This window comes from Eptesicus fuscus, chromosome 20 (assembly GCF_027574615.1).
Source record: "Eptesicus fuscus isolate TK198812 chromosome 20, DD_ASM_mEF_20220401, whole genome shotgun sequence".
NCBI lineage: Eukaryota > Metazoa > Chordata > Mammalia > Chiroptera > Vespertilionidae > Eptesicus > Eptesicus fuscus.
In genome coordinates this window covers 7,124,447-7,268,625 of record NC_072492.1, presented here as the reverse complement: position 1 = coordinate 7,268,625, position 144,179 = coordinate 7,124,447, and the positions used below count along the sequence as shown (strand labels likewise).

At 44.0% G+C, this 144,179-nt stretch overlaps 2 pseudogenes; both read left to right on the top strand.

Moving 5' to 3' along the window:
• Nucleotides 1-63,747: 63,747 nt before the first annotated feature.
• On the top strand, nucleotides 63,748-130,796 carry LOC103296953 (ribonuclease P protein subunit p14-like; annotated as a pseudogene).
• Nucleotides 130,797-130,893: 97 nt separating this feature from the next.
• Nucleotides 130,894-131,403, top strand: LOC129147392 (hydroxyacyl-thioester dehydratase type 2, mitochondrial-like; annotated as a pseudogene).
• The last annotated feature ends 12,776 nt before the right edge of the window (nucleotides 131,404-144,179 follow it).

Here is a 144,179-nt window from a genome sequence, read left to right as displayed (position 1 = left end):
TGGAATCGAACCTGAGATCCTTTAGTCCAAAGGCCGATGCTCTATCCACTGAGCAAGACTGGCTAGGGCGGACGAAGCATTTTGGATACTGCAAAAAACCCTTCAGACATGAGGTTGTTCTTCTCATTTGCCCTACTTAGTGGATTCAAATTTGGAATCAGTTTTTTGAAGATTCGGCACAACTGTACATGTGGGCAGGGCCATTCAAAGTAGGGCTTTGTACAGTATATTCAATACATCACAGAGTCTCTCCTAAAAGAAATTATTTGCTCTAAAAGTTATTGTATCTTGTTTAAGACACAGTATAGGTGTGCATCCACTAATAATTCGGCCCGACACTTGTGTGGCCAGGGTGGGACGTGGGGATCTGGTGGTGGCTGGGAAGCCGATGGGCTGGCTGGTTGCTGTGGATGTTCACTGGTCACGCACTTGGCTTCCCTTTCTCTCCCTCTCCCTTCCAAATGGAGCCGGGGTTCCTTTGGGAAACCTCCCACCTGCAGTGCGTGGCTGCCCTGGGTTTCTTTGGAGCTCCAGGGCTGCGTGCTGCTTGGAGCAAGCCAGTCCGGGAAACCCCATTGCCTTTGCCTCAGCCTTCAGCTTTCCTCTGCCCATGGCACTGGGTCGGGTGCCTGGTCTGGGGAAAACCAGTGGTTCCGTGGAACATGGCTCTCTGTGAATGTGAATGAGGAAACTCAAAAGGCCCAGCTTCTGCGGCTGTGAGGGAAGCACACCTGTGGGTGAACTCCATCTGGGGAAAAGGAGAAAGTGAGTGAATACAGAGGAATATTGCAGGGTGGGGGAGGGAGGAGGGAGAGTGGGGGCAGGGAGGAACAGACCCTATATAATAAAAGGCTAATATGCAAATTGACCGAACGGTGGAACGACTGGTCGCTATGACACACACTAACCACCAGGGGGCAGATGCTCAATGCAGGAGCTGCCCCCTGGTGGTCAGTGCACTCCCACAGGGGGTGCGCCACTCAGCCAGAAGCCCAGAGCCAGGCTTACAGCTGGCAAGCGCGGTAGTGGTGGCAGGAGCCTCTCCCACCTGTGCGGCAGCGCTAAGGATGTCCGGCTGATGGCTCCTGGACTGTGAGAGGGCACAAGCCGGGCTGAGGGACACCGAATTTCATGCACCGGGCCTCTAGTAGTAAACATAAGCAAATAAACATGGTTTGTATGCAAGGAAGTTAAAAAGGGTCTTGGGAGGGGCAGTAGAGGGGTAAGAACCTACCTGTGATCAGAGAGGCAGGGAAGCCTGTGCCGCAGACCCACCGTGGAAGCTGGGAACGAAGCCAAAGGGATTTCCCACGGATGTGGGAGTTTCCCATGTATCTTTGCTGCAGACTTCCACGTTTTCATCAAATATGCACCCGTCGATATCTTGTGTTGTGACCCCATGGCCTGCTCCCCTCACTGCCTTCCGGGCCTCAGGTACCGCGGACCTCGTGTGTGTCTTGCTCACTTCCGTGGACCCAAGCTGGCTGGACCACAGAGGGGGATGTGAACAAAAGAGAGAAATGCCTCTGACGCACCCAGACAGTGTCTGCTGGGAGAGCGGGAGGGGCACGCTCCCCTCGCCACCTCCCCTCCTGCCAAGGAATGTGTCTGGGACGGAGGACCAGCTGTGTGCAGGGTGCTCTGGGCCGGGCCTCCGCTGGTGCTGCTGGCGTGGAAGACTCGGCCACTGCCGGAGGTCAAGGGAAGCTGGAAAAACGATGGAATGAGGCGGGATGGTGGGGAAGTATGAAAAGAAGTGGGGCGATTCCTCCTTGAGAGGAGGTGGAGGCGGACCACGGCACAGTAGTTTGACTTTGAGGAAGACCCTCTCCTTTCTGGGCCTCCGTGTGCTCATCTGGAAAACGAAGCAGATGAACTCTATGAGCCATACCATCACTCTCAACCCCAAGCTCTGTGATTCTAGGAATAATTCTCACATGTCTGAAAAAGATTTACACACAAAGTGGTGGCTGTTTCCGACTTCATTGCAAGAATAGAAAATATGAGCTCTAGGTGAAGTTTCTAGACCTTGGAGTTGCTTTTTTTTAAAAAAAAATTTTGTTGATTTTTTACAGAGAGGAAGAGAGAGGGATAGAGAATTAGAAACATCGATGACAGAGAAACATCGATCAGATGCCTCCTGCACATCCCTTGCAACCAAGGTATATGCCCTTGACCAGAATCGAACCTGAGACCCTTCAGTCCGCAGGCTGATGCTCTATCCACTGAGCCAAACTGGTTAGGGTGGAGTTGCTTTGACTATAGGAGAAAACAATGGCGTTTATAACAGAATAATCCCAAAAACCCACTCCCTAAAAATGTGAACTTGAATTGCATGGAGATGAGTATGTTAGCAGGTAAATACTCTGTCCCAAGGTCTTAAGCATAGCTTCTTTAACATGCTCACTGTGCATTGTTAACATTGTAGTCTTGAACTCCCTTAAAAGAGGGGGTGACTTTCAAGCTGAGCAAGTGGGGTTTATGATGCCGAGAAGAGCAAAGAGCAGAATTTGGGAGAATTAGGTAACTTGTTTTTTGTTAATCCTCACCTGAAGGTATTTTTCCATTGCTTTTTAGAGAGAGTGGAAGGAAAGGGGGTGGAGAGAGAGAGAGAGAGAGAGAGAGAGAGAGAGAGAGAGAGAGAGAGGTGAGAAAGACACATCGATTGGATGCCTCTGCACAGCCAGACCAAGGTCAGGGATCAAGCCTGCAACCGAGGTACATGCTCTTGACTAGAATGAAATCCAGAACCCTTCAGTCCGCAGTCTGATGCTCTAGCCAAGCCGGCGAGGGCTGGGTAACTTGTGTGTGTGTGTGTGTGTGTGTGTATTAAGACAATGCTCTAAGTTGTAGGAGTGTGGTAGAAAGTGTAATGGCTTCCCAGTGTGTGTGTGTGTGTGTGTGTGTGTGTGTATTAAGACAATGCTCTAAGTTGTAGGAGTGTGGTAGAAAGTGTAATGGCTTCCCAGTGTGTGTGTGTGTGTGTGTGTGTGTGTATTAAGACAATGCTCTAAGTTGTAGGAGTGTGGTAGAGAGTGTAATGGCTTCCCAGTGTGTGTGTGTGTGTGTGTGTGTGTGTGTGTGTGTGTGTGTATTAAGACAATGCTCTAAGTTGTAGGAGTGTGGTAGAAAGTGTAATGGCTTCCCAGTGTGTGTGTGTGTGTGTGTGCGTGTGTGTGTGTGTATTAAGACAATGCTCTAAGTTGTAGGAGTGTGGTAGAAAGTGTAATGGCTTCCCAGTGTGTGTGTGTGTGTGTGTGTGTGTGTGTGTGTGTATTAAGACAATGCTCTAAGTTGTAGGAGTGTGGTAGAAAGTGTAATGGCTTCCCAGTGTGTGTGTGTGTGTGTGTGTGTGTGTGTGTGTATTAAGACAATGCTCTAAGTTGTAGGAGTGTGGTAGAAAGTATAATGGCTTCCCAGTGTGTGTGTGTGTGTGTGTGTGTGTGTGTGTGTGTGTGTGTGTATTAAGACAATGCTCTAAGTTGTAGGAGTGTGGTAGAAAGTGTAATGGCTTCCCAGTGTGTGTGTGTGTGTGTGCGTGTGTGTGTGTGTGTATTAAGACAATGCTCTAAGTTGTAGGAGTGTGGTAGAAAGTGTAATGGCTTCCCAGTGTGTGTGTGTGTGTGTGTGTGTGTGTGTGTGTATTAAGACAATGCTCTAAGTTGTAGGAGTGTGGTAGAGAGTGTAATGGCTTCCCAGTGTGTGTGTGTGTGTGTGTGTGTGTGTATGTGTGTGTGTGTATTAAGACAATGCTCTAAGTTGTAGGAGTGTGGTAGAAAGTGTAATGGCTTCCCAAGATGCTCAGGTCCTAACCGCAGGCACCTGTGACTGTACTTCACACGGCTAGAGAGATTGTGCGATGGACCACATCACGGCTCTGTGAGGAGGAGTTTAACTAAAGACTCAGACGAGCCCAATGCAATGACAAGGGCGCTTAAAGGACGGCCGTCAGAGGCGCTCTGACATAAGGATCTGAGAGCCAGGCTTTGAGGCCTCAGATCACAGGTGGTGGAGCCTCCAGGTCTGCGTCCTGGGGAGAGCATGGAGCAGGGCCTGTCCCTACCTGCCTTGGGGGCGGGGCATGACGGCCACAGGGGTCTCTGTGGGGCGACACCACGGGCTTTTAGATAAATTTGCTACCACAGCACAATGCCACTTGTGCAGACGAATACCGCGTATACCTCACGTGGTGTTTTTTTGTTTTGTGTTTTTAAAAAAATATATATTTTATTGATTTTTACAGAGAGGAAGAGAGAGGGATAGAGAGTTAGAAACATCAATGAGAGAGAAGCATTGATCGGATGCCTCCTGCACACCCCCTAATGGGGATGTGCCCGAAACCCAGGTACATGCCCTTGACTGAAATCGAACCCTTCAGTCTGCAGGCCGACGCTCTATCCACCGAGCCAAACCGGTTAGGGCTCACGTGGTGTTTCTGAGGTTCTAATAATTCTTTTTTTTTAATTGAAATTTTTCACATTTTACTTCTTTCCTTTCAAACACACTTAAGTGCTTATCCTATGAAGAGAACGGTAACAGGAGTGGAGACACACTCCCTGAAAGAAAAATACCCCCTCCCAGAGGGTGGGCTAATGGGTCCCAGGTCCGGTAGCCTGGGGAGGTGGGTGGACACTGACAGGTTTCGGGGGGCAGGGCCTTAGGGAGTGATGCCGGCAGCCTGCTTCCTTCCCGTCCCTTCCAGCTCTCCCGAGTGTCCCTGTCTGTTGCGATGGCTCTAACTCCTTCAGCTCAATCCCAGACCTGCCAGGGCAGCCCCTCCACCCTCCAAGCAGCCCACCCCTCTGGCCCAGTCGCTCTTCGTCATGCTTGATGGTGAAAGGCTGCTCTCTGATCTCCAGAATGACAGCGAGCTAATCAGTGTAGCTCACCTTTGTCATCTCGGTGCTTGCTGATAGGGGCTGGGTTCTCAGTGCCAGTTGAGGGCAGAATCCCCGAGAGACTTAGCAACAACACCAAAACCAAAGCCATAGCTCCATCTCAATACAAATAAATCAGCTCCTCCTTCCTCCCTTCCTTCCTTCCTCCCTTCCTTCCTCCCTCCCTCCCTCCCTCCCTCCCTCCCTCCCTTCCTTCCTTCCTTCCTTCCTTCCTTCCTTCCTTCCTTCCTCCCTCTTTCCTCTCTCCCTCCCTCCCTTCTTCCCTCTCTCCCTCCCTCCTCCCTTCTTCCCTCTCTCCCTCCCTCCCTTCTTCCCTCTCTTCCTTTCATTTTTCCTTCTTTACTTACTCATGTTTGGAGCTGGGTATTTGCAGTCAGTGAATCATGGATAGATCGACATTGAATTAACAATTATTTATTGAGCACCACCATTGTGCACGCACTGTTCTGGAGCTGGGCACACGGCCATGACAAGGACAGAGCAAACCCCTGAAGTGCAGGTGCATGCTGGGTGAGGGTGAGGGCAGACAGCAGGTGAGCCATGAAGAAGCAGAGCCATCTCTGAGAGTGAAACGTGCTGTGCGTGTTGGAGGGAGACGGAGGTGTGTTGCTAACTTAGTACAGATGCTTCTGGAAGGCTCACTGGTCCTCAGAGGGCCTGCAGTACCATCAGGAACTGTCTGGGGCAGAGAGGTCAAGGCCGAGGGAGCTGGGAGTCAGCCGTCCCCAGACAACAATCTGTTCGACATATTTTAGGAGCAGAAAATAAGCCACCGAGGCTGGAGGAACCAGCTGAGTGCCGAAAACCAAGCTGGAGAAGGAACCCGCGGGTGGGATGGTGGTATTTTTAGGGGCAGGCTTGTTGGGAGAATCATTTGCTTTGATGGCAGTGGTCTTCCTCTCCAGCGCTTGAAGCAGACCTCCTGCTCCCCTGCGCTGGCCTGTCTGCAGCCGGAGCAGCGGGGTCTGCACGCGGGCTCCTCCAGGGCCCCAGGCTTCCCGGGGTCTGCGGGGCTCACTGCCCAGGCGGGGCCTGGAGCGCGCTCTCCATCCTGCTTCCTCAGGCTTTCTCCTCCAGAGGAGCATGGGCCGTGGGGCAGGGTGATGCTGCGTGGGGCGGGCGTGGGAAGGATGAAATGGGATCATGCCGGTGCGCTGGGAGCTGCGTCCCTGCAGCTGGCACCAGAACGCGCCAGTGAAGGCTCGTTCCACCCTCCCCCTGAGCGAAGGGCGGAGAAAAGACACCTCCCATCCCCCACCGGGTCCCAGTGAAAGCGATGAAATCGAAGCAACGAGCCACCTGTAACTATGATGACTTTCAAACCTGAGGCCTGGCTTCTTCCCGCCAAAGAGAAGGGGAACACTGTCCTTATCCGACTCCCAGAATAGCTGCTCCCAGCTTCTCTCTCAGGGTGTCTCTTCCCAGACGTGGGCCGGGCAGGCCATCAGCGCGCCCTGCGCCTCCTTAGCAGCGCCCAGCGCCTCCAGCTCTGCCACCAGCGGCCTCTGTCCCAGGGAGGGTGCGTTTCCTGGAAGTTCTGCGGAGGTGACACCGGGCCCGTTTATTTTATTTTTTATTTTATTTTATTTATTTATTTATTTTTACACACATGGGATCTGTGCTGGGTTCTGCATGTTGGCCCCTGGAGTGAATACTTCTCCCCAGTTGAGTATTTTCCTGCCTCCACTTGGACTGCAAGAAGTTAAGATTATTTTTAGAAGCATGTTGCCCGGAGCGAGTGGAATTCCAACAGCGTCTCTCCGCTCAGTTTGTTGCTCTGGGTCTCACTTTGCCAAACCACAGTCCCCTCCGCTCCCCTCCCTCCCCTCAAGCTGTGAAATGTCCGGGCAGCACCCCCTTCCCGGCTGCTGAGCCCAGTGCTGGGCGATGGCCGTTCGTGGCTGCTGCTCTGTTTGGCGCCTTCTTGCTGTGTGTGGTCATTTGCCTGCGCAGACGTCAGCCACTGCTTATCACGCAGGCGAGTGAGCTGAGCCGCCGTGTGGTGGGCGAGCCCTGGGCGTGGGGACTGACACCTGCTGGGAGTGTGGCTTTGCCACTCACCACATCCCCCCCACACCTTGGGAATGGAGAGAGGACTCAGCCAACCTCAGCTGAATCAAGACCGTGTGAGAATCAAAATCTGTCCGAAGAGTAGGTGCTCCCAGCCACAGGGAAGTCAGTGCGAGAAGGTTCTTAGCACTTGGTTCTAGCAGCTCCCAGGAGCCGGAAACAGAAAGGGGGAGGCTTGGAGAGGCACAGGCTGGAGTTGGTGAAAGGGGACGGAGAGGAGGCAGCAGAGACTTTGAAATCCCTCTGACATCTCTGTCCTGCGGTGGGGGTGGGGGTGGGGGCTGCCGTGTGGGCTGGCCGGGAGCACTTCCCCCTCCTCTCTCCAGCCAGCCGGCCTGGGAAACTGCCTCTGCCCTGCCCGGGGCCAGCTGGCCTGGGAGTCCGAAGGGTCTCAGACAGGGGAACTGGCCTCCTCCCTATTGCCTCCATCCTTCCGTGTCCATGTAGGAAACTGACAGTGAAAGGGAGTTTCGACCATCTTAGCTGAGTGCATCCAGATTCCCGTGTTCAGAGAAGACGAGGGCAAAGGACGACAGCATCACTGTGACGAGTGGCCGGACCCTGAGACGGCATGAACCTGTCCGGCTCCTCATCTGACAAAGACGTGGCCGGCGCCGGGCCGTCCTGAAAAGGAAGCGTGGCCTGGGTGAGAGAGTAGCTGGCCTGGACGGTGGGCCAGAGAAACGTGGTAGAGGAATCGCGTCCTTCAGAATTTCAGCCTCCTGTCTGCAAACCAGGCAGCGGAAGCCATTTGTCCAAGTTCATGTAAATGGTTAGCGACAAAGGTCCTGGGCCCCTGACGGCCACGCGCAGTGCTCATGGGAAACGAGAGCGCAGGAAAGGAGAGCCTCGTCCCCTTCACAGCTGGGGCTGGGGCAGCGACAGAAACACAGCCGGGCTACGGGCCTCAGGAGGTCGGGCTGGCAGGTAAAATGCAGGACACTGAGTCCACCCTGGACGGCAGATAAATATGAAGAAATGCTTCGTATAAGTATATTCCACGCCTGTGTGTTGGGACATACTTACGCTAGACATGTACTCACCGTCGACCTGAAATGCTACATTTACATTAGCTAAGCCTGACAACCCTACAAAGGAAGACTGTTTATCAGGCTGAAGGGGGCCGCGTGGGCTTGTCCCGGCCTCGGCGCAGAGGCAGGTCGGAGAGCTTGCCGGGGGCTCTTAGGACGCAGCTACATCAGCCGCAGGGCCAAGTCTCGCCATGAAACCAGCACAGGCCCATCGCTTCTTCACGGCCAGATGCTCGCTCGCCCCGGTAGACACAACACGGAGCGGTTTGGCAGAACTGCTCGCTGTCCTCTGGCATCTGGCATCTGGCGTCCATCGCTCTCAGGTTCATCCTGTACTGGGGCCGGATCTCCAACTCAGTTCTCGGATCTGCGCTGACCCCGTGCCCCCTCCCCTCCTTCTCCCACAGGCCCAGCACTTGCTACCAGAATTTTCAAGGATTCGGCCGCAGTCTGGACGTGCTTGGCATTTTGTTCATTTTTTGGCCCGAGACGCTCGTGCACATACAGTTGTTTTACTTCAGTCTGCTGATAAAGCTCAGGCCTTCAGACTTCTTTTTCCTGCTCTCTGTTAGCGGGAAGCCCAGCAAGAGAATCAGGTTTTTTTGTTCTCTCTCAGAGCACAGTGAACAGACATAAATCCTGTCCGTGGAGTAACACTCTGACCCCGTTAAGGAGATGGATGGAGAACAGTGCTTTCAAACCGCACTGAGGCCCCGAGCAGGTTAGGGCTTCTGAGAAAAGGCACTTCACTGATTCGATTATTCATTCATTCAACCCACTTCCCTGGCCCGGGGTGGCACGGGGAGAGGTGAGCAGCTGAGGGACGCAGCAGTGAGAGCATCGCCGCTCTGGTCAGCCTGCCTGGGTCTTGGCTCTGCTGCCCCTTCGTTGAGCAGGTTTGGAAAAGCTGCTTTGTTTCTCTGCCATCCAGCTCCTCCTCGGCAAAACAGGATTAATACCAGTACTGACTTCATGGGGTTGTTGTGACAATGAAATGAGGATTCCTGTAACTGCTTGAGAACAATGCCTGACATGTAGTATGTCCTTCATAAATGTGAGCTTTCACAGTGGAGGTGACTTGATTCTGGAAAGGGAAGGTCCTGTCTCTGGAAGTAAAAGGCAGAGTTATTGTTTGGCAGAGCGGGTTCTGAGTCACGGCTGGGGAGCCTTGTCCTGTGCCTCAAAGCTGTCATGATCATCTCGCTCCCCTGGCCAGCACTCGGGCTAGCAGTTGGCCACGGTTCAGCATCCTGGCTAATGAGGTAAAAATAAATACCTTCTTGCTGAGACTTCTGGAAAATCTTGTTTTCCTGATTAAAAACAAGAGAGAGGATGACCCTTTGGCCTGGAACATGATTACGATGCTTGGAGGTGCAGCAGCCATTTTGTGACTCTGAGGTCACAGCACAGCGACAAAGGACAACAAGGAAAGGGTAATAACAAAGAAAGAACCCAGGTCTCTAAGGGTATATTCAAGTGACTCCATCACATCACCTACCTCGAGACTTCTCGGTAAGTGAGGAAATGAACAGTTTTTAAGCCACAGTAATCACATTTTCTATCACTGGCAGCTAAATGGATTTTTCATTGATTCAGCCTTATTAACAAAAATGCAGTCTCTGTTTTCAAATAAATCATAGCCAGATGCAGAAAAAAAATACAATGTATCCTGGTACAATAAGATGAACAAACAAAGAAGGGGAGCTACCTGTGCACATAGGACAGGGACAACTAGTGGGGGATGGGGTATCTTACCTATCTATATAAAAGCCTAATATGAAAAGTGTCCCCTTGGGAGTTCGACTGATGGGGAGTTCAATCGCTCACTATGATGTGTGCTGACCACCAGGGGGCAGTGCGGAATGAAGGGAGGCCCCGGCTGGCAGCTGGCAGCCCCTAGGGACCCTATCCATGCACAAATTTCGTGCACTGGGCCTCTAGTTGGATTATAACAACAGTTCTGCCCTCTAAGGCAGACTCTTGACCCCCATGCACGGACGGACCTGTTGCGCATCCCCTGGTTCTCAGCCAGACTACCCTTCTGTAGAAAGGAGGATAGTCCCCCACATAATGACAGACGATAGTCACGCAACCTGTGCACTTCCCAGGCAGAGGCTGAGGCAGCTCGGTCTCCCTCGTGTCCCACTCTCAGGATGCTGACCTTTATGCATGGCGTGGATCTTGCTGCTTCACTCCTTTATCACTTGCACTGAAGCCGGCCTATCTGCTGGCTGTCCCTGACATAACAAGAAATAGATATTTGGTCTCTGCCCCCAGTTCAGGACACAGAGCTCCTAACTCCCTTGGACTTTTCTGGGAGTGTCTTTTCTTCCAATGAGGTGACTCTTCGTGAGCTCCTGAATATCTTCAGGATGGTGACTGGTCCCCAGAGAGACCAAGCCATGAGTTTCAGGCCACCTCCCATCCTCTGGGGAGGGAGGAGGATGGAGAGTCAGCTAATAACTGATTATGCCTTCGTGATGAAACTGCCATAAAAATCCCTAAACAGGGGCCCAGAGAGCTTTTGGGTTGGTGGACACATCCATGTGCGGTAGCCCAACCTTATGGGGGCAGAAACACCCTCCCAGACCTCACCCTGGGCACCTTTTCACCTCACTGTCTCCCTGAGTTCTCTGAGTCATTCTAGCAAATTATCAAGCCTGCGGAGGGGGTCCTGGGAACCCTGACTTCTAGCCAGGTGGTTGGAAGTTGAAGTGGCATCCTGGGCCTCGAAGCGAGGGCAGTCTCCTGGAACTGAGCCCTGAAACTTTGGGGTCCGCTCGGACTCCGGGTAGTGTCAGAATTGAATTGGCTTGCTGGATACCCAGTGGTGTCCGGGGAGAATTGGTCAGTGAGGGGAAATCCCTCACTTGTTCAGTGTTGGGGTGTTATGAGTAGAGAAGAGAAAAGACACAAATTTCTTAGTTTTCCATTTTTTATTTATTTGTAACCTGTAAACTGCAGCCCACTGCCTTGCTGGGAGCTGTCTGTGTTTGGATTGGTTGACCATGGAGGACAAAAGGATCGTAGACAGGAAAAGGATGGGCTGGAGGCTGAGCCTCACACAAAGCCTGCTGGTGTCAGGGCTGGGAGAGGAGGTGATGGAGAGGACTTGCCCAAGAGTGGACACACCCAGGAAAGGGCACGCCAAGGAGAGGAGGAACAGGCTGCATCTGGCAAGGGTGGAGTGGCCTAGGGGGCAGCAGCTTCGAGTGCCAGCGAGGAGCTCAGCATGGGGGTGGGGGGGGGTGCGCCTGGCCCCAGAGAGCCACCTGAGTTCCTGAAACAAGAATATGGGATTGTGGGAGATCTTTTTGGCAGACATGGGAAGGCTAGGTGGAAATAGTACTGAGAAAAGATGTGCAGCCAGGGAAAGAAGAATATTCAGAATCATTTTAGAGGGTTAATTGGCTCCTTGAAGTCTGAAGTGGACACGGGACATCTGAGTCAGTCTGGGCTCCACTTTGTTGCCTTCAACATAAGTCTTGCTGACAGTGAGTTTCTGCTCAAACAGCTGATTGAAAAGTGTCATCATCAGCCAGGTAATGCCATCACGGCACAATTTATTTTCCCCCCTCAACCAGGAAGTGGTTTCTGTATCTTAGAGGACACAGCCTGGGAGAGCGTTTCTCTCGGCTAAGTTGGCCTGTCTATTAAGAGAAAATCAATTCAAATAAAAGAGTTAGAGCCTTGGTAGGGTAGCGCAGTTGGTTGGAATGTCATCTGTACACCAAAAGGTTGAGGGTTGAATCCAGGTCAGGGCACATATCCAGGTTTCGGGTTGTATCCCTGGTCGGGGTAGGTACAGGCAGCAACTGTCTGATCTCTCTCTCTCTCTCTCTCTCTCTCTCTCTCTCTCTCTCTCTCTCTCTCTCTCATCAATAAAAACATGTCCTCAGGTGAGGATAAAAAACAGAGATGTTAGGTAGTATGACAGTTTATATGAGAATTTTTAAACTGATTTAGAGCGTTACATGCATTAATTCTGGGAGGGATAGTACTATTGCGAGCCCCAGTTTACAGATGAGAAAGCCGAGGCTCAACGGGGTTAGTATCACAGGTTAGGGAAGAATCAAGCAGCTGCCGAGTGGGGGGCAGCATCTGGACCCCAGCTGTAGCACCTGGGGTCTTAAAGCACTGCAAGCGTGTCAAACTCAAAGGCTAACATGGGCCAAATAAACGAGGCATGTGGCCCGTGGGCCGGGAGTTTGACATGTTTGCACTACACTGTGCTGCTTCTCATTTTTTAGGTCAGATGACTGGAGTTGTAGGACCAAGTCCCCAGGGCATATGACAGCCACTTCATAGTCTGGATGCTGCGCAGAGATGAAATGGAACATTCAGTGGAAAGTGTCTGTCCTCTTCACCCCGGTTGCTGGCACAGTGCTGGATTCCAGCTCTGAGTTCCTACCGAGGGAGTCTGTTCCGGAGAAGTGACCTGGAGCCCGAGGGCGGCCGCGTCCCAGGCGGGGTGCCTGCTAGGAGCGCCTGGAGCCTAGAGGGAGGAGCTGTGCAGCTCCCCCACCAACAAGCATGGGGGAGAGGCAAAACGCCAGAAGGGACACATAACACTTATGAGAATTTTCTAAAACAGAGAAGGCATGTTATGATCTGACTGACACTTAAGCTTTATGCCTGTGAATGTCAGTCATATCTCAAAAACACTGATTTTTACATTCAAATCAGCTTTGAAATTTTTAGAGTCAACAGAGGATTGTCTGATGAGAGATAAGGGAATACGCTGCAGCTACAAGGGAAGGGACAGGTACTGCTCACTGCAGGGCAGGTCATGGCCTGTGGCCAAGGCCAGTCTGAGGACGCATCACGACCTCCTGTGAAAGGCCCAGAGATCCCACTGGATATGGAGCCAATCTCGCTCAGGTAGGTTAGTGCCAGCTGAGTGAGGATGAGCTGCGGGGGAAGTCAGGGTTACGCGGGGAGCACTCTCACTCCGTTAGGGCTATGAACTCGCACGCCTGGGAGGAAGGGCCTGGTGCTTTAAGCTACACTCAGAGGACCCAGAAGTCCTTGTTCACTGTGCCCGGAGCTTGTGGTCATTGTGAATGTGGGCAAACAGTCAACAGAGGGTCGGGAGGGTTTTGTTAATGAAAAAGTAGCTTCATTCAAAATCTACCCCCACAGGGCTGTGCACAGATTCCTTTCTTTGCTGCTTAAGAAAGAAAAATTGGATGGGAAGAAGACCCAGAGAATATCTACATGGTCAGGAGGACAGAGCAAGGGGGTTCGGGGCTCCCAGCTTAAAGTCAGGCTGAACACACCCCAACTCTTCGAAATCGGTGAATTCACCCAAAGCAGGAATCATTCCCATCTACTTCCCTGGAGCCAATGCAGCAGGCACGGGCTCTATTCCCCGGATGCAAATGAAATCAGCAACGGGCCCTCCTGCCTTTGTGGCAAGACCATCTTAGCCAGAGCGGAGGTCTCACCTCCCTCCTCTCCCCGCCTCACCGCAGGCTTCCGAGGCCCCGCACGGAGCGGTGTTGGCCAGGTCGCCATGGATTTCTGGCCTTCCCTTGCTACTGTTGAGATGCTCGTTATTCGATGGTTCTACATGTTTCCGAGAATCCCTGCTGAGCTGGGACTCAGTGCGCAGACGTCAGCTCCCCAGCCTGCACCAGGCAGCTGTTCCGGGCAAGGTAGGCAGGCGCTCCTCACGTTCCTAGGCTCACGCTCCTCTGAGCATCGGCCTGAGGATATAAGCTGTGCTAAAAGAACACATCTTTAAAAAAGGGAAGAATTCACAGCTTCCAAAGAAGCACAAAGCGAATATGCTTCAAGGGTTTTACTGGTCTCACCAATGAACGGCGGAGCCAGTAAGAGGGTAGCATCAGTTCAAAGGAGAAAAGAAAGAGCACACGAGTGTTAGCCCGGAGAAATACGGCAGTGCGTGTGTAACGGGAGCAAGACTGGCCCTTATCCACAGACGACGATCAAGTGCATCTATGCAGACAACACCTGTTTGTGTTTCTAAGGTCGAGTCACGTGCATCACAGACCGGGCGGGACAAGCTGCACGGGTCCTGATAGAGCAGGTAGCGCAGAAGGGTCACCTAGTGTTTGATTGAAAGGACACGCATGGAACGTTTTCCGCGCATTGCAAAGTCTCTCACAGTTTTTCCTGACTGCTGACTACGTCAACACGTGGGATTCAGGCAGAAATTGAGGTAATTCTCAGGTCTGAAGTCTGTGGCTGTGACAAACGGGATCGGGTGGTTAAGGAGGGCGCCGGGACCAGGTGTGTGCACAGGAGTGTGATTAGAGGGAATCTTGTCAGAGGAGTCCTTGACCTGGGGGCAAGTAAGATGTCAATTTTGATGTGAGAGGGTCAGGAATCCTACACTTTTCATGGAATAATTTCAGATTTGCCTTGATAAAAACTCGCCAAGGAAGAAAAGCAGAAAACAACACTTGGTAGAGTAGTTAGGTGTTAGGTTCCTAAATGGGGGCTGATTTCTGTCCGATTTCCTTAAATTTTCATTCTTTAATGCTGCTTGCTTTCGTTCATTCCTCCTGTTGTCTAGTGCTCTCACCTCCACCCTCATCCCTCCTGGTGTCTAGTGCTCTCTCCTCCACCCTCATCCCTCCTGGTGTCTAGTGCTCTCACCTCCACCCTCATACCTCCTGGTGTCTAGTGCTCTTCCCACCACCCTCATCCCTCCTGGTGTCTAGTGCTCTCACCTCCACCTTCATCTCTCCTGGTGTCCCATCTTCTTCCCACCACCTTCATCCCTCCTGGTGTCTAGTGCTCTCACCTCCACCCTCATCCCTCCTGGTGTCTAGTGCTCTCACCTCCACCCTCATCCCTCCTGGTGTCCCACCCTCTTCCCACCACCCTCATCCCTCCTGGTGTCTAGTGCTCTCACCTCAACCCTCATCCCTCCTGGTGTCCCACCCTCTTCCCACCACCCTCATCCCTCCTGGTGTCTAGTGCTCTCACCTCCACCCTCATCCCTCCTGGTGTCTAGTGCTCTCACCTCAACCCTCATCCCTCCTGGTGTCCCACCCTCTTCCCACCACCCTCATCCCTCCTGGTGTCTAGTGCTCTCACATCCACCTTCATCCCTCCTGGTGTCTAGTGCTCTCACCTCAACCCTCATCCTTTCTGGTGTGTAGTGCTCTCACCTCTATCCTTATCCCTCTTGGTGTCCTGCCCTCTCACCTCCACCCTCATCCCTCCTGGTGTCTAGTGCTCTCACCTCAACCCTCATCCCTCCTGGTGCCAGCCCCTTCCTGCACCCTATTTTCTCCCATGGATCAGTTTCTTAGAGAACAGTCACACCTCACGGGTCTCACGAGCAGCTAAGCCACGACTTGTAAAAAAGTGCTTGAAATCTCCCCGTGTCTATAGAAATAATCATAAGAATTTCCCCTTGAACATTTTATTAAAAATATATTTTATTGATTTTTTACAGAGAGGAAGGAAGAGGGATAGAGAGTTAGAAACGTTGATGAGAGAGAAACATTGGTCAGCTGCCTCCTGCATACCCCCCACTGGGGATATGCCCGCAACCAAGGTACATGCCCTTGGCCGGAATTGAACCCGGGACCCTCCAGTCCTCAGGCCGACGCTCTATCCACTGAGCCAAACCGGCCAGGGCCCCCTTGAACATTTTATTTACGTTTTTAATTTTGAAATAATTTTAGATTTGCCCGATGTTTGTGTAAATAGTACAGATAGTTCCTGTGTACAGCTCACCCAGTTTCTTGCATTTATCTGATATATTTGTCAAAACCAAGAAACATGACTATTAACTGAACTCCAGACTTTATTTAGATTTCAGCTATTTTCCCACTAATGTTCTCTTTCTATTCCAGGATCAGATTCGGGTTCCACACTGCAATCAGTTTCCACGTCTCCACAGGCTCCTGTGGTCCATAATTCCTCAGTCACTCCTTGTTTTAATGATTGTGACAGTTTGAAGAGTACTGACTATCTTGTTGAATTTCCCCCCATTGGGGATTGTCTGATGGCTTCCCATGATTTGATTGTGTTTATGGAATTTGGAAAGAAAACCATGGATAGGAAGCGGCCTCCTCATCACATCATATGGAGGGAAAATGACGTCACTGGTGGGGGCGGGGGTAACTTCATCACCTGGCTCAGGTGTTTTGCCAGGTTCCTCCACTGTAAAGTCACTATCTTCCCTTTTCTTCTTTATTTTTTTGTAATTAAATCACAATGTGATCTGTAATTTCCACCTCCACTTTCTGGAATGGGTTAGAATCTAACTGTTAGACAATTGCTTTTTTCTTTTCTTTTTTTCCCCATAAAACGTTCTAAAGACTCCACTAATAAAAGCATCTGAGCCTAAAGTCTTTCTGGAAATAATTAAATAAAATCTCGCCCCAAATTTCTCTGCTTATTTATTAAAGTCGTCTACATCTTCTAATGTCAGAATTTTTGGTAATTAAAAGAAGCAAAATGATCAATTTCATTGAGGTTTTGAAATTGATCGGACAGTGTTTCTATTCTTGTATAATTGAAACTTTTTTTTTCTGATTTTTAATACAGATATGCATTTTCTTTACATGAACAGAACAGAAATGCTTCATGTTTTGTGTCAGGTTGTTTCATGTGTGGAGGGAGTGGGAGGGCACTCAGGATTCACCAAGCCTCACCTGTAAAGGCCCAGTCCTGGGAATGAATGAGGTGCACACTGAAACAGCGAGGTAGAGACTCCCCGGAGCAAAGCACACTGGCGCCCAGGGGCCGATCCCGGCATTTGCATCAGGTCTAGGAGATGGTGAGCCATTGACTCATAAGACTAGTTTATCCTCACTTCCCTTAGACCAAGCATGTCAAACTCCTGGCCCGTGGGCCACATGCGGCCCACAATTAGTATTTTTGTGGCCCAGCCAATATAACAGTATGTAAGAAACATTTTAATAAAAATTTCATAACTTAATTTTTATAATATGTTATACATAACCCTATCTAATAAAAGAGTAATATGCAAATTGACTGCCACTCCAATACACAAGATGGCTGCCCCTATGTGGTCAAAGATCCTGCCCCCATGTGGACACAAGATGGCTGCCACAAGATAGCCAGCAGGGGAGGGCAGTTGGGAGGGCAGTTGGGAGCGATCAAGCCTGCAGGGGAGGGCAATTAGGGTTGACCAGGCCAGCAGAGGAGGGAAGTTGGGGGTGACTGGGCCTGCAGGGAAGGGCAGTTTGGGGGGGACCCAGGCCTGCAGGGGAGAGCAGTTGGGGGGGACTAGGCCTGCAGGGGAGGGCAGTTAGGGGCAAATAGGCTGGCAGGGGAGCAGTTAGGCATCAATCAGGCTGGCGGGGGAGTGATTAGGGGGTGATCAGGCTGGCAGGCAGAAGCAGTTAGGGGCAATCAGGAAGGCAGGCAGGCGAGCAGTTGGGAGCCAGCAGTCTTGGATTGTGAGAGGGCAGTTGGACATCCCTCGAGGGGTACCAGATTGGAGAGGGTGCAGGCTGGGCTGAGGGATACCCCCCACCCCGGGCACGAATTTCGTGCACCGGGCCTCTAGTTATTAATAACAAACTACAATGTTTGCTAATGACTGATGACTATAATCATGTTGCATTCATTTCCCTTATGTGCCTTACGGGCAGGCGCACCATTTCTCTCCACTAATACTAGCAGAGAATATTTTAGCAGCTGATTTCCACGTCATTAGTCTTGGACTGGCTTGTTTAGTGTGCGCAATGGCAAATATTTCACTTTTGGAGAACAAGAAAAATAGGTTTATTTGTGTTAACGCTTATTAATTTGTGCAGTTATTCAGTGCCTGGTAAGTTAATGTTCAAGAAAAAAAATAGTTTTTATTAAAATGTTCTATTATTTTATGTTAACGATGACTCATTTATTTCAGCCCTTTGCATTCAGCATGTCTCTATCGAAATAAACCTACGTTTCCATGAAAATTGAAGCTTTTGTTTTTTTGGGGCCCACATAAACTTCAACCTTGTTATTTGGCCCTTGTTAGCCTTTGAGTCTGACATGCTGGCCTAGAGGCTCTTTTTGTCAGGGGTTTGGCTTGAGAGTGGACAGGGAACATTGTACCCTGGAGAGAGCGCAGAATCTGCCTCCCCCCACCTTCTCCCACCCAAACTATTTTCTGCTACATCGCACAGGCCTGGTTATGCCAGCCACACAGGACTTCCCACCAGTGTGAGAATTAGTGCCGTTTTGCATTACTATACTAATGGGAGTAAGTAGTTTTGGAAGTTTGGGGCAGGAAAAGTCATGGAATGTCGTCCGTGTGGGAACTCTGGCTCAAAGCTGTCTCCCACTCCCTCACTTTAAGAAAACCGTGGTTGGTTAAGCAAGTCAAAAGAACTCTTCCAAGAGCACAGAAAATCAGTGGGGACTCCTGGACTTGGGATTCTGACTTCTTTCCTCCTGTGGGAGTGCTCGTTCTGATGCCACATGGCCTTCTTTTTGACCAAGCAGACCTGGAGGCCATAAAGACAGTCAGAGACAAGTCTGAAGGCACTAAATCCAGGGGGATTTTCACAGCCCAGTGTCTCTGCTGTCGCTGTGGTGGGCGGGCGGGTGCACAGGGCCTGTCCTGGTCAGGCCGCTCATGCCCGGAGGGACCCGAGAAGCCCCCAGCGGCACTGGACCAGCCCCAGGGAAACAGCGCACCTCAGAGGAGGGCTGTATCTCCTCTATCGGCTTCTGAGTAAGCCTGGATTTTTAGTTGGAGGCCAAGGCTGGGATGCTTGCCAGTCCGTATACACACTGTCTATCCTCAGGGATGTGCTTGAATCCAGGCTAAAAGGAGATTCCCTCTTTCGGCCCCTGTGTGTGTATCTTAAAGCAGGATCCATGTTCTTGGCAGGTCAGCTGTGCGCTGTGTTTGGCATTGGTGGAAAGGGCCGCTCTGGGATCCTGCAGGCTTGCTGCTCGCGTCTGTCCATGCTCCTGAGGGGCAGGCTTGGTGCCAAAGCCAAGTGTGTGCAGCCTGTTGGCTCTCTCTCAGACATTGATGGAGGAGAGGCTGACACTGATGGAGGAGAGACTGTCACTGATGGAGGAGAGGCTGTCACTGAGGAGGAGAGGCTAACACTGAGGGAGGAGAGGCTGACACTGATGGAGGAGAGGCTGACACTGAGGAGGAGAGGAGGCTGACACTGATGGAGGAGAGGCTGACACTGAGGAGAAGAGGCTGTCACTGATGGAGAGGCTGACACTGATGGAGGAGAGGCTGACACTGATGGAGAGGCTGACACTGAGGAGGAGAGGCTGACACTGAGGAGGAGAGGCTATCACTGAGGAGGAGAGGCTGACTGATGGAGAGGTTGACACTGATGGAGAAGAAGCTGACACTGAGGAGGAGAGGCTGACACTGAGGAGGAGAGGCTGACACTGATGGAGAGGCTGACACAGAGGAGGAGAGGCTGTCACTGATGGAGGAGAGGCTGACACGGAGGTGGAGAGGCTGTCACTGATGGAGGAGAGGCTGACACTGATGGAGAGGCTGACACTGAGGAGGAGAGGCTGTCACTGATGGAGGAGAGGCTGACACTGAGGAGGAGAGGCTGACACTGAGGAGGAGAGGCTGACACTGATGGAGAGGCTGACACAGAGGAGGAGAGGCTGTCACTGATGGAGGAGAGGCTGACACGGAGGAGGAGAGGCTGACACTGATGGAGGAGAAGCTGACACTGAGGAGGAGAGGCTGACACTGATGGAGGAGAGGCTGACACTGAGGAGGAGAGGCTGACACTGAGGAGGAGAGGCTGACACTGAGGAGGAGAGGCTGTCACTGATGGAGAGGCTGACACTGATGGAGAGGTTGACACTGAGGAGGAGAGGCTGTCACTGATGGAGGAGAGGCTGTCACTGAGGAGGAGAGGCTGACACTGATGGAGGAGAGGCTGACACTGAGGAGGAGAGGCTGACACTGAGGAGGAGAGGCTGACACTGAGGAGGAGAGGCTGACACTGATGGAGAGGCTGACACTGAGGAGGAGAGGCTGACACTGATGGAGAGGCTGACACTGAGGAGGAGAGGCTGACACTGAGGAGGAGAGGCTGACACTGATGGAGAGGCTGACACTGAGGAGGAGAGGCTGACACTGATGGAGAGGCTGACACTAAGGAGGAGAGGCTGACACTGATGGAGAGGCTGACATTGATGGAGGAGAGGCTGACACTGAGGAGGAGAAGCTGACACTGATAGAGGAGAGGCTGACACTGAGGAGGAGAGGCTGACACTGATGGAGGAGAGGCTGACACTGATGGAGGAGAGGCTGACACTGAGGGAGGAGAGGCTGACACGGAGGAGGAGAGGCTGACACTGAGGAGGAGAGGCTGACACTGAGGAGGAGAGGCTGAAGGCAGCTTGGAATGGCTCCTCCCCTCCGCTTTGTGCAGAGCCACAGAAACCCGCCTGCGGGCCTAGTGGTGTGTTCAGTGCCCACTGGAATTCACTGTTCGCAAGCTTTACTGAGGGAAATGCAGAAGCAAAGCAAGGCCATCTGTGCTGCTGTGGGATGACGACAAGAACTTGGGGGGAAGACCATTTGTTCTCTTCCCGACCCCTAGAACCCGAGGACGTGCTGGGTTGTCTGTTCTGCACCCCGCCTGTTTGTGGGATCACACTGTGGTGTATCGGATTTTAGACCCCCGATTCTGGGCTCCTGGCATGAAGCCCTGACTAGATCTGGCTTTTCCCGCAGTACCAAGTGCTGTAATGACTTCCGATGGCCCATCTGGAGTCACCTTACACTTCTGCTCACCAGGCAAAGAGACGACCCGCCTTTGAGGGGAGGCATTGGTGAATGCAGGGCCACCCCAGAGGACACACACCAAGGAAGCAATGCAGCCCCGAGCATGTCCGCACCTGTGGGAGCCGTGCCCGCGTCCCGGGGCGGCTTTCTGAAGCATGCAGCACGCCCTCTCCAGCCTGGCCATGGCAACTTCACCTGGGGTGCTTCTGCACCCCAGGAATGCAACAGGTGGGCAGAGGCCGCATTGCACAGGGGAAATCCAAGTCCTTTAGCAACATAGGTACAAACTCAACGGGAAAGGGAAAAGGCATGCAATTAAGCAAATGCTCCCTCTGACGGTGTGATTCTGAGCAGCTACATGAACAAGTTGACTCTAAACACCACCCCACCATGCCCAGCAGCTATGTGTATGAGATAAGATAGTATAATTCCTGTGGCTTTAGGAAAAAAAATGAGGTTGAGGATGGGGCAGGGTGGGTAGAGAAGACAGGAAAAATGCGGAGGAATGGGTGTTTTTCCCAGGCCTAGATTGAGCCGAGCTCTGTGAGAGTTTTCCTCTGCTATATAAGTGCAGGAAATGTCCCTGCTCAGAGCCTGCGCTAGCTAGCAGCTTACTCAGTCAACCAATATGTAAACAGAAAAAATCAACAAGGTCTCCATGTTCTCTTCTTCTGACTCTAATAACCTCTTATCTACAGTCACATTTTTTGTGCCTCTCATAAGCCTAAAGTTCAATCTGCACAGACATGTCCATTTTCATGCTGTCATCTTTGGAGCCCTTTATCTCTTCATGAGCCTGCACGTATAAAATGCAAACGTGTACAAAATCCTTTAAATTAGAGTTCAGCGAGATTCTTGTTCTGTGTTCATATTTCTGTCACATCCAAATCCCAATAGCCAAATGCAACTATGAGAGAGACTTCAGGGAGAAGTATTGAAATAGTTTAAAAAACCCCAAAGTTACTTAATATTAATTTTAGGATTTGTAGAGAACACAAAAGAGAGAAGTTAAAAAATTGAAAGCCACCCGTGATTCCATCAAGGTTTTATCTATAACTATAAATCTCTCCTGGTGACACACTTCCAAGAGAGATTGATAGTTATAGATAAAGATCTATGGAGTTATGGAGATATCTCTATATCTTTATCTCTGCATATGTGATGAAATCATCTAAAACAGTCTTTTAAAAGTCATTTTTACATATTTTATTATAAACTTTTCCTTTTATTATTTTTCTCTACCACATCTTAGTGTGTTAATATTATTTCATCTTATAGAAATAACATGCCTTACTTAAGAAATGCTTCCTATTGTATATAATTTAGGTCGTTTCAAATAATTCACTATTATTATTTTTAAAAGATTTATATTTATTGTTGAAAGTATCACAGGTGTCCCCCACACCCCACCATTGGATGATTCACTGTTATTGCCAGTGCCATGATACAGACGAAAAAGAGACATGAACACAGACGAAAAAGAGACATCAGAAGCAAAAGAATCACTACTTATGGCCCCAAGTCATGATGACAGTCATTATAGCTGCATATTTGTTCATGATCATGATCATTTCTTTAAGATAAATTCCTTGAAGTAGTGTTGCTAGATCAAATGTATGCAAAAATTCTAAACACACATAAACATATTGCCTAAGTACCTACATGTTGCAAAAATTCCTTTTCTCACCACCAATCTGTGAGAAGGCCAATTCCCTTCTATAGTTGACAAGAACTGATAAATTATTTATTTTTTTTATTTTTATAAATATTATATTATTGTTTTAATGAGCACTTACTTGGTAAATACTGACAATAACATTTTTATGTTTACTGTTAATTTAACGTTTGTGGATTTTAAATGACCTTTTCATGTTTTTCCATTTCTTAAACCACTTTGTAAATAGCCAACTTATTGAATCATCTTATTAACTGAATCATTTTTTAGTTTTTCTGGGAAGATAATTTTGTAATCTTCAAATTATGGTAATTTTTTCTTCTCCTTTCCAATATTTATACCCTTTCCCCTTAGTACATTAAATAGACCATTCCTTTGTCCTTTGCTTTAAATCCTAGGAGGATTTTGTTGAGCTGGTTTTAATTCCCTGGTTAGTTTTCTTCTGCATGTAATATGTTGCTCATTACCTCCATTGTGCTTTAAAGTTTAATGTTTATATTTTTTATCTTCAACTATTTTTTTCCTGGTTTCAGATTTTTCCCCCCTCTAGTTTTAAACATGCAATGTGCTCTTCAATCTCACTGAGAAGACAAACTAGAGATTTTGTGAAGTTTTCTCTTATTTCCTGGAATAACTCATGCTTTTCACTTATCAGTTCCCTTTTTTTTGAATTATTAGGTATTTTCATTATACTTAGTGATTTTTCTTTGTTCATTCTTCTGGTGGGAATTTTATGCTTGTCCAAAATGAAGAGTGAAGGCGATCTTTATCAAACAGAAAGAGGGTGGCCTTAGCTGGTTTGGCTCAGTGGATAGAGCGTCGGCCTGCCAACTGAAGGGTCCCAGGTTTGATTCCAGTCAAGGGCACGTGCCCAGGTTTTGGGCTTCATCCCCAGTAGGGGGCGTGCAGAGGCAGCCAATCAATGATTCTTCTCATCATTGATGGTTCTATCTCTCTTTCCCTCTCCCTTCCTCTCTGAAATCAATAAAAATATATTAAAACACGCACACATACACAAAACACAGAGAGGGTGTTTGTCCAAATACTTTTGTCCTGATGGTGGGAGCACCCCACTCTTAGGCATGCACCCTTTGTGTTTACTGTAAGCTGTGGGGTCAGAGCAGCTGGTTAACACTGATGTTGGTGGCTTGCCCACCTGCTGGATGCTGTAACTGAGACTTGGGGCCATAAGTAGTGATTCTTTTGTTCTGATGTCTCTTTTTTGTCTGTGTTCATGTCAAGGCTCCATGGACTTCCTTAGTCACATTCTTTCCTCATTCTCCACACTCTCCACCGTCTCTGCTGCCCCCATACTCAGCTTCCCTGTCTCCTGTATGCTTACACTTCCCCAAGTCAACGAGTCCAGCCCAGACATGCTGCCTGCAGGGAAAGCTAGGCATCTCCAGTGGCAGTTCCTCAGGTGATTTCACAGACCAGGAGCAAGAATGATTTTATTATAGGAGGCTCCTGGGATAAACCAATACTCTCTGTTCTCTGGATGTCGGAGAGACAACACCACAGAGCCCTGGTGAGCTCCGCACCCTTCACTCCTCTGCTCCGGTGTGAGCTCCCCAGTGCCCACTGTGCTGACACACTTGACTGGGTCACTTCTTATTATCCTATATAATAAAAGGCTAATATGCAAATCGACTGAACGGTGGAATGACCAGTTGCTATGATGTGCACTGACCGCCAGGGGGCAGATGCTCAATGCAGGAGCTGCCCCCTGGTGGTCAGTGCGCTCCCACAGGGGGAGCGCCACTCAGCCAGAACCCGGGCTCACAGCTGGTGAGCGCAGCAGCAGTGGCGGGAGCCTCTCCCACCTCTGCGGCAGCACTAAGGATGTCCGACTGGCAGGCCTAAGCCATCAGTTGGACATTCTCCGAGGGCTCCCAGACTGCAAGAGGGCACAGGCTTGGCTGAGGGACCCCCCCTCACCCAAGTGCACAAATTTTGTGCACTGGGCCTCTAGTGCAAAATAATGAAATTAGAGCAAGGATTTTTGATGGTACGAAAACTACATTAGAGCTTTGTAAAGGATTTTATAAAGTCAATTCGATTAAAAAATGCCATTGAATTAGATATGGGTTGGTTAACCATCAATCCCAGGACTTTTGCTTTGACTACGATGAAGTAATGAGTACCGGGCTTAACCTTCCACCAGAAACAACTAAAAATCAAAACAAAATATATACAACAATGGTTTCCAGACATTGGAAATCAGGGGACAGGACAAGGGTCATGGCTGGGGAAACAAAGGAGGCGGAGCGAGCCCTGTGATTGGCCAACTTACTGCCTGGAGAGGGTTTTGCCCAGGTGAAGGCCAGGTGTCAGAGGTGGGACTGCAGGACACCAGGCAGGCGGCATCCCAGAGCACATGTGTGAGAGGCAGGGCTGCGCAGAGAGGAAGCGGCAGAGATGTGCACAGGTGCCCCTCGAGTCTCGGGTGAGCAGCTCGTGTACGTGAAGAAACACCCCCAAAGGTGGAGAGAGAACCACCCAAGGAGCAGCGGAAACACTGCCCGTCAGAGGGCGTAGAGCTGGAGGGGAGAAGCCACAGGTGCGGCTGAGACAGCGGGCGTGGACGCTTGCTCCGGCAGAGTGGTGACTCTGGGTGTCCTGTGTTCTCTTCGGAAGCAGATTTTATATTGGAGGTGACACACCTGCAGCGAGTGCACAGATGATCATGTGCTGGGTGAGATTTTACTGCCTCACTTGGGTAAACCAGATCCAGACATAGACAGCTCCCAGAGGCCTGGTTGTGCTCCCCCCGCCTCCCTCCCCTCCCATTGCACTAAACTCCTCCTCTCCCTCCCCTCCTTTCCCTCCTTCCCCTCCTCCCCTGCCACCCCAGCACCCCCCCTCACTTTCCCTCAGGGGCCCACTTGCAGAACTCCCATAGGCTGCTGCTGCGCTTGGGCTGACACTGACCAGCCAGTGACAAGCCCTGGGTGGTGTGGCCGGTGTCCAAGCTCGGCTCTCTTGGGGGTGCTGCTCGGATTCTTTGGAACACCCTGTGGGGCCTTCCCACCGCCCGGTTCCCTGACAGAGGCCTCTGGCTCGGGTGTCTTTCCTTCTTCAGCTCCATTATTAAAGTCCGCAGGCCTGGCAGGCAGCCCTCCTCGTGGGGTACCGGAAAGATGGCTCCCGCCCAGCATTCCAGTGTCCCTCCAGCATGGGAAACGGCTGCACCCCGGCCCTGTGGCTGGGACTGCAGGCTGCCCGGGATCCCCCCACCCCCGTTTCCCTCCGTGCTCTGCTCCTCGACAGACACACCTGCAGCTCAGCAAGTCCATCAAGGATGGGGATGCCGCTGGACGGTGGAGGGCCAGCGTCGTTACGGAGAGATTTCCCTGGTCCTCGGCCCTGGCTTTGGACAAACAAGGGCCACTGTTTATCCTGAGGCTGACACAGCCGATACCCACAGCTCTCCGCTGTCTTCTCATCTCCTTTTAGAAGGGAGAGGTGGGAAGTGTCCCCAGCCAGGGTCTAAAGGGCATTTGGGATTTGTTCTAATCAGGAATGGTAAGGTCTGCAGAGATGGAAATGACCTGCCGTGAAAGAAGGTGTTTATTAAACTCACAGATCCCTAGAATCAGGAGGCAGCGCTTATAGGGCCACATGGGGACTGCAGGGGGCCACAGCAGGGTCAGTCGGGGGCTGAGGGGGAAGGGGCTGTGGGCAAGAGCCTTCACTGTGGGTGTGGGAAGGAAGAGCCGAGGCAGGGGCAGGTCTGGGATTGGCTACTGGAATAATTTCCGCGGGCTCTGGGCACAGGGGCTGTCCCCAGTGGCCCGGTACCCCGCCCACCCGGGGTGAATAGGGAGGTGGCTGGAGTGTCACATCCTGAAACAGAAACAGCCAGGAGGGTGGCCTCTGGGCTGGCTGGTTTGCATTTGAGTGACATTCTCAGGGGCGATTGTTTACTGTCAGTAGGAATTAAGCCCCTTCCTGGCCAGGAAGCCCCGGGATGGTGGAGCACCAGCACACAGAAGATACAGGCTCGGCCCAGGTCCACGTGGCCAGTCTCACCATCTCAGATGCCACGCGTTCTGAGGGAGGCTTCCGGTTGGTTTCAGTTCCTTTTAGCATATATAACTCTTTGACCCCAGTTTTGGGTCCTGGCTGTCCATTCTGAGACAATCGGAAACCTCCCGCCTAACATCCTGCTACAGAACTATCAGCCAGAACATCATCCATATTCTCTCACCTTCCCATCAGAAATGGAGGGGTTAGAAGTTAGAGGGGCCTGTGCAGAAGTGGACTCTACCTTTGACGGGGCTCCACGTTTGGGGGTTTGGTTGCCAGCAGCAGTGCCCAGTGGCTAATGTAAACGGACACACAGAAAGGGCCGGCCGGGTGGCCCTGGAGCAGCTCACGTTGAAGGAGAAGCTGCCGCCAGGCTTCTGAAAGGGCGGCTGCTGTCCTTGGCACAGACGTGCTCCGCATGTTTTACATCCAGGACTCAGATTCCCACGAGGGGAGCCCTTGGCCCGAGGTCGGGGTAGGGGCCCTTCATCATGACTGCGCCCGAAGCAAGGGTGGCCCCCCAGGAAAGCCAGGTGCTGGGACGGAAAGAGGAGGGCGTGGGTTCCGGCGGGGCAGGGACAGTGTGTTTGCTGCCGGCAGACTGGTGAACATGGAGCCGATTTTGAATTCCATCTCTGCCACATTGTATGTCTGCCCGGTTCCCGTGGGCTCCTGTGTTCTCACCTGTAACATAGAGGGAGGCGCTAGCTACCTCCCATGTTGCTGAAACAAGGAACTGAAAGTGCTATCAACAGGACAAACCTCCATATGGCTCAGCCCCATTCCCACGAACTAGGCCATTCCTGTCTCCAGACCCTCCTGACCCCGCAGACGGTGAGTGTCTTCTCACTGCACCGAGGCCTCTGAACAGACTCACAATAAAGCGCGAGGACGCTAACGCTTGGTGGAAAGGCCTTTATGCTCTAAGGAGGGACATGCAGGCCCGGACCCCCACGTGGAGTGAAGCTGGCGTGCCGTTGTCAGCATCCGCACCACCAGCTGTGAGGTGCTGTGAACGACGCATTCACCCAGACCCCACGGTCTCGCCCTGGACGCACTGAACGGAGGGGCTGCTGCTTCCCCGCGTGGGCTGCGTGCCAGGCAGATCTTATCCGCCCCGCCGCCCCTGCACAGCCCCGGGCGGCTCCACAGTCTGTGTTGACAATATCCCAACGTGTTCGGCTGATGTGCCGACACCTATGGAAACCCTCGGGCTGGGCAGTGCCAGCAGCACCCTTTAGCGTCCTTGGCATCCGGGCCCATCCTGGCAGGAGAGGGGCCTCCGCAGTGGCTCGTTGCTCTCCGAGACGCCGCTGGGTCCGGAGAAAGCCTTGGGCATTGTCAGGCTGTCGCCCTTGCTAATGGCAGACAAGTACATGCAGTGAGACCCCAGCTTCACTCTGAGCTGCATCCTCTGCTGAGGTGCAGGCCTCATCCGAGGGAGCCCCTGCAGGAGGCGCTAGGAGCTGTGGGGAGAATTACCCCGAGGGGGTGCAAGGCAGGGCAGGCGCGGTGGCATTGCTGGAGGGATGGGGCCATCCTGAGAACTGCCTGTTACTCTGTCATTTCCTAGCCCAGTCCCCGTGGGTGGGATGTGGGGGGCGTGGCTTTCTAATGAGGGCTGTTGTCCTGCAGTAAACCCTACTTCCCCTAGGGCTGGAGTGGGCTCACACAGGGCACTGCTCCGCTGCTGGTGTGACACAGAACAGGCGGCAGGCAGAGGTTGGCTCGGGATCTGTTGCCACCAGACAGTCTATTCCACAACCTAGTGGCTTAACACAAGCACCATTTTGTTGGCTGTGCTGGTTTTGTGGGTGAGGAAGGGGGCAGGGCCTGGCTGGGTGACTCCCGTGCTCCGAGTGGAGTGCCTCTATGGAACCACTCCGGGATGTTGACCTCACGCTTGTCTGGTCCCAGATGGCATCACCCACGTCCCTGGCACATCGGAAGGGATGGTTGGGTCTGGGGCAAAGCAGTCCTAGGCCAGCCTGGACCCAAGGGGGCAGCAACGTTGGGCAGCTGTGGCCCACCAGGCCCCAGGCTGCCTCCAGGTGCCACCGCTTAGAAGAAGGGAAACCTGGTGAACACCACCCCCCTTTACTGAGGCTCAGGTATCACACACGGCGACTTCTCCCTCCTCCAGCTCCATGAATTGTAGCCTGAACACGCTCCCTTTTACAGAGGAGGAAACTGTGTGCTCAGGGTTTGGCATCTTTCAGAAATCGATTTTGAGGAATTCTGCTGAGGCAGGTGTGAGCTCAAACTTTTGGCTGGATTCATGGAATCAATGGTGACTGGACATTAACCAGGCAACTAACAGCTGAGGACAGGGAGGGCCCGTGTCCTTCCCTCTCATTAAACTTCTCCTTCCCTCCCTTCCCCCTGTCCCTCCCTCCCCCCTGCCCCTCTCCCTCTCTCCCTCCCTCCTTTCCTCCCTTCCTCCTTCTCTTCCTGGTCTTCTCTTCTTCCTTCCCACACCTAGGAAAGTAAAAATGCAAGTCTTGGGTACTCCTATAAAGTCAGAGAGCCCTCCTTTCCCGAGTCCTGTAAGCAGCCAGACCTGACCCCCCTCACCCTGCCCCCAACCTTCAGCTGGTTGTGTTTGCATACCACGAGCCTCCACCCTGTTTCAGTCTCCCCATGGCAGACAGTGGGCAGTCACGTATCTCCAAGGGCGCTCAGGGCCTCCACATGCCACCACAGCCCACCTTCCCAGGGCCACCTCTGCCACAGCAGCGGAAACCTGACTGTTCACCTTCTCCAAGACTCCTGCCGCTGTGCCACTTAGTGCTAGCAACTCATCTAGAAGGCCCTTCTCTGCCACTTTTAGTCTTCAAACCATCACCCATTGCTCAAAACCTTACACACACTCCTGCCTTTCCAGGGATCTGTTTTGAATCTTGCAGCCGGCCTGACTCAGACTCACCCTTCTCTGTGTCTCACAGCGCTTCCCAAGTACTGCTCTTACAGCCCTTCCTCCTCACCCCTGCCTGGCACATGCAGGTGCTGGCGACGTGTGTAGAGAGCCATTTATTAGTGTGCACGTCTCATTAATAACTGAAGTTCAGAGACTAGGGTTTTCTTGCCTCCGGGACCTTTCCTTAAAACAGTGGTGCTCACTAATTGTGTGGCATTAAATGATAGTGGCTACCACACATATTTCTTTCTTTCTGAAATTTCTTTCTATTATCCTGAAAACATTTTTATAATTTTCAACTATTTTGATAAAGAGTCATATTTTTGCTATTCAAAAGTAGACAATTCTTGGTGTAGACATTTATTGAATAGACTTGATCCAGGCACAGATTAGCTTTATTTGAATGCGAGTCTGGCAGTTACTACCACTTGGTGGCAGTGTACCCCAATTACAAGACCCTGCTAAGATCGCCAGACTCTGGTAAGTGTTAAAATTACAAACCAGAACTTGAGAAGTGGCAGTCAGTAACAGCCCGTATCTAGATTCTATTTTAGGGACAGAGATTCTATTACAGTACCATACATTTAAATGCTATCTAAAGTCAAACTCTTCGGGTATGCCACCATTTCCCTGACGAACGTGGCTTAATTTTCTTTCACTAAATGGGTGAAGGCAAGAGAAGGAAAGGTCTCGTGAAGAAAAGCCAAAAAACGCGTCACCACCAGCAGATTAAGCACCACCACCACGCTTTTCACTTTAGGGCTTAGTTTTCATTGCAAAAGTGAAAAAGTTTTGTTAAGAAGGTTTTGTATGTGTAAGATAAGGTGTTCATACATGACTAGACAGGTTTAACCCCTCAATGTGATTTGTAAAGTCAGTACAAATCAAGGAAAAATTCCGTGTAAAGTAATTGAGCTACAATTCTGAAAGGAACAGGGCACTTCCCTCTCTGCCAAAGTCTACACCCACACGTCCAGGGGGCATAAACTGGGAGCGTCAGCTGCAGGGGCAGGTGAGTGGGAGAGGGAGGGGAAAAGGGTGATTTTGGAAACTGGGGTCTGGGTACAAATCACAATGTCTAAGGCTTAGACTCTAAGCGAATGCGTTTGTCTTTGTACGTGCCCCTTAGTCATGTCACTAAGACTGTAACCAGACAAGATGGAGCTGTGTTTGACATTTGAAGGGCGTGTTGGAGATACCAAGACAGGAGCTGCAGCGAGACCCGAGAACCGGAGAAAGGAAGGCATGGGTGAGGAGCTGGCTTGTGGGCGGAGTGCATCCTCTGGTGTCCCCTTTTATGGGAGATACTTGCTGTTGCAGAGGGAGGAAGGGCTGCTTAATGGCACCTTTATTTGCAAACTTAATTTCTGAGCCAGGGTTGGTGGGAAGTCAGGGTTACTGGGGACACTGGGAGTGGTGGTCATTTAAGGTTTGCAAGGTTGCTAAGGACCTTGCTTCTTTGCATAGCAGGAGGAGGACATGGTTCTGTGTTTGTTACTTGGAGGAACTTGATTGCAGGAAACACTCCGGATGACTTTATTTATAATTAAGATTTATTTGTTTATAATTTTAACACATATATTATATGTGATATATTTTATTTTTTGAAAAGAATGTGTGATTATTTAAAAAAAAAAACCAATATTTTTAAACTTGATTTCAGAGAGGAAGGAGAGGGAGGGAGAGACAGAAACATCAAGGATAAGAGAGAATCATTGATCAGCTGCCTCCTGCAACCCGGGCATGTGCCCTGACCAGGAATTGAACCGTGACCTCCTGGCTCATAGGTCGATGTTCAACCACTGAGCCACACCAGCCGGGCATATGTGATCTATTTTATAATTTTATTTTAATCATTTATAACTTATTGATAAGTAAGAGGGCACCTTTATGTAGGGAAAGATGGGCTCTTGCAAGGATAACTTTACTAAGACCATGGTGTCCCAGGTACAAGACCTGCTTTGAGCTCAGAATCATTTAAAGTTAGACTCCTTCTGCTTAATGGATGTTGCATTGAAAATTAGAATAACACATGACAGAATTTCCTTTCTTTTAAGGCTGAATAATAGTCCATTGCACGTATAGACCGCATTGTGCTGATCCATTCTGCTGATGGACATTTGAGTTGCTTCCACCTTTTGGCTCCTGTGAGCAATCCTGCTAGTGAACCCGACTTCTTCCTGCCTTGTTTGGTAGATATGTTCTCTCCTGAAAGGAACATTATTGGACCAGGGAAGCAGGATTGAACTTCAGGCATGAGGAGGGAGGGACATCGGCTGTCCCAGACCAGCGGCAGGTGCTCTCCTGTGTGTTGGCCTCCCCTTCACTCCCTCACACATAAGTGCAGAAGCCATGAGTGTTCTCATTCGTCAGCCATAGTTGTTCTTGCTTCAGGGGAGCTGGACTCAGTGGGTCCCTTTGTGACCTGAGGCTGCTTGTTGTAGCACTTGAGTGATGTAAGCATTTGCAACAAAATTACAGTCCAGGAGATGAACTGGCGAGTCCTCTGGGGTCTGTGGTGGTGAAGTCTAACCTTGGCCATGAAGGGCTCCAAGCAGATGTGCAGCGCGTCTGAGAGAGGCGCAGGCGGTAGAGGAATGGGAGAGGATCCCCTCACAGGAAACCCCAAATTCAGAACATGATTTGGTTTTTCTGAGATGGCCAGGCAATCTGTCTCCTTCAGTTATACCTTTGCTATTCCCGTGTTCACTTATCAAATCTTTATTGGGGGTCTATTGTGTTCTCTAAGAGGATTGTGAATAATATTCAAAAGACCTGTGACTTTACCTTTCAAAGCTTTTATTAAAGTGCAGTATGAATGTGATTGAGTGCAAAGTGTTCAACTCGGCGACCTGGGTATACTGCAGACAAAGAAGTCCATTGCAGATGCAATCTGTGAAAGCTGCTTGGAGGAGGGAACATTTTTTGGTTGGATTCCTAGGAATGCCTCTTTGAGTCTGTACTGGAATATTTCTTTATTAAAGACACTTTGATGATTTCTCAGATAAGAAAAAAAAGATAACTTTTGACACAATGAACTAACTGCTAGTACAACGGGGTATGGCAGTTGGCATTCATTATCTTGTCTTTTAGGTTTAAGATCTGATTTTCCCAGAATGTTCTGAGGGCAGGGACCAAGTTGCAAACTCGCAGTACAGTTGAGAAGAAACAGTTATGGAAAAAGCTTGCAAAGTGTCTCTTTTTTTTCATCAAGTTTATATCAGAGTATTTTCTTTTCACCAGATTCTCATCTTTGAATCTTAATCCAGTAATCTTTAGGGAATTTAAGAAACTAAAGGGCTGGTCCTCCAGCAAAGATGTGACTGGAAGATTTTCAGGCAAAGCTAAATTTTATAAAAAGGAGTGCAGGAGTGAGAAAACCACTTTAAATACATAAGGCATGGGTAGGAAGGGGGCAGTTTGGGGAGGGGGGAATGATCAGTTAAAGATTCAACAGAAGTGAAAAGAAGGTTAATTGAGATTAATTGGCTCACAGGATGCCCTGGGACATAATCTAAAATAAAAGTAAGAGAACTCTTGGGTTGTATTTCCTTTTATACAACAAGGAAATGGTTGGTCTAGTCTGGAAGCCAAAAACAATCAGAGCATGACTGCCTGGGGAGGAATCCTCAGGTTAAGTATCAAGGAGTTTAGAAGAACACCGAGGCTGGTGGATCCTAGAGTGTGAGACAGTGTCTGTCTCTAAGTGCATGTCTCTCATCTTACATCTTACTCAACCAAAGTCAGTGCTGAACTTAGCTCCTCACGTATGCTGACAAAGGAATTCATCCAGTTCCTTATGGATTTGTTCAACAAATATTTATTGAGAATGTCCTAGGCAGTAGGCAATTTTTGAAGCTCTGGAAACATAACTATATATATATTCTACCTAATAAAAGAGTAATATGCAAATTGACCGCACCTTTGCTACGCCCAAGCCACGCCCACCAGCCAACCAGGGTGACTATGCAAATTAACCCAACCAAGATGGCAGTTAATTTGCATATTAGCCTAATAATAAACCTATGGACCCATGGAATAGAATTTGCAATGATGCCTCCATTTCAAAGTGTTCTTATTAGGAGCTGAGAGCACCCAAACAGAGAGGTGAACATTTAAAGCACAGAGCATATATGCACCTGGCCTCTAGTATATATTCGTGCATGGGGGGGGGGCGGGGTGTCCCTCAGCCCAGCCTGCACCCTCTCCAACCTGGGACCCCTCGAGGGATGTCCGACTGCCCGTTTAGGCCCGATCCCACTGGTGGGATCGGGCCTAAACGGGCAGTCGGACATCCCTCTCACAATCCAGGACTGCTGGCTCCCAACTGCTCGCCTGCCTGCCTTCCTGATTGCCCCTAACTGCTTCTGCCTGCCAGCCTGATCACCCCCTAACCACTCCCTTGCCAGCCTGATTGATGTCTAATTGCTCCCCTGCCAGCCTGTTTGCCCCCAACTTCCCTCCTCTGCCAGCCTGGTCACCCCTAACTGCCCTCCCCTGCAGTGTTGATCGCCTCCAACTGCCCTCCCTTGCAGGCCTGGTGCCTCCCAACTGCCCTCCCCTGCTGGCCATCTTATGGTGGCCATCTAGTGTCCACATGGGGGCAGGATTTTTGACCACATGTGGGCAGCTATCTTGATCCTGTGTGTTGGAGTGATGGTCAATTTGCATATTACTCTTTTATTAGGTAGGATATATATATTGCTTCTATAAGGAAATAATTGTTGAAGGCAGTAAGTACACAAATATAATAAAACTAGAGGCCCGGTGCATGAAATTCATGCCTGGGGTCCTGGGGTGTGTGTGTCCCTCAGCCCAGCCTGCACCCTCTCTAATCTGGGACCCCTCGAGGGCTGTCCAACTGCCCATTTAGGCCTGATCCTGGTGGGGTGGGATCGGGCCTAAACGGGCAGTCCGACATCACTCTCACAATCCAGGACTGCTTGCTCCCAACCGCTCGCCTGCCTGCCTGCCTGATTGCCCCTAACTGCTTCTGCCTGCCAGCCTGATCACCCCCTAACCACTCCCCTGCCAGCCTGATCGACGCCTAACTGCTCCCCTGCCAGCCTGGTTGCCCCTGACTGCCCTTCCCTGCAGGCCTGGTCCTCCCCAACTGTCCTCCCCTGCAGGCCTGTTCCCCGCCAACTGCCCTCCCCTGCAGGCCTGGCTCCCCCCAACTTCCCTCCCCTGCAGGCTTGGCCCCCCACAACTGCCCTCCCCTGCAGGCCTGGGGACCCCCAACTGTCCTCCCTTGCAGGTTGGTCCCTCCCAACTGCCCTCCCTTGCCGGCCATCTTGTGGCAGCCATCTTGTGTCCACATGGGGCGTCCATCTTTGACCACATGGGGGGCGGCCATCTTGTGTGTTGGAGTGATGGTCAATTTGCATATCAACTCTTTATTATATAGGATATCAGATGGTTGTGTGGCCTCAAGAAAAGAAATAAATCTGGGAAGGGGGATTGTATCAGTTTCCTTTAGGAATGCTGTAACGAAGTGCTAATTACTGAGTGGTTAAGCAAGAACAATGTGTTGCCTCACAGTTCTGGAGGCTAGAAGGCCAAGATCAAGAGGTTGGCAGTGCCATGCTCCCTAAGGGCATGAGAGAGGGATCTGCTCCAAGTTCTCTCCCAGCTTCTCCGCCTGCTCCTTGGCTGTGGCAACAGAAAGCCAGTCTCACATGCATTCTTCCTGTGTCTCTCCCTGAATCTCAGTTTCTCCTCTTTATGAAGACACCAGTCATATTAGAGCCCATCTCAATGGCCTCATCTTAACTTGATCATCTGCAAAATATTCCCTGGGGTTTAGGACTTTAACATCTTGGGGAGACACAATTCAACCCATAACCAGGATTAGGTAGTTGGGGAGCTGCTGTTTTATATGGGTTGTCAGGTGAGGCCAGCTAAGGTGACATTTGACTATGAACTTGAAGGAACCAAGGGAGGGAGCCATGCAGACATCTACTTTCCAGGCAGTGGCCAGAAATGGTGAGTGCTCTTCATGTTCTAGGATCAACTGGAGACCACCAGGTGAGGGAAGCCAGGAGAGAGAGAGGGGAGAGAAGAGGAAAGACAGACAGACAGACAGACACACACACACACACACACACACACACACACACACACACAGAGATGAGAGAGAGAGAGAGAGAGAGAGAGAGAGAGGCAGAGACAGAGATGGGGCCCAAGTGGGATTTCCCTGTAAGTGAAATGAAGAGTCATTGTGGTTTGAGTAGCAATGAGTCATAACTGGACCCACATTTTGAAAACTCTGCCATGAATAGATCAAAGAGGGCAGGGATGGAAGCAGGGAGGCCATTGCAGGTGGAACTGACAGTGGCTGGGGCCAGAGCTGGAGTGACGGAAGTGGAATGAGGTGGTTGGATCAGGGTATGTCTTCAAGGAGCAGGCAACAGACATGTGAACAGATTGGAAGCAGAGTGTGAGAGCAAGAGGGGACTGAAGGATGATGCTTAGGCTTTTGGCTTCTGCAATGGGAAAAATGGATTTGTCATTTGTTGAAGTGGAGAGAATAGGTTTTGCTGAGATAGAAACAGAGTTTGATTTAACAGGTGTTAGGTTTGAGATGATATATTTTTTTAAAATATATTTTATTGATTTTTTTACAGAGAGGAAGGGAGAGGGATAGAGTGTTAGAAACATCGATGGGAGAGAAACATCGATCAGCTGCCTCCTGCACACCCCCTACCGGGGATGTGCCCGCAACCAAGGTACATGCTCTTGACCGGAATCGAACCTGGGACCCTTCAGTTCGCAGGCCGACGCTCTATTCACTGAGCCAAACCGGTTAGGGCTTGAGATGATATTTTTTGCATCCAAGTGAGTAGGCATTTGGAGATATGAATCTAAAGTTAGAAAGTTGTCAATATAGATGATCTATAAAGCCATGGTTTGGGATTAAATCAGCTAGGGAGTGAATAGAGCTGGAGAAGAGAAAAGGCCTAAGACTGATTCTTGGGTGGTCCAGCAGTTGGGGACTGGGAAGAGCAGCAGAACAAGAAGAGAGAAAATGCGTGGAGGAGATGGGAAGAGTGGATTCCATGACATTAAGTGAAGGAGTGTGCACTGGGTAGGGCAATCTGTGTTGAGTATGATAAGCACTAGGAATGGACCACAGTATTTGGCAATGTGGAAGTCAGTAGTGACTGCCATATGAACATTTTAGGGGAGTAAATTGGCTGTAAACCAGATTATAGTGAGTTCAAGAGAGTCTGGGAGAGTGATTATCCATACTCCATATCTACAGCTCTCTCAAGAATTTACCGTTAAGAGAAGCAGAGAAATTACTGTAAGGTGAATGTAGGATCCAGGGAGGGATTCTTAAAAAAAAATTCAATGTACTATAGCATTTTATATTCTGATAGAGATGATGTAGTAGAGAGGAAAAAAATTAATGATGGGGAGATATGCAGAATACTTGACGTGAAAGCTTTGAAAGGTGAGAAGTTGTGGGATCCAGTATCAACTGGAAGGATTAGCTTTATCCAGGAGTACTGGCAATTAATTTATGTAGACAGGAAGGCAGGCAGGTTTTAATAGATAGAGACATAGTATCTTGGTAGATGGGGTAGTAAGAGCTTATGGAAGAGTTTTTTGTGTTTTTTTTTTTGGCTGTTTCTTCTCTTTTGTCAGAAAAATTAAAAGTGAGGGTACTAACAGAGAATGAAGGGGGATGCTAAAGATTTGAAGACAAAGGTGATGATATGAAAGAGTACCCTGGAAGCATGGGAGAATGACTGAACTAAGGAAATGGGGTGGGATGGCTGAGCAGCACCAAATACCCACTTGCAATGAGTGGCCATCAGTTTGTTTGTTTGTTTGTTGTTTGTTTATTTATTTATTTATTTATTTATTTTTTTATTTCTCACCTGAGGATATTTTTCCATTGATTTTTGGAGAGAGTGGAAGTGAGAGGGATAGACAGAGAGAAATATCGATGTAGGAGAAACACATTGATTGTTTGCCTCCTGCAGGAGCCCCAACCAGGGTTGGGCTGGGGAGGAGCCTGCAACCAAGATATATGCCCTTGACTGTAATCAAACCCGGAATGCTTCTGTCTGCAGGCCAACGTTCTTTCTACTGAGCAAAACTGGCCTGGCTGGTAGCCATCAATTTAAAGTGACCTTGGTTATCATGTCGGGTGTTTTTCCCCAGTCATGTTCATGTTCATGTGCTCAGGGTCAGCTCAGTGGAGGGGAAGAGGGCAGCAAATAAAGAGAGGGGAAGGAAAGGAGTTGGGGTAACATGCAAGCAAGTGATTATAATGGTGGACTATGGGATAAGCTAGATAAGAGGGTGAAGAAGAATAAGGGACAAAGAAAGCTTGTTGGGTGAGTGGACTGAGGTCTTGGTGGGGTTGCAGGCTTATTGGTGTTGGAACAATTCAAAACAATGCACTAGGGCCCTGGCCGGTGTGTCTCAGGCTCAAAACTTTGGAGTCATCTTTGAATGATGGTCTTCTCTGTTTCTCACATCTCACATCCAATTTTTTTCAGCAGACTCAGTTGGCTCTGCCTTTAAAAAGATATTCACAACCTGACTACTTCTCACCACCTCCTGGTCTAAGACACTACCATCTCTTGACTCAATTATTGCAATAGCTCCTATTGTTCTCCCCAACTCTGACCTTGTCCAATTTCAGTCTATTCACAACAGAGCAGCCAGAGTTATCTTTTAACAATACAAATCAGATCATACCACTCCTCAGATCAAACCCCTCTAATGAATTCCAATATCACTTAAGATGGAAGCCAAAGTCTTTACAGGAACTCTGGTGCCCTTTGTTACTTGTTCTTCACCTTCTAACATCCACCTCGCTCCCTTTTCTCCAGCTACAATGTTATCATTATTTTTACTCCAACAGGCAAGGAGTAAGGGAGGTCCTGTCTTAGGACATTTACAATCATGGTCCCCTCTGCCAGGAATGTTCTCTCTGATAATTGCTGGTTTATTTGTTCCCTCTCTATATAGATCTCTTTCATGACAGCCCTAATCCCTCCTTCCCTCCACCTTTCCAGCTTTGTTTTCTCCTTAGCTTAATCATCATCTGACATTATCTCCTTCCCTCCACTACAATGAAAGTCCCATGAAGACAGGGAACTTTGTCTTTTCTGTTATTGCTGCATTCTGAGTCCTAAGAGCAATGCCAAGTGCTTAGTAAGCACTTAAAAATATTTTTGAATAAAGCCAATACTCTAGATAGGAGAAGTAATATTGTAATATTTGGAAATGATAGGAAAATATAAAGGAGACTATAAAATAAATGCTAAAAATTATTAAGAGTGAAAGAAAGGAGTGAGAAGCGTGAATAAAATCAAAGGATGCTTAAAAGAGTCATATTTGAAAAACAACTACCGGTTCAAGAAATGAAAAAAAAAAATAGCAACTAGAAACAAAAACAAAACAAAAAAAAACATAAGGTATAAATTAGATTTAGAAGACAGATCTGAGGAAACCACTCAGAATGGGGATATGAGATTAAAATTACATAAAAGCAACTAAAATTTACAATGAGAAGGCCTTGCATGTATTTAATAGGAGCTCCAAGGGGAAAAAATAGTGACAATGGAGAAGTGGTAGTATTTAAAAAGATAATGGAAGAGAATTTTCTAGATTTGAAAAACAATTTAGGTTAAAATAACATATAGAGTTCCAAGCAGAATTCAAAAAATAATCTATACTTAGACATATTGGACTCAGAATGCAGCAGTAAAACATTGAGGAGAACAAAATCCTAAACATAATCCTATGTAATAAAAGCCTAATATGCTAAGTGTCCGATTGTCTGGTCGGCCATTCAACCAATGAAAGCATAATATGCTAAGGCCGCTCAACCACTCACTATGACATGCACTGACCACTAGGGGGCAGACAGTCGACTGGTCAACCAGTTGCTATGACATGCACTGACCATCAGGGGGCAGATGCTCCGACTGGTAGGTTAGCTTGCTGCTGGGGTCCAGCCGATTGGGACTGAGTGAGACGGGCTGGACATGCCTTGGAGCCCTCCCGTGTCCTTCCCCAGCCCCCTCCCCAGCCCTGATCATACACCGATGGGGTCCCTTGGCCTGTCCTGCACCCTCTTGCAATCTGGGACCCCTCGGGGGATGTCAGAGAGCCAGTTTCAGCCCAATTCCACAAGCCAGGCTGAGGGTTTCCCACTGATGCACAAATTCGTGCACCAGGCCTTTAGTGATAGAATAAATGATAGAATATTCTTAAAAGAACAACTATGAGACTGACAGCAAACTTTAAATATGTAATTCATCAAAATATAATATAATTATGCCTTCAGTCTGCTAATGAAAAGAACCATCATCCTAGAGCACTATACTCAGCTAAAAGTATCATTCAAGAGTGAGGGCCAAATAGCATTTAAAAAAAAAACCTCATGTGACCCTTGCTAAAAAAACACTAAAAATGTGTTCATCAGGAAGAAAACAATTGAACATAGAGATTAGAAGAAGGATTAGAGTTATGGTGGTGTGAAACAAATTGGTAAATATTTTAATAACTCTAAGTTGCATTAATTAATAAACAAGGGACTCATTTGGAAAAGAAGGTCAAAATAAAGATAAATTAAAATACTAAAATGGCAGATAGGAGGAGAGAGATCAGAATTGAGTTGTTCTAAGACCTAAAGAATAGAGATTTTTAAAAAATGTCAAGTATGCATTTTAAGTATATAAAAGAATAAAATACAATATATAAATTTCAAGCTGGTGAAGTGGAATAAAGATAATAATATAACAACAATCAGGAAAGAAGAAAAATGCTGAAAATTAATAGAGAGAATGAAGATGGCAGTGTAGGTAAATTCTGGTACTCAGTGTCTCCCACAACCACATCAAAATTACAAATAAAATACAAAACAATCATCATTCAGAACCACCTGAAATCTGGCTGAATGGAAGTCCTACAACTAGAGAAGTAAAGAAGAAAGGACATTGAGGTTGGTAGGAGAGTTGGAGGCGTGGAATGGGCTGGTCTGGCACCCATGTGTGGATGTTTTTATTAATTTTTATTTTTTTTACTATTATTTTTTTAATCAGGAGGGATATCTCTGCTGCAGAGGCCTCCTGTAAGAAACAAGGGTTCCTAGCCCCACACCAAATTCTCAGCTCAGGGTTCAAGAGCTGGGAAGAGAAGTCCCATAACTTCAGGCTGTAAAAACCAGAGGGAATTGTGGCTGACATGGAGGCTGCTGGAGACTCAGCAGCTCTTCTTAAAGGGCTGGCACACTGACTTACAGGGTCCCGCTTTTTCTGAGTTCCAGTCTGGGCAGTGGCTTTGGGGGATACAGGGACATATGGGGAGGAACTGAACTGTCTGGATCATGGAAGGAACTTGGGGGTGGCTTTCTTCCAGATGGGGGTGCTTGCAAAGGTCATTGTTCCTGTGCTAGGATCTCCCTCATTACAGAACTGACTGGCAACCATATTTGAGTTTTCATCAACCTGACTCATACTGTTCCCTCTGCCCTGGTTATTCCCTGAGACCCCAACCCATCCGATTTGTAGCCCCACCCAAGCTGTTTGCAATGGCTTTTCCATATGAATAGCCTGTCCTGATGTAGGATCCAGATTTTTCTAAAATCTCTCAAATAAGCAGCAGCTGGATTCAGCATGCTCCAGACCTATCAGTAAAAGGCCCAAGACCCGGCACTAGCACCAGCCTGCCTTGCTTCACAGCAGGCCTCACCTGGGAACTTCTAAGCCTAATACAAGTAGCAGCCATCTGCAGACCTCTCTGTAGCTCCTGCCAGATGGCCCCAGGCAATGGCTGACTTTGCACCTCCCAGGAGGCCCCAGAGTCAGTGCACCAGTAGACAGCTTCAGGCAAAACCAGATTACAACTCTACACATCCACAAGCAGCACATTCAGAGGCAGACTCAGTGAGCACAAAAGTCCCACTGAAGTGTAAGTCCTGCTCAATAGGGGTGTCTCCTGCACAGCAGCTCTTCCACTGTAATCACAGCTGGTCTTCACAGCTAATTGGCCTTGAGGTCAATTTCTCCCAGTGATGCCATCAGCAATCAGGGCTCAACTGCAACAAGATTATGCACACAGCCCACACAGGGGCGCATCTAGAGTGCCCAGCTCAGGTGACTGGAGAGGTTGAGCCACTGGGCCCTACAGGACACCTACTACACAAGGCCACTCTACCAATTCCAGGAGATATAGTAGCTCTACCTAATACATAGAAACAAACAAAGGGAAGCAGCCAAAATGTGGAGATAAAAAAAACATGTCATAAATGAAAGAATATGAAAGAGAACTAAATGAAATGGAAGGAAACCAACTACTGGATACAGAGTTAAAAACAATAGTTATAAGCTTGCTCAAGGATCTTAATGAGAGCTTTAAGGGACTCTAAGAGAGTTTCAAGGGACTTAGTGAGACTTTCAAGGATCTTAATGAGAATTTCAAAGACATGAAAAAGGACCAAACAGAGATTAAGTATGTACTAACTGGAATAAAGAATAATTTACATGGATTCAACAGTAAAGTAGAGGATTCAAAGAATGAAATCAATGATTTGAAATATGAGGAAGCAAAAAACATCCAATCAGAAGAACAAAAAGGAAAAAAAAAATCCAAAAATATGAAGACAATATAGAGAGCCTCTGAGACAACTTCAAGCATGCCAACATTTGCATTATGGGGCTGCCTAAAGAAGAAGAAGAAGAGAGAGAACAAGATATTGAAAACCCATTTGAAGAAATAATAACAGAAACTTTCTTTCCCTAGCTGGTGAAAAAAATAGACTTACAAGTCCAGGAAGTCTAGAGAGTCCCAAACAAGAGGAACCCAAAGAGGTCCAACCAAGGCACATCATAATTAAAATGCCAAGGGTTAAAGACAAAGAGAGAATCTTAAAACCAGAAAGAAAAAAGCAGTTAGTTACCTATAAGGGAGCGCCTATAAGATTGTCAGCTGATTTCTCAATAGAAACTTTGCAGGCCAGAAGGGAGTGGCAAGAAACATTCAGTGATGAACAGCAAGGACTTACAACCAAGATTACTCTACCCAGCAAAGCTATAATTTATATTTTATTGATTTTTTACAGAGAGGAAGAGAGAGGGATAGAGAGTTAGAAACATCGATGAGAGAGAAACATCGATCAGCTGCCTCCTGCACACCCCCTACTGGGGATGTGCCCGCAACCAAGGTACATGCCCTTGACCGGAATCGAACCTGGGACCCTGGAGTCCGCAGGCCGACGCTCTATCCACTGAGCCAAACCAGTTTCGGCCCAGCAAAGCTATAATTTAGAATTGAAGGTCAGATAAAGACCTTCAGAGACAAGAAAAAACTATTAATCACCACCAAATCAGTATTACATGAAATGTTGAAGGGTATTCTTTAAGAAGAGGAGGAAGAAGAGGAGGAAGAGGAAGAGGAAGAAAAGGAAGGAGAAGGATAAAAGATAAAAACTATGAACAATAAAATGGCAATAAATACATTTCTATCAACAATTGAATCTAAAAGTCAAAATAAATGAACAAGAAATCTAATGAACAAAATAAACTGATGGATAAAATAGAATCAGAGGCATGGAAACATGGAACAAACTGATGAATCCCAGATGGAAGGGGGCTTGGGGGTGGGAAGAGATTAGCCAAAGAATTTGTATGCATTTATGCATTACCTATGGACACAGAAAATAGGGTGGTGAAGGCCTGGGGTGGGGCAGAACTGAGTGGAGGGGGGCACTGGGGAGAAAAGTGGGGACATCTGTAATACTCTCAATAATAAAGATTTTTTTAAAAAGTTTAAACTTAAGAGAAAAAATATGTATCAGGAAAACACTAAAAAAGGGAATTCAGTTGATGAAATTCTGAACAGACAAAATTAATTTTAAGGCAAAATGCATTGATGCAGATAAAAAAGATTATATTGACTGATAAGTGAAAATATTCACAAGCAACATCTAGTAATTCTAATCTAATAATCTATATTCAAATATATAAGGAAAAAATGACAAAGAAAAATTAACAAATTTCAATTATGGTAAGAGATGTTAACATGTTGCTATCAGAAACTAATGAAAAAGAGACAAAATAGTACCAGATATGAATGATATAATTTAATAAAGATGACTTAATATCAAAGATATATTCCTAAACACAACCTCCCCCATTTTTTAAAGCACACGAAGCCTTTATGTTTATTGACTACAAATGCCACATAATTGATATCATACAGAATATATTCCTCGACCATTACACACAGTTTTTAAAAAGTAAAAATAAAAATCCTCTATTATTTGGAAACTTAATAAATATACTTACAAGAAGTGGTTAAAGAAGAAATTGTATTGGAAATTGTGAAATAATAGAATCACATAATAATTATTGTAATATGTGCCCAAACATGTGACATTCAGATTTATATAATAGAAAAAAACATGAAAGATTGAAAAATGAATGAATTATTCAAGTAATAAATTTAGCAAAAGAGAAAACCAAAGGTAGAAATTATATGCAAAAGAAATTAATTGGCAAAAAAGAGAGAAATAATAAAAGTGGACAAAAGCAATGTGGTTCAGTAAAGCAGAACAATACACAGAAGAAAATAAAACCACCCATATATCTCATTAGGCACAAATGCTCCTTGAGATTATTTTGGTGCCAGTCCTTTCTGTTTTATTTTCTTACTAGAGGCCCGGTGCATGAATTTGTGCGCCCGTGGGGTCCTTTGACCTGGCCTTCGGGATCAGGCTGAAACCAGCTCTCCAACATCCCCTGAGGGGTCCCAGATTGTGAGAGGGCACAGGCCAGGCTGAGGGATCCCACTGGTGCAGGCCAGAAAGAGATGCAGGAGGTTGGCCAGCTGGGGAGGGATCATAGGAGGGCTCTAGGGCGTATCCGGCCCATCTTGCTCAGTCCTGATCTGCCGGACCCCAGCAGCAAGCTAACCTACCAGTTGGGTAGTCTGCCCCCTGGTGGTCAGTGCATGTCACTACCATGTTATGCTTTGATTGGTTGAATGGCCAACCGTTGACTGGACACTTAGCATATTAGGCTTTTATTATATAAGACTAGAGGCCCGGTGAGTCCCTCAACTCAGCTTGCGCCCTCTAGCAGTCCAGGACCCCTCAGGGGATGTCCGACTGCTGGCTTAGGCCCACTCCTAAGCGGGCCTTAAGCCACCAGTCAGACATCCCCCGAGGGGTTCTTAGTGCTGCCACAGAGGCAGGAGAGGACAGGGAGTACTTGCCGGCTGTGAGCATCCTGCATTGAGCATCTGCCCCCTGGTGGTAAGTGTGCTTCATAGCGACCTGTTGTTCTGCTGCTTGGTTGATGCAAATTAGGGTTTTATTATATAGGATTATTATTTTTTTAGTCCTCACCTGAGGACATTTTTCTATTGATTTTTAGAGACAGTGGAAGAGAGAGAGAAAGGCATAACGAAATATTGATGTGAGAGAAACACATCGATTGGTTGCTTCTTGCATGTGCCCTGACCAGGGCCCTGGCCGAAGAGGAGTCTGCAACCGAGGTATGTGCCCTTGACTGGAATTGAAGCCAGGTTCCTTTGGTCCACAGGGGGATGCTCTACCCACTGAGCCAAACTGGCAAGGACTTGTCCTTCCTGTTTTATACAGAGACATGGAACTGGTGCTGGGACTGTGACAAAGCTGGTGGAAGAGAGTTGCTGTACCTCCCATACATAAAGTTTGGATTCTTGAAGCAGGAAAAATGGTTTGAAAGCAGCAACAGGAGAAAGGAAGATTTTTTGTTGTTGTTTTGGTCTTGGTGACTATGGATTTAGGAGGAAAACACTGACTTGAAAGGATGCAGAAATAGCAGTATCACCAGGAGACACCAAGGTTTCAGTTGGGTAAGGAAGAGGCCCGGGCTTCTGAGAAGAGGTTGAGGGTATGGGAGAGCTTTTGGATAACAAATCAGGAGTTCCAGAGATAATGTTGAGAGGGTTAGAGAATGGGAGTGGGAGCAGGGGAATGTTGTCTTGGATCAGACTGGAGAGAATACAACATGAAGGGAAAAGATTCCCATTGATAATGGATCATTTTAGCTTGGACACCTGGAAGAGATTGATCCACAGGGAGGCGGGGTATGGCATGATTATTCCTGGAGGGGGTCTTGCGAGAACTGGTGAGTAATCAGCTTGAGCTATGGTCTTAAAACTTGAACAAGATGGGGAGGCGTAGGTGGGTAGGGATGGGGGCAGTGGGAGGCCACACCTGTCTTCTTCTGCCATCTAATTATCCTTGTCTTCTCTCTTGCAGTATTTTCTACTCATTTCTGGGCCTCTGAGGGCACCTTTGTTTTTTAGTATACTAATGAGCTGTTCGATTTTCTCCTGTTGATTTCAGGGTTGGGGGTGGGAGGAAAAGTTGTAGCGTGAGCTTAGTGTGCCATCCCAATCTGCAGACAGAGCTTCTGTTTTCACCTCATTGTCCACTGACTATGGGTTGCAAGGTCTCCTCTCTGCTTAGCTACTTCAAAGAAACTAGTCTTTCCAGGGTACACAGGTACTGACTGACGCTTTCTCAAATGAACAACAAAGCAGGCCAGAATATAAGGGAAAAAATATCTAAATGAAGGGAGTTCAAGTACATTACATTAGTCATTCCATCGATTTCATTTCTCCTAGCTTTCCATTCTAAATGTCCTCTGGGCTTGACCCCCATGGAGACCAGCAGGAACAGGTTATTTCCTCTCAAGACCCGAATGTGTGCACTGTGGCCACATTAGGTAGGAGTCTTATTCCTACCACAGCCAGCGTCTTCGATCCAAAGTTCCTTCTTATAAGTCAGACTCAGGCAGGACATGCCGGAGCAGCTTTACAGGTGCCATTTTCCCCAGGGCTCACAGCTCAATGTTTTACAAGTGCATCTGCTCCTTGCAGACTTTTGGCTGCACTATCAGCCTTGGGCCGAGAAAGAATAGTTGACTCTGGCTATCAAAGCTTTGTCTAAATAAACTGGGACCTCACTATATCTCTCTTGGCTATAGAGCTGGGTATATGGACAATCCATCTTGGATGCTCTCCAAAGTGGGGATAGTTCTTGAAGTATAAAAAAAGACCTCCTTATATGGAAGTTTCACCTACGAGGAAGGCCCCCAGCGTTGGCTTCGCAAACAGCATTACGGTGGAGCTCCAGGGTATCGGAGCCAAATGTGATTCTCCCTGCCCTCAGCTGAAGTCCCAGCCTGGTTTTTATGGGCCAGACATAAATCTGAGAAAGTGTTTATAAAATAGACTGGGTCTATCTGGAAAGCTTAAAAAACAACTTTTATAGGTTAGCTCTTAGGAAATCAATTTGAGGCTATTTAGAGAAATTGCTTTTGTGCAGAATGGGACTCTTCTCACCTTATCTCGCCCTGTCCAACTGGGGTGTGTGGTTCATTCAACAAAACAGCACTATTGATTTTAGGCTCTGCACATTCTTACCAGCAGGGAGGCCTGCTTGATGATGCCACTACACAAGGATAGAGGGAACCTTTATGAAATATTTATTAGTGGGCTTCAAATCTCAATGCTTTTCTTTCTACCTGGTTACACCATTTCTAGTTTGCAATCTCACTTGGTATTTTAGCTCCCAGTGGAAGCAGAGATGGCAGCAATGGCTCTGACCCACACAACTCTCGTGCTGGTAGGGCCTTTAAAGCAGTCTGCTAAACCTGCCAGTTTTGTAGGTGAGAAGGCTGATGCTCTAAAAAAAAAAAAAATTTGCCCTGGCTGGTTTTGCCCAGTGGATAGAGCATTGGCCTGCGGCCTGAAGGGTCCCAGGTTCAGTTCTAGTCAAGGGCACATGCCTGGCTTGCGGGCTTGATCCCTATTGGGGGGTGTACAGGAGGCAGCCAATCAATGATTCTCTCTCATCATTGATGTTTCTATCTCTCTCTCCCTCACCCTTCCTCTCTGAAATATAAATAAAAAAAGGACTCTTCCTTTTTAACAAATATCACTATGTGCACAACAGGATGCTTGGCTGTTGGTGGGATACAAAAATTCAGGGACAATGTTCTTGTCTGAGGGAGCATTATTTATGACAAAGGAGTCAGACCAAATAACTGCAACATGTGGTACGATAAGAGCTGTAAATGAGGGGACAAAACAAAATGCATTGTGCTGGGGTTTGGGTATTTAGAAGGAAATGAACACTGTTGGGAGAGTACAAACTGGTAATTATCAGGAAGTACTTGGCATTTAAGGGCAATCTGGGCGAATTGGTAGGATTTTTGTCCAGTGTGGATGAGAGATAATAGTCAACCTACTTAATGGAAAACCCTGTGGCATAAGGAGGAAACAGCAGGAAGTCCAGTTTAGACAGAGAATAAACAACAGTAGGGGAAGAATAATAAGTAAGGTTGAAGAGTTGGGTGGGGGCAAGATGACAGAGGTCCCTGAAGGTTAGAGTGAACCATGTGACCTATTGGCAGGCAGTGCTGGCCACTCAGGAAGTGAAGTGGATGGGATAGGACAGCAGCAAGAACAGAAACATAACAAAACAAGAGGAGGACCAGGAATGCGTTCTGTCCCAGAAACAAGGACGAAAAGAGGTTCAAAGAGGAGGTAGTGGTTCAATGCCTCCAATGCTTCCAAGAGTAAAGACAAGGACGGAGAAATATTGGGTAAGGGGAGCCTGATTTCAGGGGTTTGGCAGGGAGTGGTTGGTGAGAATCTAGAGACAGACTATGGAAAATTCTTTTTTTAAAAAATATATTTTTATTGATTTCAGAGAGGAAGGAAGAGGGAGAGATAGAAACAATGATGAGAGAGAATCATTGATCGGCTGCCTCCTGCACGCCCCCCACTGGGGATCGAGCCCACAACCTGGCCATGTGCCCTTGATCAAAATCGAACCTGGGACCCTTCAGTCCGCAGGCCGACGCTCTACCTACTGAGCCAAACTGGCTGGGGCCTATGGAAAATTCTTATGAATACTTTGCTAGTAAAGAAAAGTCAAAGGTGGCGGGAACCCTGATGAGGATGGCGCTAAGCTTCTGAATGCATTCCTTTTGTCCACTGGCTCACTAAGGCAAGCATTTCCTAAACTGTGAAAACCTAAACGTGCTCTTTCATTTCCTTATGTCATCGTGAACAACCTTGGACTTAGAAATCTAGACCCGATCTGACCATTATGGAGCTGAGAATTGTCCCAAGCTGAGCGGGGTTCTTGGGTTGATGAGCAGATTGGTGAACTATGCAGCAGGGTGTGCTCACAGTTCTGTGCTCTGACGTCATCTCAGGACCCCGAGGTTGTGTCTCATGACAGCAGGCATTCACAGGGATCTGCAGAATATAACAAATAGCCATTTGGATTATCCCGACTCTGCAGATCAGATCAAAGGAGATTAAATTGACGTGTCGCCCCTTTACTCAAGCATTTGGCAACTGTCTCATTCTTTTAGAGATGATTTTGAGTTTTGTAGAATTAATACTTTTTTTTCCCCCAAGCATATTTCTCTGTTTTCAAAAGGTTGGGTACTTGTGGGAAATTTAATCCACATGTTTATGATTCATTTTGACTCCACTCCTTTCAAATTTATCTTTGGAGCATGAGTTGGTACTTGAGAAGCCTTTTAAAGTTCAGGACTTTTAGAACCAGATAGTTATTTTGCGAGTTGTGTCTTGAAAACACATATCAAAAATTTTAATAAGATCAAAACTAAGAGTTTGGAGGGTCCTCTGAATGTAGCAAACTCCCAGCTCTCAGCAGTGTATTTTCAACAGCAAAGCTGTAGGCAAAGAACGGTAAAAGCACACGGGGAGCAACTTCGCTGAGTGGCACGGAGGGGTATCTGTGTTTATAGGAGTGTCATCTGGTTGCTTCAAGTATTCCCCAAGACAGCAGGCCTGGGAAGCATCGTGGAAGCCGTGCCCTCCCTGTAGGCCCTACTTATTTTTATAGCTACTTATGCACAGATCCTTGAGCTGCTGGAACATTCCGGGTCGCCTTACAAGTTCAACCCCTTCATTTCATTAATGAAGTTGAAGCACAAAAAGGTTAAATGTCTTACTCAAGATCTCACATAACTTAGTTTTAGAACCTCTTCAAGCTTCAACCACATCTATTTCATCCCAAAGAGTAGACTATTTGATGGGAGTCCAGGTTACCCCACAGGGACTTGGGGTTGGATCTGGGGAGAGCAGTGGTTGCAGTTTTGGAAAGTGGAGAAAGAGGTTGAACACGTATTTTCACACGGAGAGCCCTCTTGGAGTTTTTCTCTCTTTTAGACTATCTGTTTGGGGTTGCTTCACCTCTTTGGAAGAGTGGGGTGAAAAAGGACTCTGAGAAAATGGGTTTTAAAGCTGGACACCAGGAGGGGGCCACATGGGAAGAGTGGAATAGTCTGATGGGTAGCAGCCGTTTCTACAACCTTGTCTAACAAAGACTCTTACAGCAAGCTAGCTGCTTTGTAAACAGATGCCCCAAGTACTCCAATGGATACATAGTTCCTGTTTCAGAACACGAATGCTTCGTGAATGAGTCAGTGGGTGACCATTCTAAGTATGTTGGATTCACTCAGTCACTGCAGGGGAAATCTATTGACCTTGGATACAAACTTTGGCCCAGAACAACTACACTTGGTTATTTAGTTTAGTTGTAAAAAATGTGGGAAATAGATGCATATCAGCAAAGGTCTTGGTCTTTGTTTAGCAAGGAAACTAGTGATGAAATTTATGAAGGCTTTTATCAGAATGAGGTCAATAGAACACATTCACACACATGCCATTTAAAATAGCATCTATTTGTTTTATAAACGATTATCAAAGTACTATATGTTCAGGGAGGAAAACTTTAAAAAATGCCAAAAGTATAAAAAAGAAAAAAAATATAATTCCACTACTTAGAGATAATAAATGTTAGTTAACATTAACATTTGAGAGTTTCCTTTCTTTTAGTGGGTTTATATATTCTTTTTTTTTTTACTTTTTGTACAAAACATACTATTTTTATATGTTGTAAATGGTTTTGTTTTTTAATTGTAAAGGCCAAAAGGAGAAAAAGAGGTTTCATAAGCATCTAAAACCAATGGCCGTGGTGTTACTGGGTCTCTGGCACTGCTATGAGAGCCAAAGCATATGTAAGACTCGAAGCGCTGAAGGTCACGGATCTTGATTCTTCACATGTTGTTTCCCTTTCTGTCTGTCTGCTTTTCTTCCCACAACTAATTACCAAGCTCAGTTTTTCTCTGCTCGCTCGCTAGCTTCTTTTCACATGTACTTTCTCATTTCTTATATTTTGGCTCGATATGACTCACACACAGCCCTTTTCTACCTCATGGCTCCTCATTCCACATACCATTTGTGTGACATTTTCCAGTTCAAACTATTCAGCGAGAGAATCTGACTTATTCAGTTCATAACTCTTATCTCTATTTGAGCACGACTTTGCACACGGGCTCTACTATAAAGTTCTGGTCAGTTGGGTCAGATACTTCTCTAATCTACTCAGGTGTGGCAGGATGATGAGGAAATTCAGACAGCATTTAGAAAATAATATAAAGACAGTAAAATTCACCTTAAGCCCTGATACTCAGTAATAAACACTGTTAATGTTTTCATGATTTTCAGTCATTCTTAAATATGTGCCTATACATGTTTGTGTATGCATGTGCGAGTATGTATTATAAAGAATTGATCACATCTCACTTTTTTAGCCAAATATTATATATTGAACATTTTTAATGGGCTTAGCTGTTTTCCCCAAACCTGATTTGTAGTGTGTGTGCAACTTTATGGGCACACCAGCACTTCATTTCACAAGTCAGTATTATTGGGCACATTTTGGTGCTTTCAGTGGGAAGAGGAACTCTGCTTCTATAAGTGACACGTAGTGACAAAGAGCTGTTCACTCACTAGGCAGCTGAAAAAATGCCCGATTCTCCTACAGGCTCTTCAGGTAAATACTTTAGTGTCATGAAAATAAGGACACTTGCATTTTGTCTGTCTTTTTTGGGACCATATAGGATTTATTTTGATGTATGACATGCGGAAGAAATAAAACCTTTTTCCTAAAAGTTTAACTTATTGCCCCAGAACCATTTGTTCAATATTTATCATTTTTTTCCAACTGATTTGGAATGCCATGTAATTTATTTCCTTGATTCTCAGATACAATTGGCTGTGGGATTCACATCTGATTTAAAACCTTCATAATTTGATGGCGGTGTATGTAAATGCAGCACTTGCATCCTCCCACAACCACATCAAAATTACAACTAAACCACGGAATAACCATCATTCAGAACCGCCTGAAATCTTGCTGATCAGAAGTCCTACAACTAAATATTTAAAGAAGAAGCTACATCAAGCCTGGAAGGAGGGGCTGAGATGCAGAATGAGCTGGTGCATACCCATGTGTGGCAGATAAAATAGGGAGGGATATCTCAGCTGCCAAAGTCCCCCCGGTGGAGCCAGGGATCCCAGACCCACACCAGGCCTGCCAGGCCAGGGTCCCAATGCCAGGAAGAAAAGTCCCCATAATTTCTGGCTGTAAAACCAGCAGGAATTGTGACTGAGTGAGATGGAGGCTGGAGTCCCAGGGAGCTCCTCTTAAATGGTCTGCATACAGACTTGGACTCACTGGGACATTAAATATTATGAGAACAAATGAATGGAGAGAGATTAAAAATCATAACAGTTTAAAATTCTTGAGTCACATCCTGATAACAGAATTATTAAAATAAAGAATAGAGTCATAGCTCTGGGCGGTGTGACTCAGTGGTTAGAATGTCGGCCTGTGCACCCGAGGAATGAAAGTTTGATCCAAGAGCACGTACCTGGGTTGCAGGTTCAATCCCTGGCCCTGGTTGGGATGCATGTGGGAGACAACCAATTGATGCATCTCTCATATAGATGTTTCTTTTTCTCTCTCTCTCCCTCCCTCCCACTCACTCTAAAAATCAATGGAAAAAAATATCCTCGGGTGAAGATTGATAATAACAACAAAAACAACAGACCCATAGATAGAGAGCAGGCAGACAGCTCTGGTTGTGGGGGGGGGGTGGGGGGGTGTTGCTGGGGTTTTGGGAGGATTGGGCAAAAAAAAAAAAAGAAAGAAAGAAAGAGAGAGAACTCATGGACATGGACAACAGTGTGGTGATTGTGGGTGGGGAGAGGGTGGGAGGAGGTGGAAGAGGGCATAGAGGGAATGAATGGTGATGAAAAAAAATCCTATATAATAAAAGGCTAATATGCAAATCAACCAAATGGCAGAATGACTGGTTGCTATGATGCGCATTGACCACCAGGGGGCAGACGCTCAATGCAGGAGCTTCTCCCTGGTGGTCAGTGCGCTCCCACAGGGGGAGCGCCATTTAGCCAGATGCTGGGCTCATGGCTGGCGAGTGCAGCAATGATGGCGGGAGCCTCTCCTGCCTCCATAGCAGCGCTAAGGACCCCTTGGGGGATGCGCAACTGCTGGCTTACATCCCCTGAGGGGTCCCAGACTGCGAGAGGGCATAGGACAGGCTGAGGGACCCCCCCTCCCAGTGCACGAATGTCGTGCACCAGGCCTCTAGTAATAAAATAAAAGAAAAAATAACTATGGTACTAAATTGTCATACATACTTGCCTGTTTCTGGGTTTTCTATCTTTTTGCACTGACCTATTTTGGAGCATATTATTTTAATGGTTATGAGTTAAATTTTGTTTTGGTATGGTACTTTATTTTATATATATTATCTATACTAATAAAAGGGTATTATGCTAATTAGAGCAGATGTCTTCTGGACGTCCTTCCAGACAAAGTTGCAGTGGCTGCGAGGGCCAATGGCTGGCAGCCATGGCGGTGGTTGTGAGGCCCAGGGCTCAGGCAGCCATGGACTCAGGCATCCATGAGCCTCAGTAGCTGCAAGGACTGAGGGCAGGCAGCCGTGGTGGTGGCTACTAGGGCCAAGGGCAGGCAGCCAATGTGGCTGTGAGGCCTGGGGCTCAGGCAGCCATGGGCTCAGGCAGCCATGAGCCCTGGCGGCCACGAGGGCCAGGGCTCAGGCCTCGCAGCTGCGGCAGCTGGCAGTGGTATCAGCAGTGAGGGGGTATTGGGGGTGGTGCCTTCCCCTGATCTGCTGGTCACTTCTCACAGAGGGGGCCTAAGCCATCAGTAGGACATCCCCTGAGGGCTCCCGGACTGTGAGAGGGGGTAGGCTGGGCTGTGGGACCGCCCCAGTGCATGAATTTTCGTGCACCAGGCCTCTAGTATATACATAATATATATAATATATATATATATATAATATATCTTTGATCTTGTCCATTTGTACTTCTTTGTAATCATCAAAATGAGTCCCCTATTCATTTTATTCTTCAAAGAATTGCACTAAATTTGCAGTTAAAATTACAATAAATTTGAAAGAACTTACATGTTTACAATATCAAATACTTTAATGATTTGATTTTTGATATTACTTATTATTAATTCTGATAGATTTTCATCTGGTTCACTTTAATTTTCCACATATGCACTAATTTGATATTGATTTTAATGGTAAAATTATTTAGTGTTCATTTGCATCTATCAAGGACATAGTATGCTTTTTCTTTTTAACTGGATAAATCATTGTTAAAATACTTAGCCATACTTTAATTTCTACATAAACTCTACTTGACTTTTGCGTATTATATTTATTGATGTTTAACATTTTTCATCTATATTCATAACAGGTAGTCTATAGTTTTCTCAGATTTTTCTTTAAAAAATTTTTTTTAGATAATCTCTGGTGTAGAGAATTATTTCCATTCCCTATTCTCTTTTCCTTCTCTCCCCCATCTCCAAATAACTATTTTAACATTTTAAATGTGCATTTGATTATTTGTCCTTTGAAAATGTGACTTATTGTCATGTGGTATGTGTTGTTCATTTATCATGTTATAGGCCTCATTCTGTTTTTACCTTTGAAACTAAGCCCCCTGAGTTTAGGACCCCTTCACACGGCTGTATCTCTGATGCAGCACAGCACTCCGTAGGTGTGCTCACAGGTTCAGCTTTAAGTCTTCAGCTTTTGTATCGCAGTTACGTCAGCTCTGTTAAGTAACACTGAGATACATGCCTTGTTAGGCTTTTCCAAAATATTTTGCGTGTGTTGTTATTGTGAATACAACCTTTTTCATTATGTTATCTAAGCACATGCGGCTGGTATATGGGAACGCTGCAGATTTTTCTATCCATATATATTATCTGGGCACTTTACTAAGTTTTCGCATTCCAGTAGTTATTGTATTTTCTAGGTGTATAATCATTTCTAATAATAATTTTGATTTTCTACAATGATTATAATTTACATCTTACAGCTTATTTAATCAGCCAGATTTCCATAATTTAAATAATAACGGTGATGGCCAACATTCTTTTTCCTGATTCTAATAGGAAAGTGTTCAGTGTTTGATTCTTAAGATAAGACTTGTCAAATCATTTTCTGCTTCTACTTTTCTTTGAGTTTTTATTCTATGTGTTGCATTTTGTTTTATTTTTTAAATATATTTTTATTGATTTCAGAGAGGAAGGGAGAGGGAGAAAAAGATAGAAGCATCAATGATGAGAAAGAACCATTGATTGGCTGCCTCCTGCACACCCCATAGGTCGAGCCAGCAATCTGGGCATGTGCCCTGATAGGGAATTGAGCCATGACTTCCTGGTTCAGAGGGTGATGCTCAACCACTGAGCTACGCTGGCCGGCCTATGGACTGCATTTTAATAAGTGCCTTTTTAGTGTCTACTAAGATTTTTGCACATCTATCCCGGAGGTACTTTGTTAATTGGTTTCCTAGTATTAAAATATTTTAGCATTCCTCGATGACCCTAGTTAATTATGGTGGATGACCTTTTAATATATGATTTCATTCAATTGGCTGATGTTTGATTTAGTGTTTAGGAATTTGTGCTCATGGTGGTTTGGTTTATAGTTTTTTTTTTTGGGGGGGGGGTGCTATCTTTGTGAGGTTTTGGTATTTAGATTACCCTTAGCTGTAGTGGACATTTAACATGTTATTTTATTTTTTTACTATTCAGGAACAGTTTATATTGCATGTGGATTATCTGTTCTTTGAAAGTTTGACTTGACTTGACAATAAAACTGTCCGTATGAACTTCTTTTTAGGACATAATGCTTTAGTAACTTCCTCAGTTTCTTTGATGGGCTTATTTTTCAGATCAGGTCTACTTCTCGAGCCAGCTCTGCAGTGTCTCCTTCAGACTAGGACTTGATTCAGATCTGGGTACATCACTTGATGGAGGGTTTAATAATCTGATCAGACTAGATCTTTAGCTAAATTCTGCCTCTAGAATCACAGTATTTGCTTGGAGTGAAAATTTCATGCTAAGTGCTAGTCACGTGCCTAAAGGACAGGGGGCTGGGACTTCACCCAATTGTATATCTGTTTTTGTTTCTGGTCATTAGTAGTTTTTTAATGTGTGCTAGGATTTGACTTGAGACTTTTGATTTCACTGTAACATACATCAGGAAATAAGGTGGGGACAGATCTAGAGCCCTCATGGACCTCTAATTATTGGAACTTGCTGGTAGTTACCAAAAAGAACCTAGAAATTGTGAGCGGCCATATAAGCTTAGGTTGATGTGTTCTCAACAACCTCTTGCTGTATGTGAATGGAGCTGGGAAAAGAGCCCTCTAATGCCTGTAAAAGGTATTTCTTACTCAGTGGAGAGAGAACTGCCATGGTTACAAGTGTTTTTTAAAAATAAAAATTTTAACTTTCAGTTGACGTACAATATTCTATTAGATTCAGGTGTACAACCCAGTGATTAGACATTTATGTAACGTACAAAGGGACCACCCCAATAAATCTAGTACCCACCTGACAGCATACATAGTTATCACAATATTATTGACTATATTTCCCTATGCTGTACTTTACATCCCCATGACTATTTTATAACTACCAATTTGTGCTTCTTAATCCCTTCACCTTTTTCACCCAAACTTCTTACCACCAACCTTGACAACTGTCAAAAATGTTCTCTGTTTCTATTAGTCTATTTCTGTTTTGCTTGTTTATTTTGTTCCTTAGATTCTGCATGTAAGCGAAATCATATGGTATGTGTCTTCTCTGTCTGACCTGTTTCACTCAGGACAACACCTGCTAGGTCCATCCATGTCACAGTTATATTCCATTGTACATATGTTCTTTGTTTATCTTTCCTATCCATGCATCTATTGTTGGACACTTAGGTTGTTTCCATATCTTGGCTATTAAAACTAATGCTGCAATGAGCATATTGATGCATATGTCTCTCCAGATTAGTGTTTTGGGTTTCTTAAGATACCCCAAAGTGAATTTGTGGGTCCTTTTTTGTCTTTTTGTATAGCTTTTGTTTTAAAGTATATGTTGTATGGTATAACTATTGTTACCCCAGCTTTTAAAATTTTTTTTTTATAAAGTATCTTTTTTCATTCCTTTTCTTTTAGTCTCTGTGAGCCTTTCAATCTAAAGTGAGTCTCTTGTAGATAACATATGTAAAGGTCTTGTTTTCTTTCTTTTTTTAAAAAAATATTTTATTAATTTTTTACAGAGAGAAAGGGAGAGGGATAAAGAGTTAGAAACATCAATGAGAGAGAAATATTGATCAGCTGCCTCCTGCACACTCCCTACTGGGTATGTGCCCACAACCAAGGTACATGCCCTTAACCAGAATTGAACCTGAGACCCTTGAGTCCGCAGGCCAACGTTCTATCCACTGAGCCAAACTGGTTAGGGCAATGTCTTGTTTTCTTATCCATTCAGCCACCCTGTATCTTTTGGTTGGAGTATTTAATACATTTGTATTTAGAATAATTTTTGATAGATATATATTCATTGCCATTTCATTATTTCTCCTTCTCCTCCTCCTCCTTATTCTTCTTATTCTTTTATTCTTTCTTATTCTTGAAGACCCTTTAACATTTCTTATAATACTGGTTTGGTGTGATTAACTCCTTTAGCTTTTTCTTGTCTTGTCTCCTGAAGCTCTTCCTATGCCCTTTGATTCTAAATGACAGTTTTGCTGGGTAGAGTAATCTTGGTTGCAGATCCTTACTTTTCACCACTTTGAATATTTCATATCAATCCATTCTGGCCTGCAAAATATCTGTTGAGAAATCAGTTGACAGTCTGATGGCAGCTCTTTTGTAAGTAACTGTTTTTTTTTTTTCTTGCTGCTTTTAAGATTCCCTCTTTGTCTTTAACCTTTGGTATTTTAATTATGGTGTGTCTTGGTGTGGGCCTCTTTGGATTCATCTTGTTTGGGATTCTCTGTGCTTCCTGAACTTGTATGTCTATTTCCTTCACCAAGTTAGGGAAGTTTTCTGCCATTTTATCAAATATGTTTTCAATTCCTTGCTCTCTCTCTTCTCCTTCCATCACCCCCATGATGTGAAATTTGGTACATTTAATGTACCAGAAGCCCCTTAAACTCTCCTCATTTTTTTGGATTCTTTTTTCTTTTTTCTGTTCTGATTGGGTGTTTTCTGATACCTTATCTTCTAAATTGCTGATTTGCTTTTCTATTTAATCTAATCTACTGTTGATTCTTCTAGTGTATTCTTTATTCAGTTAATGTATTCTTCATTTCTGACTGGTCCTTGTTTATTTTTTTAAATATTTATTTTTATGTTTCCTATATGATTGTTAAAGTTATCATTGACTTGATCCCCTAAATTGAGCATTCTTATGACCAGTATTTTGAACTCTGTATCTGGTAGATTGCTCCTCTCCATTATGTCCCTGGTGCCTTTCCAGCTGTACCCAGTGCTGGAGCACAGAGCCAGTAAGTCTGTGGGCAGTCTTTTAAGAGAAATGGCTGGGACTCAGGAGTCTCTCCATCTTAGCCACAATTTCTACTGGTTTTTACAACCAAAACTTATGGGAACTTTTCTTCCCAGCACTGGAACCCTTGGATGGGATCCTGGTGTGGGGCTGGGACTCCTTGACCCTCATGGACCTCTACAGCTGAGATATCCTTTCTGATCTTTAGCTGTCACATGTGGGTGTGGGACCAGTCTATTCCAAGTCTCCACTCTTCCTTCTTCTGGGTACCCTTAGATATAGGATATACCTGTTCAGCTAGAATTCAGTTGGTTATCAATGATGGTTGTTTTGTAATTTAGTTGTCATTTTCTTGTGGTCATGGGAGGATGTGGGTACTGCATTTACTTATTCTGTCATCTTGACTGGCTCATCATTTCAAGTCTTAAGTATCTGACATTAGTCTTTTGAGGTTAACATACAAAGTACCACAGACTGAGTGGCTGGAAGAACAGAAATGCATTGTCTCACAGCTCTGGAGGCTAGGTGTCTAAAATTAAGGTGTCGGTTGGTTCTCTCTGAGGGCTGCAAGGGAGAATCTGTTCCCTGTCTCTCTCCTAGCTTTTGGTTGATTTACTGGCAATCTTTGGCTTGTAGTTGCTTCAGTTCATCATGTAATCTTCACATGACATTGACCTTATGTCTCTTCACTTTGTCTTCCTTCTGCTCTTGTCTGCCTCAGTGTCCACATTTACTCTTTCTCTATGGACACCAGTCAGACTGGATTAGGGCCTATCCAATGACCCATTTTAACGTGATTACCTCTATAAAAGCCCCATTTCCAAGGTAAGATTCTAAGGCACCAGGAGTTAGGAATTCAACATATCCTTTTGAGGGGACACAATTCAACCCATAACACTGAGTAAGACTGCCAACAGAAGGAAAGTAAGGAGGTCTTCCTTACTGTCATTTGAACTGATGGCACTCTGTGTTACACAATGCAAGTGGGCATGCCACCAGCTGTCTTCCTTTATTTATGCCATCAGCCTTCTTAGTTAGTAGATAGTTTTTAAAAATTCCATGGACAGACTGTTTCAATCTTCCCAATATTAAGGCTTTGGGGGAATTTGGGGCTTTCTGTTTTTGTCTTTAACAGTATTTTTCTGGGAAGAGAAGAGGGGCTATATCAAGCTCTGCTAATTAAAAGCCAAAAGTTGTAAACCAAAAGCTGTTCTGTCTCCAGGATCTTTTTTGGGGACTTTACATTTTCCTTGTCTGAAGGTGAGCAGGTTTCCTCTGCTTGGGGTGCTGGATGAGAGGAGACTACCTCTAGGGCTTCCTGCACCCAGACTGTGAAGGCAGCCTTTTGGGGGAGACCCTGTGAGGGTTGAGAGCTTCTCCACACACTCGTGGTGTCATACCAATGGGCTCTGTGTATCCTCTTCAGGGATCCCCAGCTGTCTTTCCTGCTCACAACTCTATTATCTTCTGAAGGCTTGCAGCTTATAAAATAGATATTTTGGCTAAGGCCATACAATAAAGAATCATATTTGACTCTCACATTTCGTCTCCTCTCTTGCTGGCTAAATAATGTGACATTTTGAATTTGGAATCTTCAAGTTTAGCTTACATTTTTGGCTTTTACTAATTTTATCAAGGTCTTACTGGGATGCTTGTCAGTTTCCAAAGTGCTCTGATATGATCTCATCTTATTCTCACAATAAGTTGCTTTTCTGCTCGTTTTTCATGGCGATAACTCACAGAAGTTACTGGAGGCACGGGGGCGACTTGGCCAAAGCCACACAGACAGCCCTGGAGCCAGGACTCCGATTCAGGTCTGTTGACTCTCAGCCCAGCTCCTTTCCATTAGGTCATTCTGCTCCCTTGCTACCTTGCGGTCAAGCCAAGGCTCGGCTCTCACTCAAGGTCTCAAAATACCACCGCCTCCTCCCCAGAGCCTTCCCAGATTAAACAGATGGGAATAATTGACAGCTCTCTGTTGTACTGTTCTGTCTGTGTAGAACAGAGACTCAGCAAATTGCTGGCTCCATGGCTTGCCTTTGCTGGTCTAAGAATGGTTTTTACATTTTTAAGGGTTATAAAATAAGAAAAAGAAAGAGAAGAAAAAAGGAGGAGGAGGAGGAGCAGGAGGAGAAGGGTGATAGAGACTTATGTGTGGCCGATACAGTCTCAACTCTTTTTTATTTGACCCTCTATAGAAAGTTTGCCAGCCCTGGTCTAGATAACTGTATCTTCCTTTATCTACTTAAAATTTTTATTCACCCTCAATCTGTATTTATGAAGCCAATTTTTGTTGTCTACTGATTTATTTAACATGGATTTAGGATTTTTGCTTTTGAATATTCAAAGCTCCTGCTTGCTATTTCCTGATATTTTCCTTTCTCTTTTATCAGGCCCTGAGGAATGGGTACGTGGAATAAACTATCCCTTATGGTTTAGTTGGAGAGAGGGCCTTGGCATCAAATACATGTTAGTTTATTCTGTATGCACAACAACCGGTATATATAGTAAGTACTAATGCAGGTCAAGGGAGACTTCTTGAGGAACAGATAATAAGCCATATGAGGACAGGGAATGTATCTTTCTTGTTTACTCTAACCCCAGCATTATCACAGGTGCTGAACAATATTTGTTGACCAACAAATGAGGCTTGAATTAACCAAGGAAGATTTTGGATAGGGAATGGGACTTTTGCTGAGATTTTAAGAAGGGGTAGAAATTGAACAAATAGGAGTGAGATTGTACTTTGGGCAGGTAGACTGAAATAAGAAGAAATAGCCCAGTGTATGTCTTCTTCACAGCATTCATTATTATTGAAATAAATTAATAATTGGAATACTTAATTTTCAAAAAAATGTATTTTATTGATTTTTTACAGATAGGAAGAGAGAGGGATAGAGAGTTAGAAACATTGATGAGAGAGAAACATTGATCAGCTGCCTCCTGCACGACCCCTAATGGGGATGTGCCCGCAACCAAGGTACATGCGCTTGACCGGAATTGAACCTGGGACCCTTCAGTCCGCAGGCTGACGCTCTATCCACTGAGCCAAACCGGTGAGGGCTGGAATACTTAATTTTTTAATAGAATTTTAAAATTGCCATTTTAGCATCACAGAAAAATGGAGTGGAAAGTACAGAGGTTTCCCATATGCCCCCTGCCCCTACACATTCACCACCTCCCCCATTATCAGCATCCCCAACAAGAGTGGTACATTTGTTACAACTGATGAACCTACATTGACACATTATCATCCAGAGTCCATAGTTACGTTAGGGCTCACTCTTGGTGTTGCACATTCTATGAGTTTGGACAAATGTGTAATGACAAGTATCCAACATTATGTGCCATGCAAATGTATTTAATTTTTGATCCAGCAAGACATGGCAAGTTCTGAATGCAGGGAGTTTGTCACATTCCTGTGAGTCCCCACTGCTCAGCATAGCACCTGTAACACTTCAGGGACCTGTTGAAAGACATGGTGGTCAATAGATTATGAAAGCAGGTAAGGGCCTGAGAGGGGAGAGTCTTTATCGTCAAGCTAAATACTTTGAAATTTATCCTGTCTATAGACCAGGGTCCACAAGGTATAGGCCACAGGCCAAATCCACATATTGTCTGACTGTTTACACACTCCAATGGCAGAGTTGAGTGGCTGCAACATAAATGGTGTGTGATCTCTTGGCCCACAGAGTCTAAACCATTTACTATCTGCTTCTTGTAAAGATAAAGTTTGCCAAACTGTAGTGACTGGCATAGGGAAATCCAATGGTTTCCTGGAGGTGTCCAGTGGCTGGGAGGGCTGGTGCCATAAAGCACAACAAATCCACCAATGCCCCAAAGCCCACAACACTCCCCCCACCCCACCTCAAGAGCCTTCTCCTTGGTGGGGAATTTTCATGGGCACATCAGGGAGGCATTCCCTTCTCAGGAAACATTGTGAGCTTTGCTCATGTCTAAATAGCTCCCTTCCAACCTGTGCATCAGCTAATATATAATTTCCTGAGAGATATCAAGTGAGTGATTTCCTCTGGGATTCCCTAGGCTTCTTTATTGCTCATAACTCTCTTATCTTCTGAAGGTTGACAGTTTATAAAATGGATACTTTGGCCAAAGTTGCATAACAAAGAACTCTATTGGCCTCTCTGCTTTCCTCCTCCCTTGGTAGCTGAGGAATACAGCATTTCAAAATTTGAATTGTCACACTCAGTGTACATTTTGGCTTTTCCCAATTTTATCAATAAGTTACTACACAAGCAGTTTCTCATGGAGTTTTCTCGCTGTCCATTAGGCACTCTTTAAACTCTGAGAGTTTTAGCCTATCAGGTGCAGTCCAGAAGATGCTCCAAAGAATAGAGTTTCCAAAAAGAAGCAGGTCAGACCCACAGAAACTGACCTTCACAGTCCTGGTTGTGATGTTTTGTATGACTCCCCTTGCTCAGCTGTGCCGGATACTCTAGAAATATTTTTAATTTATGTTCCTTTTACTATATTTCTATTATATAGGGTTCTTTTTAAACTTATAAATAACGTTGAGACTCCTAGATAGCTCAGTTTTAATCTGATTTTTTCTCTTCCTACATAAGATAATTTCAGGGCCTTTGTGAACAATAGGGTCTTAATATTTGGGGTAAAAGGCACAAGTATGTGATGACTCAGTAGGCCAAGTGTTTGAACGTGGAATTTCAGGGGTTCTAAGAGCTTCCAAGTTGGTGAACACTTGGAGATTCCCGGGGAGTGGTAGGCTCGAGAGGGCATGGAAGCCCTGTTCTCTTTTCTCATTCCTTGTTCTACAAATCTCTTCCATCTGGCTGTTTCTGAGCTATGTCCTTTCATAGTAAACCACTTCACGGGTGTGGTCAGGGAGAGCCAGGACTGACACTCAGAGTGGGCAGGTAAAGCTGGGCAGCCTTGACTATCTTTTGGAAGGGCATTTCACAGAAAAGACTGAGTTTCCAAACAGTGTGGGGCTGGAGCCCTGAGATTTAGGAAAGTAAATGAAATGAGACCTCGGTTCTCCCCACAAGCCGGGAAGGGAGGGATGTTTCAGTGATGTGAGGATTCTGAGGCATCACGAAGGAAACTTAGAGAGAGTGGAGACTGGGAAGAAGAAAAATAGACAGGGACGCCAATTATGGAGCAGAGTAAAGGTTTCTGCACTGCAGCCTTGGGGAGGATGGAGGAGGGTGGGTCAAAATAGAGGTCAGGCTGCAAACTGTACCTGGTAAGTGGGGGAGGGGCTGTGTATGAGCCTGAGCTCTGCCATGGGGTCTGTTTGAAGTGCACTGACATGACAACATCACAGGTGGAACTCGCTGTGCGATTCCACAGTGAACGAAACAAGCATTAAATGAAGTATTTTCTTTTTCACACAATTAGGATATTCCTCATTTTCGGGACACATGTTTGGAGAAACTGACATGTACATAAAATAAAACCCTACTAGCATGGCCCATTGTCCGTGGGACTTTCTTTCTGTGTCTTTAACATAAAACATAATGATGTAGTTTATTACATAAAAATACAAAGTGTAGCTGGGTCAGTGTATACAACTCTGTGTAACTGCAGAACCAGCTCAAAATGGTCCTATCCCATTTACTGAGCGCCTTTCCGAGAGGACAGACCAACACCGCAAGTCATGCCGCTGAAGCATGCACAGAGGCGAGAACCTGACCTCCAGCTGCACCGGAACCAGAGTCTGCCCTCCCCCTGCCCCCTCACGGAACCAAAGGACCAGAGCACAGCGGGAACTTGGACGCGGGAGCACCTTGAGAGGTATAGGGTCCGCTGTCCCGAAGATCCGGTGCGGACGCCCCAGACCATGAGTGGCCAAGCTCCAAGGTCCTCCAGTTAAACCTGCCCCGCCAGCGCTTCTGCATAGCTGTCCCCCTACAGCCCTTAAAGACCCCCAACCCTGGATCAAGGAGCTGGGCTTCTAGGGATTGGCTTCCTCTCTCCTGGGCGGGCCTTCATCCTTCTGCACTGCGGTTCGGGGTTTCCTGTTTGGTGCTGCCCGCGCTGGTGGACCACCTCTTTCTGCTGGATGACATCTGGTCAGATGTGCGACAAGAACGGTCCCCTCCCTTTCGTCTCCCATGACACGGTAATCTGCATTAACAAATGAATGCGTATATCTTATGTTTTCTCTGTATAGATACAATTTTAAACGGATGATACAAATACTAATAAACATACATACGGGGGTTGGATTTTTAAAATTGGGGTTTTCTACTTTTCGGCATCTTGATATTTTCACTCATTTATGCCTGTGGGGCTCCTTCCAAGCCCATTGACTCCCTCTAATCGATCATGTTCAGCAGCTGTGTAATATTCCATGGAGGGGGACTACAGTACATATAGCGGTTCTTCCATTGAGTTGCCTTCACTTTGTTTCCAGTTTTTTACACAAGCATGGCTACAGTCAACATTCGTGTATACATCATTTTACAAACTGATGGATCAAAAGGAGTTCCCTGTTTGGGGAAAGGGGATTGGGGCGAGGGGGAGACACATGGGGACTCTGAGGAGACTTGAAGAGTGACACCACTTAATTTGGCTAAATTAACCTGAGTCTAAAATAAGACAGAACTTAGAGTTCTCCATTCCTATGTCAACCCATTCTCACAATCTGATTGATACTTGTCATTATAGAACTACTAGAGGCCTGGTGCATGGATTTGTGCACTGGTGGGGTCTCTCAGCCTGGCCTGTGCCCTCTCGAAATCTGGGACCCCTCAAGGGATGTTGGACTGCCAGTTTCAACCTGATCCCTGCAGGCCAGGCCACCCACAGGGATCGGGCCAAAACCGGCAGTCCGACATCCCCTGAGGGATGTAGTATTGCGCGAAGCTGCAGGCGGCCAGGGAGGAGCCCGAGCCCTGGCTGGGTGCTGTGCCGCTCCCACTCATCCTGGCCCCGCTGCCACTCCCCCACCACCTGCACCTGCCACTCCTGGAGGCAGGAGAGGCTCATGCTGCTGCAGCTGTGCTCACCAGGAGTGAGCCTGGCACCTGGAGCCTGTCAGTCAGCTGAGCAGTGCTCCCGCTGTGGGAGTGCATTGACCACCAGGGGGCAGCTCCTGCATTGAGCATCTGCTCCCTGGTGGTCAGTGTGTGTCATAGTGACCAGTCAAACAGTCGTTTCGGTCATTTGGTCACTTAGGCTTTTATATATATAGATGTTCATTCATTTGTTCATTTAATCTTCTACCAACCCATCCCTTTGTCCATCCATCCATCCATCCATCCATCCATCCATCCATCCATCCATCTATCCAAGCATTTGTTGAACATCTACTATGTACCTAACACTTTTAGGAACAACAGAAGATACAAAAGAGCTATCTTTTTATACCTATGTCTATATCTGTATCTCTATCTCTATCTCTATCTCTATCTCTATCTCTATCTCTATCTCTATCTCTATCTCTATCTCTATATCTATATCTATATCTGAAGGGGATTATAATAAAATTGAGAAGCAAGCCATATGTGTAGGAATAGCTGCTTAATAGTAGGAGCTGGCAAAAGATTGGACTGAGACACAGGACACTAACCAGGCTGCTTGTTCTGCTTTTCTTGCTTCCTGCTTATTCTAGGTCTGTGAGGAGGTCAGCTCACCTCTCTAGACCTCAGTTTTATCATTTGCAAAACGGCCAGCGGACCTAGATCATAACTGAACCATCAGAGTATCTGCAGGCAAAATCCATCCCATCGCCATATTTTCTGGTATCTCACAGTTAACCACCCCCCACCCCCAACATTTAAAAACCAGTATATTTCTCCTAAACTCAGTTTCCTTTAAAAAAAACACAATTGAAAGATTTGTTAAAACTGTGTGTATAAGCCAGTCCCATGAAACAAAGATTAGTAAAGCTGGGTGGTAGTTGCCCACTTCAGACAGGAAACTCCCTCTCCAGCTCACCAGTCTCCACCATTCCCTAAACTCACCCTCCTAGTTGAGCTGCCAGTGGCCAGTTTCACTGGGCTAGCATGGCTGAGTTTTCTTTCAGCAGAAAAATACACTGCTTGCACCTATGTCCATGTGGGAATGCAGGAGATGGGCTGAGAGGGTTGCATGTTGCAAGAAAAATGGCAGAGATCATACAGAGAGAGACAAAGTGAGGAGACCCCTAGGTGTTCCACTGCAAACAGATGCCCTTTGTTGAAAAGATACATGAAGTCCACATGCTGGGGTCGGGACCTCCAGGCCGCCGCCTGCCCTTCCCTCACTCCTGTGAGCCTGTGTTACTGCAGCTAGACACAGCATGTCAAGTTGCACCAGGGGAGAGCAAGTTAGGAGCCAGCTCTGCCAAGGGGGTGGGGTGGGGTGGGGGGAAGACCAGCGAGAGCAGGCCCTGCTAGTCAGAGGAACTTCTTTGCTCCTGCAAAGATGGTGTCTTAAAAGACTTACGGCCTTTTGATATGTGATTTCTATATGGGTTTTAGCACATCGTTTTAACCAAAAGAAGAAAAGGAAACACGGCAAAGCCTCAAACCCTAAACAGCGCAGTTAAGTCATTCCAATACTATGCCAGGCTCAGAATAACAACATCTGGTCCTGTGGGGCAGTTAGCGGAGGATTAAAAACAAGAAAGAAACCTTAGATTTTAATGCAAATAGATTTACGGACTGGTGACTTGGAACTTCTATCCGTGGTGCCGTTCTCACTAAGAGCATGTCTGCCTAATTGCAGGCCGCACGGGGTTAGGCACAGTAGTGGGCGAGTTGGAGAGAAACGGCCTGCTCTCCATGATTGATAATCCGAGCACAGAAAGGCTTTAGCGCATTCAAAAGCGCCATGGCTCTCCTGGCAGGAGCAGCAAGCCGGGGAATGTCCCCCTGCTTTACCCGGGAGAGGTTCTACACACCCCCGCACAGGGCAAGCTCTGCCCGGGATCAATGCAGCAGACAGCGCCGGAGCTCTTCCCTTCTGATAGGACAGGCGTTCCTCCTCCGGAGTCCCTCCAGGGAGTCCTCAGTGGGTGTTCATTTTTAACACCTAGTTTCTCTCAAACTAGAGGGCCAGCCTCTTTCCTTCCAAGAAACATAGGCTTGCAGAAGTGGTAAACTTGCAGCATGAAATATTTCAGGGACCCGCTCCGCAAACCACCCTTCCCCACTCCCATAGTTTACCTGAGAGTTCAAGCTCCTTAGATTTGAACCCCAAACATGTCAGCATCCCATCCAGCCTATAGTTTGGCCATCATCTCCTCCCCAAACTCGGCAGGATATTTCACTCACAGGTAGAGTCTCCTCCACCTGGACCACCCTCCCTCTTTGCCTGCTTAACTCCTGCATATTTGTCAAGGGTCACTCAAGAGTCATGTTTCCCAGGATGCTTGCCCCATCCTATGTCCTTCCACATGCTGGGTTCTGTCCATGCACTTAATACACTGCAGTGCAGACCGTAAATTCCCCTCCATCTCACCGTGGTAGATGTTTCTTAGCAGTTAATTGAATAAAGGCCGCCATTCCTTCAGCATTTATTGGTTTGTTGGTTCCTAATATTTGTCTTATGGAACATATAACAAAGAGCCAAGCTTCACCTCCATCCTCAATGGATAGAGGAGAAAAGTTTGTCCCCAGAGGATTGCACTGCCATTCTATTGCCAGACACGGCTGGAAGCATGAAACGACAAGCTTGTTTACCTGGCTGGTCACGAAGGTTGGCCAATTTCCTCTGCATCGTTAATGTTTCCCTTCCGTTTCTACAGTTTCCTAATTAGGGAGTTTTCCACTCTCCAAACCTGAATTTTTGAATCACTCTTTTAATTGTCCTCAACTTTCCCAATATATTGGAGCAGATTTCTGCACATTTCTCTAGTTATGCTGTAAAAAATTGTTTCTTCTGTAGACAATTTGATCAAGGGTTTTAATTCAAACTACCCAGTTTAGCATTAAGGATTCCTTTCCTGCCCTAGGTTTGGCTCAGTGGATAGAGTGTCGGCCTGCGAACTGAAAGGTCCCAGGTTCAATTTCAGTCAAGGGCACATGCCTGGGTTGTGGGCTCGATCCCCAGTGGGGGACTTGTAGGAGGCAGCCAATCCATGATTCTCTCTCATCATGGATGTTTCTTTCTCTCCCTCTTCCTTCCTTTCTGAAATAAAAAAAAAAAAAATTTAAAAAAGCAAAAAACACAAGTGTATTATTAAAAAAAATTCCTTTCCTGCCCTAGACGGTTTTGCTCAGTGGATAGAGCATCGGCTTGTGGACCAAAGGGTCCCCAGTTCGATTCTGGTCAAGGGATGTACCTTGGTTTCAGGCTCCTCCTAGGCATGGGCCCTGGTCAGGGCACGTGCAGGAGGCAACCAATTGATGTATTTCTCTCACATCGATGTTTCTTTCTGTCTTGCCCTCTCTCTTCCACTCTCTAAAAAATCAATGGGAAAATATTCTATGGTGAGGATTGAAAAAAAAAAAAAAAAAGAATTCCTTTCCTTTCCTTAAGAGTGTGTTCAGTGTTAAGCAAGCTTAGATTTAATAAATGTTAGCTTTTAATTATTGTTGTGACCCTGACCGCTCTGTTTGATCTAAAACAATGGCTTTATTATTAATATTATCATATTAAAATACTTCAGCATGAGTAGCTTGATGTGTAAGAGCAACTTATGTCTATTCCACCCTCTAGGGTGATTAAATACCCTGTAGTGTTCTAATCAGAATCAATACTAGGTTTGTCTTATTAGTAAAAAGAATGGCTAAGAATAATTTTAAGCTGATGAAATTTTTGGTGTTTAAGCGATACAGTTAATGAGAAATAGCATAACATTCTACCAACCTTACATGAATAAGGTACAAGAAAACAACCAACCCAGAATCTTTGCAGATTGTGGAGCATTTAATGTCTAGGGCCTACCAGCCCCACCTCTACATTTCAGAATGGGTTCCGCTATCCCTTTTGCCTACAGAACCCTGGACACGCATCCTCTGGGAAGGGAGCTTGGGGGATAGTGGAGGGCCCTGAGGCTGCCTCCCCGAAGCTGGAGCTTATGCCTGCTTGCTGGTGGACTTCTGGAATTTGGTCTAATACTTGACTAGAAGGGTAGCCAGGCTCCAGGGAGTGGGAAGATATGACACCTATCTCCCACTACCAGACTTTGTAACACTGATCTGACTTCACCGGGACACCACACTGGCTTAGGTTGGGTTTCTTTACTAATCTCCTCTATTCCTTGCCCATGGTTTGCTAATTCATTTCTCAACCAGTTCTTTTGTCCCTCACCTTCCTTAAGCCTTGGGTTAAAACTTAGCCCATATAAGAAGCTTTCTTTTTGTGCTTCATAAATTCTCATTCTGATGGAAGGAACCTATGTGAACATAATGATTTATGAAAGATATTACAGGTGATTTACTGACTTTAAAATAAATAGTAATAACATTTATACTACATACTTGTTGAGGAAAATACCAAGATTCTGCATTGTGTTTAAAGACATTTCCCTTATAACTGAAATAGGAAGAAAACATTGTTTTTGACCTCAAGAGGATCTGGCCAATTCTTTTATACTCTTGGAATGAATTGTAACTCAATGATTTAATGTAATTTTCTATCTCAAACAAATAAATGAATATTAGGGATTTAAGGATAACATGAACTTAACAAGTAAACGCTGCAGTTAAAGTAGAATTTCACAGGACAGCTTTTCATAAACCAACTACTGAATTTTATGATGACAAGACACAGAATGAAGAACTTTCAAAGGAACTGGCTTAATGTTTAAGTTCTCCATAAATTCAAAGTAAATGTCATGCAAATACTTTCTAGCCACTACCGTTATCTCTGTAACAACCACAACGACTTGGTGATTATATTTTCAGGCTTGTGCCAATAGCTCAACCTTACTGAGTCTTTTGGTATTACAAACCTGGTGGCTTTTGGCATCGATTTTAAGTTAAAAGAATTTGCTAAGTTAAAAGAATTTGCATCTCATGATTTTATACTCTATATTTTACAGTCACAAAGTGCATTTAAAAATATATTTTATTGACTTCAGAGAGGAAGGGAAGAGGGAGAGAGAGAAACATCAATGATGAGAGAGAATCATTGATTGGCTGCCTCCTGCACACCCCCTACTGGGGATCAAACCTGCAACCCAGGCATGTGCCCTGTCCAGGAATCTAACCATGACCTCCTGGTTCATAGGTCGACGCTCAATCATTGAGCCACGCCTGCTGGGCAGAAAGTGCATTTTACAAAGCTGCTCCCTTCCCACTCAGGAAGGCTTGCTGGAGTAGCCTCTTCTGGAAGTGAAAATTGGAAACACTGACTCTTTCTGGTTTGCATTTACATAACAATGCCCCTGCGCCGCCACCCCCCCCCCCCCCCCCCCCCCCCCCCCGCCACCATGGAATAACAGCTTATTCCACTAACACCAAAGTTGAAGCACATCTCTTCCCTCAGTGGTTGACTGCTGAGGGCAATAGGAATGTGGGGGAGAGGGAGGCATGAAGATGAATATTTCAAGATATTCTCTTACTGAGCACATGGGCTCATGGGCTCCTCATAGCCACGCAGCAGGTGTGTGGTGGGGAGGTCATCTGGTATTATCCACATGTCTAAGTTGGGGATGCTCAGGTTCAGAGAAGCTGGATGTCCTCCCAGGTATAACAGAGCCCCAAATTACCTGTGCTCTGATCTCCCCCACACAAATTGCACATTAGCCACACAGCCCGCAGGGACCGCAGGGGACATGAACCTCTGCCTTCTGTCTACCTCAGTGAGGGAGTGAAACAGAGAAGGGTGACTGGTGAATGGAAACCTTCTCCAGGAGCCATGGTCTACTGAGACCCTGTCCTGGGAGAGCCACATAGGTGTTGGAAAACATGCACATTAAAAATACGGACAACTAATGCAGCAGTTGCCTGAAACAAGTCATCTAGGCAAAGACTAGAACTTTCCTTCACGCGGACCCCGAGAGCTACTATCGTGGTGGTGCTGTAAGACCCCAGGAGTCGAGTTTTCCAAGGATGCCCTCTGATGCCTGCCCACTCTTCGAATCCTGCCAGAGCCTCTCCATTTTGAGGCATCCCCTGCGCTTTCTCTCTGTTTCTCAGGCTGCTGTTCCAACTCCATTGCCTTTGATCGCTAGTGAGCTGGGCACGTTGTTTTCCAAGTGTCTAGTATTTTTGATCTTCATCACAAATTCTTCCAGCGCGCTTAATACAATGTTTTAAAATAGCCTCCCGGATTCCTGGGAGTTATTAACTTACAGTGTGACGATTAATTTACCCCCGAACCCTCATGCCTACGTATTTTTTCAAAGTTCTATTTTCAAACATTAAATAACTATGTGATGAGCATCTTCCCTATAGTATCCTGTTCCACAGAGAGGCTGTAGACATGTCTGTCTCCTGCGCAAGTGGGGAAGGGAGTGGGCTGGGGTAAATGGGTTTAAAATGAGAAAAAAAGTTGGCTTTTAAAAATTGTAGTCAAACAATACATAAAATAAAATTTACCATTTAAGTGTATAATTTCGAAGTTCATTGCATTTGTCAGCTCAGGCCACTAACACATTAGCGTAGACTGGGTGGCTTAACCAACAGAAATCTGTTTCTCATCTCTGGAGTCTGGGAAGTCCAAGGTCTGGGTCCCTGAAGGTAAGTCTCATTCTGAAGGCTCTTCTCCTGGCTTGTAGGCAGTTTCCTTCTTGCTGTGTGCTCACAGGGCCTTTTTGTGGGTGTGATGGAGAGAGAGAGAGAGAGAGATTTCTGGGATTTCTTCTAATAAGGCCAATAACCCCAATCATGAGGGCTCCAACCCCCTCAAGACCTCATCTAACTCTAATTACCTCCCAAAGGTCTCATCTTCGTATACCACCATTTTGGGTCAGAGCTGCAACATATGAATTTGGAGGGGGCACACACATTCAGTCCATAATAGCTATTTACCTGATGGTTATAAAGGACACATTAGAAATAGCTGGGACCGACAGCTTGCACGTGGCCACGTCATTGCCATCACAGAGGCCTGGCGGGACTCTCAGTGCACCGGGCTCTTTATTGTCCATGACTCTGAGTCACCAGGGTGAACAGAGGGGCTGCCTGGTTCCTCAGCTATTTCCCACACCAGCTGGCTTATCGTCTTCCCCTCAGACCAGCTCCTACTAAGCATGCATTCTATGGAATGCCAATGGACTGCATCATTTCATACTGGAGCACACTGAATTGCTGGGACAAGGTGGGTGGGTAGTTGGAATTTCGTTGGCTGGTGCCACATTGCCCTCCATGGAGGTCATAACAGCTTATTCCACTAACACCAAAGTTGAAGCATACCTCTTCCCTCACACCTGTAGTACCCGTGGCCACCTATGTGTACAGGGTACAGCCCAAGTTTACTTTTGCCTTTCGTATGCAGGGAAGATGTATCTTGGTTTCATATGTTTGCATTTTTATTATTATGAGTGAGGTCACACATGTTTTACCTATGGTTTATGTGTATTGGTTTTTTTTTTTAAACCCTCACCTAGGAACATGTTCATTGATTTTGAGAGAGAGAGAAAGGGGGAGGGGGAAGGGAGAAAGAGGAAGAGAAACATTGATGGGTTGCCTCCTGTACACACCCGACTGGGGGTTGAACTGTAACCTTTTGGTGTTCAGGATGATGCTCCAACCACTGAGCCACCTGGCCAGGGCTCTGAACTATTTAGAGAGAAAGGGAATGAGTCCTTTGTCTGTGATAAATGTGAACAAGTTTTTCCCTCAATATGTCACATGTCTTTTGCGTTGGTTTGGGGTGTTTTTCAATTCAGAACCTTTTTTTTTTTTTTTTTCAGACTGTTTCATTTTGATGGAGTCAATCATATCAGTCTCTTTTTCAGGGCTTCCTGACTTTTGGGAGGGAGTAGTCATAATTGGAAAGGTCTTTCTCACTGCAGGGTTATTTTAAATTGTTTCTCATATTTTCTCAGTTTCTAGATTTTTAGTTTTTTAACATTTAAATCTGTGATCATGTTAAATTCATTTTGGTATTAGAAGTGAAGTAGGGATTCCTCTTTTATTTCCATAATTGGCCATGAGTATCATTAGATAAATGGCTCATTTTCTTCTTCACGGATTTGTGGTGAAACCTTTAGCATCTATGAAACTCACAAGTGTTTTGGGGGTTAATTTATGTTCTCCCTAATCTTGCCCATTGACCTGCCTGTCTGCTCAATCATGAGTGCCACGGATTGCGATTCCTGCAGCTTTATATGTTTCCTTAGGGCGCTGGTCCTGGTTCCTGTTCTTTATTTTAGGAACGCCCCAACCATCACTGCATGCTTACTTTTCTATTTACATCTTAGAATATATTTTTTCTAGTGTTATTAAAATCCTATTTGTACCATTTGTTGCATTTATTATAGATGAATTTAGGAACATTTGAAATCTTTATGCTGTTGAGTGTTCTTAATCAGGAACTTTCCATTTATTCAGTTTTTAAAAACTTTATCAGTTTCACTTTAGATTTTTCTTGATAGAGATTTTGCATATTTTAAGTTACATCTATTTCTAGGTATTTTATCCTTTTTGTTGCGGCTATAAGTAAAGTAAGTTTTCCATTATGTTTTCTAATTTCTTGTAGTTTATATGTCAAAAATTATTATTTATGTTTTTTTACCTAATTTATTCTTTAAAGTGGTTGTTAATAGTATTAAATTTTATTCTTTTGTGTTCTTTTAGAGTACAATCATGTCATTTGCAAATAGTGACGAAGTTGCTTCCTTTCCCCCCAAATTTTATGCTGTATTTTTCTTTTTGGTATTTAATTGTTTTAATTTAATTGTTTTCAGATCAAAATGAAATAATGACAGCAATAGTGGACCCAATAAAAACATGTGGGCTGGCGGTAGTTTTATTGCGTTGTTTCTTTCGCTGCACTGAGACCTGAGAATGGAGATACTATGTCAGTACACGTAGGAATTGGATGAGAATTTCAGTGTGGGCTATTCTCTGACAAGTTCAGTGAGCACTTCCAAATATTTATTTTGTTTCTGGATTATGAATTGAATATATAGAAATTAGGTCTACTTTATCCTTTTATTGTTATATTTTCCATATTTTCCATAATTTTTGGTACACTTAATACGTCCTGAACTGAGAGAGGTGGATTGAAATGTTTCTTCGCTACTGTATTTTCCCTTCGATTCCTAGTAGTTTCACTTTGTGATTTTCATGCTCTCTTACTTGGAGCTGTTATTAATTATTGGAGGAGCTTACTGTGGAGTCATTCTTCATAAATATAAAGTGGCCTTCTTTGTCTTGTGTGGTGCTTTTTGTCCTAAATTCAAACTTGCCTGGTTGAAAAATTATTTTGTGTATCATATGACTGCATTTGCCCATTTTTAAAATATTCAACTCTGCTTAATCACTTTGTTTTAGATGTGACTTTTATATACAGTGAAGTATATAACTGAGTTTTGCTCTTTGCTCTAATATGAGTTTTTTTCTTGATATGGAATCTTTATTTAAATTTATGTATATGATAGGTATATTTGGTTTTAGTTTCTCAGACTATATCTTTTTTATTTATTCTCTTTCTCTTATTTAATTGAACAATTAGAGTAAAATATTGTTCCCTTAAAACTATTTTTTAAAATATAATTCTGGATAACTCTTCCAAATCTCTATTGTATTTTGACTACAGAATATCTATCATTTCAGGCTATTTTGAACATAAATTGTGAAGGAGCAAACACACATCGCACATTCCAATGCACAGATATGTAGCCAATGTAGTCGCTACAGATTTTAAAGGAGATTTTGTTTACCTGATTAATTTCCCTTAATTTAATCTCAAACTTTCCTCTTCCGTTTCAGAGACAGAGGACCACAATTCGCACAATAAAGCTTTTTGCAGGTGAACAATACTTCGTGATATAAACGAGACCTTCCACAGCTTTCTTTACAGGCCTCACTTAAAGGCAGCCGGCACCATTTCTTGCATTAACTGAAAGTTTTGATTTCGGCATGAAGATCTCAAATTGAAGGCTGATCTGTGTCTCACAGTGGATATTGTGGTTATGAAGCAAAAGGACAGGAGCCACTCTATTATTCTAGCTGATAGATAGCCCAAGGAAGGTGTGAAAGGGGAAAGAAGTGGTGATGAGAGTTTCCACAACACACACACACACACACACACACACAGAGACAGAGAGAGAGAGAGAGAGAGAGAGAGAGAGAGAGAGAGAGAGAGAGAGAGACCTCCTTGGGGGAGTTTGCTTCTCTTTTAAAACCTTTTCTTGCCATTAAAATTATTTTGCACGTGTTTCTTTATATGCGAGTATTTGCTTTCCTTCTGATAATTCAAATTCATTTATTTGTTGTTGCTTTTCTAGAACTTGTTTTAGAAATCTAACTTTACGTTATATATTTAATTTATTATTTCTTTAGACAGTAGCTTTTGAATCTTATTTGTAACAATAATAATTAATATCTTTCCACTTTACCCTGTCTTTCCTTCATTTCCTCTAATACTCTGTTGCAGTCAACTATATTATTTTTCTTAGTTCTTCCAATAGTTTCCTATATAATTCGAATACACTTCCACCTTGATTGCTTTTTAAATCATTTGTAAGTGGTGGAGCTCTATGTTCACTGCTCTATCCCAATATTTGGCATTTGTTAAATAAATGCTTGTGGGGTAATGTGTACTTCTTCTCAGCTGAAATTCACACTCATGGCCTTGCCCAGTTCTTCCTATTGTTTATAATATAATATCATGTTTTTCTCAATCTATTATATTTGTTACAAATTATTTTCCTAGTTTGTTGTTATTACATAATTTTGGGTAATTTTCAATACACAGAAGTTTAAATATTTTTATAATGCAGTCATATTTGCTCATTTCATTTTTTTTTTTTGCTTATTTCTTTATAAGCTTCTTCTTTTAATTTTATGCTTAGTCTTTCTCCACTTGTCATCAGATGACTAGTGTGATATTATTTTTGGTTGTTTTAAGGTTTGCATATGACCCTACATTTTCTGAAACTTATTGAAGAGCATTCTTTGTCAGTAGAACTCTAAATTTCCTAATGTGCTTTATTATTTGAAAAGTTATTAGTTGGTGATAGCACAAATGGGAGTGTGGGTATATCCTCAATTTTCTTCATTTTATGTTTTCCAAATGTCTATGACTAAGCAATTTACTTTCTGCCCTAATAAAATAAAAAACCACCAGGTTAGGACAAATTAAAGAGAAAGTCAAACTAGCTTCATCTAGTTAAATTTTAAAATCTCCCACTGAAAACTGCAAACACAGGTTATGTTTTGGAAATTAACCCAAAACAAGACTTTCAACATTTGCTGTGAGGGAATGAAAATAATCCAGAGTCCAAACTCAGCCGTACAACTCTCACACATGGTTTTGAGCTAATTAAATATTTTTCTTGACAGCTGACCTAAAACTAAGAAGCTAATTTACGATTTGACTCATAGATCTTCTTACTATGGCTTAACCGGCATTTGGTTTTAGTTATAACATACATGACATGAGATGCAAAAAAGAACCTATAACAACCAGATGAATGCTGCTCTGTTTCATGCTGCCACTCATTGTCATGAGATTGCCACAGTGGACAACCTCCCTCAAAGTTGTCGTGTCCAAATGCCTTCAGGGCTGAGCTGACAATCCATTCCTTTTGCTAATCTCGGTATACTTTAAGGAGGATATAAATTATGGCAACAGTCTAAATATTTTTGGATTAAACTTTGGGGACTAGGTTTGCCAGATCCTTCTGATGGCTAAAAAATGAGACGATTATGTTGTGTCCCTTACATTAATGCATTTCGCTTCAAGTAATATAAAAATTGTCTTGTGACAGAGAAAACAAATGAATCCATTTTTCTGACATACTAAGTAGTTTGAGGCTGCTGGCATGCGTTTTAGTTGCTCCGTGATGTCAGGGCTGGCATTGCTGCAGTTGGTTTGGTCTTTCACTCATGACTGCTGCCCAGGGTCACAAGATGACTGTCATGTCTTCAGGCATCACTTCTATGGGCAAGGCTGGAAGGAAGGGCAAGGGCAAGGGGCTATGCCAATGTCTTCCTCATTTATCAGGAAAACCAATGATTGTTCCCAGGTCATCGGTCAGAACTGGGTCACACTGCCATCCCTTCAGCAAGAGCACTGGGGAGGTGGGGGAGAGTTCTGTCATGATTGGCTTGGACCTTCGGGATCCACAGCCTGGGCAGGAGCACATGGCTTTCCCAAACAATATAGGGGTTCTGGGGATGGAATGCAAATGGGGTAGGCCACCCACTGCGTGGGCCAGGAAGAGAAGCCGTGGAAGGCTGGCTAAGCAGACAGTTCCCCAAAAGAGTCACAAAGTACACAGTAGCAGCCCCTAGATTTCAAGACGCATTGATTTGGTCATCTGCATTGATTTGGTGATCTGTGCTCTGGCATTTCATTTTAAAAATCACAGTAGTGCCTTTATTCACACTTTCTAATTGTTTAGTTAATGTTTTATCGCCTCTTTCTTATTAGATTGCATTTTCCTTAAGGTAGGGGTGATATTCTTTATACCACTGTGTGTTTAGAAGTGCTTGTGTTTTATGGGCACTAAGGACATGCCTATTTAAATCCCTGCTGTTCCACAGGGATTAAGTCTGCCCCGGACACAGCATACCGTGCTTGGTATCTTAACATTCATGGATACCTCCTCACGTGGCATGATTGCGAGGATAACCACGCCAACCCTAGAAGGCGTTGGGATGTTCTTAGCAGGAGGGTTTGGCTAAAGAGTCTCTGGCTCAGTCACAAAACCCTGCAATTATAGAATCCTGAGAAACATTCAAGAGCTAACTCTATTGGTGCTTTTGACTAAATAGATTGAACCAAGAAAGTGAGTACAGTAGAATAAGGTGATGTTCAGTGTTCCTGTTTTTGACAAGTATTTGCATGGTGTTGTTTGCATAGTGTTATGTTTCGGAGTATGAGTAACCCAGGGAGAGAAGAACATAAGTGTAGAAACATGCCTATTCATAAAGCCAGAAAAATGGAGTTCCAGGTTGGGCAGTGTGAGCAAGAGCGGTAGAAGTTCCTGAGTTGGGGTAAGTGATAGATTTGAGAGCACGAATTACTACAGATGGATGCTAGGCAATTGCTCCAGGGTCCTCTCTGGCAACAATGAGTGATAGAAGGATTAAAGCAAAGGGACCCTTTGCTATAAACATACAGAAAACAGGTTACTGCTCCAGGATCCTTTTCTTGCAAGTTGCTTATAGCCCAGCCCAGTGGTCAGCAAACTCATTAGTCAACAGAGCCAAATATCAACAGTACAACGATTGAAATTTCTTTTGAGAGCCAAATTTTTAAAACTTAAACTTCTCCTAACGCCACTTCTTCAAAATAGACTCGCCCAGGCCGTGGTATTTTGTGGAAGAGCCACACTCAAGGGGCCAAAGAGCCGCATGTGGCTTGCTAGCCGCGGTTTGCCGACCACTGGCTCAGCCCAAACGGCTTTAACCGGAAAGGGAATTCGGTGGCTCACATATTGGTAAGACTGGGGTTAGCTTGATAGGCAGGTGCCAATGCTGCCCACAGAATCGGACTTTCTTCCTCTCTCACTTGGTTCTGGTTTCCATGATGCATTGGGTTCATTTTCTCCGTGTTTGTTCTTTCACGGCACAAGATAGTTGTCTTCAGTCCTGTTACCACACTCTTGGAGCTTCACATTGGGAGGAAAGAAAGAGCTTTCTCTCCCAGCAGTGAAGCGAAAGCTCAGAGCCTGGCTCATTAATCACATGACCTTTTCACACAAGGCCAAGGGTCAGGAGGTGGGACAACTAGTGAGTTCAGCTCAGTCAGTGCTTACCCAGGCCCAGGACGCTCAGCTAGCCTTCTCACGCTCTTCTCTCTGAACCATCTCAGCACATCCTCGTCTACACATCTGCATTGTGTACAGACCAGCGGGCCTCAGAGTCGGGTCTGGGCATCCTCACCATCAGTATCACCTGGACCTTTAAGAAAGAATGTACTGGGCCTAGCCAGACCTACTAAACCAGAAAGGCTAGGAATGGGACCTGATAGGCACTTTCACGGATCCCCCTGGCATTGCTGGTACACATTAAAGTTTGCGAACCACTGAGAAAAACTGCCTCCTTATGAGAAAGAGGCCTGGTTTGAGGGAGAATATATTTTCATAGCAATAATGGCAGTTTAGCCAAAGGTCAACTTAGATGAACTTCTAGAATCTATCAAATGCCAGAAAAAGAGAGAGAAGAAAAATAACTGTAAGAGAGATTGCTGTGTGCCGTCTGGACATGGCTATTTTGACCCTGAAAAAATGCAAATGCATTTTTGTTGCCTTAGCACACGGCCTGCAGTCCGGCAGCGATGCATTGTAAACAGACCCTGTTAAAACAAACAGTTCTCTCCAGCTCTTTTTTCAATATTTTCTCTAAATAGTTATTTGGTAATACACATTTTTCTGTTTTGTAGAGTCCCTAAATAGCAGAGGTCTCCGCTTGGAGGAGCCAACTCATGCCTCCTGGTGCCAGAGTATTCACGGCGTTTTCGTTTTGCTAAATAAAGAACTGGAGCTAATGTCAACCCCGCGGTGGTGCTGGGCCCTCGATCCAGGAGGGAAAACGAGGAACTAGCAGTTCCCGTCCCCCCTCAAACCCGAGCTGCTCTTACACGCAGTGGCGCCCAGAAGGAGCCCCATCCCCGGGCACCGTGTCTCCCTTTCCAGCCAGCTCTCTTCAGAACGCCCCAATGGATGCCTCTTGTGCCCAGATCGGACCCACGCTTTTCAAATCAGGTGATGCTGTATATGCTTATGTCACCCACTCAACAAAATCTTCTAAGAGAAAAAGTCTATCAGCATACCACTTACCTGGGACGGTTAACATTGAAAAAACTGGTCGGAGATAACAGAAACGGACTCTTTCCTGACACTTGACATCATAGTGGGGTTGGGAGCTTCAGACATTTGTTCTTCAAATCCATCCATCCAGCAGCTTTCCCAGCCACGGCCCAGTGTGCCCCTGGACTCACCCTCTCCGTCCTGGAAAAGGGACCACAGGCTCCCTCCCAGCCTGATGGCTTTGCATTCTCGGATGTGTAGATTCGTGGTCTTGGAGATCGAATGGACTTTGGAAATGGATCGTTTATCTCTGGGTTTCCTCGAAGGCAGACTCCGTGTTTGAATGCCACATGATCATTCAGAATCCCGGTTGTAGAGGGGGAGGCACTCCCTCTTCCACGATTTGGGGGACCCATATTGCCTACTTTAGTCTCAAAGTGCCTCTCGGATGTTCTCGGCCAGTGGGTGCGATCCTGACTCCGCCCGCCAGTGAGAAGCAATACTCTGCTCAGTGTTTATAGCGCGTGGGCTCAAGAGACAGAGTACAGATGTTCAAATCTCTGCTGGCTGTGCCTTTTGGGCAAGTAACTTAACCTCTCTGGTCTCAGTTGTAAAACGAGGATCATAGTAGTATGAGAGGGTTGTGGTGATCATAAAAGTAATTAATAGACACAAACCGCTTAAGCTTTTGCCTGGTACGCGGTGAGCACTCCCGTGCTTGCTGCTGCCTGTGCCTCTGGAGTGTGCTTTTCTCCCTCTGCCTCAGACTGAGGTAGAAACATGACTCACGCTCCCCTACTGCATGCGGAGGTCACACCCAGGGCAGGGGCTGTGTCTGCTCATCCTTTAGTATCTAACCTCATAGTCTCTTGGGCTTCATAGGAGCTCAAGAAATGTGTTTGCAGTTAAAGCCCCCTTACCCCCACCCTGAGCCTATTTGGCAAATTCCAGAAAAACAGGACTTACTGCTTCTACCTAAAAGTGCTGTTCTCCTACTTAATCTGCTGCAAGATCCCTGCCGGGATTTTGATTCTTTAAATTCCTTCAGCAAAGTCATTCTTTTCACTACCAAAGCTGTCACTGCTCCTATGCGCTCTCCCCTCTCCACCAGCTTCCTGGTGTCGCCCTGGCAGCGGCTGCCTATAGGAGTCCCACCCCTCTAACAGAGAGGAAAACACTGACCGATCTCTCCCTTGGGTCATCTGATAAAATGCTTTCCTCCCTGTTGTGCCAGGGCCTGCTTTAAAAAAAAAAATTCGTTAAAATATGTTTTGATTGATTTTAGAATGAGAGGAAGGGAGAGGGATAGAGAGATAGAAACAATGGTGAGAGAGAAACATCGATTGGCTGCCTCCTGCAGGGCTCTTACTAGGGATTAAACCCACAACCTCGGCATGTGCCCTGACTGGGAATTGAACTGGTGACCTCCTGGTTCATGGGACGATGCTCAACCATTGAGCAACACCAGCTGGGCAGGACCTGTTTTGTTAACCTAGAGGAGTGGCTGATGGTGACAAATCGGAAGGGTGGAGGGTTGGATGAAGAGCTTGTGAGTTTTTCATTTCTTGCTATGTAGGCAGTGCAGTCACCCTCTTTCTTTCTTTTATGACCCTCTGGACTCTAGCTATACGATGAAACTCACCTCAATCAGTAGCAAAGAGCCACCGAGAAAATGAAGAAACTACATGACCACTGTTTACCCGACATCCACTGAGGTCTGTCAGTTGCTGGGATTCTGGTGCAGGTCACCAGCAATGCCTGATCTCCCTGGTGGGGTGACCAGGGGCCTGCTTGAGCAGGAAGTCAGGAATAAATCCGAGACAAATGCGTGTACTCCGAAAAGACTCATGGCAAAAGCTTGGACATTTAAGGTCACCACTTTCATTTCCAAATTTCATTCCTCTCCCATGCTCTTGGTCCGAGGAACTGTGGAGTAGGCCTCAGCAGTGGGGAGGTGATTAGTTTCCTAATAACCACCACATAAAAAGTACCACAGAGTGGGCTGCTTAATACAACAATTTATGCTCTCATCGTTCCATAGGTCAGAAGTCTGAACTGAAGATGTTGGGAGGGACGCTGTCTTAGGCCCCGGGGAGAACCTGTTCCGGGCCTTTGTCTTAGCTTCTGTGTTGCCAGCAATGCTTGGCATTCCTTGGCTTGGGTCCATCCCTTCAACCCTGCCTCCTCATCACACGCTGTTCTCTCTGTGTCTTCACATAGTCTTCTTATAAGGTCAGCAGGCACATTGAGTTAAGGGCTACCCTAGCATGACCTCATCTTAACAGATTCCATCTACACAACCTCACTTCCAAGTAACGTCACACTCTGAGATATCGGGGGTTAGAGCTGCAACATATATCTTCTTGGGAAACACAATTCAACCCTTACACAGGGGAGATGCCTTGATGTAGCTGCATGATAGACATGTTGGCATTAGTTTGAATTGGACTTTTCAGTGTCTACAGCTGAAACTGTTCTCTGAATCTGAAAGAGACTAGAAGAAGGTATTGTTTCTGCCTGAGTTTGTTATTCAGGGAGGAGAAGGGAGATACGATGGAGCAGGTTTGGAGGTGTTGATGGAGGAGCATTAGCTCACAGCAACCACACTGAACCCAGTCCCCTTACACCAGACCCGCCCTTTCTATTCTCCTGCTCTCACAGGTAAGGAAAGCAAGGCTGGAGAAGAATAGGCCTTCACTCAGTGGGGCTTAAAAACCCTCGGTGTCAGTGATGTGTATAGTTCACCTTTTCTCTCCTTGACAAATGGAGAGAAAACATCTTTTCAGGTTTCAGTCCCCAATAGGAGGTGGCATCTAGCCAGAGGTCAAGACTCTGGTGCAAATGGCAGAAACGCATTTGAAAAGAAAGTCTCGTGGAACTAAAAAGTTCAGGGAGAGGGAAGCAGATTCAGAGTGGCTTGATCAAAGGGCTCCAACAGCATCAGCAGGAGCCAGCCTTTCTTGGTCAGGTGACCATGCTCCCTCTCTGGCGGCTTCCTTTCCCAAGATAACCAACAATTATCCTGACTCTGTCACCATCTATTGATTTAGCTGGGTTTAAATTTTATATTAATGGAGTTATACAGTATATATTTAATATCTACTTCTTTTACCTACATTATGATGTAGGAGTCATTTATTTTGTTACACATGTTTATAGTTCATTTATTTTCAATGCTATTTGTCAGTTGTATGAATACACCATGATACACAATTTATTTCTTTTACTATACATGAACCTTTTTCTCTTAGTTCCTATTACTAATGGTGTTGCTATGAACCATTTTATAATTTTATTTTTTGTACATAAGTACAGATATACAAAGAATAGAATTGTTGCATAAGAGGATTTGGAAGTATTTAAGTTTAGAAGATAATGCAAAAACAGTTTTCCTTAGTGATTACATAAATTTGTACTCATACCAGCAGTTTATGAAAGTTCTATTTGCTTCACAAGGCCAGCCTTTTTCAGTTTCACTACTCTGATGGTATGCTGTGGTTCCTCATTGTGATATATTTAGATTTTTTTGATGATTAGTGAAATGAGTGTATATATGTATATATATGTATATCCATAAAAAAATATATATACATATATATATTTTTATGGATTTCAAAGAGGAAGAGAGAGGGAGAGAGATAGAAACATCAATGATGAGAGAGAATATCATTGATCAGCTAACTCCTGCATACCCCCCACTGTGGACCAAGATATATTAAAAAAAAAGAATCAACCAATGAATGCATAAATAAGCGGAACAATAAATCAGTGTTCCTCTTTCTCAAATCAATTTAAAAAAACCTCTATCCCTCCCTCTCAAATCAATTAAAAAAAACCTTCAACTCTATTTGATTTTCCATTTCTTCAAGTTTTTCCTCTACTCATAACCCTTTTTCCTACTTCCTTGGATGTAATATGTCTTTTATCCCCCTGCTCTTGAAATGGATACTTAACTTACGGGTTTTCAGCCGTTCTCTTTTTTAGTGTATTTACTTAAGGCTACGATCTCCCTGCAAGTTTTATTTTAGTAGTAGCCTACAGTTTTGATATGCCACATTTTCCTAACCATTCTATTAAACATATGTTCTAATTTCCATTCTTATTTCCTCTTTCACCCATTAGTTATTTATTAGAGTATTTCTTAATTTCCAGGCATTTGGGGATATTCTGTTCTCTTATGAATTGATTTCTCGTGTAATTCAGCTGAACTCAGAGAGTATATTCTGCATGACTTCAGGTTTTCAGAACTTATTGAAACTTTGTGGGCTAGCACACAGTATATGGGTTACTTTTATTTATTTATTTAAAAATATTTTTATTGATTTCAGAGAGGAAGGGAGAGGGAGAGAGAGATAGAAACATCAATGATGAGAGAGAATCATTGATCAGTTGCCTCCTGCATGCCCCCAACTGGGGACTGAGCCCGCAACCCAGGCATGTGCCCTTGACCGGAATTGAACCTGAGGCCCTTCAGGCCAACGCTCTATTCACTGAGCCAAAATAGCAAGGGCTATGGGTTACTTTTATAACGCTCCATGTGAACTTGAAAAAAACACCACATATTCTCATATTGTTGAGTTTGTTGTTTGTTAAATGTTATTAAGGTCAAATCGGTTCATATTGTCTGTATGTTAACTATTTGTCTCCTTGTTTATCAGTTAATGAATGAAGTGTATTTAAATTCCCCTTTTGTTTGTGGATTTGTTAATTTTTTCTTTATATTCTTGCTTTTTGTTGTATGTCAGAACTTTTTATTATTCAATTTTTTCTCCTTCATTAAATGTTAATTATATATCCTTTTACTCTTTCTTTAGCATTTATTCAGTGACAAAGCATACTTCCTTGATTTATAAATGTCTACAAAATTGGCACTTTTATTGCTTTCTTCACAAGGTTTCTTCCCTCTTTTGTGTTAATGTACACAGATTTTAAACTACATGAGACACTGTTATTATTATATTGTACAGCAAATATTCATTTAGATTTACCCACATACATATTCTTTCTGTTGGCCTTTATCCCCTCCTGCATTATGGCCTTTCCTCAGAGACTATTTCCTGAAGAACTTCCTTTAGTATTGCTTTCATAACAGTTTTATTGGTCATGGATTATTTCAGTATTCTTCATTTCACCTTTGTTTGTTTGTTTTTGTTTTTTAAAGGAATATTTTCACAGGATACTCAATTGGTTTGATAATTGTTTTCTTTCAGCGTTTTAAAGGATGATATTTGTTGAGAAAAGCAGTCTTTGGCCCAGTGATCTCATTCTAGGAATATATCCCAAGAAAACAAAAACACCAATCAGAAAGAATATATGCATCCCTCTCTTCACAGCAGTACAAATTACAATAGCTAAGATCTGGAAATAGCCCAAGTTCCCATCAGTCAATGAGTAGACAAAAATACTGTGGTACATTTACACAATGAAATACTATGCAGCAGTATAAAAGAAGGCTCTCTTACCCTTTGAGACAGCATGGAGGGACCTGGAGAGCATTATGTTAAATGAAAGAAGCCAGTCAGAGAAAGGCAAGTATCCCATGATCTCACCCATATGTAGACTCTAATGAGCACAATAAACAGATGAACAAAATAGATCCAGAGGCATAGAAACATGGAACAGACTGATGAATCTCAGAGGGAAGGTGGGGGTGGGTGGGAAGAGATTAGCCAAAGAACTTATATGCATATACGCATAACCCATGGACACAGACAATAGTGAGATGAAGGCCTGGGGTGGGGAAGGGGACAGGCTAGAAGGAGTCAATGGGGAAAAAATGGGTACATCTGTATAACTTTCAACAATAAAGATACGATAAATTTTAAAATGAAAAAGGCAGTCTTGAGCATGCAGTCTTTCAGCCCCCACTCAGCTGTATGAGAACGGGCCTGGGGCATGTAGCTTCCCTAACTAACAGATAAGGAGGCCACCCATCCTAAGCCACACTTACCTCCCTGGGGAATAGGTCCCCCTGTTCCGTGCTCTTTGTCTCTGATTGGAGCATCATATGGCACTTGGCAAACCCACTGCTTTTTCTGTCCTCCCAAGGAAGGTTCCTTCTACTGTGGCATAGAGGGGTGCAGGTAGGCAAATTGCCTGTGTCAGCTGACAGGAGAGACCCACTGGCCATGGGGACCGATGCCCACTACTGAGGTTCATCTTGCTGTCTCTTCTCCATGTGAACAAAGTGCTGTTCTATTCAGTGCTTGACTGCACTGTGCTTCCCCTGGTGATTCCAATTCAAAGATGCATGGGCAGCAGTATGTGGAGTCCTCCTCCGGTGCACAATATCCCATTGTCTTCTGACTTCTATATATATATATTTTCTGTTTAAAAGTCATCTGTAAGTCTTCTCACTGATCCTTTGAAGAAAAGGTACTTACTTTTTCCTCTGCTGTGGTTTTTGGTGGTGCCGTGATATGACAAGGTATGACTTTACTTGTTACAGTTCTACTTGGTTATGATAGTATTTCTTGAATCTGTGGCTTAATGTTTTCCTTCAGTTTTGGAAAATATTTTTTTTTATTAACTTTCTAAATAAAATTTCAGCTCCAGTTTCTTTCTTGGATTGCATTTACACACTTACACTTTTTACCATGACCCAAATGCCTCTCATACTCTTCTCTGTACTTTCTATTTTTTCTTGTTATGTTTCAGTGTGGGAACATAGCTGTGTCCTTTCATCCACTGTGCTTAAACTCTGTTAACCCACTTACTGAGTTCTTAATTTCAGGTATTAACTTTTTAAATTCTAAATTTTACATTTGATTCTTTCTCCTAGAATTTAGTTTTCTGCCGAAACTCTTCACATTTCATATATTTTACTGAATGCATTAATGTTAGTTACTTTAGAAGCCATAACTGATAATTCCAAACCTTGTTACCTCTTGGAATCCTTTAAACAGATTACTCCTCATCCCCCAAAACAAAAACAAAAACAAAAAATTCCAAAAAACAAAACCTAGCTATTTTAGTTGTTATCAGTGAAATATTCAAGCTAACTTGTCATAGCCAGAAATAGAAGTAGAAACCTTTCTAATAGTTTTCATCCTTGAGTTAGCAAACCCTTTTCTGTGTATCTTAGGCTCTTGGAACTATGGGCCTAATGCAATTAACCTCATTTCATTGTAATAGAAGACCTTGGAGGTTATATTTGATCGATAAAAGGACACTCATTTCCCCTTTCTTCAACAGTGCATTGATGATCTTTGGGGGGTGGTAGTCACAGAAATAATTTAAAAAATATTCCTCCTGGAACACTTTGAGTCTTTAAGGGATGTGATTTTTCAAACTTCCATGGCAACAGAAGAGCTATATTTACATTTACTGAATTTCTCTGTGGTTTTAAACATTTATACTATAGATGCGGATCTTGTGGTGTCTGATAATGGAGACAAGTGATGGCTCTCTCAGTGCTCTATGAGGTGGGAAATAATGGGTTGGTGGAAAATGGTTGTCAGATGTACGCAGAACTTTGAGGAAAGCGATTTGTTTCTGAGTCTGGGTCTTGGACTATGTTAAGCCTGTGTGGGTTTGATCTTGAGTTTTGGTTTCTTTGTAGAAATGTATAGGAGCCCACATTTTTTTTTTTTAATGAATCTTTATTGTTCAGATTACAATTGTTTCTCCTTTTTCCCCACATATCTCCCCACCACCCAGTTCCTACCCCCCCCTCTTCCCTTACCTCCCCCCCCGCTGTCCTTATCCATAGGTGTATGATTTTTGTCCAGTCTCTTCCCATACTCCCCACACATACACCCCTTTCCCCCTGAGAATTATCAATCCACTCCCATTCTATGCCTGATTCTATTAAGTTCACCAGTTTATTCTGTTCCTCAGATTTTTAATTCACTTGACTTTTAGATTCACTTGTTGATAGATATGTATTTGTTGTTCATAATTTTTATCTTTCTTCTTCTTTTTCCTCTTTTTAAAGAATACCTTTCAGCATTTCATATAATGCTGGTTTGGTGGTGATGAACTCCTTTAGCTTTTTCTTATCTGTGAAGCTCTTTATCTGCCCTTCAATTCTGAATGATAACTTTGCTGGGTAGAGTAGTCTTGGTTGTAGGTTCCTGCTATTCATCACTTTGAATATTTCTTGCCACTCCCGTCTGGCCTGCATGGTTTCTGTTGAGAAATTAGCTGATAATCGTATGGGAGCTCCCTTGTAGGTAACTAACTGTTTTTCTCTTGCTGCTTGTAAGATTCTCTCTTTGTCTTTTGCTCTTGGCATTTTAATTATGATGTGTCTTGGTGTGGTCCTCTTTGGATTCCTTTTGTTTGGGGTTCTGTGTGCTTCCTGGACTTGTAAGTCTATTTCTTTCATCAGGTGGGGGAAGTTTTCGTTCATTATTTCTTCAAATAGGTTTTCAGCATCTTGCTCTCTCTCTTCTTCTGGTACCCCCATAATTCTGATGTTGGTTCGCTTGAAGTTGTCCCAGAGGCTTCTTACACTATCTTCAACTTTCTGAATTCTCTTCTCTTCATGCTTCTCTGGAAGAGTGTCCTTGGCCTCTTTGTATTCCAAATCTTTGAGTTGATTCTTGCAATCCTCTAGTCTGCTTTTGGGTCTCTGTATAATATTTTTTATCTCAGTCAGTGTATGTTTAATTTCTAGTTGGACCTCATTGAATTTATCGGCCTTTTCCATGAAATTCTTGAAAAACCTTATAACCGTGGTTTTGAACTCTATGTCCAGTCGCTTGTTCTCCTCCATTTCTTTGGTTTGTGATCTGTTTCCTTGCCTTCTCATATTCTCTGCTTCCCTAAGTTGGTAGGGTAGTTTTGTGTACTAGGTGTCCTATTGGTTCAACGGGTCAGTCTCCCAGTTACTTGAAATGGACACTCTTGGTGTACCCTTGTGTACTGTGTGTCCCCCAGCAGGAGCTACAGCAAGGGCTAGTTTTCTCCTCCTTTGCTTGGGCGGTTTTGGAGCAGTCTGACTGGAGCTGCAGTTGGTTAAGCTGCTCCAGAACAGGCCATTTATATGCAAAAGCCGCTGTGTGGAGCCTGGGCGGGTTTGTAGAATGTGCGGGGCGGGGCCTCAGGGCGGGGCCTCAGGGCGGGGTGGGGTCTCAGGGCGTCACTAGGCTGGGGCGTGGCCAACGGTGATGGCTGCCATCAGCCATCTCTGCCTTTCCACGTTTCCAAGTCCCTGCGCCCTGCGCTCCAGCGCAGTAAACAATGATTGCTGGGCGCACCACTGCAAAAGTCACTCTCACTTTCCGACCCGATGGCCGAGAGTCCAGCTTCTCCCCGTAGGTGCCTGGGTCCCCCGAGTGTCCCCAGAAACTGGATTTCAGAGTGATCGGGAGCTTGTCTCCCTGCGGGTTGAAGAAAAGCCGCGCACCCAGCCGCCCGCCGCCGGCCCGATTCGCGTGCCTCCGTACCTCAGCTTTTCAGCGATTGTGCTTCTTTCTCTTCTTAGTTGTAAATCTTCCACTCAGCCAGCTTTCCCGTGGTTCTGGGTGGTAGACGTTTTTGTCTTTTAGTTGTATTTATGAAATTGTTGTGTGAGGCAGCAGATTAGTTGTTTAACTATCAGCCCACATTTTTTTTATAGGTCTCACTATACATACAAAATGGATTCTCTTCATATATAATCACTGGTTGTCCAACTTAGAAGTTAAGGAGAACAACTTTTCTAGAGGCCGGTCAGAGCTAAGCCTAGGCGCTCCTTACCATTCTGCTGGCTGACAGGGCCTGCTGCTTTTATGCAGCATGAGGGTCAGGATTTTAGTTCTCAAATAGTGATTAACTCTAGATAATTAGTTCCAGGTTATTAGAGCATTGTTTCCCGAAGTAGTCTCTGGTCCCTACTTCCTGACATGATTAAGATTAAATGACCAGGGTGTGAAGTGTGGGGTGCTAGGGAAGGGACATTTTCCTGATTAAACAACAAAGCTAAGCAGCCAAGTTTATTTCCTGGGTCACTTCTCAGAGAAGATTGTGTGTTTAGAATACGCATTGTGATTTTCCAAGATAGGGAAAGTAAATACAAAATGCAGCGTTTCTCCAGTCAGACTGAACTCTGTCTACTTTCTTACTAGTTCAAAGAAAATTCACACTTAATAAACTATAAGTTTAGTGATGATGTTGGGAGAGTGAGGAAGTGTGGAAAGAGACAGCCCTTAGGGGAGATAATAAATTTCTCTTCTTTCATTCTTTCTCCTCATTTTCACTGTTAAAAATGTTTCTTGTTTGTGTGTGTTGTTTTGTTTTGTATTGTTTTTTTGTACTGACTGTAAGCCCTTAGCAGGAAAGTTTCTACAGAAACTAAGCAACCAGCTAAACAGAATTCTCAAAGCTCCTCCCTCCCCTGGGAGCTAAGTGTAGGTGATGGAAAGAGGCAGCATTCACAGTGGGTCCCCTGGGGAAACCCCTTTGCTTGACACTAGATACCTCTCCTAGCTGGAGTTCACCTGATAGCTTGGTTTCTGGTGACTGGTGGATGGGGCAGGATGATCCTGAGAAGTTCTGAGTCCAGACAAATCTCTCCTAAGAGGATCAGTTCCAAAGGCAAATCCTGCCATATCCTAACCTCATTCCTATTTCCCTATTCAAGAGCAGCCATAAGGGGCTCTAGATGGTTTGGCTCAGTGGATAGAGCATTGGCCTGTGGACTGAAGGGTCCTGGGTTTGATTCTGGATAGGGCACATGCCCGGGTTGCAGGCTTGATCCCCAATAGGAGGCATGCAGGAGGCAGCCAATCAATGATTCTCTCTCATCATTGATGTTTCTATCTATCTCTCCCTCTTCCTTCCTCTCTGAAATCAATAAAAATATATAATTAAAAGAAAAAAGATTAGTCATAAGGAGAAAAGAGGTTACAGTCAGCCTGGTAAGAGAGATAGTGGTTAGCTTTTATGTAATCAATAAATCTCTTTTAAAGTACTATTTGAATAAGTGTTCTCTTTCTCCTGAGATTACATCATCTATGAGTTATTAAATGTCTATCATTGGTGATGGTGGTGGTGGTGGTGTGCGTGCGTGCATGTGTGTGTGTGTGTGTGTGTGTGTGTGTTTTGGGAGGCTGGGGGAGGTATGACCCCGTATTTAGTTTATTTAGGTCCTACATGTAATAATAGCTCCTTGTGGCTATTTGTGGTAGGGGAGGAGGAGTGGTCAGAGGGAATCTTGTATCCAATTTGGCAATAGTAGCATAGTCACCTATTGAAGGTACATTGGAATAAAGGGACAATTTGGAGTGTTGGGGAGATTAATCACAAATAATAACAGTGCACCAAACCACACCACAGCACCAGAGTCTGCTATTCCTGCCACTCTGAGCAAAGCGACTCCAATTAATTTGGTGGTAATGGTGGGGGTGGGGGGAAGGCTGTTATTTTCCTTGACAGTTTCAGAGACATTTCATAAATAATGTGCTTGGTGTGTCAGCTCGTGCATCTGGGAAGCATAATGCGTTCTTGGCACCACGGTGCATTGTGACGTTCGTCCGTTGTCTCTTGCAGAAGGAGAGGGGTTGAGCCCATCTATTTAGAGTTTTGGATATTTTGGTGTCTGTAGAACTCTCTTCAAGCTGAGGTTATTTTTGTCCCCGAATAATCAAAGCCAGGCTTCTTCAGGAGGTTGTGGAGTGGTGGCTTGTGGACTTGAGTAGAACCAATTGCTGTCGTGCAAATCTCAACACCACGTTAATGAAGGAGAAGGGGCTTTGGATGATGAAAATTGCTCCACAGAGGTTTCGCCTTATGGTTTTGATAATGTACATGGCAACATTAGGAATGCAAATATAATTTCCCTGGGATAAACAACACAAAACTATGTATTCTTTGATGATGCTTTGGCTTGATTTTGGAAAGGGACATGACAAATTAGACATCGGGGTAAGTCATAGTCAGGGGAACCTGGTTTCCAATTTCTTTTTCTACTCTACTACCGAGTAGCTGTGTAATTTTTGTAACACTTTACTCCTCTATGCCATATACAAAGCACAGGTTGGAGAGTACTTACTTCGAAAGTTGGGAAGATAAACTTTTAAAAGTAAAAGTGCATTTCTCCTCTCCTCTTTCTTCTGCTGTTACCAATGGTCATTGTAGCCATCCTAATTATTATTATCTCCTAGTTATTATATTCTAATTATCACATCCTAATTATTATCACTTTCTAAACCACCTTATTGACACTGGTATTTACTCTTAAATGTTCACTAAACTATTCATCTTATACATCATTAACAGGTCAAACTTTTTGAAACAAATCTATTTTTAAATTTAAATTTATTGGGGTAACATTCTATATAATAAAAGCATAGTATGCAAATTGTCCCCTCAACTGGGCGGTCATCCAAGAGTTCAACCAGGGGGCAGGGTTGACCAGGGGGAAGGGAGGGAGGCCTCAGCCAGCAGCTGGCAGCTGCTAGGGACACTACCAGTGCACAAATTTTGTGCACTGGGCCTCTAGTTGGTTAATAACATTATATAAGTTTCAAGTTTATAATTCTATAACATATATTGCATTTGTGCTCACCACCCAAAGTCTAGTCTCCCTCCATCACTATATTTTTGGCCCCCTTTACCCTCTTCATCTTCCCCCACTCCCCTTCCACTCTGGTAACCTTCACACTATTGTCTATGTCTACCAGTTTATTTGTTGCTTTCTGTTTTATATCCCACATAGCACTGATATCATGTGGTTCTTGTCCTTTTCTATCTGGCTTGTTTCGCTTAGCATGATACTCTCAAGATTCATCTATGTTCTTGCAAATGGCAGTATTCATCCTTTCTTATGGCTGAGTAGTATCCCATTGTATATATGTGTCACATCTTCCTTTTTACAATTATCCATTGAAAACCACTTAGGTTAGTTCCATGTGTTGGCCACTGTGAATAGTGCTACAATGAACATAGGGGTACATCTATCTTTATAAATAAATATTTTCAAAAATTTCAGGTAGATATCCAGAAGAGGGATTTCTGGGTCACATGGGAGTCCTATTCTTAATTTTTTGAGGAGCCTTCACACTGTGAACCAAATCTTTGATCATGATGTCAGTCTACTCATTCATCTTCAACTGGATGTTCAGTCTCTTTGCAGCCTTGTGTTCAAAGTCTTTTACTATAAAGATCAAACCTTCCTCTCTAGCAGAGCACCTGGCACCATTTTGAGACTGAACTTCCCTTGATTGTCATACATGCCCAGGGATTCATTACCTCCACACCTGTCTGCACAGTGCTCCCATCCTCAGAATGCTTCCCCCTCCTCTTTATGCGTAAATGCTACTCCACTTCATGCTGTAGCTGACATTACTTTCTTCACCCAGAGACATTGTTTTCCTACAGCATCTCATCTGCTCCTTCATTATGTCACATCACATTTTTCTTACAGCAGAGTCTAAAATATGTATTTTACCTTGTCTACTGAGTTAGAACTTCCTTGAGAGCAAGGGTCACATGGCTAACCTCTTGGAGTTGCTGTGTCTAGCATAGTGCAGTGCCAAATGATGCTTTTATCTTAACTTTATCCCAGACTAATTTCCCAGAGAGAATTATGTAAATTCTCAGTATTTCACTTCACTAATTTGTAAAAGACATCATATGGCTCTGTGTCACTCCTCTACAAATACATCATGTCAGTAATGGTTTTCCTGCAAATGGAGGGAAGGAGTGGGGAACAGGACAGGCCTGCAGCAAGAGGCATCCTTAGCAGCACCTTTGGAATGGAGCCAAAGGAGAACAATTCTCTTGATGCAGCCAGCACCCTCCATCCCATGCCCACTAGTCCCACCTGTGTACTGAGTTTTCCATATTTCCATCTCACTAAATTTTCTCCATCAGGAAGGTAAAATAATCAGTACAATCAGCCCAAGTGTGGTGGATAGAGAGCACAAAAGGTCACAGAAAAGCCCAAATGATTGGTGTGGAGTGCATAGCTTGTTGGTGGTAAAGCTAGGAAAGGATCAAACATTTCTTAATTTTTATTCCATAGATTTCTACTAAACTAGCCAGTCATTCATCATCTCCTTTCACATTTTTGGGTTTTACTATGTCTGTGTAATGCTCATGCTTTCATTTATTTAATGTTTCTGTTTTAATCCATCCTATTTTAAACTTAAGTATATTGATTTTAAAGGAAACTTTAGTTTACTGCCATAAATGAAAGACCAGTATTATCACTGGCCATAAATAGAAGGTCACCTTAAAAGGAAGTATTATGGATATAAAATTATGTTCTTAAATTCTGAGCCAAAAGAGCAAGGGCCAATGAGAAGCCATGAGTAAGTAGGTGCAGAACTGAGCAGAAACTATGGGGAATTAGAAACCACGAATAATTTGCATCTCTCTAATGATTAGTGACTGAGCATTTTTCATATGTCTCGGCCATCTGTATGTTCTCTTTGGAGAAGTTTCTATTTAGGTCCTTTGCCCATTTTTTAATTGGATTGTTTGTCTTCCTTTTGTTAAGCTGTATTAGCTCTTTATATATTTTTGAAATTAACCCCTTATCAGATGTATCATTGGCACATATGTTCTCTCATTCACTGGGCTCCCTTTTCATTTTGTTGATATATCCTTTTGCTGAGCAGATGCTTTTTCTTTTGATGTAGTCTCATTTGTTTATTTTCTTCTTTGTTTCCCTTGTCCTAGGAGATGTATCAGCAAGCATATCACTATGAGAGACATCTGATATTTTGCTGCCTATGGTTTCTTCTAGGATTTTTATTGTTTCATGACTTCTGTTTAAGTTTTAAAATCTATTTTGAGTTTATTCTTGTGTATGGTGTAAGTTGGTGGTCTAGTTTCTTTTTTCTTTCTTTCTTTCTTTTTTTTTTTTTGCATGTACCTGTCCAATTTTCTCAACACCATTTTATTCATTTAGGTACTTTGCCCAATTTTTATTGGATTGCTTGTCTTCCTTTTGTTAAGTTGTATTAGTTCTTTATATATTTTCGATATTAACCCTTTATCAGATGTTTTATTGCCAAATATGTTCTCACATACAGTGGGCTCACTTTTCATTTTGTTTCTTTTGCTGTTCAGAAGCTTTTTATTTAGATGTAACCCTATTTGTTTATTTTCTCCTTAGTTTCCCTTGCCATAGGAAATGTATCTGTGACCATATTGCTACAAGACATATCTGAGATTTTCCTGCTTGTGGTTTCTTTTAGGATTTTTATGGTTTCATAACGGTCTTTACTTCATTGTATGCACTTGCCTCCTTTTCAAATATTAATATGCATAAGGTATCACCTCACACCTGCCAGAATGACTACCATCAACAAATCAACAAATGACAAGTGCTGGCGAGGATGTGGAGAAAAGGGAACCCTAGTGCACTGCTGGTGGGAATGCAGACTGGTGCAGCCACTGTGGAAAACAGTATGGAGTTTCCTCAAAAAATTTAAAAATGGAACTGCCATTTGACCCAGTGATCCCACTTCTAGGAATATATCCTAAGAATCTCGAAACACCAATCAAAAAGAATATATGCACCCCTATGTTCACAGTAGCACCATTTACAATGGCTAAGATTTGGAAACAGCCCAAGTGTCCATCAGTGGATGAGCGGATAAAAAAGCTGTGGTACATTTACACCATGGAATACTATGCAGCTGTAAAAAAGAAGAAAATCTTACCCCTTGAGATATAATGAAGGGACCTGGGGAGTATTATGCTAAGCGAAATAGGTCAGTCAGAGAAAGACAAGCATCACATGATATCACTCATATGTGGCATCTAATGAATAAAATAAATTGATGAACAAAATAGATCCAGAGATGTGGAAATGACGAATCTCAGAGGGAAGGGTGGACAGGAAGAAATTAACCAAAGAAGGTATATACATATATGCATAACCCATGGACACAGACATTAGGTAGTGCAAGACTGGGGGAGTGGTGCATGAGGGGTTAGGGTGGGTGGGTGAAGGATGAGGAGATGCCTGGGGGAAAAAAGGGTCATCTGTAATACTTTCAAAAGTATATATATATATTTACATATATATATATACACACATATATGTGTACATATATGTGTATATGTATGCACATATATATATATATATATATATATACATATATATATATTTTTTAAGTAAGTAGCTTGATAATGACAAATAGTATGATTATTCAGACTGGTAGATAAGTATCAAGTCAAACAACCTTAAAAAGAAAAAAGAAAGAAATCATGAGTAAGCAGTAGTAAAAATGGGGAGAGTACATGGTGAGGCAGTTGCTATATAACACCAGGGATGTTAGAAGCATGGTAGGAAACTGAGGCACCTTGATGGCAGAGCATATATATTGTATAACCAATCACTAAATCTCTCCAGTTTGAAAGCCTCTTCTGATACCCAAATAACATTCCACTCTCCATAAAGTCTGTCATAGTGAGCCACCTTCTTGGAATGGACTTCCTAGCTTCGCCTTCCAAGAAGGAGTTTTTGCATTGTCTCCACTCATTCCAGTGAGGTCGGCTTGGAATCCCTGAACCTTCAAATAAATGGATGCCATCAAATCAGTCAACATGTGAATGGGAGTTGGGGGCTAGGAGAAAGCAGGAGGCGCATGGCGCCTGTGTGGGGGTGCTGGGCTGCTGGGAGTCAGGGGTTGGGGCATCCTCTCCCAGGCCTGACACCTCCCCACCTGCTGTGCATTTCTCCCATCTGCACATCACATACCCTGCAGCAGCTTTCTTGGACTGTCAGTTTCTCAAAGCTGGAAAAATGGAATAAAGTTTGAAACAAAAAAAATATAGGGTATGCCTTAGCCGGTGTGGCTCAGTTGGTTGGGTATCATCCTGTGCACAGAAAGGTTGCTGGTTCAATTCCAGTCAGGACACATACCTGGGTTGCAGACTCAATCCCCTGTAGGGGGCATGCAGGAGGCAACCAATGGATGTTTCAACTCTTACGTTGATGTTGCCCTCTCTCTAAAAATCAATAAAAATATTAAAAACAAACAAAACACATATGTGATATGTGATATGTGACTGATCAAAGACCCCTAAGACCTGGCCGAGTGCTGGTTGGGAAAGGCCTGCAGTTCTGAATCAGCCTGCTTGGCCGGAGGTCAGGAAGGAGTGATGGTCTGGCAGATGCACCCCAAGGGGCAGAATGGGTGGAGTGGGGGGACATGCTTTTAATGTGAACCAATATTCTGCCCCAAAAAGAGAGGATGGGAGAGAAGCTTGGGTCAGGGGAGATCACTATTCTCAGCTGTTATCTTTCCCCACCCATCTTCCCTCCTGAGGTTTCAGCTTTTCTAAAACTCCCTCCTCCATCAAGCTGCTCTTCTGTTGGCATACCTGGGCTTTCTGGTTGCCCTGCCCCATCCCTCACTCTTAGGGCCATGGAAAGAACCAGAACCTCTTTCCTTGGAGTTCAGCCCATAGAAAATATCAGTGAAGATAAAACAACACCTTATATTTGTATGGTGTCTGGCAGTTTATGTAGTTCTTTCATGTACATAATCTTATTGCATAATTAGATAAGGCAGATCTGTTACAAGTGGATCTCTATGAAGGGGCTAAGGAAGGGGGAAGGCAGCAACACCTCAAATCATAAAAATGACGGGCTGATGGAGGACAGATTTCTTCTGTGTGATAACAAAGGCCCAGTACAGAGAGGATTGGCTGTCACAGGCGCTAAGACCTGCTCTCCAGTCCCCTTCTCAGCCCTTTCAGGAGAGCTGTGCCCTTGAGACTTGAGGGTGCTTTGGAACCTGTTGTTCACAGATGTTGGGCAAGTCCTCCATATTTCCTGATATGTACCCTTTTGGGAGGCCAATGACTGAAGAAAAATGAACTTAGCAAACATTTATTGAGTACCTACTAGGCACTGAACCTTTTAGGGACATTGGAGACAGGACTCATGACATGCATCTCCCAGCCCATCATGACCTCCTCACCTCAGGCCTCCCAGGCTGACACTGACCTGTAGGTCTTCACCAACCAGAGCTCATCCAAGCCTTAGGAGGCTTCGGAGATGGAAAGTGGAGCAAGGTGCAGATTTTTTTCTTTAAAAACACACAACACTGACTAGAAATGAAGGGCCAGGGAGGGAAAGAATTTATCTTCCCAAGAGCTACAGAGTCTCACTTGAGCCTCCTGAAATCAACCAAACATCTCTATGAGTGGTGGTGAGGACATGGTTCCAGGAGGGAAATGGCTAGCGTAAGTCCCTAAAAGGTTCAGAACCCTCCATCCAAATGAGAAGGCATGCTGGCATATGGCCGACAAAAGGGAAAATCATCTGAATTTATGTCACACCCAGTAGGTGTGGTGTGTTGCCAACCCGCAGATCCATCCATTCCTTGTCACAGGAGCCAATCCCATTGGGATAACTAAAGGAGGGGGTGGAGGGGAGGGGCTGGGTATGCCTTTCCCTCTCTCTGTTTCTGAAGGCTTCTCCCGCAGCCCTGCATCTCCTCTGTGGCTCCAGTTGCCAGGAGACAGGCCCACCACGCTTCTAGCTTCTGTGGGTGACCCGTCCCTGGGCTTCCATGGCCCTGCCTCCTCCCCTAAGCCTCCAGCTTGGGGAACTTCTTGCTCTTGCTAATCTTGAGTTGCATCACTATCTTCCTTTTAGCTTCTCAGCTCATCTATCACCTGGGAAACCAATTTCCTGCCTGAAAGCCCCTCTGTTTTAAATATTCTAGTGGTTTTGTTTCCTGGTTAGATCTGGATTGATAAACCTCCCTGATAAGAAAGAGCCAAAACTCTCAGGGCACTGTTTGGGAGACGCCTTGGCAATGCCTCTCTCCCCAAAGCCCAGCACCCTTCAGAGAAGCACGGGCCCCGAGCTGCTGTAAGCCTTTTCTTGGACCGAAGGGTTGGAAAATTGGGCTCTGTGATTTGTTGGACACATGTTTACATGGAGGAACTGTACAGTCCTACAGATTTCATGATTCCAAGACATCAACTGACTTCCAAGTTTTATATATTTGAATGTTTAAAAAATAAATTTGGCTCCAAGATGAAAGGGCTGGAAATAATTTCCATGTCCTCATTTGTGTGCTTCAGATATTACTACTGACATTTTATAAATATTTTAAACCTTTCTTCACCTTCTATATGTCAAGATAAAAGAGGACATTTTAGATAGTAGCTTGAGTTGTGGGCGGTGCCTCTTCCTGACGGGTGACCGATGACTCACTGTCCACTGCAGACAGCAGTGTTTTCCAAAGCACACAGCAGACCCATGAATGTTTGTTCGGTGGTCATAGAATTTAGTGGTGTGAGGATTGTTTTTTTCAATCCAGAATCTTCCTGTGCTGCATCCTCCCTTCCCTACTGCCTCAGTGCTGTCATTTACACCCCAATTCAGCACAAACTCGCTCTACTTCCCTCCCTGACTCCTATTCCTCATCCAACTCAGTCTCCCACCACCCCCACCTCTCTAGGGGCCCTTCAGCTCTCTGCTTCTGTTGTGACCCTGGGAGCACATCAGGGATTTTTAACCTTTTGGGGTGAATGGACCCCTTTTAAATTCTCATAAAATTGTGACTCCTCTGTAGAGGAACCTACACTAAACACATGCAACTTTAGCAAGCTAGTACTCCTGAAGCCCACACATGATCATGGTCTAAGAGACCCAGAGCTCCTTCTAGCCTCTGGCCTTAGCTGAATTGCTTTTCTTTCGCCTCTGTTATAGAAACTCTAAATGGAATTCCATTTTACTCCTAATTTAATTCCATTGTGGCTGGAGAACATATTTGTATCATTTCGATCCTTCTAAGTTTATTGAGGCTTGTTTTATAGCTTAGCTTATGGTCTATCCTGGACAATGTTTCATGTGCTCTTGTGAATATGACATATTTTGCTACTGATGGGTGGAGTGTTCTATGCATGTTTGTTAGGTCTAGTTAGTTTATAGTGTTCACTTTTCCTATATCCTTGTTGATCTTTTGTCTACTTGTTCTACCCATTATTGTAAGGGGGATATTGAAGTCTCCAACTATCATAGTTGAATTATAAGTTTCTCCCTGCAATTCTGTTAGTTTTTGCTTCATGTATTTTTGGGGTTCTACTATGAGGTACATATCCTATATAATAAAGAGATAATATGCAAATGGTCATCACACTCTCGCCCCCTTGCACCCTCGTGCTGGGGCTAGGGGACCTGAGGTTGCACCCCCCACCTTGGTGCTGGGGCCGGGGGACCTGAGGCTGGGCCGGGGGACCTGAGGCTGCGCCCCCAGCTTGGCGTCGAGTTGGGGGACCTGAGGCTGTGCCCCCTACCCTGCGGGGCTTGACGGGGGTGGGGCCGGCCAGGTCTGGGTCTCGCGTGATTTTGAGGTGCACACGGGTAGGCAGGGACTTGACTCTGGGTCCCACAGCACACCCCAGACTCTTACAAGAGGGAGATTTTCATATACATTTTATTAATTTTCTTTCATCTCTGACACTTTTATTATAGAGAAAGGGCAAATAGCAATATTAAAATATTTCCTCTAATTAATTCTCTTTTAATGTGCATAAATTTCATGCACTGGGCCACTAGTGTGTTAATAATCATTGTACCTTTCAGATGCTGGAACCCTTAATCATTATAAAATAACACTTTTTGTCTCTGATAGTATTTTTTTTTAAACTCTATTTTGTCTAATGCTATATACCTATTCTGGCTCTCATTTGTTATTATTATTATAGTTATTATTCTGGCTCTCATATATTATTATTATTATAGTTATTATTTTCTAGTTTAATATTTTAATTTTTAAAATGTTTTTAACTACATATTTTCAGTTGTTTTCTTAATGGTTGCTCTAGTGTTCACAATATACACATTAACTTATCTGAATCTAGTTCAGATTTACATTAACTTAATTTCAGTGAGACATAAAAAAAATTACTTCTTGAAGGCCACTGAACTTGCTCTTTCTTTTCATGGTAATTTCTACCATCCTTTCTCAGTTTTACCTGGTTATCTTAATCTAACACACCCTCTCTGGGTTTACATGCTTTCTTTCTTTTCTTTTTTTTTTTTTAACATATATTTTATTTATTTTAGAGAGAGAGTAAGGGAGAGGTATAGAGAGATAGAAACATCAGTGAGAGAGAAGCATTGATCAGCTGCCTACTGCACACCCACTACTGGATTTGAGCCTGCAACCTGGGCAAGTGCTCTCACCTGGAATGGAGCCAGCAATCTCTTGGTACATGGGATGACGCTCAACCAACTGAGCCACAACAGCCAGGACTGAATGCCCATTATTAAAAAATGAAGTCTACCAGGCCTAGTCACAAAATACAATTTCTATCTTTAAGAAACTTTCAATTCAGTGAAAGAAAACAATCACTGATGATATATGTAAAAATGTAAATGTCATAATCCTAAATAATAGGTAGGAAATCACAGGGGAAGAAGATATTAATTCCAATCAGTAGAACCCAAGAAGGCTTTATGGAGGAAACAATATTTGGATTTAGCTTTGTAGGATAACAGGAACCTAAGGAACCAGAAGGCTGGTGGTATATACCCATCTGTTTATATTTCACAGCAACAAATTAAAGAAGAGAGTGGGTGATGAGAAGCTCCTAACCTTGGCTGAGGACAGCCTGTGGGCCTGTCAGTATTCCCACTCCCCTGGGACCCCCTTCTCTCCAAGTCACACAGGACTGAGCAACTTGCCTGAGGCCCTAAGTGTGGTTGGCTCTGTGCTGTCATTCCTGGGAGTTCAGCTTATGATCTGGATGTGCTTTCTTTCTATCAGATTTATCTTCCCAAAAAGGCAGGGACTAGGAAGATAGAATAAAAAACTGGGAAAATTCTCCTTGAGTTCCCTCAAATGAAAGTCTGATGAGTTCTCCAGGGAGGTTATATGTAAAAGTCTTGGCTTTGTCTGTGGGCCTATATGTGTATCACAGCTTTCTGGTGCAGTAGGAACATTTGATCATGGTTACATAAAATTTGTATCAGTGCATTGCTCCTCTCACATTGCCTTACATTTTCAATTAACAACCATGGCTCTGAGCTCTTTGGACCATGTCAAATATAAGCACAATAACAGGCTTGCAATGGCCCAGATAAGAGCTTAGTGACTCAGCAAAATCTGGATGAGGAAAACAAGAAGATATGTGACTCAGCATTCCTATTCAGGAAGTGCTTGAGAGACCCAAAGAAATTTGTAGACATAAGTGCAGCACAGAGCATGTCTGTATTTTTGATCCTAACAATTTTCGTGCAATAATATTACAATAGAAGGTCAAATCTAGGACATGATGAGAAGTTGGCAACCCAGCAGGTGGTCGTATAAAGTTGAATTTAACTAAGTAACAACACCATAGTCTAAAATTTGGCCTCAGAATCCTAATTTTGTTAATACACTTAACGATCTTTTTTAGGAGCTGATTTATATTAACAGAGTTTTTTAGATCAGTAGATAAAACTAGGATGACATCTGTGAATTTCAATGAGAGATAATACACCAAGATGCTTCTCAGGTTGCTATCGGCAGTTACGTCTGCTTGCCACACTTTTCCACTCCCCATCCTGCACAGGAGTCTTTGAATAGTTGGCTCCTTCTTATCAGTTGGCTTCAGGTTAAACGCTCATGATGCTATTTTCATTAGAGTAATTCTGTAGGGAATAAACAAAACAATGTATAATGGCTCACACACAACTGAAGTTCATTTTTGTTTTTGTTTTGTTCATGTAAGATGTGAAAGGCAGGCAAAGAGGTTACTGGGGAGATTGTTCTATGAAGTCATTCAGAGATCCAGAGCCACATCTGTTTATATTTCACAGTAACAAAATTAAAGAGGAGAATGAATAGTGCTAGCTTTAGACATGGTTTCTAAAGGTCATCTCAAAGGTTGTCTTCAGTCAGCCAGGACTAAAGGGAGGAAAGATAGGAATGATATGAAGTATAATTTGTCAGAATCCTGGGTTTCCAGGGGACAGGCTTCTATGAGTGCATAGTAACAATAAAATGAAAAGAGAGTGCTCAAATTTCTTTGAATACAGAATTTCAGGGGAAGCCAAATTGTAGCCAATGGATTCTTTGGGTGTGGGCAGTTATTTGAGAATTTAATAAAATCAAGATAAGAGGTCTATAATGCTTCCATCCCTGTGATAGGTAAATTCTGGTCCTAAAGTTTGGATACGTTGAGCCTCTGAGTCAGGGCACTCTTTCAAGCAGATAAGATTGGGATGAGGACTGCCAAAATTTGTCACCATTATTCTTATTTTCCACTCAATTCATCAACTCAGTCAGGTCATGAGAACTATGGTCCAGGAGACTATGCAAAACTCTGGTTTTACCAAGGGTTCATTTTGATCCATTGCACATTAATTTTTATAGTTGAACTCAGACTAATCTACTAAAGAGGTCTCACCCAGCCTAATGTGTGTGCTCTTAAAATACACCACTCAATCCTCATGCTAATGCTGGGAGGAAGACAAGAAGCTATCAAGGCCCCCATTTCATAGATAAGCGCAAAGAAGTGTGCTTCTCCTGTTTATACAGAAAATGGAGCCCATTGAGACCACCATTTCTGATCTATATCCTCAGCCATTCCTTATCCACTTGCTCCTTAACCTCAGCATAACCATATGCATAAGGCACCTTTATCTTACTTTTGTTTGAAAACCCTTGCCCCTTGATCCTACATCTCCTTCAATTTCTAATCATCACAGGATTTCTTGCCTTCTCTTTATGTCCAAGCTTCTTTAACATGACATCCCAGGTCTCCTAATTGCTCCTCCACTCATGGAAATCTGGCTGCTGCTGCCTTCACTTACGGGGACTTCCTTGTCCCCAGCCAGCGAACAGTTATGTGAGCACTCTCTTTCATTGGACTGTTACTTTGCACTCTTCTACAAGCCTGTCCCCTGAAAACCCAGGAATTCTGACACTTCACACTATTCCCATCAAATAAGTTAAGAATATATATGGTGAATTATTAAGTGTGTTTCTGACTGGAGAGGATTTCAGTTTGAACCAGGTGTTCAAGATAAATGATTCCTCTTATATGTTTGCACGTTTGAAAGTTGGCAGACATTTAAACCTTATTTTTCTTCACAATTCACATATTTCCGATATCGAGTGTTGCAGGTCACATACCTATTGTGATATGGCCTCTAACATTTTCATTTCAAGAGGCCTGGTGGGTCAGCACAGTAGATGTGTTTCTAAAATCTATTCAGAGACCAGACTGACAGGCGGTAATTTACTACTCCTGGAAGTGACTTTGGACCCCACAAGTACATCCCACAAAATGAAACCAAAATGCATCCGCAACTAAATTTTTTTAGTATAATTCTAAAAATGCCTCCCTAGTGTGATCTAACATCAGGGTAATTGTGATGGCAGGGGAGTCAGAGCAGAAGGAAGACTGTATTCACAGCTGACTGAGGTTGCATTTTAACAAAACAAAGGCCATGTCTACCCACTGCTAACTCCATTGCTAGGATGTGGAAGCTGCCTGTGTAGGTGTTGGTCCTTGAACTTGAACTTCCTGGTGAATCTACTCTGGTGTGTACAACGCAATCCAGGACAAAGGGAAAAGAACAAAACTGACTTAGCAGCAAAGTTGACTAAAAGCATAATAGACTACAAATTAGTTTATATCTAGTGAATCCCTTCCTAAAGTTTTGAAAGCCAAAAACAAAATAGTTTTTTGTTGCTAAGGCCCTGTGCCAGCCCTGGGCCTGTGTGCCCTTGGATCCCTTCCTGGTCCTTGGCCTGTTCTCTCTGCATCACAGCCGGGCTGCCCCTCAGGCTATACCTCCTCCGTAGTCCCAGGCTCCAGCTCTCATTGGACAGGCCCTCCACGGTCTGGCTTCCTCAAGTGCCCAGGCTCCTTGTCCCCCAGGTCACCACCCTCCCTCCTGCTGTGGCTGATCCAGGGTTAACTCACCTCAGTGACCTTTCAGCTGAGCTCTGTGTAAAGTCCCCCTGCTCATGTACTGCAATGGGTTTGTTTCCTGATTGACTGAGAAGACCTTGTTTCCTAAGGTATTTGGAACTGTTGACTGTTTGGAACTGAGAGACTGGTTGCTCTGAGCTTAATGGTTAGAACAGAAGCAATTAATTGTTTATTTTCAGAGGCAATTACTGAAGTGCCATAAAGAATGTTAAAAATAAAAGGATTGTATATGCCCAGATACTCCTTTTAGGAGACTAGAAAATTCTATAAAGTCAGAAATTGTTTTGCTATTAAGAGTGATACCCCTGCAAAAAATCAAGTAATGGTGACATACACTGAGTGGCCAGATTATTATGACCACCCCATCAGTACTTTGTTGGTCCACCTTTTGCCTTCAATACATGCTGCGATTCTTCTTGGCATTGACTCCAGGAGATGTTGAAAGGTGATGCGAGGAGTCTGACACCATGCCTGATGAATAGCACTGTCCAGTTCTGTGGGATTTGATGGTTGTGGAACCAGCTGCCTGATGGCTCTTTTAACTTCGTCCCACAAATGCTCAATTGGATTGAGATTTGGTGATTGTGGGGGCCACCTAAGCAAGGTAAAGTCTCCCTCATGTTCTTGAAACCACTCCTGCACAATACGAGCACCGTGGCATGGCGCATTGTCTTGTTGGAAGAAGCCATCTCCGTTGGGATACCCATCAACATGATAGGATGAACTTGATCAGCAATGATACTTAGGTATGTTGTGCTATTCAGACGTTGTTCCACATGAGTTAAAGGGCCCAAATCATGCCAGGAAAACATGCCCCAAACCATAACACTGCCCCACCAGCTTGAAGGGTTGTACTCATGCATGTGGGGTGCATGCTTTCATGTTGTTTCCATGAAATTCTCACTCTGCCATCTGCATGATGCAACTGGAAACGTGATTCATCAGACCACATGACTTTTTTCCAATGCTTGACTGTCCAATCCTTGTGTTCCTGTGTGAATTGGAGAAGTTTTATCTTGGTAACTGCAGACAGCAAAGGTGTTTGAATAGGCCTTTGGCTTCCATATCCCATACGATGCGGTGTACGGTGAACAGTGCGTTCAGAGATCATTTGAGAGGATCCCTGATTAAGATCTGCAGTAATTTGATGCACTGTTGCCCATCTGTTGTCTTATACCAGTCTTGCCACTCTCCATTCTGCCCTAACATTGACTAGTCGCTGACGGCCACAATTCTCACGTTCAGGCCCAGATTTTCGGCTGACAGTCCAGTCTTTAAACACTTTAACAACAGCTTCTCTGGAACATTTAACGAATTCAGCTATTTTGCTGATACTTGCTCCATGGCTCCAAGTACCAACAATCATCCCACATTCAAAGGCTGTTAAATCGCATTGTTTACCCATATCTTCAGAAAAAAAAAATCACTTCTACTGTCACGGTAAACAACCTGCTTCCCTATTTATAATGGCCTGGCCCTCTAGGAACTTGAGCGCGAAATTATAGCTAATTTGCCTACAAACATCAGGTGGTCATAATAATCTGGCCACTCAGTGTAAGTATATAATAAAAATTTATCTTGCTTTGCAAAACTATGATAGTATATATTTAATATGTGATATAGATATACATACACATATATTCATATACAAATTGAGGAGAAAGAATACTCAATGTTCCATTTATTTCCTTTAAAAGCTATGAACAGTGTGATAGTGTGATTTATAATAAAAATATATGTTTTGTCTTCTTCCTGTTTCTGGCACAGAGCTCCTAAAATGTAGAGCTCCTTTGGAATTTTCTAATCGATGAGAGCTCTAAAGGCGTCTTTTGTTATGCTAATGAGGTATTCTTTGGAAAGAATCAAAGGATGGGGGTTTATTGCCAGGAGAACCAGCCTTGTGATTAAAGGGTTGAAATGTTGAACCTCTTGCCCCCCACCTCCAGGGAGGAGAGAGGGGATGGAGGTTGAATGATTGTCAATGGCCAATGATATAATCCATCACACCTGTGTAATGAAGCTTCCCTTTAACTGCGAAAGGATGGGGTTTGGAGAGCTTCCAGGTTGGTGCACACCTGAGGATTCTGGGGGAGTGGTGTGCCTGCAGAGGGCACGGAAGTGATATCATTGTAATTAGCTAGCTGTTAATCGTAGGAAAGAAACAAAAGGAAGGCCAGACATTATAAGCATGGCCATCTGGGCAGCTTCAGCAGCAAGCTGCAACTTTACACTCCCCAGGGAACCACCATTCCATGTCAATCACCGGGGAAGGGGTCCAACACACAGGAGACAGGCACATGTGCAGCCAATGAGTGTCATGTAGGGAAAGTGCCTGTCAGTCTAACTTGGAACTGGGGTGGGGTTACTGCAAAACTGCAAACATTTGGGCACTCTTAATCCCCCAGACAAGGGAGTTAGCACTTTCGGCTCTCTTGTTCCTCTGATTTTGCTCCTGCTCCTTGTATTCACCCAAGTCCCCTCAAATAAATCTGATGAAAATGTAAAAGAAAACACAAGAAAGGAAGAAAGGAAGAAAGGAAAAAAAAAAACTGAGAGAGGTTTAAATATTAGAAAGAAGTCAAAATTGTCATTGCTTTGCAGGTAATTTACAGGAAACCCAAGCAAATCAATGAAAAAAAATTACATTTGTGAAAAGAGTTCATTAAGGTGGTCAGTTACAAAATAAGTGTATAAAAATCAATAGCTTGTCTATATGCCAGCAGTAAACCTTAGGCAATCTCATTCTTAATAGCAAAAACAATATAAAACATTGAGAAATAAATTTAAGGAAGAAGTGTCCAGGGTACACAAAAAATATGACCACACATTATTAAGCTATATAAAATATTTTACTGCATTGAAATATATTATGTGTCTGAATGATAAGGCATAGTATTGACAATTACCTTAAATTAATTGGTATATTAATATAATTCCAAGAAAAATTCTAATTTTTTTTTTAGAATTTGACAAAATAGCCAAATAATATTTTGAAATAAAAAATAAAAATTGATACCATATAATCCAGCAATTCCTCTTTTGGGTATTTACCCCCCAAATAGGAAATCATTTATTCTTTGTAAAGATACCCTTATATTCATTGCAGCATTATTTACAATAGCCAAGACATGAAAATGACCTGTGTCTATTGACAGATGATTATATAAAGAAGATGTGGTATATGTGTGCAATGGAAAACTACTCAACCATAAAAAAGATAAAATATTGCCATTTGTGACATCAGGGATGGATCTTGAAAGTATTATGCTAAATGAAATAAGTCAGACAAAAAAGAATAAAAAGTATATGATTTTACTCATATGTGGAATATAAAACAAAAAGTAACTAAAAAAATAAACTTTTACATACAGAAAACAGAATGGTTGTTACTAGAGGGGAATAGTAATAGGGGAAGGGCAAAGTGGGAAAAGCAAGTGAAATATATAGTAACTAGAGGCTCAGTGCACAAAATTCGTGCACGGGCAGGGTCCCTAGGCCTGGCCAGCAATCAGGGCCGATCTGTGGGGCAACCAGTGGGGCGACCTGGGCCCCCACTTGCACCCGCCTTGGCCTGGCACCACCCGCTCACCAGTCTTGCCTTCCGCTGCCATTGCTGGTGGCCATCTGTGGGGCGACTGGCGGGGTGATTGGGCCCACTCATACGCACTTTGGCCTGATGCTGCCTGCTCATCTGCTCCACCATCCCGCCATGGTCCCACTCTCGTTGGGGCCCATCAGGGCCCATCGGGGCTGGCAGCGCCTCCACTGCTGCCTACTGCCAGCGCCGCATCGCCAACGCCTGCCATGTTCCGCGCTGCACCCTGATGGCCGGTCAAACTCCCACCTTGGAGGCAATTTGCACATTAGCCTTTTATTATATAGGATGGAAGGAAACTAGGCTTTGGGTGGTGAGCATGCAACAAGGTACACAGGTGACGAATTATAATCTTGTATCTCTGAAAGTGATGTTATTAACCAATATTACCCAGTAAATTTAATTAATCCGTGTCATAAAACTTTGTGAATCGTTTAATAATGGTGATGAAGCAACCATTAAAAAATAATTTGAATGCTACTTTATCTAAAAACAAGGTAAATTTCATATGGATTTAAAGTTTCAGTGTAAAAAAATTCTAAGATTTATCTCATAGGAGAAATCAAAGATATGGACTAAAATTTGTGCAAGGATGATCTATGCGCCTTTTTAAAAAAATATTTTTTTATTGACTTCAGAGAGGAAGGGAGAGGTAAAGAGAAATAGAAACATCAATGATGAGAATCTTTGATTGGCTGCCTCTTGCACACCCCCTGCTGAGTATCGAGCCCTCAACCCAGGCATGTGCCCTTGATCAGAATCGAACCCGGGACCCTCAGGCCATAGGCCGACTCTCTATCCACTGAGCAAAACCAGCTAGGGCTCCATGGGGCATTTTTTGGAACAGTGAAAAATTAGTAGCCAATTTTAGTATTAGAGTATAGATTAAGAAATCATAGAAAATCCATAAGATGAATACCATATGGCTACTAAAAATGTTATATTTATTTATATAGGAAATTTTTAGTTTTATATTATTAAATAAAAAAATAATTTAAACACTATGTTCACATTTGCCACCTAAGAATATATATAAAATAGCACTAAAAGACATATGCTACCATGTTTATAATATTTTTTCTCTTTCCCCCTCTCTCTGCAAGATTAGTTCCTGTCTATCTCACAAATCTTATCAACTGTTCCCTCAAATTTATATGGACAAAAGAAAGATAGAAAATCAGCGATTCCTCCAGAGTTTAACTAGTCACTATGCATTTTTAAATTGAATTTATTGGGGTGACTTTGGTTCACAATATCATACAGGTTTTAAGTGTACAACTCAACAAAACATCCTCTGCACATTGCATTGGGCGCCCATCACCATTTATCCCCCATTTGCCTTTTTTCATCCCCATTTATCCCATTTGCCTACCTCCAACTACCCCCCTTTCCCGCTGGCTATCACCGCACTGTAGTCCCTGTCTTTTATCCAGCTCCTAACACCCCTCCCCTCTGACAGCTGTCAGTCTGTTCCATGTATCCATGCCTCTGTTTTATTTTGTTTGTCAGTTTATTTTGTTCATTAGATTCCACATATAAGTGAGATCACATGGTATTTGTCTTTCTCCGACTGGCTTATTTCACTTAGAGAAGGGAAATCTTACCCTTTGTGACAGCGTGAATGGACCTGGAGATCATTATGCTAAGTCACTTTGCATTTTTAAGTGGAAGTGATTTTAAGGTGTAGGTGCAGGATCTACAGGGAGGCTCATTAGGTTGAGTGCATCCAGAAAGGAGTTTAGCTTCAGTAAAATGAGAGCTGGCCCTGACCTTTTTCCTACTCAGACTACAGATGCCTGACAGGACATGTTTGATGGGTAGTTATGCCACCGACCGGATCTTTGTGATGCTTGGACCAGCAGTTCTCACACTTGAATGTACACACCAATCACATGGGAACTTTGTTCAAGGGCAGAGCTGGCTCAGAGGCCTGAGAGCCTGCATTTCTCATTTGCTCCCCGATGCCGCCAGTCCACCTGGAGTAGCCAAGCACTCAGGACATTTCTGATCACTCGGTGTAGCTTGGTTCTAAATGATTTTCATTTTTACAGTCGTCCTCTGCTAAACAATCATCTTGTGTCCTTTTCCTTTCTTCTGGGGTCTGACCATTGACTTCGTATTCCTAAGAATGTGTGTTACCTAGTGTTTGAGTCAAGTGTGGAGTTACTGCCTCATGTGTGCCAAGAGCAAATAGAGAATAAAAAATGCATGGAAAAAAGAATATTTTTTATCCTAGGCAAATACTTCAGTCAGATAAAACAGAAAATATCTTTATGAAACTATTAATAAATCCCCAAGACATCTCAGATTAAACAATGGCAAGAAATGTTATGTTTGTAGAAATACATAAAATTCATTTGAGGTCAGGACAATTTATGGTGTCAGCCAATAAAACAGATGGGAGATTCCACTCGTTTGAATGGGCCTGGGATAAAGCTGCCGGTCCATGGGGCCAGGGGACTGGAGTCCTGCGGTGGCCCAGGTAGCTGAGGGGCAGGGGTGGCAGCCACCCTCGGCGGTTGGTCTGACCAGTAGGCTCCTGTGTCCAGGACATACTGCGGAATGGCTGGGATTCCGTTTTGGGAGAGGCCCCTGCAGTCAGACTCAGAGTGACTGACAGAGAGGGGGCTTCGCAGACCACGGGGATGGGAGTTGTGTTCGCCTGGTAATGCGCGGCTGTCACCCACAGACCCAAATTGTCCAGTGGCTCAAAGACAGTAGACGTTTATCCTTCGCTCACAGAACAGTCTAAGGTGATTGGTCCTAGCAGGTGGGCAGCTTTCCTCCAGGCGGTGACTCAGGGCCCCAGGCACATTTCATCTTGCAGCTCAATCAAACCCACACAAAGACAAAGAGAGCAGGGAGGAGGCTCACCTACTTCTTAATTTTATGTCACAGATGCTGTCACACAGCGAAAACCCAGTCTGAAGGCCACATTAACTGCAAGAACGCTGCTGGAACTGAGGACTGGCTGTGTGAGGGGGAGAGGATGCGGTGCTCGGTGGAAATCTTCATCCGAATTGGTACTTATTGGGCAGGCACAGGGGATGACCTGCGCCCCAGTCCAAAATCTCAGACTTAACAGAGAAAGGATGACTCATTAAGTCAGAAGTAGAAACAGCCTAAGGTTCTTCTCAGTAAAAAACGTTACATACAGTACTTTGGGTGATTGGGGGGAAATGACCAATTTTCTGGGGCAAGTATATTTTTAAATTTAGTTTCAGGATGATTCATTTCCTCTGGGATACTTTACCTGCAATTACAACAAGCCCTCAGCAGGCGGTGATGAGGCTTTGGGCACTGAGATACTGTCACTCATTTCCTTAGAAAGAACCACTACAAACATTAAAAGCAGAGAAACGAAAGCCCACACTATTAAAGGCGACACAGATCTGCCAGTTCTTGGGAGTGATGGGTGGGCCCGTGGGCTGCGGCTCCCGTGCTGGCTGCCCGGGTCCACACGAATTCCATCTCATCTCACCCAGTGCTCATTACCACCTGCGTGTACCTCGGCATGAAGACATCTGGGAAGCACTTCTATGTAAAAATGTGCGTAGTGTTTTCTAAAAGCCTCACGCATGTCTAACCTCACGATTAGATAACTCTTCCCTGTGTCTCTTCCTAGCATCACTATAGTAGAACATCTTATTTTATTTTATTCTCGCACTCCAACCTCACCCTCATTCAGCAAACATATATTCAGCATCTACTGTATATAGACTCTGTTCTAGGCACTGACTCTGGTTTTGACCAGAAGGTCATTTTAGCATCAAAAGATTTGACAACTGTTTTGATTTTAGTCTCATAGCTGTCTCTATTGTTTTCTCTTCTTTAACTTTGAGTATGTTTTCCCATTGGAGCAGATATCAAGTGGCCCTTCATTATGCTCCTGGTCCTGAGATGGCCTGGGCATCTTCTCTGAGGGGCACACACAGGACACGTAACGTTTGGGAAGACGTAGCTCTATACTGGAGAAAAAGTGAACCCCAGTGACAGTGTTTTTCCAACCAAAAGAGAGGAATTTTCCAACCAAAACAAAGGGAAAGCCTCCCCCTGTTGACAGGTAGATACTCAGTAAAAGGTCCACAGAGCTGCCAGGTTTTTACATTAAACACTTAGTTTCTGTGTAATGTTTCCTTTATTAAGATTCTTATGCTTTGTCAGTGGAGGAGTTCCTTAGAACTGAGCAACTCAAGAGCTCGCCTCTCTTCCAGAACCGAAGATGTTTAAACAACATTCAAACAAAACAAAACAAAACAAAAAACTTAACAAGAATTTTTAAACAGAGATTTATAGTGGTTTCATCACAGGCTCATTCCTCCAGCTCTCAGCCCCGGTGGCCGCCCCGCTGCCAGAGCCTGTGTGGCTGGCTCTCCGGGCGGCCCCTCTCCGGCCCGCAGCCAGCCCGCAGGCCGCTCAGCACGCGTCCCAGGGCAGCCCCGGTCCCAGCGCCCGGCCGGCCGGAGCTGCCAGAACCAGGCTCAGAGCGTGAACACCCATGTGGAGATGCAGCTGCTGCTCCTCACAGACACTCCCGGCGGAAAGGGCTTCAGGGAAACCCCAAGAGCGACACTTCTAGTCCGCCCTCCCAGCATCTGCAGAGGCAGGGAAGTGTGCTAGCTATGATCTCAAGGCCAAACAATATTGTCTGGGAGCCGGAGGAAGCCTGTGAGATACACACTAACCCTGTGTTATCACCTGTGCTCCTTTAGGGCAGCTTAAGGCATTAGAGCGCGTCTCACATGTTCCAACATGAAGTGCCTTCAGACTGACCAGCCCATGTGGGCCCTGGGTGGCTTTGTTCTCTCTTTTTGGACCACAAATTTACCCCTCTCTTCCAGGTTCCATCTGTCTCTCCGTGGTAGTCTAAATATTGATATAATGATTCTCTCCCTCTTGACTAGTCCTTCTTTATCAAGTCTCTCTCATTCCAGGCTCTTGCTAATGAGCTGGGCAAACTCTCCTCAGCGTCTGCTCCATTTCCCAAGACTTTCCTAGTTGACCTTTGAGTGGTTGATTGTATCCTGTGTCTTAGAGTCTTGCAATGCTGTGACTCGCTGCATCTCCCATGGCCCCATTTTCTTTGATTTATTGTAAAGTTCTCTTTAATTCTTCTTCCTTGCCCCTTGCCATCCAAAGTGTATATTAGGACAAGGATTTCTTCACAGTCCTCAACAAATCCTGTTTTCAGTGTCTTTTCATTTGCAGTGGCAAGAAAGGATATTAACATGTGGCTACTTCTCCATAAGTCTAAAACAGAGCGCTAAATGAGGTTTCATAGATTTGAAGCAGGTTTAACAAAAGATCTAGTTCAATTACTTGTTTTGCAATAGACTCTGTGCAAGATTTGGAAAACCCAGCACATTTAAGACTGCTTGTTTCATTGGTTTCTGTTTAGAGAGTAGATGATGTCTTGAGGGGATTTGTGCACGGGGCTGGCACTGAAATGAATTGGAAGACTAATGCTGAGCTCCATCATACACTTAGAAAACATTTAGAAAACATGTTAGCTGCTCTTCCTGCCTTGAAAGAATGTATAACCTGAGCAGGAAAGATGGGCATATGTGGTCAGGGAAACAACACAAGATCACAGGATGCTTTTAACCAGTGTCTGCTGGGGGGCGGGGGTAGGCTGGTGTAACTTCCTGAGGAAGTTGGTCTGGGGCTCGACTCCAGGGGTTTTAAATTGGTAGAGTGGGGGGAGTAAGCCGTTTTGGGAGAGGGGGGGGGCAATTAAGTCTTGGAGATAGAAGCAGAGCATGGGTAGAGGCCTAGGAGAACCTGGGCTTGGGTGGAGGGTAAGCCAACTGGAGGTTGGGCAGAGATAAGATAGAGCCAGATGAAGGAAAGTCTTTGCTCTCAGAAAGAACTTCTTGTTTGGGTGTCTGGATTTCTTAATAATTTTAGGATGTACTTTGGCTTCAGGATGAGCAGCTAAGAGGAGAAAAATGTTGCTTCTTGGCACTTTTTCTTAATGAGATAGAAACAAGATGTCATCATCTTGATTAGTGTTTTACCTCACCTAGTCTACCAAGATGTTCATGTATTTTATCTATAGTTCATGTTTGTTTGTTTTTGCTCTTATATTCTTTGGTGGAATATATTTTTAAAATTGTTTTTCCTTTACCCTTCATGTCACAAAGTAATACTTGGATTTAGGTTTGTGTATATTTATTTTAATTTAAAGCAATATTGGTTACATTGAAAATTTTATTCTATTGTATAGACCTGAAATTCTTGTCTTTTGTTGGGAACTCTTGAGATGGTTTTTCAGTGAAGAGAATTCATATAAGACTTCATATCAGGAAAATTTATATAAAGGATCTTCCTTGCAAGTGTATTTCTCTTCTGAACCTGAGATTTATTCACCAATTAACTTGGGAATATTATGATGCAGAGTACTGGATCCCTGAGTTTTAAGACTTTAAATTCTCTGTGAATCATTATTTTCACCTATAAAATGAGATGAGTAATTAGTTGGCCATTTTTATCCTTTAAATGCCTAAGCTCTATGGTCTACAGTGTTTTGTAGCCATATCTAATTGCTTCAATCTCAGCCATAAAAACCACGCCCCATTTCTATCAGTCTTGAATGCTTGGACACAGAGTTTGAGTAGGTGGGCAACAGGAAGATGTTAGAGGTTTTCTTAGTAGAGCTGTGTCTAAAATTGGTTTTCCTAATTCTTTTACCTCCACTATTACATGTAGAGAACTACCACTGAAATCTTTTTAGGACAGAACTTTCAACATGTCATATAATACTCCTCTACCAGAGCTTCTACAGTGGTTTTGACACTTTTTCCAAGGTCAAACTCCTTTTGGGTTCACATCTCTAAATCTTACCCATATTTCAGAGTCCAGTCAAATCCATCTTCCTCTAAACTGCTTCCTCTAACCTCACATCACACTGTCCTACCTTACTGTGTCTTACTACATGCATAATCAATCCAATTCTGTGTGTGTGTGTGCGTGCGTGCGTGCGTGCGTGCGTGTGTGTGTGTGGTATTATTTTCTTTATTTTTTTGCAGGTTAATTTCCCCTTTCCCCCACAACTTTCTCTTTCCCAACTAAATATGGTCTTTTAGTTTAGGGTTTATGCTTTCAGTTTTCTCAAAAGTCCGAGCAAAATACTGGGCTTCTCTTAGCATCTCAGTATATACAGATTAATTAATTGATTGATTAAGCTACACAATAATAGGGGTAGTAAAAGCATAAGAAAAAGACCAATAGATGTTTTAAGTTCCAGATTCATCTATCTACTGGGTTAGGATATCTATACAAGTGGGTGATTCTATTTCAGCAAACAGTCTTTTTACAGCTTCATCAAGACAAGGAAATGTTCTGAAATAGAGGTGGTGCCAAGCCTGGACTCTGAAGACCACCCACCAAGGCTTCAGTGGAAAGGAGAGAAGACACTGGAGAGAGATGAAACAGTTCTGAGGGTGAAGAGTCTGGACAGAGGGATGGAGGACCACGAGGTGACCCCACCAGGGACAAGAAGGAAGAGAATAGGCTGCTGTAGGTCTTGGGCAGCAAGAAGTTTACATGGATCAGTTTATACTGTTGGATTAATACTGTTTGGCTGGAAAAAATTGTGTAAATAAGATGAAAATGAGCCATCTGGTTGGTATATTGGTGCAAAATGAGGAACAATAATTGGGAGACATGTTGAAAACAATAGGAAATGCATTTTTGCTTTTAAAGAATTCAAACAATTTTGATATTTAAAATTTGGGGAAATTTGCCTGATTGGTATCATAGCGATAACCACACAGAAAGCGATTAAGTGTGCATACGCAGGACCCGTCTTGCCACCATGACCGATGTTCTCTGACGTTTCTCAGAGTTGGGAGCAGATGATAATGCTTCAGGGACAGCTGACTAGGATGACTGAGCATGTGCCAAGTATTTTGTGTTGCAATTAATTAAAATTTACAACAGTTAATCTGGCAGCATCCACATATTTAACAATATGGATAATTGTTATAGTGCTGGGAGGCTCTTACAAATGAATGGTGACCAGATCACATAAATGCCTGTACTTTGTGATTCTTTACACAGTTAGGCTGAGTCTTTACAGATTTTCTCCTCTTTGTTAGGGCTCCAATAACCCAGAAACAAAGCCAATGTTAACAATTTTCTGTGACACTGAATTAATCACACACACACACACACACACACACACACACACACACACACACACCTTAAAAGACAAAGGTCCTGGTGCGATTACTTGAAAACAGATTCTCCTTGCCCTGACTACACAGTTGGGGCCCAAGTTCACCCTCTCTGGGCAATTCCCAGGTGCCTCAAGTCTTCCCAGTCCTTCCCCACCCATAACAGAGCCCCTGATCTCGACAATTGCTGGAGGTTTCAATCCCATTTGGGAGCACAAGTTGCCAAGTTCTGCACCCTGCCTGGCTATGGAGTGGAAGCTCCAGAACCATTCCTAGGAGGTCGAGGAAAATGGAGCCTGAGCTTGTGAGACCTGGCCCAGCACTGCAGGCAGAGAGCAGGGGGGTTCCCTGCCTCCGGGGTCTTGAAGAAGAACAAAACATTGACCTTTAACTGGTTCAGAGGCCTTGCCTTGTTTTTACATTTCCCCTCCTCTAGTATAAATACATAACTTGGGGGAAAATTAAAAAATAAGGTTATGTGAAAAGAAGAAAACAAACATGACATGTTTTTGTAGTTCCAAGTGATAACCACTTTAACTGTCACTTACGTATGCTTATATTTGCATACACCCATCGTTCCTAAAATGGGATCAGACTGTTTTTAATCTACTTTTTCTTTGCCGATAGTATGGAAACCTCAACAAGTTATGTCATATGCATTCAATGCATGATTTTAATAATCATTAGTTGTGTAGAGTGCTTGCTTTGCATTGGATAACTTATAGAAATGTGCTTTTTAGGAAAGCTAGAATTGACACCACAAATATATAAGTGAGGTGAAGCACAAATTTTAGAAACTTTCATTTATTGCAGAAGAACAAAGGATTTTTTAAAAAATCTAAGAGAAGATGAGCATTTTAGGGACAGACAGCTATCTCTCCTCAGAGCTTCCATCTCCGATGAAGATTTTCCATGCTTTGTATTTCGGAGGCCTTTGAGGAGGGATATTGAGGGCGGTGCTAAGCTTGTGTCCCTCATCCTCTACCTTTCTTTTGAAATCACAAACTTGTTCCTTTGGCATGTTGGTTTCTGACATCCGGAGTAGTCCTTTAAGGGGAATATAGCACAAACCTTCACAATAAGTGTCTTTGAGGTTTATACTCACTCAAGCATATACTTTCATTTTCTAAGGTGAATAATTGCAACATTGCCATTCTACTTCTATACAATAGACAGGAAGTTGCTGAGAAGTCTGTACCACCAAAGCAAGACTTAACTACCCTTCCCCAAAGAAGTAGAATTTGAGACCCATACTTGAGGATAGAAAAGTAAAAGATTGTCAGTAGTAGAAGAAACATGTTGTATATCAATTACCTATTGCTGCGTAACAATCCATCCCAATAGTCAGGGCTTAAAACACCTGCCATGGATTCTGATTCACTTATCAGTGGGTCAGTTGGGAGTTGACTGATCTAAACCATATTCAGACTGGTCCACCTGGGCGTGGCTTTTTCTGCAGGTCACGCAGGAACCCAGGCTGAAGAGGCAGCAGCTACTCTGGGGAAGGATACTCTTCTTATAGAAATGGCAGAGGTTCAAGAGCTCAAAAACCACCACTCAAGCTTATTTCAAACTTTGCTTGTGACATTTCTTCTAGAATATCATTGGTCAAAGCAAGTTACATGGCCAAGCCCAAAGGCAAGAGTTGGGAAAGTCTTATACTGACTAGCTCATCCCAATACGCTGGGAACTTTCCTGGTTTTAGTATTGAAAGCCACATCTTGGGAAAACAAGATGGTTGGTCACCCTAAGGGAAGTATACTCTGGCTTCAGTAGAAAGACTTACAAAGTTATACAGCGAAGGACAGATGCAAGAAGGGGTAAGGGGTTGGGGTCAATGGTTCAACCTACCGCAGGATAGGATATATAGTTCCAGTGCTAGGAGTTCTGTACCCATGGGTTGGGAATGGCTTCAGACTCTGTCTACCTAACATCTGCACAGCGCTTTATATATTCACAGCATGTTTGCACCCTCATTTTATCTCTACAACAGGCCTCGGAAATGGGAAGGACAGGCATTTTAGGTGATCTCAGCTGACAGTTGAAGAAACTGTCAAGGGCTTGCATGACTTGACCACGTTGGAGTGAGCCTGCTCAGAGCCTTGGTTACTAAAGAGTCGATAGTCCTCAAGCTCAGGTCTTCTGACTCAGCCTTCATCCTTTACATTCTTCCTAAAAATGATTATTTTGATAAAGTTTTTGGGTTCAGCTGATGACAGGATTAAGGTGTGAAACCATATTCTGTCCTTCCAAACCCTTCAATTCTAGCCATGTTTGCGAATAAGTGCAATCATTCTTCATCACTTGCAAGCAGCAGAGAGGGGAGGCTCTCTGTCACCTGAGTAATTGGCAATGCAAACTTGCCCTTTACACGTGGGGACACTTGAAAGCAGCCCGTGACGGATTCTGCATGTGAAGGGCTCTGGCAATGGGACAGGAGAGTCATGTTCACCTATTTACAGCAGAATCAATGGGAAAACCTGCAGAGATGGAACTACCCCAGGAACATGGTCCACTGCTTTTGTCTTTCCTACCCAGGGCCTAGGGATGGTACCTACAGTGGTCTGTTCCTGTGAAATGCTGTGCCACCCATCTCTTTGGCAGACTCTGTGGACTTACTCTAACTTGTCTGGTGTAAAGGGATTGAGAGGTTGCAGAGCTGGTACCCTTGTGTGCATCCAAGTGTCTGAGTCAATATTTTAAGTAAGTGAAACGCAGCCGTTGGTGGTTATTTATAAGGTACTGATGTAAGTCGCTCCTTACAAATCATTTATTACTATTTAACTGGAAGCGATGAGATCATGCCTAAAAAAAAGGCCTTAATGAGACGATGGACCTTTGGGGAGGGCCTCTCCTGGAGCCAGTTTGCTCTGGATGGAGGAGGGAGGGAGTAAAGGAGGAGAGCCTCTTATCCCACTTCCAAAAAAATGTACCACAATCATAAAATAGGGGGTTTCAGTTACATTTCTCTGTAAGCTTGGTGACTTCATTTACATGGCAAAGATTTATGAACAAGTTCACTACCATAGAAGTCTATGGCATTGGGTGCCTTTGACCTCACAAGTATTCTCTCTCTGCTTGAAATGATTTTCTAAGTTTGAACTCTGAATTTTGAAAAAATGGTCCTATTTAAAGAGGAATTTCGACTGAGAAGTCTAAATATGATGTGAAGTGAGTTTCTTGTGGCCAAAGCCCAAATATTCATGATTCGTTACAAGTATTTGAGACCCAGGAGTAATTCTGGCATCTTTTAAATTGAGAAAGTGACCTGTTTTGTCTTATCTGACTGAACTTCCCAATTGACATAACCTGCTCGTGGTTTAAACAAAAGTCAAATTCTGAGATGTTTATAATGGCTTGAATTGAGGTTTCCAGAAACACACACAATCTATTATTGTCCAGAAGAAAAATGACAACATTGTTTTTCATTAAAACAAACTAAAAGAAAAATAGAAAATCATAAAAGACTTTCAAGTTTATCCAGGAAATCAAGAACTTTTAAAAATACATATATGTAGTAGGTCATACATCCACAATTCAATTTAATACTGTGAACAAGTAAGAGAGACAAGAACAATCAGACAACGCTGGCAACTAGGAGGAGAAACATGTGGAAGGGAGTGGTGGACCGTGGAGAGGAGACATTCAGGGGAAAAGTAGATAAAATACAGAGAAGGTGAGTGAGATGAAAAGATACCCATTCCGTCCCTGCACCCTACTCAGATGGTCTTAATGTTTGCTCTATGAAAGGCTGCTCAAAACCTATACCTGTAAGCTTGTGGGTTCTTTGAAACTCTCACAGCCCAGTCTTTGCTTCTAACTACATAAGTTGGAATATATTTATATCTGATATAAGGCTGCTATTTATATCAACTTTATTTAATTACAAATTGCACTCCAAACAATTCACTCATTTAAAGTGAATAATTCAATGGCTTTTAGGATATTCCCAGAATTGGGCAGCCATCACCACAATCAAGTTTAGGACATGTTAAAAAAATTTTTTTTAATATACTTTATTGATTTTTACAGAGAGAAAGGGAGAGGGATAGAGAGTTAGAAACATCGATGAGAGAGAAACATTGATCAGCTGCCTCCTGCACAACCCACACCGGGGATGTGCCCACAACCAAGGTACATGCCCTTGACCGGAATCGAACCTGGGACCCTTCAGTCTGCAGGCTGACGCTCCATCCACTGAGCCAAACCGGCTAGGGCCAAATTTGTTTTATGAGAAGCTGCATATCTGTAAGAATTCACCTCCGGAGCCTTTCCTGCTGTCCACATTTGCATTTCTGTTTGTAGAACATCTTTTTCATGTTGCCTTTCTCTTTATTGTCTGGACTTGTTTGTTCAAGCTCCTGGCATCTTTTATGTTTATTTTATATCCTTATGGTGATTACAGCAGCCTCTGCATTTCCAAATGATGCTAATGAGTTTTAGCACAACCGTTTCTTTTTTTTTTCTCCTTACCCAAACCCCACATTTCACTATGGTTCCTCTCTTAGAACTTGAAAAACCTTCACAGAAGATCTTTTCTGGGATAGACTGTAAAAATAGGATATTGAACTTTATTGCAAAATTATCAACATTTCAGAATGCTAACTCTCTGAGAAAAGGCCCCATTTTTTTTGTACAACAGGTAAGTTTTTAAAGCTCTGAAGACATTCATACAGTAAATGTTGAAATTCATATTTCATTTATACACCTGTAGGCAAAACTTGGTTTTGTGGGGGAGGCCCTCAGGGACTCCCTTTGGGTTAATTTTCTCATCTGTACTGCAGCAAGTTTTGGGAATTAAGCTGGAAGCTGAGGTCAGTCCAGAAGCTTGTGGCTCTTTCTACCTAATTTAAATTTTCCTGAGAATTCTTTATAAAAGCTTCTAGAAGTGGAAAAACCAACAACAACAAAGGGAGAGATGGAAAGAAAGCCGCATTTTATTTTTCTAAGCCAGTTATATATATTTCCAAAGGGTTAGTACTAGAAAAGTCGAAGGAAACTATGTGTAATTCAGTCAGCAAGAGCCAAGTGGACATTTATTTACCTAAAAAAAGGGTCTACTTGAGAATGTAGTTTCCAATATAGTTCCTATTCTCATGGTCCAACATTTTTTAACATTCTAAAATTAGCAAGGCAAACCTGATCACTTGATCCCAAGAAGAATTTTATTATCTTTTCAGGGCCTAGAGCATAAGTGGAGTTAGAGTGATTGGATTCAAGCTGCAGGTTCATAATCTTTCAAGAAGCAGGTAAGCCCCTTGTGAAACGGCAAGTTCTCAGAATGGAAAGGCCGATGTTCTTCTGTAGCCCCTAACCCCCTCCTTTCCATCTGTGCTTACAACATTGTTGAGTATTTCATTAGCACCTGTTCAAGGTCACCTCCTCACGGAAGCCCCCAGATCAGGTGCTCCTAAAAGAATGACCCTCATCCTGCTCCATCCTCTCATCCGGCTCATTGCTCCTGACTGTAGTTGTATGCAGTTCACGTGGTTTATATTCATGAATGTAGCTGCTGCCTGCTCTACTAGATACTAGTATACCCTCTCTGAGGAAAGGAAAATGGAAATCTCTCTTTCCAATGTCTACAATTGTGCTTGGAACATATTAGGAGCTCAACAAATATTTGTTGAGTCTGCGTGTGTGTGTGTGTGTGTGTGTGTGTGTGTGTGTGTGTGTGTGTGTGAGAGAGAGAGAGAGAGAGAGAGAGAGAGAGAGAGAGAGAGAGAGAGAGAGAGAAGCAGAGACAGAAAACAGTGAGATAGAGAGACAAAGAGTGAGACACACAGGGAGAAACTTAGACACAGAGAGAATATTATACTTTCAGTTAAAAATTGTCCACTCGTTGGTTTGAAGAATACTATTAGACTTGAAGGGGACTGGAGTAGATGCTGAAAAAACATTTGAGAAATTATCGTGACAGCTTAGGGCAGAAAGTCTATGTGGGAGAGGGTGCCGGTGATGGTAACGGAGAGAAGTGGATGTGACTTGAGAGAGATTTTGGATGTCCCTGGGGAAGACTTGGTGACGGATTGGCTACGGAGAAGCAGAATGAGGTGATGTCAGTGTCCCTTCCTCTCCTCTTTCTGCTCCTTCAGACCATTGACCTCACTCGACCTAAACTATTAAATATAGGCTGCTAATGGCTCAGCTTGCTGCAGGTTTTGGTTTTAAATATGTACTCCTTTGAAAGGAATATTGTAAAATAGGATGCAGTACAAACATTGTACTGGCTCTCTGTGCCCACAGGAGAAAGAAGAGTCTCATATGGGTCCCTTCATCCTGCTACTCTGAGTTCTGTGCTCCTAGCACTCCTCTCTGGGGAACGACCTCCTCTCTCCTGTGTAAATGTTGTAAATCGGACCACCCCCATCCCTGACCATTGCAGCCTTCAGTGAACCTCTCTCCTCTGAAACCATATACTATTTACTGCCTAGCTCATTCATTTGGCATTCAGAGTTCCGTTCACTTGAGTGGACATTTATTGGGTACCGACCATATATTCAGAAACAGTACTTGTTCCAAGTAATGTAAGGATAGTAATCCTTATACAGCACTTTACAGTTTGTGGTCTTGTGATAATGGATGTTAATTGCAATGATGGTCTTGCCATTGCTGAAAAAATACTATGACTCATTTAATTGTCACATTTCTTCTTTTAAAATAATTTTGCTTTTTTAAAAAAACTTATCTTTATTTTTGAAAGTATTACAGATGTCCCCTCCCTCCCATTGATCCCCTCTACCCCACTCTTGCCCCACCAGGCCTACTGCACTATTCTCTGCATCATGGACTATGCACAAATCAACTTGCATCCTTTAGCTAAATCCTACTCAGCTAAGGAGGCATGTTCTTTTCATATTCTGAAGAATTATTTTTCAGAATATTTTATTCAATTTTTGTTTTGTTTTGTTTGTTTTGCCTTATACTTTAGATTGACCTATCAGATCTCTTTTCTGCTACAATATTTCTTTTTAATTCAAACAATGAATCAGGACTCTGAAGAGTTCACATATTCCCATTAGCTTTTGGACCTTGATTCATAAACTCTCACCTTGACACATTTTTAGCTCTGGGTCTTGTTAGATGGCAAATTCTTTGAAAACTTTTTCAGTTCCTTTTAGTCTAGTCAGGTTTTCAGAGTTTGGGAGGAGGTCTTTCCACAATTTAACTTTTTCCATATTTTTGTAATTTCATCAGCTATAGAAATCTCATGCATTGAGTAGAGTGTGGTAATTATTTATACTCTGTATTTATTGCTATGCTCCATTTATTGATTCTAATTTCACTTTCTTTAGTTTTACTTCCTTTTGCCTGATTAGACTTGTCAGAAGTCTGCCTACTTTATTGTTTATGGTCTCCCCTAATTAAACTTGTTGATTTATTCATTACTCTTCTTCTATTTCTATTTTTTAAACAAATAATTCTAATTTTCATCTGTGGTAATAAAAACACTTGGGCTATTAATTTTCTTGAGTATAGCTTCCACTGCGATACATATTTGGTACGATGAGTTCTTTTCTTTTTTAAAAAATCTAACTAGATTGTAATTTCAATTGTGATTTCCTACTTCTTTGATCCAAGAGTTATTTAGGAGAGTGTTTCCTCATTTCCAAGTAGTGAAAGTCTTTTAGTCATATTTTTTATTTCTAATTTTATTGGATTGTGATCAAGGAATGTAGCCTAAGAAGTCTTTGTGTTTTTGAATTTGTTAAGCTTTCTCTGTGGCCAAGTATGTAATTGATTTCTGTAAAGGGTCCATGAATGTGAAGAAAAAATATATCTTTATATATAATTCAATTATTTTGTATAAAAAAACCTTTATCTTTCTGTATACCCAAACTCTCTGATTTTGAAAGAAAACCTTAACAATTTTCAGGGCAGTTGTTTAAAAAAATAATCAAAGATTCTTTGAATCTCTGATAATTATTACTATATACTTAGGTGCTATGTTTTTATAGAACATGCAGGTTGATGATTATTGTTTCTTCTTCATAAATTGTCTTTTATTATTACACAATGTTCCTCCTTACTTTGTTTAGTGCTTTTAACCTTAGGTTCTACCCTGTCTGATATTAATATTGTCATTCCTGCTTTCTTTTGTTTGCATTTACTTGACATCTCTTTGCTCATCCCTTTATTTTTAACATTTCTTTTCCATTTTTAAGAGTGTTCCTTATAAACAACTTATATCTGGGTTTTGTTTTTTAATTCAATATGGCAATCTCAGTTTTTTATGAGATAATTCATCCTGTTCACATTCAGTTTAACATATGATACTTAATTTTTATTATCCTTATCTTTACTATTTATTTTACTTTGTAATTCCCCTTTAGTTATTTTAATTTTTAAAATAATTTTTAGTTAATTGTATTTATTATCCATTCTATATTTTTCTTATCAATTTAAAAGTTCTGGCCCCTGCCCTAGCTGGGTGCTCAGTGGTTAGAGCATTGGCCCACAGACCGAAGCGTTATGGGTTCAATTCCAGTAAAGTGTATGGACCTCGGTTGCAGGCCTAATCCCTGGCTCTGGTTGGGGTGCGAGCAGGAGGCAACTAATTGATGTGTCTCTCTCACATCGATGTTTCTCTCTCTCTCCTCCTCACCTCCAGTCTCTCTAAAAAATATCAATGGAAAAAATATCCTTGGGTGAGGATTAAAAAAAAAGTTCCATATGTTTTGAGAGATCCAAGATGGTCTTCCAGGATCAAACAGAAAGTAGAAATAAAATGTAGAGCAAGGAACCTGGATAAACAACTGAAGACTAGCTGAAGAGAAGTCTAGTAACCAAGGATGTACAGAAGAAGCCACGTTGAGACTGGTAGATGGGTAAAGACATGGAAAGGGATGGCCCCACTCCCATGGGTGGCAGCTGAGATATCTCAGCTGCAGAGGTTCCCCGTGAGGATCCTGGGGTCTTAACTCCAATGTAAGGTCCCCAGCCCACAACATCAGAGCCAGGAAGAGATGCTCACAAAGTATGAGTGTGAAAATCAGCTATAATTTTATCTGCCAGGGAGAGACAAGAGTTTGCTGGAGACGCAGACACTCTCCTAAAGGACCAACACACAAAATCTTGCTCACAGCCACTTACCTGGGCTTTTGCAGAAGGAGGGACTGGAGTCATATGAGGAGAGACTGGGTTTTGTGGCTCTGGGGAGGAGCTGAGGGGATAGCCATCAGGACTCCAGTACCGAGCCCCTGTCCCACACTGTAGACACCATCTTTCTTGTGTGGAGCACTCCTTTCTTTATGGCATCAGCCTGGGGAATGCAACAGTCCCACCCTCTGGATACCCTCTTGCCCAACCCTATGGAGATCACATACTGGGCTAGGGTATAGAGATCTGGGAAGACTCAGGAAGTGTCAATGACTGAATGGTGTGGCTTTGGAGCAGGGGTCATTCCCCCCACCTTCCTATGAACCTTACTGGCTCATATCCCTCTCAGGAGACCCACTAGCCCCACTCTGCAGGCTTCAGATGACCCCACACTCTCAACTCCTGGTGGTATCACTTGCTTAAGTCTGAGCAGAATCCCAGACAGACTAAGTGGTGTGGCTCTGGAGCAGGGGCCACTACTCCCATGTTCCCCCAAGCCTGACCAGCACCACCCCCTCATGGGAGATCCACTAGCTTCACCCTCCTGACTCCCAGCATCCCCAGCCTATTGAGCTTGAGCTCTTGGAAGAACCTTGGACAGACTGAGTTGTGTGGCTCTAGGGTAGGTGACATCCCCCCCAACCCCCACCTTACATGCCTGACTGGTTCAGAGCTCTCCTTTCACATGGTCAAATCTTGGTTTGTTTGGTCTGCTGGCATATTCTGATGACTTCCTAAGACCCTACATCACCACAAAAGTCTGTGAGCAACTGGTAGGTAGCAGCTAGACTTGGTATACACTGGGACATTTGCTGAGTGGCCTCAGACCCAGCGTTGACCCTGAGTTTGAATCTGGTGAACACCACTTGCCTTAACTGGTGACTCACTGAGAATTTATCTCATGAAAATCAAGTAATGCCAGAGGCTCTTTCAATGACTGAGCCCATCAGGCAGCCAACAGGTAGAGGCAGGTGGAGGTGGATCTCAGGGTGCCTTGGGACTTGTGCTGACCTGCCCCTGGGACCAGTGCTGGCAAAAGCTGGCTATGGTGTACAGCTTGGTTTTCTTGCACACACCCAGGCCCAGCAGAGGCAGACACAAACTGTGGACACTTTGTAGCTCCAAACAGGTTGCCCAGGGCCAGTCACAGGCAGCATCTGACATTGGCCTGCACCAGAGTACCTCCCAAGAGGCCCCAGAACCAACACACCCAGTGGCCAGCTTCAGAAAACATCTCGGCAGGATCCAGTCAGCTTCACAAGTGGCATATCCACAGGGAGATCTCAGCAGGCAGCAGACCCTGCTGTGGTGAATTCTGCTTCCTGTGGTCAGCACCTGGACAGCAGCTCACACACTGTGCTCAAGGTTGATCCTCATCATCAGCCAGCCTGAGGGTCCACCCCACAAAAGAACAAGCCAATAGCAATGAAGACTCAATTACAACAGGAGGGCCCACATAACTCAGCAAAAGGACATTCCTGGAGCACCCAGATCAGGTGGTCAAGAAGACTGTGCCACTTTGTCCCACAGAACACCTACTACATAAGGCCACCCCACCAAGACTGGGATTTATAGCAGATTTACCTATATATAGAAACAAACACAAACAGGCAGCCAAATGGTTAGGCAAAGAAATATGCCTCAAATTAAAAAACAGGAGAAATCTAAATAAATAAATAAATAAATAAATAAATAAAACACTAAATAAAATGGAAGAAAGCAATTTACTAGATATAGAGTTAAAAATTTGTTATAAGAAACCATGAAAAAGAACCAGTCAGAAATGAAGAATACATTAGAAGCAGTAAACAGTAAGTTAAAGGAAGCAGAGGATCAAATCAATGATTTGGAGCACAAAGTAGCAGAAAACACCCAATCAAAGCAGAAAAGTGAAAGAAGAATATAAAAAGTGAGGATAGTTTAAGGTACCTTTGGACAATGTGAAGCACAATAACACCTGCATCATAGGGGTACCAGAGAAGAGAGAGAGCAAGAGATTGGGAACCAGTTTGAAGACTGTTTCCCTGTTTTTCTAATATTTTATCTAGATTACTGTACATGTGTTAATGACAGATATTGGCCTATAATTTCTCTTTCTGAGATTGGCCTCATCAACACCAAGGTCATGCTGGTCTCATAACAGGAGTTATGAAGTTTCACATATTATCAATGATCTGGAAGAATTTGTAAGACTGATCTATTTTATCTTATACTAGAGGCCTAGTGCACAAAATTTGTGCACGGGGGGGGGGTGTCCCTCAGCCCAGCCTGCACCATCTCACAATCCGGGACCCCTTGGGTAAGGTCCCTAGGCCTGGCTGGTGATCGGGGCCTATCAGGGCTTTCCTTCCCCTGGCTGCCAGCAGCTGGCCCAGCCCCCGCAGCTGCCACTGCTTGCCATCTGTGAAGTGCTGCCACCCCCCCTCCCATCCCCTCTACCAGTCACCTCCTTCTATGGGCAACAGGCGTGGGGTGCGATCTCTTGGCTGGCCTTGGCCTCCCTCTGTGGGGTGATCACTGGCCAGCCCCACACACCCACCACAGTGTCACTGGCCAGTGGCATGGACCTTTCTCCTTGGGGTGATTGATCGTGGGGCTCCATGATTGATCGTCCAGCAGAGGGAGGCCCCGCTCAACCGGCTGGGGCTCCGCAATTGATCACCATGCAGAGGGTGTCCTGGGCCTCCCTCTGTGGGGCGATGGCGTAGGGGCCCCCCTGAACAATCGCATCGCTCCCACCTTGGCTGGCCTGGCACCAGTGTGTGTTATATAGCGTGGTCGTCCGGAAGGTCATTCTGCTGTTTGGTCATTTTGTCGATTTGCATATTACACTTTTATTATTATAGATATTTGAAAAGATAAAATGCTAAAACTATCTGAATGAGTTTTCTGTGCTTGAAGATTTTTAGTTACAGACTCAATTTCTTTAGAAGATATATAACTATTCACATTTAAAATACATTTTATGACAGTTTGATAGTTTTGGTTTTATCAGGAATTTCTCATTTTTATCTAAATTGTAATATGTATTGGCATAAAGTGTTCATATCATTTTTGTATTGTACTTTTAACCTCTTTATTTGTTTTTGCACTTTTATCGAGGATACTTCCAGTCTTCTGTTTTGTTTGTGTTAATTTGTTGACTTTTTCTGGCCTTTTGTGATGAATCACTAATTTATTTTTAGTCTTTATTCTTTTCTGATGTATATATTTCAGGCTATAAATTTCCATCTTGAGGTCTGAGGCTGGAGCTGTGGAGAGGGGCTCATTCAGGAGTGCAGGGACTATTCCATGTGGTTGGCACTACCCTTACATGGTTGTATCTGTCCTGGGTTTTGTGTTACTCAGATTGTTTGGCCCAGCCATGATCAAACCAAAACTGAAACAATGGCTACTGGGTCAAGAGTTTTATTGTCACCAAATTGTCTCCTTTGCATCACTGGCTAACCTGTGCAGAGCCCTGGGGGCCTTCCCATTTTGCAACCTGTAATTGCCCTCTACTTAGAGTGTGACTTACTGGGACAGTAGAGGGACAGGAAGGAGTGGTTGGAAGAATTGGTGCAAGAATTGCCAAAGGAGAGCTAAGATGAGGTTAACAAATAATATTTTATTTACTCAGTAAACATTCCCTAATTGACTATTGGGGGCAACTAATAGTGGGTGGGTCGGTGTTATTGGCAGAACCAGTAAGAGACAGTAAGTGTCTGTGTGAAGGTTACAATCTCGTGGGGCGGGGCGAGGGGGGGTTTGACATGCTTCTGTGACTCCTATTATTAAGAAATAAAAAGGATTGTCCTTAGCTACAATATTTCAAAAGGTGACAGCTTAAGGATGCTTTGCAAGAAGGGCTGTCTCTCTTTCTGTTCCTGACATTTCATATTTTAGCTGTGTGACCAAAGGCAAATCATTAAATACTAGAGGCCCAGTACATGAAATTCATGCATGGTGTGTGTGTCCCTCAACCCAGCCTGCACCCTCTCCAATCTGGGACATCCCTCTCACAATCTGGGACTGCTGGCTCCTAAGCACTCACCTGCCTGCCTGCCTGCCTGATTGCCCCTAACCTATTCTGCCTGCCAGCCTGATCATCTCCTATCTGCTCCCCCGCCAGCCTGATTGACACCTAATTGCTCCCCTGCTGGCCTGGTCGCCCCCAACTGCCCCCCTGACCAGCCTGGTCACCCCCAACTGCCCCCCATGCTGGCCTGGTCACCTCACGCAGCCTGCTGTTCAGTCGTTTGGTCATCCCTCACTAACACCCCTGCCGGCCTGGTCGCCCAGGCAGCCTGCTGGTTGTTACTGTTACTGTGATGGCATCCCAGATAATTTGCATATTCCTCTTTTATTAGTATAGATCTTTATTATTTAATGTGCCCCAGTTTCTTCATCTGTAAAATGCTTTCCTTGGGCCTTAAATAACAGAGAATTTGGGGGTGAAGAGATAAGTGAGAAAAATCTCTGTGATGTGTTTACTATTTGGCCTGACACAACCCATGCCAGGTATTATTGTTGATAGCTCTTCAAGTGTTTCTTTGTGTTGTTATATCCTTTACATGTCCCTTCTTCTCTGTCTCTTTCTCTTTCACATAACTGACTATAACAAGGATAATAGAATTATTATCAGTGTTTCTAGAAAATTTTTTGAAAAATTGTTTTCTGGAGGCAGGAGTGATGACCACAGCACGGGGCTGCCTAAAGTACCTCCCAGGACGTGAACCTCCCGGCCTCTGTCAGGTGGTCATGGAAGAAGAGGGTGGCTGTAGGACTGAGCAGGGCACAGAGCACACGCGCCTGGAGAGGCGTCATCAGCACAGGAAAAGGGGCCAGCTTCAGTGGCCACTTAGGAAAAGAGAGTTTACAAAAACCCCTCTGAGCACCACTACACACAAGTCTGCCTAGAATCTCAAGATCATGGGGTTGGACTGAATGCTGCGCAGTTCAAACAGGTGCTTATTTCCGCCCTGAGGGACCTGGCTGGGGCGGTTGATGCTGCCTGACCCCTGGACATCCTAACCTACCAAGGGAAGACCTTGTCAGCCACCGTGAGACTATGTAGCAGTGGTCATGTCACATTGTGAAGCCCTTCCACCCTGTTAGCATCCTGCAAATGCAAGAAACGTGTTTTCTGAGGGCTTCAGCCTTCTCCTTTTCTCCTTGCATTATGTGGCAATAGGAGGGAACAAGTGTTGGATTGAAAAGTCTTCAATTTCAGACACATTCCTCTGCTCTCAAAAGTACTTTTTGGTGCCAGCATAATGTTTGAAGACTGAAGCAGGCTCAGCACTCGGGTTGATGGAGTTTGAGGGTGACGAAGATGTTCCCAGCCGCCGTCATTGGTGGAGTGGGCTTCAGAGGAGCATCTGCCGGAGCTAGCCAGAGCTGGAAGGCAGCACTTGCAGCAAATGCACCTCCGAGCTGGAGACTGGGCTGAGCTCAGCAGGGCCTTCACACGGAGGGATGTGGTTGCCTTTTCAGAATCCTTTGCATTTAAATGGAGATTTTGCAAAACACACCAAGTTTGGAGAGACAATTGTGCATGGAGTTTTGATCAGTGGATTAATTTCTGTTCTCCTAGGTGCTAAAATGCCAGGGTCAGGCTGTATCTCTTTCCCAGGAAATAAACTCTGCAGCCCCTTTATATGTTAGAGAAGTGGTTGTAGCTTTGCAGAAGTGAAAAGGCTGCGGTGGTTCCTTGATGCTGTTGCCTTGTCTTACTTTGTAAGAGAAAGTAAAAAGACTGCTGTGAAAGGCTGGGTTAGGGTTATGGTCCTAGACGTCTCAATTCCTGAACTATGTGTTTAAAGATGCAAGTTCAGCATCAATGTTACTGTTATTGAAGAGCCTCTGAGGAAAAGGGATTGCTGCTCTTCAATGAGGAGCGGCCAGCAGCCCACGTCGGGGAGGGGAGCAGGTAGGGAGGTGTTCACATGTCTACTTCACAAGTTGGCCTTAAGCTTCACACAGACTTGAAGATATTAAATATATGTCTATGTTTGTAAAATTAAAAATATATTAGGAAATTTATCATTTAGCTAAAGGTTCTACTTTTAGGATTTCAAATCTAGTTAGATTTGCATTTGGATAACACAAACCCACCTATATCTGTCTAGAATGAATTTCTCACTAAATTTATAACTAGCTAGAAGTTGGCTCATCTTTAAAATCTATCTTTTAGCAGTAAATATTCTTAGATACTGTTCTCTGTGGTTTCTGGGTCAGAGTTCTTTGTAGTAAGTTACTGCTTACACCAAGATGGCATTTTGCTTACCCTTCTCATGGTACTTGTCTTTCAGATGGGTTTCCTGTTATCAGAGAAGGGTTGATGTGCAGATTTAGACTCAGTTCTGTAAACTTTTGGTCTAATCCACACAGGTGTGTTGGAGATGACACCTACAAACAGCCTGTAACAGTAGCCACTATTATTGTTCATTCTCCTCTGTGAATGAGGTTTTCCTGAGTTTAAAGCTAACGGCCCACAGGTAAACAGGCCAGTCTTTCAGAGTATCAGCCAATCTGTGGGTATTCTACATGAGGAATGTATCTTGAATGCAAGGTTTTTATTTTAGTAATCCAGATTATTTTCTCCCTTGCTTGAAAATATTATGGATTTCCCCTTTAAATAAATAATATATGCTTTGCAAAAAAATATAAGAAACACAAAGTATAAGGGAGAAAGTTAGGTTTTCTGTTTTTGATTTTAAAATTATGTTTGACTTTTTTCCCCTTATGTTTCACATATAAGTAATATGTAGTATTTGTTTTCCTCTGTCTGGTTTATTTCATTTAGCATAATGCCCTCAAGGTCTATCCATGTTGTTGCAAATGGCAGGATTTCCTTATTTCTCATGGCTGAATAATATTCCATTGTGTGTGTATATGTGTTTATGTGTGTGTGTGTGGAGGTGTGCATGCATACACATAAACCCAGATACACTATTATCTTTCCATCTCATAGGTACAAACACATTTATTTAGACTTGGAGGTGATGAAAGGTCTGATTTTCTAGATGTCAGAAATAGAGTGGCTTCAACATGGACTTGTGAGCTGATGTTGAGCTCATGGTGGAATCCATTCCCAGTGTGCCCAGACAGCTCAGTCAGACAGTCATTGGACATAGCTCAGCATACCCACGAAGGGACATGGACAAAGTTGGGGAGCCTTGAAGCCACCGTCATCAGTCATGAGATTGCTTCCGAGCTGTCAAAGACTGTGTAGACATCAAACCAGAAGGATTCAGAACTGTTGCTAATACATATTTTCATGTAAATGCAACTTTCCCCTGTGATTGTCCAGACAAACAAACAAACCTTGAAGTATCCCAGTAGAACTCCAGTGTGGAGGGAATATAAAAATCAGATTTAAAAAAAATGTAATGTGGCCAGTTTGTGGTCTTTTATTACCCAAAGATTTATCACATTTACTATATAATTAAATCTCTACATCTGTGGGGCACAAATGTTTTGTTTCCAACATTTATGGTTTGACATCAGAAACATCTGTGCAGGCCCAGTATGCAACATCTGGAAGACATTTCTGAGCTTTTATGACATACAGAGTGATCTTTGTTTTGGAACAAGTGTGTGGTTTTCTCCAGTAGCTCTTCCTGCTGGTAATGTCCTTCTAATTGGCATTTCACTGGGGGATTGAAAGAAGCCTGGCTTCCTGACCTCCGCTGTGTGTAAGAAGATGCTCCAGAAGAATCTTCAGACTCAAGATTCACAGACAGAGAAGATGCTGAGTCAAGGGTTTAATTCACTTAAACCATGCTTAATTGATCAAGGGGAGCAGGTTGAGAGGAGGGAAGCGAACTGTCATTATCAGCTCAGAACTTTCCTAAATGCTTTTTTTCAGATAAAGGCATTTATAGCAAAGTGAACATTACTGCCCCCATTTACCAAGGAGGAAACTGTGTCTCAGAGGGGCTAATTTACTCAAGGTCATCCAGCCAATTAGTGGTAGATGTGAGATTTGTCTAATACTGTGTTAGAATATGGTATCCTTGCTTGGAGAGTGGGCAAGATAGTTTAATACGCAATAAATACTTATTGAGGACCTACTATGTGCAAGGAAGTATTTTAGGTGCTAAGGATAGATCATTGGACAAAATAGACAAAATTCTCTGTCCTCATGGCACTTATATTGTAGTGCAATAGAATGAGAATAAACAAAGTGCGTATGTTATATTGTAGGTAGGATGTCAATGAGTGCTATGAAACCAACCAACCAACCAACCAACAAACAAACGGAGGCAGATATGAAGTTCAGGAACATTGTAGGAGGATTTGCTTCAGTTTGGCTTCCTCCCAGCAGAGCCTGACACCTGATAGTGGGTAGTTTATTTGGGAGGTGATCCCAGGAAGCAAAATGAGGGAATAGGGAAAGTGACCCAAGGTAGAAAGAATGGCCAATAAGGGCACATTAAAGAGCTGATTATTCCAAAAGGGAACCCTCAGGGGAACTATGTAGAACACACCTAGAGTTGTCCTGTGGCAAAATGGAGAACTTGGGGCTTTAGTCCTTCATCGATTAAAGGTTGCTTCTGGGGAACTCTAATTCCTCTCAACGGCCAGGTTGTGCCTGTGAAGAAAAGGTCTTCTGTGGCTCCAAAGCAACAATGCATTGAGGTGTCAGGGCATGTACTTGGTGGAGCCCTGGAAATGATTCCAATATGCTGAATTCGAGTGGGCAACAAGCAATGGCATTGTATACACCAAGGGTCTCCATTACAGGGTTGAAATTTAACGTGGAAAGGTCATTGTAGGCCTTGCTGTACAAGTGTCATTTAAATAAGGATTTAAAGAGGTCAGGGGTGAGCTGATAAAAGAGGAGTCTATGCTGAGGTAGACCAGTTTCAAGGCCCCAGTGTGAGAGGATGTCTGGCATGGTCAAGGAATATTAAGGAGGCTTTCCTGGGTGGCTGGAATGAAGTAGTCATGGATGAGAACAATAAAAGATAAGGTAAAGGGTAGTGGGACCAGATCATACAGGCCTTGGGGATTACCATAAGGACATTTGGTGAGCCATTGGAGGGTTTTGAGCAGAGGAGTGATATAACTTGACTTACATTTAAATGCATCATTCTGGCTGCTGGGTTGAGAATCAACTATAAGAGAGATAATGAGGATGGCTGGGGCAGGGTAGTCAAGGTAGAAATGGTAGGAAGTACATAGATTCAGGATATGCTTTGAAGGCAAAGCCCACAGGATTTCCTGGTAGAGAAAATTATGAGGCAGAGATAGGTGAAGGAGAGGTGTAAGTATTTTGGCCTCAGCAACTAGAATAATAGAGTTGCTATTAAGTGAGATGGGGAGGCAATAGAAGCAACAGATTTGATGAGGAAGATCAAGCATTCTGTTTTGGACATTTATAGTTTGAAGTGAAGAGTAGACATAAAATGAAGAATGGCAAGTAGGAAGTTGGATCTAAGCCTGGAGTTTAGGGGTGAAGCCCAATTTGGAGATGTAATTGTGGGATCTTCAGCAGATGGATTTATTTCAAAGCCATGAAACCACATGAGATCACCAGTGGATGAAGAGGGAGAAAGCGCTCCGAGTGCTGAACATTTATATGTCGGGGAGAAGAGGAAGCCAACACAGGGGACAGAGAAAATATAGCCAGAGATGAAGGAGGAAAGCCAAGAGAGAGTTTTGTATATGAAGTCAGACTGGCTCAGGTTTAAGAGAAAATTGAAGGAGAGTAATTGGAGACAAGGAGTAGAAACTATTTCTTTGAGTTATTTGGCTACAAAGAAGAGTTGACAAATGGAGTAATAGTTATATGGGAAGTGGAGTCAAGAGAGGATTTTGTTGTTGTTGTTGTTGTTGTGAGAAATAATTGCAGTTTGTCTGCTGGATGGATGATCCACTGCATAGGGAAATAGAAGATGCAGAAAAGAGAGAGGAGAGTTGCTGCCTCAATATCCTTCTTACTGTAGTCAAGAGGTAACGGGTATAAATCTCCAGGGACAGTTCAGCCTTACATAAGAACAAACAAAGTTCATCATCTTAACAAAAGAGCTATAGGTTATGGATGCTGGTAGATGTGGAGATGTTTTGGTGGGAGTTTCTGGAAGTTACTTCTCATTGCTTTGTTGTGGTTTTTTTTTTTTTTTTTTTTTTTTTTTTTTTTCAGTGCAGTGGGACAAGTTATGACATTGGATGCTGAAAAGAGAGAGAGGTGTAAAATATTGCCTAAGTGAGTGAGGGAGAGAATAAATGATTGAAATATTCTATGATTGCCTGGGAACAGCATTAAGTGTCCATCTGAAGTTTACACTCATACATTTATTTTAGCAAGGTAAGACCCATAAATCAATCATTAAAGGATGACAGAGATGAGTGAGGCGGGTGTTGCCAGTAAGTTAGGATTCTTTGCCACATGCTTCCAGGGCATATTTCTATCCTACCAATCATCAGATTTATGAGGGAGCAGAAAAAAGGGCATTTTCATACATGAGTTAATGACAATGAGAATTGATAGAACCTATTGGGTGAGCAGTTTGATAACATCAAAATTTAAAACTATCTGCCTCCCTACATCTCACAATGTGGTGTACAACTCAGAGCTTCCTCCCCGGGACCCTGTGCCTCCGCAGGACTCCTGCGCTCACTTCCCCAGCAGCTGGGAGTCCTGACTCTACTGCTGGTTCTTAACTGACTTGCTCTTTGGGAATTGCCCTCAGACAAAGAGAACCAACACAGTTGGGAGCAGCAGGCACCCACTGACTGTTCAATGTGGGACAATTTGGAAGAGTCATGAGAGGTCTAGAGCTCCCTGTGCGGTCTGCTGAGGCCTTTGTCATGACTGCATCACTGCTCAACAGCGTCCTTGTTCCAGTTCTAGTTCCCGCTCTCCTCAACACCCAACAGGTGTCCTGCACTCAAACAACCTTCCTGCACCAACACACACTCAGCTTATTTATCAGGGTACCCAACCTAACAACTCTTTGATTCAGAAATTCTACAATTAGGAATTTATCAAGAGGAAATAAGCAAGAGTGCAAAGATTTTGTTGATGTCTACACTAATAAAAGAGAAATATGCAAATTGACCATACCTCCACGATGCCCATCAGCCAATACGGAGTGAGTATACAAATTAACCCAACAAAGATGGCGGGTTAACTTGCATATGCAGGCATGGAGCAGCTGGGAGTGGTGGGACACCTGCTATGAGGGTGAGGGCGGGGGCGGAGGGAGCTACAGGAGTGGTGCTCTGGCTGGGAGCAAGGACTTGCAGGCTTCTGGGCGGCCAGGATGAAGCCAAGGGAAGGAAGGCCTATTCTTGCATGAATCTTTGTGCAACGGGCCTCTAGTATTGTTTATAAAAGTGTAAAATTTAAATGACTTCAACAGGAAAGATAGCTTAAATTATGTATGGTTCCTCCACATGATAGAGGCATCTATCTGCTTAGAAGCATGTTTAAGAACTTGAAAAGATTTTCACAATATTTTGCTGAGTGAGAAATGCCAGTTACAAAGCAGTGAGTTCTGAAGAACCTTCTTAAAATGATCCCTATGGAGACTTGTGTATGAAATACAGAAGTAGCAAGACATCTTAAAGAAAAATTACCAAGATCATTAAAGTGGTTAACTGGATATTGGAATTATATAGGTGGTTCAAATATTTTTCTTTTTGTTCACTTTGCATGTCTAATTTTTTATGCTGACCACAAATTGCTTTAGTAATACAATAAAGCAATTATTTTAATTTGAAGAAAATGCATTAAACTCCTGTTATCTTCATCGGGAGAGGAATGGAAAACTCCCATGGGTAGACTGGTAGAACTACACAACTAGAATAAACTTGAACTCGAGCCCTTATAAGCAAACTCTTGAATACTACATGGATGTGTCTGTATTGAAATATCTAAATTTTCGGGACAATTCAGTGATTTATGGGGACAATACACACAATGTTTAAAATCAAGATTGAAAAAGGTGATCTATAGACTCACCATAATGTAAGTATTTCCACACTTATCACAGCTATGGAGACCACTTAAGAGATGCCGACATTATGCTGCAACTTTTGGCAGAATCATCACATTAATGGTTCCAACACTTCATCATGAATGGGCCACGTTCATGATTTTTTACATTCGTGCCACCTGTAAGATGACAATCTTTTTCCTTAAGCAGACTATTTGTGGGACAATGAGAACTTTATTAACCTGATTCTAAGTACAATGTTGAAGATAAATTGACTTAATTTGCTAGTAATAATTTTTAGACACACATTTAATTAAATGCATAACTATCAAAATAGAAAGTGCTTGTTCGTGAACCTGCTTGGGGAACACCCTGCACGGGCTGCCAGCATCTGAAAGGACAGATGGTTCTGGACCCATGCTGTCCTGCCCAGCTGAGGGGAGAAGCAGGGCATGCCGCGACATTTGCCCGGCCTCTTCTCAGTACTGGCACATCTATATTTCTGCCAAATATTTATTTGTAGTTCAGTGAAGTGGAAATTAATAGATGTTAAAGGAACATGTATGGGCTGGTGGGAGAACGTGAACACCGCATAGAAAAGTGTAAATTTTTATGACCTTTTCTCTCTGAGGCATGTAGTGTCATCACAGACATGACTTATGTATTTATTTTGGCCAAGGATAACATACCAGGGCCTGACACCAGGTTGGTGGTCGCCAATGATTCTTGAACTTAATTGACTAAAACCTTTTAAAACTTTTCTTTGATATCCTGGACATTTCAGAAAGAGAATGACCCCCCATTTGAAATTTAAAGGAATTCAGAAGCCACATTGGGACAAACATCTATGGGAGAAACATCTATGAAAGTGACATGACAATTTGCTAGGACTGTAGTGTGGAGTGTGGGAAGGGGCTGTGGTGTGGGGTGTGGGAGGGGCTGTGGTGTGAGGTATAGGAGGGGCTGTATGTGGGGTGTGGGAGGGGCTGTTGAGAGAACATGTGATCTCTGTTGGAGGACCATTGCTTCAACCTGAAGAATAGGTTGTGGTAATTAATATAGATACCCAAACTATGTCAAGTAATCAAATCCTTGACTTGAGATGCAGGGACCAATGTCTGGAAAACCTCCCTGGTTCTCATCCCCTCTTCCAAACTCTGTCACTTGGAATTGATTCAAAAGTGTCCAGCGTGGGAGAGACTCCTTGCGTTTCATTGTCTAAAGCAGCTCTGGTCAGCCTTCTTTCTTATTGGAACTTGAAGAATACGAACAAAAAAGCTAGTTTATTGCCATTTTCATGGACTTCATCCTGATTCAATAATGCCATCCCAACGTATTTTTCATTTATAATCTAGAAAAGTAATAATAGTGATAGTTCTCATTTATATAACATATGCATATACTCTTATACCTGTTCAAACATCTTATTATCCTTACTATGCTTGGGGAAAAGCAGGGTAAATGTTATTATCTCTGGACCATAAATAAATGAACATTGTGGGAATATTACTACAATCCGAATATTGCGCTAGCTATCTTCAGATTTTAAGCCCCTTAGTGATACCTCGGAGGTCAGCATCATTATCCTCATTTACAGGACAGAAAACTGAAGTTCAGAGAGGTTAAATGATCTGCCCTCAGTGATGTATTTTGTATGATGTAGATTCAAAACCAGGCAAATCTGGCTGCAAGCGGGGTGCTCATGTGATGCATGTTATGGCTACTCAGAGAGCCATCCATGCTCTGGATGGGAAGATGCTTTGGGGTCATACCTGGACTCCACTAATCTATTGTAATTAATTATAGAGTTGGAAGGATTGAATTCTGTCATTCCAAAGGCATATTTCTAGAACCTTAGCCAAGAGAAGAATCTTGAACAATCTGTTTTAAGGCCTGGACATGCTCATCTGGTTTAATTTTTAAAGACTTGAGATCTTTGAGTTTTCTTATATGAAAACTATCTTTCAGAGTTATGGTGAGGATCAACAATAATGTACAAAAGGCAAGCATAATCATGTTTGGTGGGTGTGGATACTCAATGGCTGATATATTATGAGGCATTACAATGTCAAAAACATGAGCCTTAGAATTAGACAAACCAGGGTACCAGTCTTGTTATCACCAATTGCTAGTGCTGTGCCTTTGAGCAGTGGACTTAACCCCTTAGCGGTCATAAAGTGAAGGGGGCACTCAAACAGTAGTAGCCATCTTTGCTATCTTTTTTCAGTGAGGTATTCTGGCTGTCTGTATATTCCCTTGTCAGTGAATATGTCTGAAGTAGACCTACTGTGTGCCTGATGTTTGAACCTTTATTGTGGTTTTCACCTTGGAAGGTGCTGAATCAATGTAAACTAGAGCTGTTGGCAACAGTTCAGCTCCTAGCAGGAGAGAAACACTTTACAACTTATCCCTCTTTCTTGATCAAACAAATTTTGGAGGCCTAACACGAGCAAGTCTAGATGTTGAAGCTATGTAGAGAAAAAGATGAAATGCTGTCATCGTTATACACGATCAGTATTTTAGGAGGAGTTCAGAAGGGGGCTGTGACCTAGAAGTGATGAGGAATGTCTCTTGAAACTTGCAAAGATAGGACAGGATTATTAAAGGAGATTCCAGCTGTGGAGAAGGGTGTGCATTGAGGGCACAGGCAGACATATGCATTGTCTGCTAGAGGAAACTTGAGTCAAGCTGGAGTAGAGGGAGTAAGATGTAAGGAGAATAATACAAAGGAGGACATTCCAGGCAGGTATCTTCAAAAATTAGTTAGGTCAGTTGAAAACAGTGTTTAACAGCCTATCTATTCCCTGAGTATTCATGTGTAGGAGGACTGGGGTGGTGGGGCTGGAATTTAATGAGCTAATCACTTTGTAAGTTGTTAAAATGCTCTGCAGATGGAAGGAATAATAATTACTATTGGTCTGCTCAATTGACCACTTTCTCTTCGTCCATTCAGTTATTTTCTACTATGTTCTCTATTTCTACTACTTATATCTTTAATATTTTGTGTTCCAAGCATGGTAGAATGTTACTTTGGTGGTCTCCAGTGAACTATGATCCTGGTATTCATGTTTTAGGATAGCCTCTCCCATTGAATCTGACTGCCTCTTGATCCACAGCATGTGGCAGAATTGGTGCTAATCCAGTTCTTCACCTATGTCTTCAGAAGGCCTGGAAGCTTTGATTTTGTGTCTGGGGGAAACCATCCTGAGACCTTTACACTGTGTGAAGCCCAAGCTCTCCATGCTGAGAGTTTATGTGAAGAACTGAGGTTCCCAGCCAATAGACCCAGGTATTTCACAGCTGGTAGCCAGCACCAACCATTCAGCTGTGTGAGTGGGACTATCTTGGAAATGGATTCTCTTGCCCTACTCAAGCCTCCTGAGCTGATGCCACATGGGACACAGATGAACTGTGTATTAGTTTCCTAGCATAGCTGTAACGAAGTCCCACAAACCAGGTGATTTAAAACAACAGAAGTTAATTGTCTTATAGTTCTGGAGGCTGGAAGTCTGAAGTCAAGGGCCATGTGATGCATGTAATGGCTACTGACGGCTCTAGAGGAGGAACCTTTTTTGCCTTTTCCAAGTCTGGTAGCCCTGGGTATTTCTCAGTTTGTGCCAGCATCACTCCAGCCTCTTCTTCATCTTCATATGTCCACCTTCCCTCTGTGTCTGTGTCCAAAGTTCCTTCTTCTTATAAGAAAACAGTCATTGGATTAGAGCCTACCACAACGACCTCATCTCAACGTTATTATATCTGCAAAGATCCATTTTCCAAAGGAATCACAGTCATCAGTACCAGGGATTAGGGTTTCAACCTATCTTTTTGGGGGCACAGTCATCAGTACCAGGGATTAGGGTTTCAACCTATCTTTTTGGGGGCACAATTTAGTTCATTACAAAGTGTCCACATTGAGCCCTACTCTAATTGCAGAATCATGAGCAAATTAATAGACGAATTCCAGTTTTTAGCTGTTGAGTTTTGGATCACTTTGTCATGATCAATAGATAATGTGACACTGAGGCACAGGCCCTTGGCACCCTGCCTTGGATTGCACTGTTTCTCACCTTTTTATCTCCAGATAGTTAATGCCATAGGAAATGTGAATGCACACACCCCTGTTCTCTCTCATTTTTAATCACTCCTCATCTTCCTGGTCCAAGTAGGTTTGCATTAGGAGTCATGGCATTTCTTACTTTCCCAATATGATTATTCCAATATGGCTTCAGAATCTTCTTTTCTGCATGCTCAGGTGCCAATATTCTTTTTTATTGCAACATTGTTTTAGATTTCTGCTAAATGTCTGGTCCTGCAGTAGCCACAAACTTATGGCTGTCCCTTCCTCCATTTATGGGTCTATACACCTCCCCTCACTATAAGGATTTGACACTGGGCATTCTCCTCTTTAATAGAACTGACTCTGTGTCTTCTCACTGCCTGGTGCTGAGGATCAGGCAAGTGTGATCTGGGCCCCATCATAAGTACAAAGGATGTTGTTTTAAAAATGTGTGTCCAACCTTGTATGCTTATATGCATGGCCCATGGACACAGACAATGGGGCAGTGAGGGCCTGGGACTGGAGGGAGTTAAGGGGGGCGGGCAGGGGAACACATGTAATACTTTAAAGTAAAGAATTATTTAAAAAATGTGTGTCCAGGCCAAGCTGGTGTGGCTCAGTGGTTGAGTGTTGACCCATGAACGAAGAGGTCACTAGTTTGATCCCTGGGTTTCGGGCTCCATCCCCAGCAGGGGGCATGCAGGAGACAGCCAATCAATGATATTTCTCTCTCATCGATGTTCCTATCTCTCTATCCCTCTCACTTCCTCTCACTCTAAAAACAATAAAAACATATTTTTAAAAATGTGTGTCCAGGATCATTCTCAACCTATATTACCATAAATGGAGTTGGGAAGACATGAATTGAAGGTGGGGCTGGGTAGCTGATAAGAATGCAGGGTGATATAGAGTGAAATGCTAGAGCAGGAATGAACCTCGGGGAAAATTCTAGCTACTTAATTCTATCCCAAATTCATGCTTATCTGGGTGCTAGTTTTAAAAATTATCTCCCTCTCATTTTTGTATTTATCCACAGCATCTTCTCAGTCAAGACTCCAATCAGAGCTCTTCTGTCTTTCTTCCTGCTCTTCCATAACTTGGAAGCTCTGGGATTCCAGCCGTCTTTCTCTATGCATTATTAATATCTTCACATCACCCCTGACATAGACACATATTCACACAGAAACTCTGGGCCCTCTACAGGTGCACCTGGCTTGATGACCCAAAGTGCCACTGCTGAAGACATTAAGAGTTGACAGTGGGAAAGAGGTGAAAGATGGCTCCCTTAAGTCTTAAAACCAAAGGAGATCAGAGAATCAGGGGGTAGGGAGCAGGAGTTTGAAGGCAGATACTGCCAATACACTTATTCTCCAGCTCCCCATGGATCCAACTTTCCAGCAGGTACTATGCTTCATGTTCAGAATGGAGAGTCTCTCATGCATATGAAGAGATAATTTGAGAGACCTTGCAGCACCTGACCAACAAGCAAAGGTAGAAAGAGAAGCTGTTTCAGGAAAGTTGCATGTAATCATGTCCAGCTTGTGAAAAAATTATCTTTTTCTCAATTATATGTGTTATCACTTACACCAATTATTCTAATAGAGGAATTTTATTATAAGGTGACTGAGTTTGCATTTTAAAGAAAAGGAATCATTTATTCATTTGTTTATTCATATAAAAATATACTGAACTATTTTGTATTTTCCATTAGACATCTTAGGTTTGTGTCCCTAGAAGGCCCGAGTCATGGATTTTGCACAAATCTTTTATGAAGAAAGTCTTCCCAGGGAAAACTTGAAAAGCGGGGGAGGGAGAGCACTGGATTCCCCAAGCCCAGAGACTTCGTGCTGTGCAGAGGCAGGAAAGAAACTGACAGTCAAGATTCTTCTGTCCGAGCTCTGGTGGTGACTCTAACTGGTGGTGACTCTAACTGGTGGTGACCTTAGATTAGTTCCTCCTAAAGCCTTTCTTAAAGCTTTTGAAACATTTAAATAGTAATACATATTCATTTGACAAATGCCCAGTGAGAGCCTCTATAGTGAAGAACAGGGAACTGGAGAATCCTATGTTTGGGAAAATCCCAGCTGTGATAACAAGCTGGATGCTTGAGTCAGCACAGCAGCCACACCTGCTCAACCCACCAGCACTGGAAATGTGGTTACTAGTCAACTTAGACTTCCACCTGCGGATTTTTACATGATGGAGCAGTGCCCTTCTCGGGCTGAGGAAGACAGGACTGGAGAACAGAAATTTAGGTCTCCCTGATCCAGTCCTGCTTCTGCTAAAGTAAGTGTTGCTGAAATAACTCAAGGTTCTATTTGGAAAGCATGGCAACTTTCATTTTTACTTTTTATCTTGACTTTCTTGATGTATGATTGACAAATAGGAATTGCATATGTTTAAGGTGTACAACATGATTTTTTGTTCAAAAATCAATATATATATATATATTTACTATTTTTGATATAGTATACAGTGTGAATAGATCACCACCATATACTGATTAACATATTCATCATCTCACAGACCTTCTCTCTCTCTCTCTCTCTCTCTTTCTCTCTCTCTCATTCTTTCTTTGTGATGAAACACTT